Raw genomic sequence first — 144,179 nt, forward strand, 5'->3', positions numbered from 1 at the left:
TAGAGAGAAAAAAAGAGGTTGAGAGGAAATAAAGATAATTATATTTCTTTCATTGTTTATTTTATGGGCTTACAAATCTGATGCCTTGGCTATGATGCACTACAAGTAATTATACACTACAGGCTTTTAACTAAAAGAACGTTTGTATAATTGTGAAGTCTGGAAAATTACACGAAGGAGCAGAGTATTCTGCATGTGCCGAAAACAAAACTGCAGACAGGTTCCCGCTCTTTCCTCGCCATAGATGTTTTTACTTTGTATTCGCTATAAGTCGGCGTATCGGATGCCTTCGGGCAAATCAATTCATATTTAATAAACTGGTTTTCTTATTTCTTTCTTTTACCGACATGTTCAACTGTTTCCCTTCGAAACAATATGGGTCAGTCATGAATTTCTCGCCTCAGAGTAACAAAGACGATGTGACGTCACAAACATCTGAGACAGTATGCAAATGTTTCTGGTGAAACTGGCCGACGTGTGAATACATCAACGAAACGTTAACCTAATATTCACATTCAAACGCGTGCGCTTGTGCGCGCGCGTGACTGTGTATGTGCATGTCTGTGTGTGTGAGAGAGAGGAAGAGAAAGAGAGATTCGGGGAGAGGGGGGGGGGGGGGGGGGGAGGCTCTACAGCGGTTCACAAAAAAAAAAGAAAAAGAAAAGAGCAGAATGAAAAAAAATCACCATAAAACAGAATCAACATATATAATTGGAAATATTAAAAAAATTAAACCAAGGATCAATATGTTATCTAAACTCAAAAAGAAAAATTGCAATTTAATTATGTTCACTCATACGTTGTGCCTCAGTATTCGTTTTTAACACAACGTCGAAAAACTTTAGCGCACTTAGTAAGAGTGGTGTTCTAAGGATTACAGCAGTTATGAAATAAGTCAACAAATATTTTCTCATTTTTTTGCGTGTGTCTTGCTTAAAGAAGGAAAATGTACTGCAGCTGTATTTTGTATTACCGGAAGACGCCGTTACTCAGCGCTCCCTCAATTAGTTTAAGCAGCACTTGAGACAGGGAGACGCTCAATTGAATTAGGGCCGACGGCTATTCAATCGTGCTACAATCGCCCTTCCGCCCAACGCGAGTGGCAATCTGTGTGGACCCCGTGACCAGGAGTGGCTGATATGAAAAAAGGCGACAGTAATAAAAAAAAATAATCTTAACAAAACAAAAAAAATAGAGCAAGAGACATGGGCAGGTTTATAAAGGCTCCGGGAAGCAAAGTAGGTGGTAACATGTTTAAGACAGGGAGAAACGCGTGACTCTCCTCTTTAGTCGCCAACAGGTTGAGAAAGTCAAGGCATCTCTTTAGGATTTCCGGCTGGGTCATTATATGCCAAACGATCCAGCCCCTAAATCATGGGTTTGGTTTTCAAACATTTTCGCGCACATAAAGCCACGTAATAGTGCCCTTCTCAATATATTTTTGCAGTAAAAATTGGTTTGCTCTTTTGATGACCTATTGGGCTATAGACGGCATTTTTTTTTTCTTGAAGTTTTGAAACTAGGTTGGTAGAATAATAATGCGTTAAGTAACTAAATAGGTCCCACTAAATTCCCAAATAGTTACTTGCATGTAATTTCAACCTTTTCTTGCAATTCTGTGGCACCAAAAATCGACAAAAATGCCGACATTCACCTTTTTGTTTCTTGGGAAACGGCAAAATTATCAAGAATAAATTTATTTGTATTCAGAGCCCTTGGATGGAAATGTATTATAAAAATATTTCCGTATACTTTTTCAGGCTATGTTTCGGGGAAAAAATCGCTAATCTTTTAATAGAGCAAAAAGAGCAACTTTCACTTAAGAATAACGGTGTAAGACGGTCGGCCTAAAAATATGTTGTCAACGGTAATACGTAATTTAGAGCCCAGACATCAAATAGGCAATGTATGAAAAAAATAAAAGGTACTTCTTAAACGCAAAAAAAATTAATTTTTGAACTTCGGTCGCCGCACTCTCGAGCACATGTCTCCAGGCGTGGAACAGCGGCGTATTGCAGCGGCGACGCCGCGGGGCAACGAAGCAGACAGGTTCGCTGCGCAAGCGCGCAAAGCAGACGGATTCCTTACGCAAGCGCGCAAAGCAGACGGGTTCGCTAAACAGGCTTGCAAAGCAGACGGCAGAAACTAAAAAAGTGGTTGTGATGTCGTCTGCTCATCGCACAGTTGCGTGAGTTCACATGCTATGGGTGGAAAAAGATGAAACTTTTCCCAATAGAACCGAATAACGCAGGTAATCTGGCTTTCACGGATCATGCCAGGGAATCTTAAAATAGGCTTTAGATAATATTTTTTCTAGTTATGGCTTTTAAACATTCTAAGAGCGAGATTTTAATATCGTATTTCTTAGAATAATTCCAGAAACGCAGATGAAATTCTGTTCTTTGAGTGCAGTGGGCTAACAATACATCCTTTTTCAGAAGATCATCTTGTGTCGTGTTCATTGGAGCCAAAAGGGTACCATAAAACCAAGCAAGTCAATACGAAATTTCACGTTAGGGTTTCAATTGTAACAAAAAGAGAACAACGCATTATGGCTCTCCCTGCAAACAAAGATGAAGACGCGCTCAACAAATTACGCGCTCATCATTATTATACATACCTGAAGAAGTATAACACACTAGTGGCTTCCAAGTTCTGTATGGACCCCTCCCTTCAACACACCAGCAGCCGGCGTGGGACATCAGTTATATCATTAGAGCTTGCAATAGTTCTGCCGTCAATTAAAGCTAGTTCCTGGAAAAAAGTTGTGCCTCGGGTGCACATTTCGCTGCTTTCCAATGGACGCAAGGCTCAACCAGGCTACTTACACGCTTACTGAATAGATGGCTTCCTCTGAAATCAGCGACCAGGAAGAAGCAGTCCCCTCATCGTAGAGTTCCACATTTTCAGCAGTTAACTTCTGAAAATGGGGAACTCCCTCTGTCCATGGGGCAGAAGTACGGACAAACAAATACGGATATGCAAACGACGCTGGACAGTCAAAGCCGGAATGTCAGTAACCTGACTGTAAGGATCGACGAGGGTTCCGCGGTTGGGCCGTTAGCACAAGGGAGATTTGGCTGAGGGGAAAGCGCCGTTGTAAACACTTCCCTTTGCGGGCGACCTCGAGAGACAGGCGTACTTTACGACGCGAGGGTCGGAGCGTGCGTTCCGGGCCGGAAAAGTAAAGTTGCACCACCACCGCCACCAGAACGCAGTGGCTCTGGCCGGCGCTGTTTACACAGCGCGTTTACATCGGTTTAGTCTTTCTCGCCCGAGTGTGGGGAGGGTCGCGGCATAACGGCAACGTCAGACCGCGTCTGGCGGAATGAATTACGGGATGGCTCACTTAGTCGGAGCTGTCCACACTGGGGTCGGTTGTTCGCTTCGCCTTGCGAGAAATGGTTTTGCTTGCATCCGAACCAGCCCGACATTTGACCGTGAGATGTACGCAGACCGTGGGTTCCCTCCCGGGAATATAGGCAATTGCCACGTGGCGAGAAAGTGAGCCGATTGGTTGGCAGTGGGAAACGCCTGTCTCACGACGCGTCGAGGATTCGCCGGCCTGCTAAAAGGGGATGGACCAACGAGTAACTTTGATGGGAAACTCAGAAAGTGAGTTTAGTTCGTGCTGGGGCTCGAGAGCTGTCGCTCCATAATCGAGTCAGGTCGTGGGATTCCGAGGGACTTCTGTCCCCGTAATCGGGACGTAATCCCACGAGCCAGCCAACTCCCGAGCTTGGATAAGCTAACACCCGACCACCTCCTTCCCAACCCCGTACAAGGGAAGTTATCACTTCGCAGTATCGTTTATCTTTGTATTTTCATTCGCTAAAAAAGTATTAAATTGTTTATTGACAAGTAATTCCGAAATTCAACTGCATTAGTCGTCGACGGCCAAGGGAAGCAACTTCGTCTCCGGCAAGACCCGCCCAGCTTCCCACAACGAAGTCGGTCACCCCATTCGGACCTGGCAATCCGGACGGCGCAAGGTGACCGAGCAACGAAAGAACCCGTACCGGCGCAGTCGACAGGATTGGCTTCGACGACGTCGACATTCAAGAAACATCGTCGAGCGGCAACGGAACGACTACCGCAGAGAGCCCACGCATCAGAGACCGACTAGCGTCAAGGGAGCCCACTGTCACCCCGTGCCATCCAGTCCAAGGGAGACTCCGCGGCGCCGGTGAGTGGAACCTTCACGTTTCTTTGGTGTGTGCGCAGACGTAGGAGTCAGTGGGCAGGAAAAGATGAAGAAATCGGGGGATAGAGCGAAAACTGCGGAAGGGGATATAGGGACTGACGGAGGAGCGGAAGGGTCGGAAAGTCGGTCCGCCGACGAGCGCGCTGCCTGGGCGTACGTGGAAAGCAAGCTGCGCATGGAGCATGAACACCAAATCACCATACTGAGGCTCAGGCTCAAGAGCCAGGAAAGAATCGCGGCAATCCGTGGTGTAGCTACCGTGGCGACCGGAATGGGCAGGCTAGAGTCAGAGGCCGATACTACCGACGCGGGGGAATGTGGATCAGACGGCCCGCCCGAACTCGCGGAAAAAAACGCTGACGGCGAGGACGCGCTTCCCGACGGCGGAGAGAGAGGGCGGTTCCTCGAGCTGGCTAAGGTCGTACAGGTGTATAAGGAGGCCGATAGGGACGGGCGAGGGTCGAGGGGCATAGAAGTCAGAGGCGACGGCTCGAAGCCAGAGACGGTTCGGACGAAACTACCCGAACCGCAAAGAGCAAGACGAAACGGCTCGAAAGCCACTCGTACAGGGAGTGATGATAGGGGACAGACCCGCTGTTTCGATTTTCCCTTAACAGCCAACGGCTGGTTCAGGACTGATCCTAGTCGAACTTGTCTCCGGCGACCAAGAGCTAACGGCCGTGCTAGACACCGGAAGTGAAATAACAGCCGTCAGAGAGAGCGCCGTTCCGCCGGAACTGGCCGAGTACAGCGGCACAGTTCGCCTTATTTCTTCCTTTGGGCAGCAGGTGAAAAAAAACTCGTGCGTTTGCCGCTGCAGGCCAGGCTGCGGGGAGGGGTTGGCCAGAGTGATCCAGTCACCGTACTGCGTGCGGTTACCGATAGACTGGCAATCACGGCGGGTTGCTTACTTTCATCTGATGACTGGAAGTTGCTGAACCGGCACAGAGACCAGGATTTTGATCTGGGTGGACACAGGATAGCATCATTGAATGCTTTCGTAGCGGCTTCAGGTCCTGCGACTCGGGATGGCGGAACCAAAGTGGTTCGTGCGAGCCGGCTCAGAAAAAGCCGTGCTCGAGTGGGACACGTGGGAGTCATGCTTCACAAAGACGTAAACTTTGGAGAGGTAAACTGTGCACCCCCCGAAAACGGCGTGACTGAACAAGCAGGTGAGCTTATTCACGAGGAGTGTCAGGTTGCCGGGAGGTCAATCACCCTCCCCGGGCACGTCGTGGTGTCTGGAACGAATAAACGCGACCCAAACAAGGACGCCTCGACCGGGGGTTTAGATTACCCGCGCAATGAGAGGGAACCACAAAGTGTCCTGGGGCAGTGTGGGGACTTCCGAGGGTGCGCAAAAGACTACGCTGCTATCGCGGAGCTCTGCACGGCCCTTACCGGAAAGGGCGAACATAACGAAATACCTAAGCCGGAGGGGGCGGAGGGCGCATTCCCGCAGCTAAAGACAGGACTCTGTGAGGCAGCGATCGTTTCGACCCCGAACCTGCAGGAGCCTTGCTGGCTTTTGACAGATGCGTCAGCAGTGGCACCAAGGGCGTGCCTGGACCAGGTCGGGAGTGACGGGGTCGAGAAGCCGATCGCGTTCGCCAGCCGTACGTTCACTCCTACTCAAACACACTGATCCACCATTGAGCGCGAGGCGTTCTTTATCGTTTGGGCGCTTGTCAAATTTTATGGCGGGCTCTTGGGCGCAAAAGTGCACGTCGTGTTGGACCACAACCCTTTGTTATACCGGGCGTCTTGCAGCCCTCATGGGGCAAAGCTATCAAAGTGGGCTCTAGCGCTACTGCGCTATGATGTGACCATGACCCATGTAGCGTCTGGGAGGGTGACGACCTCAGGCGCGGACCCACTAGTCGGGGCTGTGGCTCGCTGCTACCATGGCCCCGAGGAAACACGCCTGGAGTGGGAGTACTGAAGGAGAACTTTTATATGCAGCGAATATACAAAAGCATGGTCGACTAATTAATCGGTAATCGGCAGTCTGCAGTCGGCGACTTCGGGCTCTCCGAGCCCATGTTATATAACCCTCCGAGGGCGAGAAGTCCCGCGGAGCGTGAGAGGAGACTTCCAGGCATTCACATGGTGTTCGAAGTTCGCAAAGGCTGATGCAATTTCCGGGTGTTCTTTCACCAAGGACAGATGATGCAATCCCTCCACGTTCTTGCCCCGCTTCGGCGGCTGATGCAAGGAGTCGACGCTGTTGCTGAAACCCAACACCGACGGACCCACACACAAACACAGGCACGCACACGCACTCCGGTGCTTCTCCCTCCGAATGCTGGCGGTCCCAGACGGTCCCGTGGCCTCCGGGAGACGTTCTTTTTGTGTTTGGAGCTCTCCTCGAAAGCCGCCACCGGCCCGATGACTCAAGGGTCAGTCTCGGAAATTCGAACGTGACCGTCTAGCGCCGCCGGCGCGCGCCGGGACCCAGGCGACAGGTGAAGGCCAGGTCCGGGGGCCTTTCACAACAGCTCCTCCGCCGCCGGGGAGAGAGTCTTGAGGGGGAGCAGTCCACACTGGTCCCTTGAAAGACGCGGTCTCACGGCTGGTCTGGCGACTGAGGTCCAGGCTGGAGTCCACACTGCGAAGTGGCCGTAACAAAGACCAACAACACCAAACCAAACTCCGCGCAGGCAAGCGCCCAGCCCCCAATCTCTCCAATCCGCCAGACCAAAACCAAAACGAACAACAACAACAACAACGAAAAAATTGCCTCGCGAAAGTTCCGTACTATTCTGTCAACGAAAAACACGCACAAAGAAACTTATTTCCTCTGCCAGGTTGCTCTAGCGAAAGAAACTTCTGCAGACTAATAAAAGCCCTCTAACGCTCAACCCAAAGTAAAACGGACTCCCGTGAAAAAAAACACATTATAAACCGTAATGTAACTCATATAGGGCATATCCCTATTAAATTCGAGCATCCTTCATAAAGCAAACTCTACCGCGTATAAAACCGCTTTAAAGGAACTTTACCGTCAACACAACGAGCTAAAGCCGAACGAAACGCAAAGCTCGGACTCCCGAAAAAAGAAAAGCTAATAAACTTGCCGAATAACATAGTCGGCTCAATAACACTAAAAAAACCACGTTTAGCCCTCCCTTTTCCGTCGAAAGTCCTTCTTTGCCTCTAACCCACGCCCTGTTTGTTCTTGGCATCACTCGGACTGTTCACGTTCTTCTCCTTGGACTTGCGTGCAGGCACAAAGTTGCAGTCCCAGAGATCTCCCTTGGTCTCAACGTCCGACGTGACACCACGCTGAACTACGGGCGATGAACTGTGCTTCCGTCTGGAACCTCGCTGAGTCGTCCCAGGCTCGTTGGTACCTTCTCCAGGCTCCTTGCTCGCACTTGAGCTGTGGGTTCGTGGCTTGTTGGGATGGAGGTCCTGGAGTTTTCCCGCTCCCAGCTTCGAGGACCCCTTCCTCTTCTTGGGGTGGCGCTCGTCGTGCTTGCCTTGACGTTCTTTGCAGGAAGCGTTGCTGCCAGAACGTACAACGCTGATCCGGCGCTGCCTCTTCCTTTTTGGTCTCGGACGCTTGTTCATGATTGCATCCGAGTTCTTGGTCTCAGATCCACCATGCCGCGAGCACGACGACGTCCTCAGGTGCACTTGCGTCCGGTCTGGTTTGTCCAGCCTGGGCTCCTTCGTGTCCCAGGCGGGTCCCTTGCCCGCGCAGCCGCCGCCGGTCGCAGATCCCTTGGGATGGCCAACTTGGGGTCTCCCATCCTCCAACCTCGATGACGACTCGCTGCCAGACGCGCACTCGTCGATGTTCTCCTGGCACCTCGACTCTGTGGATGGTCTGGAGTCGGGGTTGTGCAACCGCACCAGGCAGGACTGATTGATCTCGTCGAACGAAATCTCAATTACCTCCCTCCTGGTGGGCCGCTTGGACTCCTGCGACGGCACCGTGGGCTTGGTCATGAAGCCGAACGGGTGCCGATCAGAGCGGTCAGGACCCTGGCTTGTTTGCTGGACCGCTATCTCCGGCATTTTGGCGCTGCTCTCCATGAGCTGGCTGGACTTCCCCGGCGTCGTCTCCGTCTTGGCGTCGCCTTCGTCCTCCGGGAAGTCGCAGCTGGACGCCCGAAGAGCCTTCTCTTCTTTCTCCCGCAGCTCGGGGTCGATTTTGTGCGGAACGGCGTCGGTCTTGCGAGGAACAGCGTCGGTCGCGTCGGAAGAACCCCGCTGGTTTCCGGTCACCTCGGTGTCCCCAGCTTCGGTTTTCTTCTTTTCCTGACACACCAATTCTGTCGCTGCTTCCACGTCACTTTCACCGTCCCGGCGCTCGGAGTTTGGGTCGGGCTTGCGAAGAACGGCGACGTTCGTGTCGGGAGAAAGACGCTGGTTTTCGGTCATCTCTCTGTCCCCAGCTCCCACTTTCTCCTTTCCCTGACACGCCTTCCCTGTCACCACTTCAACGCCTCTTGTCGCCCGGCGAAAAGACTCCAACTCCCGCGTTTTCATCGCGAGCTCGAGCTGCTCAAACTCGTAGTCGAGCCGCTCCATTTCGCGCTTATACTCGCGCTTTTCGAGTTCCCATCTCGCAGTCTCGAGAGCCCTCTCGTCGGCCCGCTTTCTGCGTTCCTCCTGTTCCTTTCCGCGAACCTCCCCCAGAGCCTCTGTGAACTCCTCAATGCTGACGTCTTCGGCCCGAAGGAGTTCTATGATGTGCGGTTTTCTTCTCGTCTGCCCCAAATCGATTCCTAATGTGGTACAAACTTGTACCAACTCACGCAAGCGGAATGCCTCCAGACTCATGATCTAGCTTGTGCTGGCTCTCTTTCCCACAAAATTGCTCGCGTCAGAACGGTCACACAGTCCTTCTGACAACGACTATCTCCAACCCTCATAGGCAAAACTTAGAGCCAATGGGTCTGGCAGATTGAGAAAGAAAGGGCCGGGCACTCACCCACACAAGAAGTCATGGTCCGGCGAAGTCGATCCCGCCGCTGCCATCCAGTTGTAGCGTCTGGGAGGGTGACGACCTCAGGCGCGGACCCACTAGTCGGGGCTATGGCTCGCTGCTACCATGGCCCCGAGGAAACACGCCTGGAGTGGGAGTACTGAAGGAGAACTTTTATATGCAGCGAATATACAAAAGCATGGTCGACTAATTAATCGGTAATCGGCAGTCTGCAGTCGGCGACTTCGGGCTCTCCGAGCCCATGTTATATAACCCTCCGAGGGCGAGAAGTCCCGCGGAGCGTGAGAGGAGACTTCCAGGCATTCACATGGTGTTCGAAGTTCGCAAAGGCTGATGCAATTTCCGGGTGTTCTTTCACCAAGGACAGATGATGCAATCCCTCCACGTTCTTGCCCCGCTTCGGCGGCTGATGCAAGGAGTCGACGCTGTTGCTGAAACCCAACACCGACGGACCCACACACAAACACAGGCACGCACACGCACTCCGGTGCTTCTCCCTCCGAATGCTGGCGGTCCCAGACGGTCCCGTGGCCTCCGGGAGACGTTCTTTTTGTGTTTGGAGCTCTCCTCGAAAGCCGCCACCGGCCCGATGACTCAAGGGTCAGTCTCGGAAATTCGAACGTGACCGTCTAGCGCCGCCGGCGCGCGCCGGGACCCAGGCGACAGGTGAAGGCCAGGTCCGGGGGCCTTTCACAACACCCACAGAAAGGGGCCGCTAGCGGTAACGCAGACGCTTTGTCTCGCTTGCTGAACAGATTTTGGGGTACCACTGACTCAGCGCTGCGCCCACCCGAGAACATAGGTGGTTCCGCCTACCGCGCGGCCTGACTTATATACCCCAGGAGTATGGCCTTGCTGCTGTGTCCATGCGTGAAGAGACTTCGTCAAACCTTGTGGCTGCTGTGACGAGATTTTCCAGTGCACAAGCCTAGAGACAATTGCCGGGTTTGCGAAGCATTTTTGTTGTGGTTGTTGTTTTTTTCGATGTGCGGTTATTGCAGCAGACGTGGTCTGTTCAGCGTTTTTCTTCTTTCTTTGTCTTGCTTCCTTGCGTATGTGCTGATGCGAGCATTGTGGCATGTGCGCGTATTTTCTTTTATAGTGGCCTACTGTCATTCAACCTGGGGATATTGCATGGCGCGTGTCTAATGGCATTTTGTTTTGTGTCTTTTTGGTTTTGCAACGTTCAAGAGCTCGGTCATGTCTCTTGTATACGTATTCATTTTCAGTTTTATGCACTGATGTTTACGAAGATAACCTTTTTTTTACAACGCTAGTTGCGTCTTTCGCACCGTATGTAGATATGCAAATGTCTTCGATCCTTCTTATTTGTTTGACTATTATATGTTCTTTCAGTTCAACAAGAGTCTTAAGGGGGGAGGTGTAAGGATCGACGAGGGTTCCGCGGTTGGGCCGTTAGCACCAGGGAGATTTGGCTGGGGGGAAAGCGCTGGTGTAAACACTTCCCGTGGCAGGCGACCTCGAGAGACAGGCGTACTTTATGACGCGAGGTTCGGAGCGCGCGTTTTCAGAATCGGAGCGTGCGTTCCCGGCCGGAAAAGTAAAGTTACACCACCACCGCCACCAGAACGCAGTGGCTCTTGCCGGCGCTGTTTACACGGCGCGTTTACATCGGTTTAGTCTTTGGCGCCCGAGTGTGGGGAGGGTCGCGGCATGACGGCAACGTCAGACCGCGTCTGGCGGAATGAATTACGGGATGGCTCACTTAGTCGGAGCTGTCCACACTGGGGTCGGTTGTTCGCTTCGCCTTGCGAGAAATGGTTTTGCTTGCATCCGAACCAGCCCGACATTTGACCGTGAGATGTACGCAGACCGTGGGTTCCCACCCGGGAATATAGGCAATTCCTACGTGGCGAGAATGTGAGCCGATTGGTTGGCAGTGGGAAACGCCTGTCTCACGACGCGTCGAGGATTCGCCGGTCCACTAAAAGGGGACGAACCGACGAGTGACTGATGGGAAACTCAGCAAGTGAGTTTAGTGCGTGCTGGGGCTCGAGAGCTGTCGCTCCGTAATCGAGTCAGGTCGTGGGAATCCGAGGGACTTCTGTCCCCGTAATCGGGACGTAATTCCACGAGCCAGCAAACTCCCGAGCTTGGATAAGCTATCACCCGACCACCTCCTTCTCAACCCCGTACAGGGGAGTTTACCATTTCGCAGTATCGTTTATCTTTACATTTCCATTCGCTACAAAAGTATTAAATTGTTTATTGAAAAGTAATTCCGAAATTCAACTGCATTAGTCGTCGACGGCCAAGGGAAGCAACGTCGTCTCCTTCAAGACCCGCTTGCTTCCCACAGCAAAGTCGGTCACCCCATCCGGACCTGGCAATCCGGACGGCGCAAGGTGACCGAGCAACGAAAGAACCCGTACTCTGACCAACACTGCGGACGTCACGTCCCGTCGACATCTAGACCAACACCCAATTATGAGTTCCTGACAGACGACTACAGACGGCTCATCGAAGACATCAAGAAGCGCTTTGGCGAAGAAAAAGACAGATCAAGAAAGGTTTATCTTTTGACCCTGGCTCGTGGTTGCAAAAACGGACCAGGCAGTATTTTGGTGTCTTCGAAAGACAGGTTCGCCTTGCCAAGTCAAGAAAAAAAGAAAAAGGCATAGTGAAATGCTCAACGCAAAGGTTGAACAGACCACTAGACGAATCTACTAAAAGCTCTGTCAGAAGCTTTTATGAAGACGAGCTTGTTTCCATCTACCTTGCAGGCAGAAAAAACGTCGTTTGTGGGAGCCAGAAACTATTGCTTTTATTGAACCTTAAGGATGCATATGAAGAATGGAAAAAGAGCAACAACGGAGTGAAATGCAGGTTTTCAAAGTTCGCTGCCTTACGGCCCAAGCATTGTCTGCTTGCTGGAGCTTTAGGAACGCACCCAGTTTGCGTTTGTCTTTATCACAAAAACCTGAAGCTACATTTTCACTCATCCGGTCTGGAACACAATATTGATTCTTTGCTTGGAATGACAGTGTACGACCTAAGCAATGAAGACTGCGTGCTTGGCGCGTGTAAGCAATGTCCAGACATTACAAACGTCGCATTCTTGCTTATGAACTCCGCAAGCCCTTCAACTGGACTTAGTGAGCAACGTTACCGTCTGTCAATGGGTCAGTGGAGCACGGTGCAAACTCGAAACAATGGTTCTCACACCAGAAGAATTGTCCGAGCGGTTGCTAGAGATGCTGAAAGAAGTAAAGACGCAACCCTTCTTGAGCAAGGTTTAGGCGGGTCATCTGCGCAACATAAAAATGCGTCTTACGCCAACAGAAGCAATAGTGCTTCTAGAATTTGCTGAATACCACAGCTTTCTTTTTCAGGACACTCCACAATCATATCATTGGGGCAATACCCAATCTACAGTTTATCCAGTCGTCGTCTATTTTCGTCCACCAGATCGTCCTGACGAGCTCCACTGACGAGCTCCACGTCATATCATGCGCGATTATATCTGACTGTTCGGATCATACCACTGCAACGTTGTCAACTTTCCAGAAAATGTTCCTGGATGACTTGAAAGCCCAACTACCTCAGGTATAACACATTTATTACTTCTCGGACGCTGCGGCGTCTTAATAAAAAATTAAAAAGAACTTTGGAAACCTCTGTCATCACATGCAAGACTACAATTTCAGTGCAAGGTGGAACGTTTTTGTTACTTTGCACGGAAAAAGTTGCTGCGATGGAATGAGGGGACCGTATATAGAGCTGCTAACTCAAGCCTACAAAAAACATTCAGTCGACAAATTTGAGCACCACTGAATCTCTTCAACTGGGCACGCGACAACCTGACACAAAATCCAGCGTTCTGGATTCCGGAAAGTTATGTTCAGGTGCGAGGAGAGATGTTATTATCCCGGTTCAGTGTCGCCCTACCTATCCGCGGGTCTAGAGGACTCCGTTACTTCGAGCCAACCTCACTGACCGAGGTTAATGGCGGTTTTACATATTTTTCAAGAACAGTAAACGTCACAACTGCGTCACGTTTTGAAATTGATTTCGTTTGAGAAGATTATAGACCTTTTCATTTTAGTAGTTGCCTCACCGGCGGATAGAGGGCGCTGACACACTCGGCGCCATTAAGTTGCTTCAATTTTGTTAGTTTCGGTTTGAACGTGCAAGCGGTTTTGTTGCTGTTTTACGTGGTTTTTGCTTAATTTGGTGATACAATTATTTTCCTTGTAGCAAACAACCTATGAAACAGTGACATTGAGCCCCTTTAAGGACTACAAGGCGTTTGTGATCCTAAATTGCGGGCTTTTTTTACGAACTCCTTTGATGTAGCTAATTATGGTCGGTTGCGAAACGCCCGACTAATGCACAGGGAAGGTTACCATCGTCTACGGCCGTTCCCGATGACACTATAGCTGATGAAGAACCGATGACACTATAGCTAATGAAGAGACTAACACGGGAATGTAAAGAAGCATATCGACAGCTTGATTAGCAATGTGCTCAATCGGGCAGAACAGATGAACTCGCGAGTTTACTACTCATTGTTTGGTATCCGTGGGAACCCAACCTTTAGTGAACTTTGAGGACTAAAAAAGTAACGTGTAATGACGTAGATAATTTATATAAACAAGTAACATTGTCTCAGCCTCTTTTTTTAAAACTCGGTACTCGAGGATATTTTGACAGGCCGAGTAGGAAATTTCTTAAATTATCAGCCCTTCTAAAGTACTCATAAGCAGCATTTCGCGATGTTTTCCCTGGGAAATAAATTATTCTTATGTGAACATTTGCTTACTGAAGATATGCAAGTGACTGACCCGTCAAATTAAATCTGGCATTTGTCTTCCATAAAATTGGCCAAATAAAATTCAAGGGCGCAGGAGAACTACCTCGGAAAGTTTGGCTGAATTCTAGTCGGCACCAGTTCACGGGCATGTGTGAACAAACATTTATTTGTTTGAACAGATTCGCGTTGTGAATTTCGCCGTCTCCAGCCACCAAAAGTAAACCTCTATCCGCCATCGACAATCCTGGACTCGGGTGACTGTTATACAGACGGCTTTTTTTTTTCCCGGCGCCAAATATTGCGGACCCCAGATACTAACAAAAGTTAAAACAGCGTACGTAAAAAAAAAAAAAGCGTTGTCATTATTGCGCATGCGCCGAACCGAAATCGCGTTTGGATTTTGAAATAGAAATGACGTTGTTTTTTTGTTCAAGTTGTCTGTGGCAGTTACACGGGAAGTCCCAACTTTTGTGTTAAAATAAATTAAGTAAATTGATCTGGTTATCCAAAGATAATTAACAAATCACTTAAATGACTGTCGAAATGGGAGCGAGCATGGTACAGATTTCTTAAACTTCATAAATAAACCGACCAACCGAATGTTTACACTGCAAACAAAGATTGAGAACTTCATACACATGTAGGTGTGATATTATGAACAAGCAAATCGCCTGAAGTTGACATGCCCATATTTCTAGTCTCAGATGAAATACAAGTTAAACGTTCGTTGTCTATCTCCTCTGCGAGTTTCCTCACATAATCAACATAAACTGTTTTCGATATATTATGAATAAAAAGGATACTTCCATTAAATACAGATAGCCTTCTTGCGCTGACTATTTTTGACGCCTTCCGACCCTAAATGCGCGATATAAATATACGCGTGTCTTATGTTCCACCACTATTAGTAAACAAAGCTCAGTTGTCATAAGGACCTTTGAACCCTCACGATGTCTTAGTCGTCGAGTAGACGTATCGGACTACAGTTGCCGACGTAAGTCAAAAAAGCGCGGTGAAACGCGGCGAAAAACACGAATACAACGCATCCACCAAGGCGCGGAGGGGGGAGCGGAAAACAAGTTGAAGCAACCTAATGGCTGCCGCGTCACGTGATTCCAAGATGGCAGCGCCCATGCGAGGGAGGATGAAATGGTCTATAGAGAGAAAGTATGCCGAGACTCCTTACCTTTCATCGGCTTGAGTGGCCGCCTAGAGGCAGAGGAGCTGGGTTGGCCCGAACTTCAAAAATTAAGTTTTTGCGTTTAAAAAATAACATTTCTTTCTTACATTTCTTATTTAATGCCTCGGTTCTAAATTTTATATTGCCGTTGATAATATTGTTTTATACCAACCACCTCACACCGTTATTCTTAAGTAAAAGTTGCTCTTTTTGCGCTATTTTGAAGATCGGCGATTTTGTCCTCGAAATACCGCTACAAATTTTATACCGATAATATTTTTCATAATTAATTTTATTACAAGTGCTATTAATAAAATAAAATGCATGCCTAATAGTTTTGCCGTTTCCTGAAAAAAAAGCGAATATCAGCATTTTAGGCGATTTTAGTGCAGGAGAATTGCAAGCAAAGATTTCAATTCGATGAAAATAACCATTTAGAGGGACCTATTTAGTTACTAAAAACAGCGTTAATTTACAACCTATATTAAAAACTCCCACGAAGTAAAATGTTGTCTATAGCCCTTAAAGCCAGGTGCTCGAGGTATTCAAGGGTCGCCAAAAAAGCAAAATAAAGTTTTTACTGCAACAATATATTGGGAAGGGTACTTCTACGTCATCCTTAGTGCCTACAACTTTTTAAAGCCAAATCCATGACGGCCGATTTAGGGGCTTGATCGTTTGGCGTGGAATGAGTCGGCTTCCATTCCGTGCTCCTTTCCTTTTCGTCGTGATTTGCTGCGGGTGCATGCACATTCGAAGCACACGAAAGACCGTTGTGTTATCGAAGGTGAGAAGCTCGCCCTATAGAGGTGGGACAACTGAACACCCCCCTGTCATTCTCATCCTGCCACTGTCTTTTGTTCCTAACAGGGTGAGAACGGACAGAAGGTCCTGCGGTTGTTCTGCCTCTAGTGCAAGCTCCCTACCTTCGATAACGCGTTTGGCATCTCCTGAGCCTCGAGCGTGCACGCTCAGCGAAAACACCATGGAAGGCAAAAATCGCATACTGGAGGCCGGGAATTGGAAAGAGACGCTCTGCCGTTCTCATTTTTTCGGTAACTTTAGAAGAAGGAGGAAAGATTAAAAAAGTTGGCGTCTAAATGATACCTTTTTCATGGCAGACACCAGAAACCTAGGCTTTTTATTTCAAATCAAATCAATCAAATCAAATTTATTTGACACCACATCGTACAAGGATGGTGATGTCGGGAGCACAGACAAAAAGCCACTGGAGTGTGGCTTGACGAGGTCTGTGCCCCCGATTGATCTAATTAGCGACAGCGGCTATTATACAATAGTAAACAAGTAACAATCTATACAGCAGTTTGCAAAACAGAACTTAGCATATGTCAGGCCAACAATGCAGTGAAAATAAAAACCGGAAAAACAAGGTTGTATAAAAGGAAACATAATAACATCCAAAACACATCTACTTTCTAATGAGTGTGGGAATTGAGTAATGATGGCAGTGTGTAAACAATTGATTGAGTACCGTAATTTGTACGTGCAAAGGGTATATTCCACATTTCACTGTGACGTGTGTTATAGCTGCAAGCGTTTCTTTTTAATTTGGATAATTGCTCAATAAAATTGTTATTTTGTTTTTTTCCCGCATAGTATCGCTTGAGCAGCAAGTCATTGTACAAAAACTGTACAGCGCAGACATTAAGACACTTAAAAAGTGGTTCTGTGTGAGCATCGTAGGCGGAACCAGAGACAGCGCGAACGGCTTTTTTCTGTAGCAAGAATATTTTTGAAGTGTTTGTACGAGGTTGTGTTCCCCCAAACTAAAGGACAGTAGGTGATATTCGAGAGAAAAAGTGAGTTGTAAATAATCAATTTTATACTAGTTGGTAGAAAATATCGCAGCCTTGTCAGAACTCCAACAACGCGGGCAAGTTTATTTGCAACCATTTCAATATGTTTATTCCAAACTAAGTTTTCCTCAAAGAACACTCCCAGGTTTTTTACTGAAGGAACAATATCCACATTTGAGGTGCCAATCATAATATTGGTTTCAACAGTTACTTTCTGGTTTCTAGACCTAAAAATGACAGCCTTTGTTTTAGATTTGTTTATGGTTAAGGAATTGTATATGCTCCATTTGTCCAGCTTGTTTAGCACATTATTTGCATAATCAATTAATTCTTTAGTATTTGTAGATTTAAAAAAACAAGCTAGTGTCGTCAGCGTAAATAACAAATTGGGTATTATCGTCAATGTAGGTTATGTCGTTTATATAAATGTTAAATAACAACGGTCCAAGGATGCTATCTTGGGGTACCCCAGAATGAATGGGTTTAATACCTGACGTTTTATTGTTTATTACAACTTTCTGGCAGCGATACTCAAGATAACTTCTTAATAAATCTAAAAATATTCCCCGAAAACCATAAATTTCGAGTTTTCTTAGTAGGGTCTCGTGGTTTATTCTATCAAACGCCTTCGAAAAGTCTATAAATACTCCTAGTGTGAGTAATTTTTGTTATATTGCAGAGATAATAAGTTCTTTTTGAGTCAGATTTCCTGCCTCTGTTGAGCGACCCTTTCTGATGCCAAACTGAGAGTCTGTTATTATACTATGTTTTTCACAAATTGATGTCATTCTAAGATTAATAATTTTTTCAAGGCACTTTAAAAAAACGGGAAGAATTGATATTGGTCTATAATTTGATAATTCATTTTTGTCACCCTCTTTAAATAGGACACTCACCTTAGCTAGCTGCATATGTTTTGGAAATACGCCATACATAAGCGAAAGATTATACACGTGTTCTAAAACAGGGCAAATTATATTTAAGACGTGTTTAACTGGGCGAATTTGCAGATCATCGGCATCACAGCAACTACTGTTTCGAAAGGAAAGAAATATCTGATGAATTTCGTCAGCGTCAGTAGGACTTAGAAACGCGCTTTCACGATTTCTAGATTTTAAGTATTCAAGGCTGAGTGGATTATGTGTGCTGTTTGCCAGTGATACAAAAAAGTTATTGAACGAGTCAGCCAGCGGCGTTCCTGATACTGGTAGCCCATTTAATATAAGCTCTTAAACAGACTGTGTATGCTGCTGCTTACGACCAAGTACTGCGTTCAGTCTTTGCCACATAACATCACTACGTCTCATTATTTCGGCGTTGAAAGGGTTATGAAAATAATTTCTTTTAGCGTGTCTGACGAAACCAGTCACTTTATTTCGAAACACTTTAAATGCATGTAGAACCTCTGAACTTCTTGTCTCAAAAAATCGTTTGAAAAGAGCATCTTTTTGCTTTATAAGTTTTAATAAATTATTTGTTATCCAAGGCTTTCGCGCCTTTTCATTTCTTGATGTTTTGTAACGAAATAACTTCATATAAGCCGACTTAAATAAAGACAAAAACGTGTCGTAGGCGTCTTCAGGGTTATTTTTGCTATAAACAACTTCCCAGCTAATCTGTGATAGCTCGTTGTAAAATTTGTCTACTGTAAGTGGATTGATATCTTGAAATGTCACGTGGTGCATTTCTTTAGATGATTTTATTATTGAATCCTGATACGTTATTAAAAGAATGGGCAAGTGATCACTGACATCAGCAGCTATCACACCGGAGAGCACTTTCTCAGCATCTATGTTTGTAATAAAAACGTCAAGCAGCGTTGCGGAACCATTCTGAATGCGAGTGGGCGCACTAAAGGTGTTAATGCAAGCATTTGACTCTAATAATCTTACCAGTTCACACTGTGATGTTGTCGCGTCCAACATGTTAATGGTAATATCGCCACCTAAAACCACATTGAAGTTATTTTGATTAACCCAAGCCAAGAAGTCATCCAGAAACGCCAGAAAAGTAGAAACGAGTCTTTTGGGGGGGGGGGGGGGGGGGGGGGGGGCGGGGGGGCGGGCGGCGGTATAGTACAGCAAATACATTTCGATCGCAAATGACGGTTAAGATTTCAAAATCATCTGTTATTTTGGTGAAATCTTGAACGATGTCGAAGCGTAAAGTATCTTTTATCAACAGTAGTACACCACCACCCCCTCTTGACAAAGCGGTTCAGGCTCTGGGTATTGTAACCACGCATCTTAAAAACTTGAGAGTCCTGCTGATACCACGTTTCGGATAGCATCACAACGTCAAAACAAAAACCAAAGTAAGAAAACAGTGCCTGCAAGTCATCGCCCTTACTGCGAGCAGACTGTGCGTTCAAATGAAAAAAAAAAAAAGATGTGCACTTTTTCTTAGATCGATAGAGATCCGTTACGTCAGATGGGGATAGCACACTGTCAGACATATCAGTTCACCGCATCAAGGACGATGTTTGAGGCCAACATCTACTCAATCTTATCTAGATCCTGAACGCAAGTGACACGTAGCACACGCGATGTGTCTGTTTTCCTTGCAAAGACTTTGCCGTTCCTTGACCAGGCGTACTTCCAGTGTTTCTCGTTCTTTCGTGCGATGGTCTGACCGAGCAGTTTTCGAGAACAGGGCATAAATGGTCATTTACGTAGACGGGAGACCGGCCTGAGAGGCCTAAGTCAGAGGTAGAAACTCGCTTTTTTCGAGCCTTTCCGATCAACGCGTCCCGTTTTGCTCGCGAATGAAATTGAACGACAAGGTTGAGGCAGCCTCCGTCTTTCCTCGGAACGCGATGGCAAGCGTCGATGTCAGTGTCAGCGACATGTTCGCTGACGACATCGCCGAGTTTTTTTAGGATTTCGGGTAGATTTTCGTTTTCAGCAAGTGGAAGGCCCTTGATCTCAATGTTTCGGTTCCTCGAATACTGTTCGAGATCAGTTAGTCTTTGCTCTAAGCCAACCACTTGTTGCTTGAGCGATGCAGACTCTTCAGAAAGCGCAGCATTTTCCGTAGAAAGTGCAGCGTTTGCTTTTTTTAGTGCAGCGTTTTCCATCTCGATTTTTGTGCAACGCTTTGACATTTCGTCAAACTGCTCATTTACAAAGACTATTGAGCTCTCTAGGTCTTTGTACTCTTTTTTAAGTTCTTTTTTTCATTATTGCTTTCATGTCGCGCATTTCTTGCCTAAAGTCCATTAAACATTTTGCGATTTCGGAAGGCATCTCGAAAGCGGACATATAATTTCACTGTGGCAGCAGCAGCGGGAAAACAAAAAAAAAAAAAGAGAATTACAGCAAGGAGCTAATGCACCAACCTGTGTTGAAGAGTGCAGAGTAAGTACAGCTGTCGACTGCCGCTGCTGCCGCCAAATGAAGACCCGGTGGTTGCGGGCACCGCTTATGAAGCAGGCGCGCTGGTGGATTAGCCAACCACAGTTATTGGGACACAGACGTCACCGCACAAGCCACGTCAGCAGCATTAATTTAAATTAAATCGTTAGCATTGGAGTGAACATATATTTTAAATTAAGTAATTGACGATAAGAAAAACTTAGTACAAACTTACGCTATACGTAAGGTTAAACGCTGCGAGAGCTGAGGTGTAACGTCGGAGCCGCTAAGGTGTCATTTCAGAGCATATGGACTGAATGAGTGGTAAAGGTGCGAGCGCGCACCGTAGTGTCCGCATACGCGTTTCGTATTAAACGGAGTAACACGCTGGACGAAAATTCCATAGCGTTTTGAAACCAATGATGGTGTAGTAAGTAGAAAGCACTTCATGAAGCTGTTAAACAATTTTATTGGACAAAAAAGAGCACCGCCTTGTGGTAATTGAAGAACTCTTCCGATATCGCGCGCCCAAGGTCGAAATCAAGGGAACGACGAAACTGCATGTGTATGCATGAACCGTTCCCTGTCGTTGGTGTGGCTGCCTGAACGTCTTATGCAATGTTATTGGACACAAACTAACACCGCCTTACGGTCACTGAAGAACACCTACAAAATAGAGTACTCAAGTTTCAAGCATGCCGCTCCACCTAATTTCACGTCCGTGGTTTCGCTGGCTTAAAACCGACCTAGCTTTTTTCGTTTTATCGCCCGAGAACTTTCCTGGCGCACTTAGCGAAAGCGCTTTGTTTTTATTGTTTCCGTTATCAGCAGTCTCATGTTTATATTTTAACGTGCCGTCATGGTGTCACGTGACGTCATGACATCACGTGATTCACGGTGCCACCCGACGACATTAAATCGCGTGTCGACGCAGTGCAAGGTGACTTGAAATGACAATGTCACGTCATGGTGTCAGTTGACACCAGGTATTGCAGGAAAGGTTACACACTCAGCGGAATGCGTAGTGCAAGTTCGTCTGCTTCTTTGGCAGGGGTTTGGTGACGTCAGAACGTCGAGCTCTAATTGGCTCGAATGGCAGGATAGTGGGTAGACCTCAAGGCAGCTTGCTTCGAGTTCTACCCTCTATCCAACGTTACTAGAACACTCAGTTGGGAAACTCGCCGTCGAAACTTGGGCCGCTGGCGTCCACCGAGACCGAGCTAAATACGACAACAGCGCCACTCTTCATCATTTGTCTGGACTCTGGTTACCTTGAGCTTTTAGAAAGCATGTTTTTGCGTAAAGACAAACGGAAAAGACTCTTTTTGTATTAAATTTATTGGAGTTGAGTACCAAATGATGGGCGCGTGATGTTTTTAAAATCTTTAGGTTGCAGGGTTTTGCGGCACAATTAATATTGTTTTCATACAACCATGCCTCAGCGGCGCTTTCAGGTAGCGCGTACCGACCTAGGTGCAATTTAACTTCGGTAGTAAGTCGCGGCGCGTCCGCTGGGGAGACTGGGGTGGCACACCTGTAACCGCTGCATGTGTTTCGGCTCCAAAATGGCCGATTAAAGCCAAAATAGAAGTAACGTACAGTTCCTCGAGTGGCCGCTGCGGGAGAAATGGCGGCGTCGTGTTCGTTATTAGCTCGGTTCTCGAGGACAGATCGGGGCCACTTTTTCAGGTAAGTCTCTATGGCAGTTTCCCAACCGAGTGGTTTAGTAACGTTGCCTCTATCTTTCGATCAGAGCCAATCATAGCTCACCCTTCTGACGTCACCGAAACCCCTGCAAAAGAAGCAGACGAACTTGCACTACGCATTCCGCCGACTGTGGCACCTTTTCCCACGTTTCCGTGCCACGCCGTTTCAATGGTGGCATTGGGGTAAAGTGAACATCGCGGTAGATCCCGGCCGTGACTGACCACCGGAGTTACAAGTGCAACCTTCATAAATTGGGAGATGGACCAATACCACCTAGAAGACAAGGCCTGCGCGTGACGTCATTGTTAAGGGACCCCTCGACGAGAATTGCCGCAAAGCGGCTAACGCGTCCGCCTTGACGTCGACGCGTGCTAGCGTCGCGCTCGTTGTGAGACGCTGCGAGACGCGTGGCAGCGACGCTGACTCAAGCTTAGCGGCTCCGCGTGGAACCACTAGTGATGACGCGTGGGAGGGGGAAATTTGAAAGACCTTACATTCTAGGTGGTATGGATGGACGGTTACGCTTGCGCATATTGGTTAATAGGTGAAAAGGAGTCATATGTTGTTGTTATTTTTTGTAATGGCATATTGTGTATAATTATGGTGATTTCACCCCGAAACTTTATTAATCGCACCAAAGAAACGGCAATGTCTCTGCAATCCGGTTGAGACTAAACTGAGCAGATTTTCGTGTATTAATATGCGCGCAGGTGACAGGCACGAAGAAAGCACAAACGACATGGACGGATTATAATGCCATTAATGCAAAGGTGCAAACAAGCTGAACAAGAATGCCAAAAAATCGGGCTGGTATTGGAGTCCAACCAGGGACCTTTCCATTTCCAGATGAGCGCTCTACCAACTGAGCTAACCAGGGGAAAAACGCCAGTAGAGCAAACGGGTTTCATCAGCTGCCACCATGTCTAACAACAACAAGAGTGAACGACCTGCATGTTAAGGCTATGAGTATGATGCAATTAATGCAAAGGTGCAAGCGAGCTGAACGAGCATGACAGTAATAATCCCAGGAGAAGGGGAACAAGGGGGAAAAAGGACAAACATAAATCTCCAAAAAGAGCTAGGTAATGGCAGCTAATAAAATACGTTTGCTCTACTGACGTCTAACACCTGCTTAGGTCAGTTGGTAGAGCGCTCCACTGGAAATGGAGAGGTCCAGGTTTCAATTCCAGGACCAGGCGGACTTTTTCGGTCGCGCACCAGTCACCAAGCTGTGTTTGGAGATTTCATTATGTCCTTTGTCCCCCTTGTTCCTCTTCTCCAGGAGTTATTATTCTCATGGACGGATTATTTCTTTTATAGGTTGCATTTATGTTTACGTTTAAACTTTCAGTAACTTAACCAGCCTGCAGATATTGCGCATAAAATATCTGAGAAGTCAAATCGCATAGCTCGAGAAGTGTGACTGATGTTTTTTATGGACTTCGTTAAAAACACAGCTACAATAAATGAAATAGATATGCGAGAATTAGATTATTTTATGTAAAATATGCGTTATTTTTGCATGAATGCTACGCTTGCGTATAAACTAAAAAGTAACTAGTACTCAAAATCTGGTAACAAGCCCTTTCAGGGGGAGTTTTGGGTGATTGACAATTTAATATTCTGCGCATAAAAAGTCGCTGCCAACTTCTTCTTTTTCTTGTTTTACTCTGCACAGCAAATATATCCTACACAAGCACAAGAAGTTATGAAGGATATAGTTTTAAGTTCATTCAGTTGAAGTAAACGCACAAACACTTGGACGCAAATTTAATCTAGATACGTTTAATGCAAGACATAATAAATGAACATATCAAGTGCCAAAAAAAAAATGCAAGTACAGAAGTCACTAGTTATGTTAGTCCCAGTTTGCGTTTAGGGGATCAATGCTTTTGTCGTCTCATTTTTCTTTTCTTTTTCATTAAGGTCACTTCAGCACGGGCTAGGACTAGGAGAACGTTACACATTCTCCGTGAATACACATCTGAAAAAGGAGGCACAGATTACTTGGTCACATTTATATTCTTTTATTTCAAACTTCTCTCTCCTTCCTTGTACCACACATTACCTATTGACTGACTGCGGGTCGAGAGGTTACCTTGTAACTGGTGCGCTTGGTGACAGCGTTGTACGCTTCGGATCTATGTGGAGCGCTAGTTCGTCTTCTTCTTTTGCGGGGGTTAGGGTGACGTCATAACGCCGAGCTCGGATTGGTTCTGATTGAAGGGTATAGTAAGTAGATCTCAAGGTAGCTGTCTTTAAGGTCTACCATAGCCTCCTATACACTGACCAAGCCTGGTAGATTGCCACGAGAAGCGGCCGCCCAAATGGAAAAGGTGGAGCGGCAAACAACGGGTGAGTAGAGCCGTATGTTGGGAGAGTTTGTCCAATAGGCGGAGCAAACGCCGCCGCCAGCGCCGAATGTTCACCTCGCGGTTAGAGCGTAAACTAAATATGCGACAACGCGTCGACCAATCCGCAAGCTGTGGTGTCGCAATATTGGAAACTACATTTAAAGCGTGAAATTGGAGCGTTCAATCTCGCAGCAGCACGACAACAACGACGACGACGTTGAGAGGATGCCACACCGAACGTCCGCTGCGGTGCCTCAATCTAAGCTCTGGGCTTCGGTACCTCGGACGTGGCAGCTTTCTGCTTTGACTAGGCCACCCCCTTGGAGCCTGATGCTTCGACCCGAGTGAGCGACAACACCATCATGCTCCTGGGGCTCCTTTGTGCAACCGTGCACCGATCGAACGGCAGACTGCAGATCCCCTTGGCCCGCTGCTGACCCACCTCAACAAAATGTGGACATCTTCAAATCCCACTGACATCCTCCGCAATAGCAACAATCCATCTCGTCATCACCTTGCATGTGTATGCTCATCGCATTATTATGTACATTAGACGCGGCACCGCGGGACTCCATTTTATGGGCTGTTGCCTTTCCGCGGTACCGCGGCTCTCTAGAGATGAATAAAGACTTACATGCATTACATTACATTAGCAATGATCGCAACTACGCAGTTTGCTCTGGTTCGGAACACGCGTTCGTTTGTTGTACCGTTGAATAGGGACTTGACAAAAACCTCACTCGTGCCAAGTTTTTATTCACCAAGAGTTACACCCTTTTACTCGAGCGGCACTAAAACGGCTTAGAGTAGTCGAGCCACATTTTTAAAGCTCACCACCACCGCTAGGAGCTGTTTCGCGGCCTGTGGTTGGCCACCAGATGCTCGCCTATTCAAACCAATGAATGGCCAAACTCTCTGCTGATGAGGGGAGAGCCTAAAGCCCCTTGATAAAGGTGTTTTTTACAAGTACCGCCAATCATTGTTGTGAAAACGCTCAAGACGCGTGCTACGAGCGGGTACCCCACCGCCATTCGTTTCCAAGAGCCGCTTATTTCTGTGCTGCGCCGCCATTAGCTTCCAAGAGTCGCTTGAGACACCGCCCTCCTGCACTGACGCATTTGACGCTACATGCAAGACAAACGCAAACACATCGAGGGGCTTTAGGAGAGCCACGTGACTAGCGTCCCTCTGCGGCGAGACGCCGAAACACTCTTCTCCTAAGCGAACAAGTGTGTTTCGGGTCCTCGTCGCTGCAAAAGCTGTGCGCTGACGTCCAGGTTCCCCGAGAAATGGCTCTTTGCTGATCTGTGCTACTCGACCCTCGCGCTCGAAATCTGCAACCGGGCACTCAATGGCTCCGACGTCGAATGGCCAGGCTTTATGAGTATAGAGGAGGCTATAGGTCTACCCACTATCCTTCAATCAGAGTCGATCAGAGCGTGGCGTTCTGACGTCACCGCTAAATCTCCCCCCCTTCCCCTTAAAAAAAAATATAAAGAAGGCAGACGAATTTGCGCTTTGCATATTATCTAGAGGACAAGGCCTGCGCAATTCAAACTTAAACGCCGTCAAGAGTAGATTCACGGACCGGACGTTCCCATGCATCACCGCCAGCGCGTCTTGACGCGCCTTGCAGCACAACACGAGCACGCGGCGACGCCAAGGCGAAAGCGTCTGCCGCTTTACTGCGTCTGACGTCGAGCTCCGGCGCGTCTGCCGCCTGGGACAAGTCGGAGATCCACAAGCGATGACGTCATGCGCAAGCCTTATATTTTAGGTAGTATTGTTCAGATACAGTAGGATACCTGCTTCTTCGATTAATTCCCTGCTGCAGTGTATTTGATCGTTCCCATCCGCTGCTGCAGAGACGACGGTGACAAAGCCTCTCCCTTCTTACTTTTTCTTCTACGCGCTGTTCCCCCCCCCCCCCCCTCCCCCTGGCAATGAATTCCATCTTTAATGTTTCGTAATTTGCAAGTCTTTTTTTTTTTCTAGTCACTTTCCATGTCGACTGCTAGAAGGCATCATGTCAAGCAGTCAACAGGAGGCATCGTTTTAAAAAGGCCCGAAAATGATTTTCCAGTTCTTCCTGCCTAAAACGTTCTGTGAAACCGGGTTCCGATTAACGGGTCATTTCAAACGTTCGTGGTTGAAAGTTAGTCGGTGACAGGTTGATAGTTCAGGGGAAGCTTCTCCACTCTCTTTTGACTTGAGCAGAAGAACGCCTCAGAGGAGGTCGCCTCCTCTCCAGCGTTCGATCCGCCAAAGTTGAAATAGATGGGAGGAGCTTCTCCTGAATGCTTAACCTATCACCGACTATACGTCAGTGTTAGTTTGAAAGCGGGTAGCGTGTTATATAACTCGTTCAGTCAAAACTATCTGCATTCGTGTGTCCTCCTACTGGGCTTAATATGCACCCTAAGTGAGTATTTTTTAACCCATCCTTATGTAGAGACAAACCATCGCTAGCGCTATAACCACATTCATCGCTTTAATTTCACGATCATGCATTTTACTAAAGTCTAATTTAAAGAGCAACCCAGCTGCCTGAAAAACAATAAAACATTTAAGCCGTTGTCGGAGGTAGTAGCCTACACGAAAGTCAATGAAGATGCCTAAAGCATGAGAGACGTTTGTACGAAGAAATGTCGCCACCTGTAAAAGAACGCTAAACTTCGTAATGAAATATAAAGTGCGTTTTAAAAGATGTGTTATGAAAAAGTTGCAACAAAAATACAGTTCCCAAGACACGGCCCACTCTCTTATTTTAAAACCGCTCGTCATTTTGATTATTGGGTACGTTGCAAGGGGGTTCAAGGCAGCATTTAAAATGAGTGGTTCTGAAATAAATGAGTAAAGATCGTTTGAGATATCGTGTGCACGCTTGCTTCTCGTGCCAGCCACTGACACTAAAAATATCCCTTAGGTTTTGTTTCAGCTAGCAAACCGCGAAGAGTAGGTTCTCCAATTATAGATGGTCCCTTTCTGAGAAATCTCTCGAGCATATCACAAAGCCTCAGTCACTTTTTGACTAAAGCACCAATAAGTTTTTTCTCTCTCTGAGACAGTCCAAGCTTTTAGTATAAAGAACATGAAAAACAACCTTTCCTAAAAAAATTTTCCGGTTTTCTTTTTATATATACGGCCAGGCACGAATTTGTTTCTTCCTCTACAGTCTACCACTCACCACTGCGTTTTTCATTTGAGAGTTTTCGTACGTAGACCGCGTTTTCCCCTCCGCTAAGCCCTCTGCAAGGAAGAATCCGCTACTCCGCCTGTGCGCCGATGGCCTTAACTGTAGAGTTCCGGGTATCGTTGCGGGTTGCAGAGAGCGTTTGCGAACGGCGTAAACCATCCACGAAAACTCCCTATTAACGCTACGCGCCGCTTCGCAGCCCTCCGCTCCGCGCTCTCTGGCGCTCTCCTTCGCCACTCTCCTCTCCAAATCGGGAGCAAGAAGGAAAGGGAACCGAAGAGGGAGAGGCGACGAAATGTGAAAAGAGTGATGTGTGCGTCGGCTGCTGAAATACCCTGGTGGGAACGAGTGGAAGAACGAGCTTTCGCGGAATCGATTGCTTCAAGCAACGGATAAGAATATACCTGCCTTGTTTCCACGAAGGAAGCCACAAGCTCTTCCGTCCGGTTCAAATATGGTCTCAGCAAGTTCTTTAGAGCCTTGATAGCAGCAGGATACCCTACAGGAGTGGGACTTTCGGTGAGAAGTGTAATTCTGTAAAAACAGATGGCAAGAATTAGCGCACGCTATGCGCTCATGTTCGATGCGTGGCAAGTAACAGTTAACTTGCAAGCAGTGGGGCTGCGTCGTTTTCTGGAATGCAAAAGAATGCACCACAAGAAAACGCCTTTCTGCTCTTCGTTTTTTCAAGCTTCAGAATTTGAAATGACAAGATCAGATCGGAAACGAAAATGTACATAATTAGAGGGTACTTAAGTCGATTTAATTTGTTACTGAACCAGGTACTAAAAAAGTTTGAATCGACAATAACATTTTAATAGCTGACTGACTGAAGTTCAAAACACTAACCAAAGTTTAATAAAAACTGATTTCGCCGACGTTTTGGGACCACCTCGGTCCCTTGGTCACGGGTGACTATGGGTTGGGCGGAAGGGGAAGCTGCTTATGTAGGCCGACAGGGTTGTAAAAGTTACTTCAAAAATGTACCTAAGATAGAGTTAGTTACTTATACGAAAAGGTACGTAGGAACGTACCTAGGTACTCGCTTAAAAATGTTTTAGGTGAAGGTACAGTTACTTCAAAGACACTTTCTTTATTTATTTTCCCCAACTTTGTCATTTTGTATTCGAAGTAAAGCTTTTTATACTAAGTATACACACAAAAACGAGTTCGATAAATGTTTGTTGGTGTCAACGCGATGTCAACACTGGAGTTGAGTCCTCACATGTCTTATTCTCACGCTCCAATTGGTTCACGGCTTCCACTGTTTACCATGTCACGCCGAAACCGCCGAAACTCGCTTGTTGACGTTCTTGCCCTCAGAATCGGTGCTGACGTCGACGGGCCCAAAAGACGTTGGCCGCATGAAGAAACGCATGAGTCAAGCGCATATGCACCTAACCTTCGCGACGACGAGCAAAGAGCTTCTAACTTCCATGTATTTTTTCGTTAGTCGATAGATAGAAAAATAAGCTTTTTTTCTTTCCGAACATTTTCAGTCCTGATAACTGCAAAATTTGAGCCTGATTTATTGAGTGGAATCTGTATTATATACGCGATGTTACATTGCTTTACGATTGTAATTATAATTTATTTTTAATTGTATTTGATATTGTATTTATGGCAGAAGAGAGCCACAAGGAGAAGATACAGGCAACAAAAACTGCGCACATCTTTCAAGTTATCTCCTCCCTTGTAAAACTGGTAGAGGCGCTTCAAACGCGCAATGATATCGATTTTGGTGTGAGATGAAGAAAGCAGGTCACTATTTTCCCTAAACGGAGTTCCGAAGTGATTCCATAAATTGGTGACGCTAGAACGGCATTGCTAATCCGCCGCTCGCTCAAAAGAACATTGCCATTCGCTAAAGTGCCGTTCGGTGAAACATCATGAATGGGGCTTCGCTCGCTAAAACGTCGTTCGATCAAGTCAGTGCCTTCTAGGTCATACCCAACTCAACGTCGATCACGGCACATGGCAGTGTGTAAATACTTCAAGATTTATAGTTTCTAATATCTTGACGAAGTGAATGGAAAAGTACCTCCCCAAGGACAGACCGGGAAAGGAGAAGTATGAAGGCCTCATCATTCGTATCCTGCGAGCGGACAGCCCTGCCACCTACGTGGAGGAAACCAAGTACTTCCCGGAACGCTTCCGCCGCCACAAATACGACGTGAATAAGAACGACGTTCAAGCTAGCGCTCTCGCTGAACACGCACACTGGGTCACAGCGTGTCCTTTGACAAAAGCGAGATCTTGGGCACGGAACGAAACTGCCATAATAAGCGTTTGCACCTAGAATCCTGGTACATCTATCCAACAAAAGGTAACATCAACAGGTCGTCAGGCACTCTCCCAAGCGTCTATATGCCAGGGATTCGTCGCTCCGTGGAAAACCCCGGACACAGCAATCGCAACCAGCCTAGATAGGCGGCTTCCGCCTCCGTCCAACCCAGAGTCACCCGTGAACAAGGGACCGAACTGGTTCCGAAACGTCGAGGAATTTTGTTTTTATTAAGCTTTGGGTAGAGTTTCGAATTTCAGTCAGTCTATGATTTTCCTAATCCGATAGATTTATGTCATTAATGTTTACGTTCAAATTTTAATAACTGCAAGTGCCGCTTCGGTGTAACATGTTAAATGGTTCAGTAACAGTCACTTTCGAAACCTTTAAAACATTGTCTTTACATTGAACCTTTTTGCATTTCAGGATGCGTTAATAAACCTTGTAGAAGGTAAAACGTAGCCCTCCCTGACTACTTTGCCTCAGTGTTTACGTTTGTAAGCTAAAAAAGCAACGCTCTTTTGCTGACTTTGAGACCCACAAGAAGGCATGAAGTAAATGTCCCACCTCTATTCAAAGGGCCGTGCAACTTGGGTTAAAACGTTTTTCACTTGACATTAGCTTACTGGCACACGGGACAAGGATGAGAGTACAAGACTTCGCGGGAGCCTTCTTAAGATTTTTTTTTTTAGGCTTACGTTATTTGATGGGTTTGTTTGATTTGCAATTCCTTGTAAAGTATTTATAACCAAATGATGTCCCCGGCGTATCATATATTCACATAGGTCGCGATGTTATCTTATGAAATTATGAAATTGTTGTTAGTTAATTATTTAATTTATCTTAATGAATACATAGTACTGATAACTTCTTTTCGGAACCAAAATTCACACTATAACACATCTTGTCATTGCTTTCTTTCGTCTAAACGGCTCTTGTGTAAGTAGGGTTTAGAACAATTTACTGCACAATAAGATAGACAGAAATAAGTAAATAAAATGTGGCAAATACGTAGTAGTAATATGAACATGCAAGAACAACAATAATACAACGAGCTGCACGTCGTCAACTTTTCACGGACAACCTTCCAGACCTTTCAAATTAAGTAGACTGAATACTAGTTGACATGGAATTCAGAAACATTATTTCTTTCTTCAATTGTTTAGGGAACAGAATTAAGTGTCAGTGCGGCAAATATACGGAAACAGCGTCCTAATGTTATAACTTCGTACAGCTCGGAGCTGTCGTGGCGTTAGATACCTTGAAGGACCAAAGTCAAAGTCGTTGTTTCGTAATCTGTACAAAAGGTTTAGCCTCGCTGTATAACAATTTCTTTATAAGAACTCATGACAGTGGAGTAATATAATCGGTTTTATTGCGTTTTTTGTGAACCGCAAGGCATATTTCTGCATTCTCCGATTTTTCCATGCGTACAGCTGTATAAGCATCTTTCACCTGAGCGATATTTTCAAGCACAGGTCCAACCACGGCTTTGTAAGCGTTAATTTTGATGCTAATAAAAAAGTGCACCTTAAGATTGCAATTCAAATATCAAAGTTTAGCCTACATTAGTGTCAACGTGCACATTCTACCCCACATCTGTCGAAAAATGCAACACAAATATTTTTTCGCATAACACTCATACTTGAAATTAAAACAGCAAGGGCGTCGTAGCATCTGACAATAAAAAAGAATACGACTGAAACTTACCTTGCATGATTTAAGCTCGAGATAAAATCGATGAGCACTACATAAATCGACTTCCCCATTGGTAAGAGAGTCTTCAAGGTACTTGCTAGGGAGTGTCCAGTTATTGCGTATTATTTGTGTGGGCTTATCACTCCAGCAATTATGGTTGGACTTGCTGAAATAATGTACATCACAGAAATATAAAATCTTCAATAACGTCTAAGCCATTGTTCTACCCTGAGTAATGTCATCTCATATCGAATGTTTCAGCGAAGGCTTTCAAAAATCCCTAGGAATAGGGTTGTCTAGAAAAACGAAACTCTTTTTGGAAACGCACTGCCAGCTATGGGGATATCAGGAAGTGGAGGAAAATATATCAATCAGCTTAATAATGAACTAAATTGTACGTATACACGCTTTACTTCCTGAGGATAAAACATGGGGTTTCATGCAAAAGCCTGTTGAGCAACGTCGAACACCACAAAATCAACTCATTTCAGAACCATCATAATTTAGAACCTTGAGACAAGGAGAAATAAAAGAGCGGACATTCCAATTTCATTTTTCCTTGTCTCGATGTTTTAATTATGATGTTTCCTAACCATGCAGTGCTCGCACGCCTGCATACTTTTGCTCTTTGCAATCCTCGTTTTATAAACCTATAGAGCAATAAAAACATTTTACGGCGTTTAAAAAAAAAACGCTCAATTTAGACGTGTTTTTAGGTTTATGTTTTCTGTCGGAGCGCAGCTTTGCGCAAGGGGTTCTGGACCCCGGTGGTCGAAACGCGCAACGCACGTGCGCCATACTTTCTTTTATCGTACAGAAGGAGGCGAGGCGGCATCTTGGCGCCAAGCGGGAACTAGACTGCTCGCGCAAAGATGCGCTCCGATAAGATACCTAAACCTAAAAACGCGTCCAAATTTAGGGGTTTTTTTCTAAAGGAACGCCGTCAATTGCTGCACATATCTAGATACTTCCAAAATGAGTTGATTTAAAGGTTTTCAAAAATACACAAAACGTTTTTTTTTATTAATTAAAACGGTAGCGTGGAAATTTTAGTTAAGTCATTAGCTTATTAGTGCGTTGTCTGCAATCTTTGACGTCCACTGTGGCCGGCAGTTTGTTCCTGAAAATATATTCTTTTTTTTTTTTCTCTCAAACGCCATATTTTTAGAGATATTTGAAAGTCTTCGCCGAAACACCCCGTATATTGCTATATTCATTACAGTGTCCACGGGAGAGGCGAATTTGTTTCCGGCCTTCACAGACAGTCTATTTCAATGACGAGGGAAATTTAAAAAAAAAATACTCACAGCCAAAGCACCTATGTAGTAAAACATGCTAAATCACCGTCTTGCTTTCCTACATCAGTTAATCGAGGATAATATAATTGCTCGACACTTATCTACCCATCTTCTAAACCTTTTGTACGTCGGATATTTTTTTTTGTTATACTTTTGAATAAACTGTGAATAGTGTAATTGAAGGTGACCCGTTGTCATAATTTTGTATATTAAATAACTTTCCCTCATTGATGCTTCTTTTTTATTGTTCTTATTTTTACTGTTTCGATTTTCGCGTTTTTTACGAACTTGAGGGCCCGAACCTTGTCAAGCTCCTCATAGACTGGATTCTTCCTAATTTTCGTCCATTTATTATATGTAGCCAGAAAACTTACGTATGCCCTGAAATAAGAATCGGGCATCAAATGACCTTCGCAATCTTCAGTCCAAGATGGATGTAGTGATTCACAGCTTACGGTACGCCGGACATGGCTCATTATGGTTCCGCCTCTTGCTTTGTGATTCGTGCTCCGGCGTTCTTACCGCAAAACTATTGACTGTGGGGCAATAGTAAGATGCACAGTGCTCGCCACGCCTTACATTTTTTACTCTCTCAATCACTGCAGCAGACTGCATATTGTACGACCTACACTTTTTGAGCTTGCATGAAAATGACACCGAACCCAGTTAAACTTCCTATTCGAAGCTTTTTGCCTAGCTGTGTCCTCGGCACAGGTTTGCTAAAATAAAGTGGAATGTTCAAATTTCAAATCTCCAATCCTACTCAATTACTGCTCTTAATAAAAAAAAATATCGTAAGGTGACCTCAACCTTTATATATATATATATATATATATATATATATATATATATATATATATATATATATCAAAATGGCAATTATACCGCTGCTTTCGTTGTTCAGGGGTGTACAAAAGAGAAGAATAACTTACTTGAGAAAAAATTTTTGAACAGCTGCCTCAGCGCACGTAGAAAGGTAAAACGTTGTAGTGTCGTCAAACGGGCCTGTCAAATAATTGTCCTTCACCGCGCATCCCTTGTGGCTTCCGTTATCTCTGGTAGCCCCAATTCTGCGCGAAAGGGTCAAGAAATGGAAGGAGGGTTGGTGGGGTACCGCAGTGACCGCTTTTGCGTCTGCTTGCAAGCGTGGCTCTCCGTCTGTTACTAAAGAATTATGGAACTATTAGCAAAAGAGTAACTAACACTCTTAAGGGTAAAAGACGGTCTATACAGCGTTTCATTTATAAGTCCGTGAAAGGCGAGAGCCTACGCATAAAGAAACACATTTCCTCAAAGCCTAACGTCACAGCGCCTTCAATGCCTTTGGCCGGCCTCGTCGATGATAACACATGAGCAGAAATATTAGGAACGTCACGGTCTTGCGCTTTTAGAGCCGCTTGATTGGACCCATCGGCACGTATCGGCTGCGCGCGAGCTTGAGGTAAAACAAAATATATTGCCAGCTTCTTTTTTTTTTTTTAAGCAGTAAACTTTTGTGGTTCGTGGTCAAGTTCATTTCGGATGCCCACTGACGCTCGTGACTGATTCCGAACATAAGGGAGGAGCGTTTTGAAAGTTAGTTTTTGCATGAGGAACGCGAGCTTGTTACGGATAATTGTGATGAAGAATGATATACAAGGTGGGAAAATGTCTTCCCTGCACAGTCTGAATACACTACAAGAACTTGGCACTTCATCGTCGTGTCCTTCAAGTGAACTGTGGCCATAGACAAGACGCTGCACCGTCTGTTCCACCCGCTGACGCGCACAGTTACATTGCCGCGTTTAAATTTGGAGGTCTTACGTCCTCCCAAATATAGCAGACGGTTCAGATGTGACACTGTCACGTCAGGCGATATCATAACGTCACGTGTGGTATTGTCACGGGACATGGTATGATCACGAGACACCGTGGTGTCACGTGACACTAAAGTTTCACTAAGTTTAGGGGGAAAGTTATCCGGTAATATACGAGAAAAGATAAAACTATAAAGAAAGTTCCCAAATTATACACGTAGAACAATGGCTGAGATATGGTTTTGATTACTATAGTTCGTTTCGCCATAGATTACAGCGTAGTGAAAGGCTGGAATGCATACAAAACGGACACACTACCGGATCTAAACTATAACGCTTTCAAGGCACTTTAGACGGCCCGTAATACTCGATTTCTGAACGAATCGCGCTGCGATTTACTACAGAAGTGCAAGCAGCTCGTGGAAGTTTATGGCCAAAAAAAAAAATGAAAGAATGAACCAAAAGAGGAAAAAAAAAAATACAAAATCGTGTTCTGGGCAATTTACGCCGTTACTTCGCAGACAATACACGAGTAGTGAAAACTGCCGCCGGCAGATAGTGTACGCTGTCTGGAGGGAGCGCAGCTACAGATAGGGGAAGAGTTTGGCCATCTATTGTCCTCAATGACCTCTTTCTGCTTCTTGATTCCTCTCACACGAGTGATGTCCCGTCTAGCAGCCACCTAGCCACCTCTTAGCAACCATCTAGCAACGGGGCACGCCGTGCGAACGACGCCGGCCTATACGCCATCCCACACCCCACGCGCGCGCATGCTGGGCCACATGTTATTCCGTGTACCGACCTCAGTTTCTCGGGTTTGCTGGTCAGGTTATCTGAGGGGTCTCCAAACTACGGCTCGCTTGCCGATTCTATTCTGCGGAAGTTTTCCGACCGGCCCGCTGCTGGCCGCGGTCTTTCCACTGAAGCCCGGCCTGCGGCTTGCATACAGCAGGCTCGCTGCTAGCGGCTCAAAAAGAAGTGCGAGTAAAGAGACGTTGCCGCGACGTGCTCCAATTTATATTGATAGGTTTATGAAGAAAAGACAGAGAGGTTAACCAGAACGTAGATTCTAGTTCGCTACTCTTTACGGGGGGTTGGGGGAAGCGGCAAGGAGAAGGCAGAGTGAGGAGAAGGAAGGATGGTGGTCAATGAGGGTAATTCATCGTTCACACACAAATCTCCAGGCATTTACACAGTATACGACAAATTCGTGCTCGTAAGGAAAGGTACTAAGGCCTTCGTGGCCCATGTGAACTGGTCCACTGTGCCCCAGGCCCCTAAAACTTTCAACATGCTCAAAGACCTCGCCTCCATCGTCATTAAACTTTGTCGTAGCACTTGACGTTCCTTGTTTGCATTGACATTGACATAAGGTGTGTTCAATCGTACTTTCGACATCACAAATGGTACAGTCCGCGGAGTCTCTCCTTCCAATTTGGCAAAACAAACTTTGGAGTGAATACTACGCTAAGGCGCAGTCGGTACAGAACCGTCCCCAGTTGCCTCGGAAGTTTAGATGGAATGCGGAATTTAAGTTGAGAATCCAGACAGTATAGACTGGAGTGGTGGTAGCTCGCATGTGTCCAGTATCCCAGTGAGACTGCCTTTTCCATGTAGTAAAGCAGAGCGCTTCTGTCACATCGGAAGTGATGTACATACTGTAAGCGACTTATTTTTGGTGGACTCAATATTTCTCGATTGAAGGAAAAGCTGAAGTTTTGCAAAATTTCGCGGGTTCTAATTTTCGCGACGTGGTGTGATCTCAATATAATAGGGTAGCTCCAGTCACCAGGCTCGATCTAAAATGGACCGTAAAAATCGACGCCTGCACGTAGCAATCTAAACTTTTCGTTAAAGGTGTATTTCACAGGTCGGTTTTTTCTTGTAAAATTATAAAGCGTAGTTCTCTTTCTGTAAAAAATAAGGCCAACACACTCGCCTGGGTCAGCGGCGGTCGGCGACGCAGACGACCAAGTCGAGGTGCGGGGTGTGTTTGACGCTCTTATTGATAGATGGCGCTACCTCATTGTTTTGGTTAGGGAGCCTTCATACGCGCACACGTTGTTTTGGTCAGAGCCCTGGTTTCGGTTTGCTTTTAAAGAATTGTCGAAAGTGCCCGCGTCAACCGTGGTTTATTGAAACGAGCATAATCTTTTTTGTAATCTACATTTGGCTTGAAACTAAATCCAAACAGAGATAGCAAAACTACAAGTAACAAAAATAAAAGAAAAAGCGGTTGCATAACGACAACGCTGACGGCGCTCTTGCTGCCGGCGGATTTCGTCTGCGTGTCGTCTGCTTTCTTTCGCTGGCCGGTTGCATCCTCGGACGCCGCTTCCGAGACCTTTTTTTAGATGCGGAGCACCTCTTGCTCGGGTCTATGTCCCGCGGCGTCGTAGTCCGCACTCACACTACGCATGCGCAACTTTCCTCCTTCCCTCTCTCCATCAGCTGCGCGTTACTCTTTCCGCGCTCTCTCTACCAGCTACGTGCACTTCGCGTGCGTTCGCTTCTACTCACACCGCGCGCGCATGCGCAACTCTCCTCCTCTAGTCTCCTCTCCTTCAAGTGTGAATCTAAGCAGCGGTAGCGCGCTGCGCGCGTTCCTCTGATTTTCTTGCTCTCAAGACTCTGACTGACTGACTGCGCGCGTTCAGTTCACCCGCTGTTGACTCCACTCCGTTCTTCCGATGAAGTGTGATGGAAGCAACAGTCCCGTCAGTTAGTGTGTTGGCGCAAGCGAGCGTCAGCACCACCCCACAAACTAACGTAATAACACGCAAGTTAACAACGTTACTAACAACATTACTAACACCATCCGGGATGCTCCGCATCACCCCATGGTTCCCCTCGGGAAGATGGTGTAATTTTTTTTTCTTTGTCGCGGTTCGTTGGAAAACAGCCACAATGCTTCACTTCGGACGCCATTTAGACCGCACTTTTGAGACACGGGAGGCTGCCAATGCAAAATCCAGATAAACGGCAATTAATGGCTCTGAAAAGAGCCTGTCAGCAGAAGCCCGCGGTTTTCGCGGTTGTCAAAGCCGCTGGTCATATGTGCAAAATGGATAGGTATGTGCTCTTCAGTTCTCGTTGTCTTCAGTCCACATGTCCACCTCGAACTTGGAGGCACTTGTGCAGTCTTCGCTCATAATCCCTGAAGGCTGCCTCCCGGATGTTGTCCGTGATCGCATCGAAGGCGGATAGAATGCGCTCTTTTAGTTCCATCATCGTGCGCACACGAACTGCGTAAACCTGAACTTTCATGACATCCCAAACAAAAAAATCACAAATTGTCAGGTCAGGGGACCGTGGGGGCCAGGGCATTGTCGGTGTCCCTCGACCCATCCAGCTGCCGTGAAAGGTTCTGTCAAGCCAGTCTCTCACTGTGGTGACGTAATACGGGGCTGCTCTGTCTTGCTGGAAAATGCACACCTTCCTTTGCATGTGCGAAGCTTCCAGCTCCGGCAAAACGTCCTGTTCGAGCATGCGAAGGTAGGCGTCGCCGGTGACCGTGCCCTCATAAAAGAATACACCGATAACGCCTTCCCTCCAAAGTCCACACCATACTACGACCTTTGGTGACTGGGCAGCCTCTTCAATGATCCAGTGAGGGTGTATCTCGGACCAGCAGCGGTTGTTCTGCTTGTTCACGTGCCCATCCAGATAAAAATGAGCTTCGTCTGTGAAAAGCAGAAACGGAAGGTGGTTCCTGTTTGTGGAGATGCGCCCAAGTTCGTCCACGCAGAACTGCTTTCGCCGTTCATAGTCACCTGGCTGCAGCTCGAACAAGACCTGTGGCTTGAACGGATACATTTGTTGGCGGACCACCCTCCAGACAAAACTTTTACTGATACCAAGTTTATTGCGACTTGTCGCACGGACAGGTGTGGGTTCAATGCAAATGCCGCAAGCACGGCGTTACGTTTGTTCTGCTGTGGCGATCTCTTTTCGAGTACTCGTAGCCTGGTCTGCACAGTGTTCTCCGTGTTGAATCGGTGTACCCCGCGCATGACAGTCCGACGGGTAGGTGGACGCCTACGAAAAGTGGCTCGAAACTTCGATCTCACTTGCCTCATACTCCTGGTTTCTGTAATCCAAAGGACTACCCGTGCCCTCTCTTGGACGGTCAGGTGACGCATTGTGGCTGTTTTCTCACCAACCACGACAGAAAAGGTATCGGAAGCAGCGTCCAAGGATGCAACCGACCAGCGAAAGAAAGCAGACGACACGCAGACAAAATCCGCAGGCAGCAAGAGCGCCATCAGCGTTGTCGTTATGCAACCGCGTTTTCTTTTATTTTAGTTACTTCAAGTTTTGCTATCTTTGTCTGCATTTATTTTCAAGCAAAGGTAGATTACAAAAAAGATTACGTTCGTTTCAATAAACCACGGTCGACGCCGGGCACTTTCGATAATTCTTTAAAAGAAAACCGAAACCAGAGCTCTGACCGAAACAAGGAGGTGGCGCCATCTATCAATAGGAGTGTCAAACGCACCCCGCACCTCGACTTGGTCGTCTGCGTCGCCGCCTGTCGTTGACCCAGACAAGTTTCTTTCTCCTTATTTTTTACGGATAGAGAACTACGCTTTGTAAATTTACAAGAAAAAACCGACCTGTGAAATACACCCTTGACGAAAAGTTTAGATTGCTACGTGCAGGCGTCGATTTTTACGGTCCATTTTAGATCAAGCCGGGTGACTTGAGCCACCCTATAGATTTCAATATGTATATATTTTACCCGAATTGTTCGCGGGACCTATTTTTCGCAAATTGTAGGTGATTCGCGAAATTTGCGAAAATTAGGTCCTCGCGAAAATGAAGCCGTTTACAGTATACTGTGTGGCTGCACTGTTAGCTGATTTCGCGGCACTATCTGATGCCTCATTTTCAGCGACACCACAGTGACCTGCTATCCAGTGAAGTATTTGATGACCCTTTTTGTGTGCTTCGTCACCGTGGAAAATACAACAGATCTGGCACCCCAGCAGTTTATACTCTCTGTGCTTTATGAATGAATAATATTTGTAGTTACGGCCTTGAGTCACCACAATATTGTCCAGCGTTGTGGTCTTTGGGACATGATGTATTGTATCGCCTCTGGTATGGCCGTTAATTTGGATGCTGCTTATCCCGTTTTGCGTACGAGCTTGAGATTGATGGAATGGCTGCGGGAAGGCACCACAATTCCAACTTCAGAGAATGCCTCAGATGAGGACCCGTCGGTATACACCTGCGTTGTCCAACCATAAGTTTTATTGATAACCCTCAATGCCATTTGTTTCAGGACAGGGGATGGAGTCGATGCCTTCTGAGATACGTCTTTGATGTGCAGTGCCACTCGTGGAGCCAAGAAAGACCATGGTGGTAGATCCTTCTTTGAGAAAGGAACGAAATCATCTAAAAGAATTGAACTTAATTATGACATTAAAAAAACTTTATTTCGGTCTACATAAATGAAACGTAGCCAAGTGATGCTTGGGGCGTCTTGTCAGGTGCCTTAAATGTAATCGAAACGTATCTTGTACAATGTATGCTAGAATTGGGGGCCTGCGAGAAACCGTAATTTTTCCGGATGTCGTAGCTGATCGGAGTAACCCCAGATATACTTGTAGTGCTTGCGCCTCTATGCTTTGCTATACTTTGGAGGACTCTAAGATTGGTGATGCGGGTGCTGTTGAGAACTGGTGGCTTTATCTGAGAAGACCAAAAAAGAAGTCCTCGAACAGTCACCGTAGGCACCCTACAGTTTCGCTCCACGTTGTCTCGCTAATGAAACGCATGAAACGTACCATGAACATCGGCTTACATTTCAGTCGTGATACATGAGGGGTCCACGTTAAGCAACACTCCAAGGTTACTCCAAGAGATTTATGCTTTCGGACGTCCGGCATTTTTTTGTAATTATGGTAATGAAGTATCGATCCATGCACTTGCGAGAAAATGGAATGGCAGCTTACTTGGAAGTTGATATCTGAGTCCACGTTCCGTTAAATATTTATAAATATTTTTGGGAGCGCTCTGGAGTCTTGCCCGACATGCTGACGGGTGACACCAGTCGCCTAAATAAAATTATCACCGTCCTAGATGGATGCGTGCGCTGTGCTCGATAATGCCCGGGCAACATTGATGAGCACCACATTGAACAAAATTGGGCTGAACACGTCGCTGTGCGATACTCCTCGTGTGAGAATGTAAGAACCTTATTTTCCCCAACGGTTAACATGTAAATATATCTGTTAGCCATGTAACTCTGACCAAGTGTACGAGCGCCCTCCAATGCCAAGTTCTTTTAGCGCGTTGAGAACAGCTTCATGAGTGACGTTGTCATACCCACCATTCACATCAAGGAAGAGAGCGGTCCTGATCCGTTGCTGGGCCTTGTGCTAGTCCACGAACATGACGAGGTTGATAACGCTCTCCAGGGAACTTCTTCCACGTCGAAAACCGGACATTACTTACGGGTAACTGACGTTATTTTCCAGGTACCATTCGAAGCGGAAAGTTATCATTATCTCCATTAGCTTTCCCAGACAACTCGATAAAGCTATTGGCCTATAAAAAGTAATGTCGTATGGAGATTTTCCTGGTATTAAAATAGGTAACACACGCCCAGCCTTTCATGGTGTGGGTATTTGGCCCCATTCAGAAACAGTTGAAAAAATCAAGTAGCCGTTTTGACCCCGGAAGCCCCGGTTGGCGAGGGCGCTGTGCGGAATTATGCCGGCAGGTCTCGCAGTCGGGGCCCGCTTCACAGTTGCCAGAGCAGCTGAAACTTATCCTGCCTAAAGGGAGATTCATTCTGTCGTCGGAGAACGTTGGTATATTTCCTTGCACGAGACAGGGCGGTCAGTTGTAGGCTCACCCAACACCAGGTGTAGCCTATCTGTTGTTGAGTGAGGTACCTGCAGAACGTCTCCTCAACATTCACCTCGGCCGTATTAAGGCGTACAGATATGGCACGGAACCGGTAGTGTTGCTCCTGAGGTGCTCGTTGTCCGCGTGCGATGCACCAGACTCCCGTTAGTGTTTTCCTTTGTTAAAGTTTTGTACAATTTGTTCTTCATTTAATTTTCCGAGTTTTTGTAGATGTCGACTTACTTTTTTCTGGTCTTCGAGATTCAAATATATCTTCTAAATCCTCGATTCTTATGTACTTTATTTCCGAACGACGATGTATGGCTCGTAAACGTTTGTATTCCCCATCAATAGGGGTTCGGGATGCAGGAAGATTGTAATTTCTGGTTTCACTTTTTGTCGCAGCGACAACAGCAGCACTGAAATCTTGCAAGCTTGTAGGAGATTCAGAAAAAGTCTTCAATGAGGTTTGATAGGTTCGCCAGTTTGTACGACGGATGATATTTGTGAGACTTACGACTTTAAAATCCCTTCAAGATGTCGTAACTTAGAATATGGTCACTGCTATGTGTTTCAATATAAAGAAGCCAGAGGCTATACTGCATAACTTCACGAGACAAATGTCAGGTCAAGCCAACTGCTATACGTTGTACCTCGTAGATATGTCGGGCTCCCATCCTTCAAGATATCAAGGCTTTGCAAACTTGATGATTCCAATCGTCTTCTAACAAGGTAGTTTGTATGAGAGTCACCCCGGATTAGGAGGTGAGCATTCAAGTCGCCTAACAAGATGGAAGAAGGAGTACAGCATTTAATTACCGTTTCGAAGTTAGTTTCATCAAACTTTGCATGTGGTTATATGTGCACTGCTTTCGCCACGCGCGTCGCCAAGCGAGCGCGTGCGTGGCCGAATAGTTACCGTGCTTGGCTGTCGCGTGTTGGCTGTTGTGTTCAATGCCTGGGAGCGGACCACCTTTTTGTTATTTATGGAAATGTCGCGTTCTGGTGGATTTCTGAATCCTCTTGCTTATTCAGGGTCCGAATGTTCTACGGTCCGAACCTTCCACGCCGATTCTTCCAGGAGCCCACGCGTGTACAAAAGAGATCCGTGTGGCGAGCCGGAGTCAGTCACGCTCTTGCGCTCGACCGTGCTACTCCGTCAACCTTCGACGCCTGCGACGCTACCTCTTTGTATTTTTTGTCTGTTTCCGGCACAAGTTCGCCGCAACAAATGTTTGATTTCTGTTCATTCGTCGCCTCATCATCTGTCATTCGTGGCACTATTATTGAAAAGGAATGACTACATTTTTTAACAGTTGCGCGTACGTTTTCATCATTTCTATGAAGGGGAATTAGAATATTGACATATGTCATGCACTTGCGTATGGGGAGCATAACCCGACTAGGTCCATTTGATCGAAGAGATGCAAATATCGTGACAGCCGGAATGTTGCAGGGATGCGTGGCTAACATATGACGATAACGGGAAGGTTATGTTTATAGGTGAATTGTAGAAAATATGACATGTGTAATGGGAGGGACTCCGTCACATATGTAATCTGTTCGACAATCCTATTCCATAGGAATAGCGTTGAATTGTTGATTAGTTTATCTATGGAGGCGTTTCGCATATTTTGTGCGCTGTAGTTACCGTTATTTGCTTATTTTATCTTACTAACTTAATTAAAACAAAAGCATATATTTCAATGCTTGCAGAGCAAAACGGGCTGCTGGAGATGTGCACTGAATGAAGAACTTTCGTAGACACCTCTCCGCCGTCCAGATTAGGGCTGACTATATACCAGATAATAATAATAATAGTAATAATAATAATAATAATAATAATAATAATAGTAATAATAATATTAATAATAATAATAATAATAATAATAATTTTATTAATTGCGCTAACAGCCCAAGCCTAAGCAGTGGTGCCCTTGTTAGGAGTAAAACAAGAATAGAAATAAATAAACAATGAGAAAGGTAAGAAATGCAAACAACAAGATAGAATCAAATACTCAGCAGGGACTACGCATATACATCAACCACATATATGGCGCAAGCTCTTTTTAATGGGTAACTGCAAAGAAAATAAGTGTTTTCTTGAACAGCTTAATTGGGACAACCATATCACAAAACAAACCTTCCGCGAAAAACAAAATTGTTTTTCGAAATATTTACCCGACAGAACGCAATTTTGTCGGAGTCACAGCCTCTCCACATTTTAAACTCCCCCTCTTTTCACCCGCGCGAGAAGTATGCCCGCCCCTCGCTCTTGGATTTGCTCTTGGATTGACTTGGGTTCGGAGTGTACAACGTACACAGCGTCTCGACTTTCTGTGTGTCTTATACGCCGCCAAACAGGAGAAGGAGGGAGGGGGGGAGGGGCGGAAAGGGGAGGGGGAGGTCCCGCAGATGTACGCAGGAAGCTAGCGCCCTTTGGTTGTTTTTGTTTGGTCGGAAAATTGGTGGCAACAACGCACGTTCAACATGGCGCCGGTATTGTTCAGGTTTGACGGGGCGCGAGAGGCTCCCCGGTTTGTGAGCACATGTTGCGAATACGTGACCGGAGAAGTGCCCCTGTGATATTCCCAGAAGACGGAAAGTATCATTCGTAATCGTCGTGTGTGCTTTGAAAGCGAAGGGAGTCACATGATCTATGAGTACGCAACCACACAACGTTACCACAATGCTGCGTTGACTTCGGCGAACTCGTTCTGTTTGGTGCAACACGGCGTCGCGACAAAGAGCTAAAACGTTCGTTGTGTGTGTTGCGGGGCTTGGAAGTAGAAACCCACACTGACACGGAACGCAAATTGGTTGGTGTGGGGCAAAGGTTCAACGGTTTCACTCCCGTCGTCGTCAGCTGATTCGGTGCCGCTGGTCCAGGACTCAGTGAGCGTCTTTAAAAGTAAATCTTCCTTCGTTCCGCTTCAAAATGTGGAAGGTTCTGGACGCTAATTAAACATGAGGAAGATACATAGAAAGGGGGGACGGACGGTCCCCCCTTTCTATGTATCTTCCTCATGTCTAATTACCGTTACCAACACGCTCGTTTTGTACTTGATTCCGGACGCATACCGTGAATAGAAAGCTGCGGGCGTTTTCAACAAAATTACGTCGTTTTCTATGCACAATGGACTCCGGATTGTTGTCCTGAATCTGCCGTTTATATGCTTCGTGTTGTTGGACTGCGTTTGCTCAGCGACGTGTGTGCACAGCGACGCACTGCGCTCCAGTAGATGATTCGGTCCTGCAAACGACCGGTTATACACAATTTCAGAGTAACATAAGTCGCCACCGATAATTTTCTGTAAATCTTGTGTGAGTTTGTTGCGGTCATCATGGAAGTGTGAACAAATTTGGTGAAGATTTCCTACCTGCCCAGAGATCCATGAACTGAGACCATTTTTTACGTAGTGAAAATAGTGTTTTTTCTTTATTTTGGGAATAGGCGTTGGTGCCTTTATTATGGTACAATCACTTGAGAGTTCCGATTTTGGGAAGGGCGAGCAAGCTTTCCCAATGTTGTCTTTTTTCTCTCTGGCACTGCCCCTAGTTTCAAGTTGCAGTTTCAGTAGACATACCTACTAGCAGGTACAAACTGTTCTGAAGCAGGTAAAAGACTGGGAAGTCAGGACGGTGCGGACTCTGTGTTTCGCGCTTTTCGCAAGGTGGCTGGGAGAGTGCTTTTGCGAGGTATACGGAATGTGCAAACGATTTTGTTATGCTCGTCGTTCGCGTGTCTCCAGCAAAATTAATAAGATGATCTACAGAGGCGCAATTACAAACCAAGATTTACGATAACAGTACACATTCAATTCAAACAACTTTATGTAATATGGCTCGGAAGCCGAGAAAAATCTGTCTGCTAACGCGGAATTCAGACGTCCGATGGCTTCTGCGGACAGCTGTTACGTAATAACCTGGTTGTGTCAAGTTTTTTACGTAACAGCTGTGTCTCAGCCGCGGACCTTCAATGCACTCGGTGCGAATCTCGAAGGTCTCCGGAGCGAAATGACGAGAACGTACCAGGACACGTTTGTAGCTACGCAAACGCCCGATTCCGTCCAGCCAAATAGCATTCATTTTTCGTGGCGGCATGGCTGCTGGAAGGCTCGCTGTCGCGATCACTCATCTGGCCGCGCTTTACAGAGCAACGGTGCCGCTTTACAAGAGCTGACATCTAAAAAAAATTGGCATTTGAACACGCAAGAAAAAAAAACATGCTAAGAAAGCAAAGAGGAAAACGAAAGTAACAAACCGCACTATGAAAGCCAAAACTCCGCGTCGCTTCCTATCACTAGCGCTTGCGACAGCTGCTAAACACACACTACTTCACTTTAGGAAGTCTCACTCAAACATCTGGGTCAGCAGGAAACACTGATCACTTCGGCGAAACGACTAGTCAAGGTAGAAACACTGATCACTTCGGAAAAATGACTTGTCGAGGTAGGCGAGACGGGCTGTAGCAGAGACTTCAGCAGCCATGAAAGCACGTCGAAGCTTTTGTTCGCTATAGTATTAATCCAAACGGGAGTGCCCATCTTGTAAACCTTTTGTAAAGAATAATAACTCCCATTACATGGGTTATTCTTTAAACGTAAAAATATGCTGCTCAAAAGGAAATTACAACATATAACAAAGGTTTAACAACCAAGATCTAAGCTGTACATAAATCTCTAGCCTATGAGAAGAGTTGCTATCGGACGTCGCTCCGTGACGTACAGCAGCCAGTCCGTGACGTATAGCAGCCACTATGTGACGTATAATACCCACTTTGTGGCGCGGGATTTAAAACGGACGAAATAGCCACAAACTAAAATCAGCATCGCGCAGTAAATATTGCTGTAAAAACATTTTTTTCGTGGAAAAATTGTTTTGAGACATGCTTGTCCCAATTAGGCTGTTTAAAAAAACATGTTTTCTCTTTGCAGTTACCCTTGCAGGAACAACATTTAAGGTTCTCTGCTGAGGTGAAGCTTCATCCACTCTGGACGCTGTTGTGTCATTGTCTTTGTTGCAAGCGTAACTTTTGTTTGAGCTTGCATGTTGTTGGTTTTGCATACTTATCAGAGGAAAGTATTCACTAGTCAGGTCTTGCTCAAGAGTATTGTTGGTTGTCCTTTGTGCTGTTTTGTAGACCAATTTGTCTTGTAGTAGTAGTCGGCGTATTTCCAGTTCATGTCTCCGTTTCCCGCACTGATGTGGCGTCCCCTCATGTTCCTTGCCACAATTATAGCAGCGGGCAGCTGTTGTTTGGGCATCACAGTTAACTCGCTGCTGTTGTCCGGAACAACGCGAGCAAGTCGAAGAATTCCGGCAGTAGATTTCATGTGCCCAAAACGGGAACACATATGATACTGCATTGGCGTTTCCGTGAATGGTCCCACTTTGTGCCGTACAAAACCGAGTAAAACGTACCCTGGAAGTCTTGATGTAGAGATATTTATGGCTACTGTGGTAGAAGTACCAATCCGACGAACATATGCAATGGATGTATCGGTGTCGATCTTTAACTCTTCATGTATCTCGGAAGTTTCGATGTTGGCGCGAACTCTGATGACTTCGGCTGCTTGGGCTCGGGAACGGGGCTGAAAGATTTCACAGCGATTCCCAGCAGAGATGTCACTTTCAGAAGAGATGAAAGCCCTTCAGAATTTCGTGCATTGGCAAAGATCAGGCTGAGTTTGTAGGTCGGGCGGGTTTGAACAATGGAGGCGGGTACTTTTGACTCAACTAGCTCTGTCAGTTTTAGTTGGTGTAATTTGTTACAGTCAGAGTCTCAGGTCCGGCCTCAACGGATATTACTTTACTGTTCGAAAACACACACTCCTACTTGACGACACGTTTTTTTTTTTTTTTTCTTTTTTTTTTTATAGTTTTGTAGTGTAGCCTCCGTCGTCCGTTGAAGTCGAATTATCAGTGTCCGGAAAGCTGGGAAGATGCTGCCCAGCGGTCAGGGAGTCGATGCAAATTTCCGTTTCAGACGTTAAAGATTCGTCTGCGTTCGTTTACTCGCCGTTCGGCAGAGCATGCCGTTCGGATAGTCTTTAGAATGCCTCCACTGAGGTCGGTCCGTTGGTGTATGCGGTGTGGAGTTGTGGGGGCGATGTGGCCCCCGTCTACAGATGCCACACCGGGGTCGAGGTTGATGAACCGTGACTGCAGTAGCGGAGGGATCAATTTCACGATATTATTTAGCAAAAGAGTAAAAAGAGGTAAAATGGCGCTTCGGCGTAGAAACCCTTCGTCGCTTTCTTTCGACGCGCTCCAATTGCTCAAATAAAGATGCCAAAAAAAAACTATTGAAACTGCATCGTAACACGGGTCTCCTCGCCATATAATTCACTTAAAATTGTCATCACCAGCATTTGCAATTCTTAGTCCCCTGCTTCATGTCTGCCTAACTATGTAAAAATTCCATTGGGTTATCGCGTACATTGGGCGTAGTGCCCTCTGTCGCAACTATTTGATGTTGTCAGGATTAAATTTTTTTTTGATTCTCAGTAGTCGTTTGCACTGCACAAATGCGGCAAGGTGTCCATGCTCTTTGATTTATGCCGGGTAAATCGTCTTGGTCATAAGTGTTGAGTAATGGCATCATTACCTAAATATTAAATTTTAATTTGATGCGTATGTAGTCATCCACCTTAGGTGTTTTTTTTTCCTTTTAATACATGCTCTAACATTAATTTACATGATTAAATGAGTATAGAGACTTAGTAACTTTGTTAATCTTCAATTACAATTCCTTTTTTTCTTTTTTTTTCCCGGCCCTGCAGACTGCGACATATCCCTCATCTGGCTCCTTAGACAAAATGTTTAGAAATTCCTGGGTTATCTCGTTGATATCAACCAGAGCTCGGCGGTCTGACGTCCCCCTTGCGCTTTTGTCTCCTCCTTTCCCCTCCGTTTTTTGGCGCATAGCACAGCAGAAGGACTTTCCTAGATCCAAAAGTTCAGGTGGTGTCGCTACCTTGAATCGGAGAAGTTTCAATATGCGGGGGAAAACATCGTTCTTCTAACGCCACTCCACTGGAAAGTGCTCACGTTTCATTTGCGAATTTCGCTCATCCGTGTTACCTTTCGCTAAATTACCCAAGCATCAAAGAGGATGTTGAGAACGTAGGCACGCAGCGCTGCACGTGCTTGCCTTCCCTATGTACAATATTCGAGGTAAATAACCGAAATCAAGGGTCGGTGGTGCGCGTGCGATGTGCTACTTTTTTTAGATTTTGGCTTTCGAACAGTTAAAGCTGAAGACGCCAGCACGCCCAGCGCGAGTACGTACGTTCCCGGCATTTTATTTTATGCTCGGGTAATTCAGCAAAATGTCCATTGTGCCAGGGTTTAATATTTAGTTTTTTTTTTTTTTTTTCGTCTCGCATTTTGAATATGGGAACTCCATTGCGGGGGACCGATGTAGGCATAAAAGTTCTATAGTTACTGACAACTTAAAAAACGCACCCAAGATCGCATCTTGACGCTAGCAGTGCACCCTCCAACAGGCGTGATCAGGTGCCCCGGTGGTCACGGGCCATTGTTCAGGGTGGGAGTTATTAAGTTCAAGCTTTTTGTTTCACAATTTGTTCGTCTGTGCTTTTTATCGACTTGTACCGTAATGATAAGACGCTTCCGACTCGCAACTCCTAAGGTACTTAAAGTGTCCGTGGCTATAGCTTAGAAACCATTTTTTTTTCTCGCGAACAAAACACTGAATAAGTAAGGGGCCGTCAATAACAAATAAAGGAAGGATGCAATGCAGCCCACTTTCCTAGAGAAAACGTACAGGAAAGCCAGCTCACGACTCAGTGCGTGAACTCCCAGAAAGGAAACTCCGTCATCGTAGAAAATTCCCATGCTGGCGTTCCCACACAGGCCTCCGACCTCCGTCGTAGCTAGAAGAAAATCAGACTGTTAATATCTGTACGAGCAGGGTGATCGGAAGTATCGTGCTGTAGTCTAAAACCGATGACGCATTAATCGCACGAAGGATATGTGATTTGTTTTCCAACTAATATAATGCAGGGCACTACGATGCAATATTTATATTTTGTATTCATTTTGGAGAATATGCCATCTAGGCGTGTCTCTTTATACTTTCGATTCGCAGAAATGTTCAGTAAGTCCAACGACTGTTTTCTTCCTAATTAAAGTTAGATAATAATGAGAAAAACCTTATTTTTGTTTTTGTTTTTGAAGGCAATATTTTTAGTTGGTACTGAAGTTGAAAAAAAGATATATCTAGGGAAGCTAAACGAGTTGTGCAACAGTTTCAGTGCTTTGCTTAAATAATTTGGGAGTTGGTGTCTCAAAATTTTTGAAGCAAAGGCAAACAAAAAACACGCTTTTGCCTGCATGTCCTAGTTTTTATTTTAAAAAGGGACAAAGACTGAGGTTTTCAGCACCTCTCAAGTCCTTCACCATCTTCCGAGTCACGTGCGCTGTGACCTCAATGGGGGTCGCACGGGGTTCCGGTGAAGCTCTCTCTCTAGAGCGATCCGTGAGCAGCGAGAACTCATCCGCTCGCGACCGTGTGACCACGTGCTGGTTGGCGCAGCGTGAAATATGGTGAAAAGAAGAGAGTCTCATCTGGGTCCATCCATCCCCGTCCGGCTCTGTCCCCCTCCCCCTCTGGCTTCTGACGGCTGTTCGCGGTAGCAGATAGAGCTGATAGTTTTGTGGGCCTAGGATAGATGGCAGCACTAAAACTCCGTATAATAATTTTTTTTTGTCGCTGATACCAGGTTTTTGACGCATTTATATTTATGTTGCCACGACAAGATTTATAGAAAAGTTACCTTTTATCCAGCAGGTATTCGCACAACTTGCTATCTTTCTACAAGACCCCCATTGACGTCATGCCGCGTGATTCTCATGGCCGCCGCTTGCGGCTCCATGTCGGGGAATATTCTCATTTTTGCCTGGCGATTAAGCGGCGGAATCGCAACATTTCCAAGGAGGGAGGTGTGTTTTCTGTCCTTTGTGACAAGATGAACAACGTCAAATGTGGAAGATGCCAATTCTTTCAACGTTAAAATTATTGCACAGCTCCTTTAAACAAGGTGTCAAAATTATTACACTGCGCGATTTGGAAGTCTGTGTTTTAGTCCCGATTTGTCGCATGTTTTGGAGATCTTAGTTGTGGAGCGACGCCATAATGCCTATTGAAATTGAGACGTCGCTCCGCCTTTTGGCGCGTAGACCGAGAATTTTAAAGTAGATAAGTCAACAAACCTAAGGGACGTAAACACTTTCAAATGACAAACTAGGAAACATAGTTTACACCGAAAATATCTAATGGCATTGGTGCGAACACCCTAAAAAAAGGGGTATATATCTTACAACTTTTTCACATATCCGTCACCCAAAATTTCAGTTCGACGTACAGCGCGCTGACGTCGAATTGACTGCCCCAACTTTTGCGAGAAGGTTGATGACAGTACGATATGACATATTAAACAGCTAAAGTACGCATAAAATAAGTCGACAGAAAAAAACAAAACAAGGTTTTGCAGTTGAGCCAGGAAAATCCCGAAATCTTTTTTTGCAGTCAGTTATACTTTCATTAGCTATCTTAATAAGTTGTAAAACTCGGCTATCAAGCCGCTCGTAGAATTTGGTAGCGTCAGTGACACGCCAGTGCGCTGTACATGCAACTGAAGTCTTGGGGTGTCGTATATGTGACAAGAAGTGTAGGAATATACCTTTTTTTTTTTTTTTTTTTAGAGTGAACACGTTTTGCGTTGCTGGAATGGCTGCACATGCCGCAATCTCTGGGCCCGTTTGCTCGAAGCTGGTTAACTCTAACCGCGGTTAGAAGTTAACTGCATTTCCCTACGAGGGACAAGTTTAGGTCACGTGACCGCCAGAGAAAGGACGGCGGGGAAACATGACGGCGCCTCGGTGAGTGAGCGCCGCTAGCTCTGGAACTAATATGTCGTTGTAGCTGCAATATCGAGCGCGTTAGTCAGCAATGAATGGTGCAAGAGGCTTTCACTTTGCCTTACCTCACTTAATCGTAAAGCACGAGCAATGACAGCGCCGCATTTTTTATATAGTCTTTCGATTCTGGCCATTCCTAAGCCTAAATGAACGCGATAAGTGTCGGCATGGCAACGTCTTTGGAGAGTTCATTGCCTTGACTCAATCGGCCGGGTATTGATAGCACACAAAAGCAGACAGCGTCCCAATAGACCTTTCGCTAAATTTCCTAAGCACCGAGGTTGTGCATGCTACGAGTACTACGAGTGTAGTTACACGCGCTGCACGTGCTGACGTCTGCAGTAGTTACTGTTCTAAAGCAAAAACGCCGGAAAGAAATTTCGCCTTGCACGCGCGTTCGTCAAAGCTTTGTTATGATTATTTATTTCGATTTTTCTATGAGGGGAAGGCCAGCGCGCGCGAACCGTAGAATTACACAAAATACTTTACTAGGGGTTTGATTACACTTCCAGCGTTCTCCTCGATGCTTGAGTAATTTACAAATGGATATATTTTCACTGGAGCCTAATCACAGGTTTTTCAATCTATGATGGTGTTATTTACAGTTCTTACATGCTGGACAACCATGCTGCCGGTGTACCGCCCGGCTTTCCCTGCTCGCTTCTTATCGTTTCCATAGGGCTGAACCTCGTCGTCCTCTTTCGAACTTGGAAGGAAATTTCAACGAGGCTTGTCTCCAATTCAGACAGCCAAGCACTTAGAAATTTTCCAAAGAAGGGTGAACATAGTTTTACCTTACCCAATATCTGTACCACGAGCCACAAAAAATGCGTCTGCTCAAACGTATGCCGCGCAGCGTCGCGAAAACCGGGTAGCGCGCGTTTTTGGGTCCCTCCTTTTCGGGAATTTTTTTCACGGAAGACAATTACATTCGCAACAAACCAGTAGGTGACACCAGCTACTATTCCATAATAAAACACGGAGCTGTCGCTCATCTAGCCCTCGTCAAACTTGGCTAGGTACTTGTACGTATCTAGAAGGGAAGGGCGGTTAACTTTTAACCGCGGTTAATGTTAACCGGCTTCGAGCAAACGGGCCCTAGATTTTTCCTTATCAATTGGGAGCAGTGACTGCTGCCATTTATCGTCGTGAATACTCCAGCGGCAGCGGAGGAAACCGTCACTGCTATGTTGGTGAACCTAGTATCTCAGTGCGCCGGAGGCAGTCTTCTCCATCGGACACGTGCGGCTGCGCGGCGGTGTGGACAGCGCGATGAGTGTGCGTTCGGTAGGACGCGAGGTGTCCATACCACTCGTGGAAGAGTTGGCTCTGTAGGCACATGCGCTGTCTAATTCAAAGCAGCCGAATGAAATATATTGTTGCTTGTAAAATAGTAGGTATTGTTTCCTAGGAGATGTGGGTCTTTTCCTTTTAGAGCGCAGCGTTTAGGCGCCCGTTTCCGGCTTGAGCGGCGTCGACGTCGCCGTCGACGTAACCGCGAGGTCACGTGACCCCCCAAGGTCACGCGACCCCAGAGGTCATGTGACCCCTCTTAAAGGGTCACTTGACCCCCCAAGGTCACGTGACACCCAAGGTCACGTGACTCCCCAAGTTACGTGACCCTCCCCCGAGGTCACGTGACGACCCCCTCTCTTCCCCCGAAATCACGTGACACCCCCCCCCCCCCCGAGGTCACGTGACCCCCCTCCCCCCGAGGTCAGGTGACCCCCCCGGAGCATATTCAAGAATGAGGGGAGGAGGAGGAGAAGGAGGAAAAGGAGGAGGAGTCTACCCTCCCCTCAGTACCCTTCCCTCCTCCTCCTCAAGAGCTGCGCTCTAATTCGGCGTTACAGGGAGTTGTAAACGGCTTTCACTTTTTTGATGTGCAAATAATGTTTACGCGAGGACACATTCCCTGTTCCAGTGTCATTAGTGCCAAATCATCAACATTTCCACATCTCACCAAACCACGTACATTCGTCCACAACATCTTCCATGAAATAATTCCTGAAATAAAACACGCACGTTAATCGTATTTAGCAATGAACACTATAGGGGTTGGCGAATAGCAGTTCGAATCGAAGAACTCTGCCTCATCCATAAACTTCGCAGTGCTGGTGAAACCGACTACATAAGGAGTCTGGTTACCATGTTGAGGCTGGGAATGACGCTGCGCTATTCCATTCGAACCGCTATTCCCCCAGCCATAATTAACAATTTTCCAACTAGAAACAAAAGCAAAATGCCGACAACACAAATCCGCCCTTCCCCCCTTCCCCTCCCCTCTCTCCACTGCTGTTCTGGCCAAAAGAGATCAAAGCCAAATTTGGGTGTCCTACGTGCCAAACCAACGCATCATATCTGACACATGCTAACGTTCCCGTGTTTGTATTCTCTCTTGTATTCGTCTTTTTAGCGTTGTTAACCATAGTTCAAAATGTTCATCACCAACTGGTCCAACAACAAGTATTTCTACTTTTCCGCAAAAATCCTCAGTCAGATTGGGGAACCTCGGCCGGGATTCGAACCAGCCACCTGGGGATCCCTAGGCCGCCGCCTCGCCACGTAGTCACCGAAGTGGCTGAGAGCGGAAGAGAAAACTAACACCCAGAACATAGGCACGCTCAAAATTAAAGGAACCATGAAATGACTTGTTTTTTTTCTTTGTTATAATAACAAGCAACAGGTCACGCCAATACCAGTTGAAAATGCACCACACGGCTTTTGCAGTGCATATTAAACAAACCGCATTTCGAGCAGTGGTTTACACAAGCCCAGCCACCCTGGCTTAGGTTCGCGTGTGGCAAAAACACTTTCGACCCGTTTTAGGAGTGAAACGAAATAGAACCGTACATCTTTGGACCATGAAATTACCTTTTTACTGATGCCAAATAACTTTCACATTGAACCTTTAATGTTCACTGTTTTCGTTTCGGATAATGAGCTTTTACACGAAAAATTATTTAAATATTGAGTTTTTCTTTCCTGCAACTCACCGCAAAACAAGCCGCAGCGTAATTCTGACGGTCGTTACGTGCGCTCTGACCGGAAGCGGAAGTTCTCCCGGCAGCAGGAGAATGGGAGCGTTAGCGGCGAGCTGGCAGTGTGCTGGTAGGCTTTACCACAGGGCTTTACTGCGGTGCCCAGAGCGCGTCTTCGACTGGTGTGTTTAGCGCCCTGTACTGGCCATACATCAGAAGTGGTCCCGAGGTGGCAACAAATGACGTCACAGAAGCCGACGTGTCCTGCTGTTGCATGTCGGGATCCTGGCGGTTGGTCGTAACAATGCTAACTAGAAGGCTGCAAGTAACACAACCGAATGCGAGTGTCTTAACAATGCTAACTAGAAAGCTGCGAGTAACACAACCGAACGCGAGTGTCGCTGTCGTCACGGCGTCCCAACTTCAGGCTGCGGAAGCTTCCGTCGACTGCCACACTGGAGAGCGACCTGCAGCGGAACAGGCACCTGCCACATACAGCACAGCTGTTAGGACACCGCCAGGATCGCGACCGGCGACAGCATGATACTTTTATGACGTCATCAGGTGGAAATCGAGGGACCACTTTTTTGGAGGCGGCAAACACACCAGTCGGAGACGCGTTCAAGGCACCATCGTTTTACTGCTCTAATGGCGCCAATGGCACCGACATATTTTCTGAATCGGCGCCTCTAATCACCGCGATGGCCATGGACATATCACAGCTGAGCGAAATTCAAATTGATATGTTGCGCTACAGCGATAGCATGGGACTGGTCCCATGCACTTGTACAAAGCGCAGAAGGTCGTCAGCACGACAGCAGTTTCCGCGGTATCTCTCAAAAGAAGGGGACGCGCTGTCACTCACTGGCGTAGCAAAAAATGCACATAGTTTTCAATGGCTCAAGCTCTACTAACTTTTATTTTATCAGGGTAGGCTGGCAGGGCAGAGTGGGTGAAAAAAGAAAAGAAAAAAGATGCAGTACGTCGTCTTGGACAAACACGACTTTAAAACACGACCTTACGGATAGTACAAATCTTTCCTGCGATTGCAAAAATAAATAAAAATGCTATCTTAGCAGATATACATCAACGCAGAAATATGATTTTGTGATCACATAGACGTTGCGATTATTGAAAGATTGCTAACATTAATCGATTTTCTCGGGTGATGAAAACGCGTCAAAATTCGCATCCTCCATACATGCCCCTAAACACAGTACGCACCAGTAATATCTTGAACTTGATCACACGGATGCAGTCCGCAAAATAATAAATTGGGGCGATGTTCGAGGAGACAAATGCTAAGATAGCACTACTGTAGTCGAAGTAAACAGTCGACGGCACGAGCGTTTCTGCTGTCGTGAAGGTGCCGGCACAGCATCACCGCATGAATAGATGAGTCTTCTCTGCTAGGACGTGCTGGGTTAGCATTGCGACGCGCGACGAGAATTCAGTCAAGAAAAGCGCTCTGCGCAAAACGATTAGCTTCCACCACGCCGACTACGTCGTTCATCGCCATCGACGGCATGCTTTTCAGCAGACAGGCCGCTATGCACAGGCGCTGTCTCTTACTTCGTTTACCATACGATAGATGGCACATAGCTTCGAGCAATACAAAATTCGATAATTTCCGTCACGTCGCTAATTATTCAACACAATGTGGATCAGACTATAATTTAACAAAAGCTTTAAGAAACATTCGCCGGCTGTTTATTGTTTATGATCGCGGTGCTGGTGAAGTAGGCTCTGATTCAATAGGTGATATGGATTTGCCTTACGTGCAGTGGAACCGCGGAGGCATCGCATTGAAAAGGGAGAGAGCTTTCGAGGGATAGAAGGTAGAAAAGAGTCCGCTTTTCTTTTAGAAGTTCTATAGCGAAAAGATTTTCTGGCTCTCTATTTTTCTGTTTTGGTTTTCTTTTCACACCATTTATGACGTGCGGTGGACAAAATTCGATTTCAAAATCGTTTCATGGTTATCAACTAGACGTTGATAATATAGGTCGCCATTTTTATAATTACAGTACAGATATGTGTTTGTAAGCTCTGGTCAGCTACAAGTGAGGTAGCACAAAAAAAATAGTCTAACTCCTGCGAATACAATATGGGGCTCAAAACAAAGCGCAGTTCTTTATGATCGTCACTTTTGCTTAGAAGCAGATGGCAGCATATACAAAAAGAAGAAATATTATTGTTTTATTATTAATTAATGGACGAACGTGACAGGAACATGATATAATAAAACATAATTACATTGTGACATAGAATGCGGCGTCCGGACAGCCCAGACGATGTCTGTTTCGTGTGTAATACTTCTTATAGCTCTCGTAAATTTCTCTTTCATCCATCGGAATGCTTTCTATTGCGCCGGATTCCTGAAACACAAGTTATGAATTTCTTAGTTGACCTTAACTTCTACCGTAAAACTGCGCAGGTCCTTACTTGAACGAATCTCTTCTAGAATATACTTTCGTAATTGTACTGTTTTGTGTCAAAGATAAAACAAAAACGACTTTGGATCATACTTGATGTAAAAGAGACGCTTTCAAATCTACAATAAAACTATGGGAACTCAAGTAAAATTCCTATCTAAGATATAATATTTAATTGTGTGGTCTGTCAAACAGACATACCATAATTTATAAATATTACACAAGTCTTGAGTAAAGCTATGTACGTTCGATACCCCTTCACATGTTCTTATACGTCTATTAGACACATTCATATAATTGACCTTTCCTACGGCAGCCAAGATAAAATATTATGTTACAGCCTCTAAATTTTAAGTTTTTTTTTTTTACACAACACTTTGCTTCCACAGTTATAACATTCTAATTTTCATACGATTATGACTTTATAAACACGTAATTTTGAAAATAAGCCAAAACAGAGCCATCGTGTGTTGTGCTAACGAACTGCAAAATATTTATCTATTTGCCTTGGAAATGTAATTGTACATAAAATGGACAATAAAAACTGGAAATTTAAATTGATCTTCACTATATAGTCTTTCTCCGTCGCGAACGTGCCCTTAATTGCCATCGCGGAGAAAACACCAAAACAAGTCTACCGGGAATTATTGTCACGAAGGATGAGGTGACAAAACAAAGAATGACTGAGGAAGCTGAAACGTTTAATGGGGCGAACTTATGCCTAAAGCCTAAAAGGAAACTGAAGATAACAACAGAGTGTCGCGGGCGTCGAAGTCGGCGTAACAGCAACATCGAACGCTGGGGCGAGAGTGACTACGGCTCGCCACGCGGAGCCTCTGTAAACTCGGGGGCTTCTGGAACAGTCGGCGTAGAAGGTTCGGCGTGTAGAACATTCGGACCCTGAATTAGCAACACGGTTCTCGAATTTATCAGAACAACACATTACAGAGTCAACAAAAATGTGCACCCGCGGCCAGGAATTCAACCTTAACTTCTTGCGTAAAAGGCAAGCGCGCTAACCGTTAGGCCACGAGCGCGCTACCTGCTCGGTCAGCTGCGCTCGCAGCATTACTCCCCACTTTAAAAAGAGCATCGCCCCGATTCAACACAGGACAGAACAAAGCAAATAAAAAGAACGACAAGCTAAAGAGTCATTAGGAACACATAAGGTCTACAGTCCTATTGAGCGTAATACGGCTTCAGGCGCACGACGTGGACGACTTCAGGGCTTGGTGGGCGGCATGATGATGTTCTTGTTCCGTCCGGCATCACCCCGTAGTTCAGATCTCCAAATCGACGAAGTACCTTGTAGGGTCCAAAATACCGTTTCAGGAGTTTCTCGCTGAGGCCACAGCGGCATATCGGGGTCCAAACCCACACACGGTCTCCGGGCTTCAAGCGAAAGTCGATCCGACGAAGGTTGTACCGGGTAGCGTCGACACGTTGTTGGTCTTGAATTCGGAGTCGGGCGAGCTGGCGAACTTCTTCGGCTCATTGAGCAACGACCTGGGCCTCGGGGATCCCATCACCAGCTGGTTCATGGGGTAGCATTGCGTCGAGCATGGTCGTTACTTTTCTTCCATGCACCAGCTGAAACGGGGTTACTATTGTGGCATCGCCGTGTTGTAAGTAAACGTGACGTAGGGTAACACCTCGTCCCAAGTCTTTTGCTCGTTGTCGACATACATGTTGGTATAGTTTTGCTTAGCTGTTCTGTTAGTACATTTGCCTGCGGATCGTACGCAGTGGTTCGACGGTGGCCGGTGCCAAAGGGACGAAAGATCTCTTGCGTCAGCAGCGCCATAAAAGAAGATCCACGGCCTGTAATAGGGACTTCGAGGGCGCCGTGCAGGAGGGCAATGGTCTCGATGAAAATCTTGGCGACTACAACAGCCGTACTTAATGGAAGGGGTTTCGTCTCGGCGTACCGTATGAGATAATCTTAGGCGAAGATTACCCAGCGGTTTCCCGACGTTGACGGTTGGAAAGGGCCAAGTAAACACATTCCGATCTGCTGGAACGGCGTGGACGGGGGGAAAATCAGATGCAAAAGTCCTGACGGCTTCGTCGGCGGTTTCTTGTGTAGCTGACGCTCATGGCGTGATTGAGTGTAGAGGTGAACGGTCTTCGGTAGCCTCGGCCAGTACAGTGATGTCTCGTAACAATGGACACCTCCGTTTTCGTAAAAAGGTTTTCCATAATCTGAGTTTTTCATATTAACGAGACCCCGAAAGTAGTGCCCATATAGTGGAGTATCCATATTAACGGGGTCCATATTAACGAGACATGACTGTAGTACTTTTCTCGAATCCTGGCGAGCGCCCTGCTGAAGCCTAGGTGTCCAGCCATTGGGTCGTCATGACATCATTGGAAGATTCCATGCTGTGACGCTGTTAACAAAAGTCTCTTTGCACAGCACCCCTTGCCGTAGGGAGAAGGTAGGCAGGATTCGTAGGAAAGGACGGGGAACCGCACTCGCTTGTCCCTCTAGGTGCTCGATGAGAGCCTGCAGTTCAGGGTCATCTCGTTAAAGTGCTGCCATGCCGCTGACATCCAGAGCGCTGAGGAAACACCCATCGTCGTCGTCATCGATGCACGCAGGACCGGCCTCGACTGGGGCCCTTGACAGGCAGTCGGCGTCATTGTGCTTCCGGCCGGACTTGTACACCACGGTCATGTCGAACTCCTGCAGTCGTAGGCTCCACCGGGCGAGGCGTCCGGAGGAGTCCTTCAGATTCGCGAGCCAGCAGAGCGAGTGGTGGTCCGTGACCACGCGAAAAGGGCTTCCATACAAATATAGGCGGAACTTTGTTATTGCCCAGACGCAAACAAGGCACTCCTTTTCAGTCGTTGAGTAGTTCGTCTCCGCCTTAGCGTCCGACTCGCGTATGCGATGACTCACTCCGCCCTGTCTTGCATTGGACTATTACCGCGCCAAGTCCGTTGTTTCTGGCCTCCGTGTGGATGTCTCTTTCAGCGAACTGGTCGAAACGGCCAATAATCGGGGGCGTCTGGAGTCTTTGTTTGAGCTTATCGAATGACCGCCTGGTGTTCTTCGGTCTATTTAAACTTCACGGCGTCCTTCGTGAGGTGCGCCAGCGCAGCAGACAGCTTGGCGAAGTCCCCAACAAAGCGCCTGTAGTAGGCAGAAAGTCCGAGGAATCTTCTCACGCCCTTCTTGTTAGACGGCGGCGTAAATGCAGCTACGCGCGGGTCTTCTCGCGTCAGGGAGGACACATTTGTTGTTCACGACGTGGCCAAGGAACTTTAGTTCACCATAGGCGAACTGACACTTTGTTGGCTTGAGTGACAGGCCGGCGGTCTTGATGGCTTGAAGCACGGCTCGAGGTCGTCTCAGGTGTTTGTCGAAATCCCGTGAAAATACCGCGACATCGTCAAGGTAGTCGAGGCAGCTCTGCCATTTCAGAACTGCCAGCACAATGTACGTGACACCCTGGAAGTCGGCTGGTACTGTACGAAGTCCGAACGGCATCACTTTGAATTCGGGCAGTCCGTCGGGAGTGACGAAGGCAGTTTTCTTTCGGTCGCGTTCCTCAACTTCAATCTGCCAGTAACCACTCTTCAGGTCCATCGACGAAAAATATCGGGAGTGGCGCAGTCGGTCTAACGTATCGTTGATGCGAGCAAGCGGATAAACGTCCTTCTTGGTCACAGCGTTCAGCCGACGATAAAACACGCAGAATCTCAGGGTTCCGTCCTTCTTTACAAGGACGACTGGAGACGCCCACAGACTTCTTGAGGGTTGAATGGTGTCGTCGTCGAGCATTCCCTGGACTTGATCTTGAATCACCGTCCTTTCCTTTAAGGAGACTCGATACGGCGACGGGTGAACAGGAAGTACGTCGTCGTCGGCAATAGTGCGATGTTTCGCCATTGGTGTTTGGGGAACTTTCGACGATGCAACAAAACAAACATTGTATTCGGTGAGGAGATAAACCAGTCGCCGGAGCTACTGGAGCTGGGAGCTCGGGGTTGATGTCGAGCTGCGGCGGCGACGTGCTTTTCTGCTCTGACGACCAGGTTTTCCCAGAGATTGCGGTGACCACGGGTGGCGCCTGAAGCTCCTCGACGTGGCCCAAGGTGGTAGCTTTCGTTAGGTGCTGCAACTCCTCTCGAAAGTTTGTCACGAGAACAGTTGTAAGTCCTACTTGGTGATCCGTTACGCCTCGTGCGACGCCAGTTTCTTTTTCTAGGAGCAGTTGAACGCTGCCTTCCAGAACAGCTTCACCATGCATGGCTGCGTCGCTTATGATGGTGAGGAAAACACTCGACCGCGGCGGCAGGCTCACATGGTCGGCGATAACTCGGATCGCGATTGACGTCATGTTGGTCTCCACCGGCGGCCGGAGCGGCTTTCGCAGCGTCGACTGGTTTGACCCGAGCTCGATGACGGCGCCATACTCGCAGAGAAAGTTCATTCCGAGGATAACGTCCCTCGAACAGTCTTGCAGAACGACGAAATTCACAGGGCACGTCTTACCGTGGATCTCAACGCGAGCAGTGCTACTGCCGACTGGTGAAATCAGGTGTCCACCGCAGTTCGTATTTTAGGTCCCTTCCACAGCGTCGTTACTTTTCGAAGGCGGCGAGAGAGTTTCCCACTCAAGCTGAGTAGTCCGCTCCGGTGTCCACGAGCGCCGATGCGTCGTGGCCGTCGGTAATTACGTTTAGGTTGTTGGACACCGATGCGGGGGCGTTGTTCTGATTTGTACCCTCGGGAAAGTGGGAGCGTTCTTTCGTTCTTGGAGGCTCTTTACGTCGTCCGTCCACGGCAACTTCACCTCCGGGAGTTGGCGCACTGAGCTTTCCCGGCGGGAAACGGGAAACAGGCTGTCGCGGCGCGACCGACGGAAAAGCGTTGCGGAACGCCGAGGGGATGCAGAACGGGAACCTCGTGATGCTGTCGGCGCTGGTGACGGAAGGCGACGGAGGTATTCCTCTATGTCACGAGGGCGTTCGCCATACCTTGGGCAAGGGTCGTTCGGCGCAAACCCTCGTAGGCCCATTTGGCAGTATGGGCACATCCAGTAGATGTGGTCAGCTTCACCACAGTGGTAGCACAGCGGTCGCCTGTCGGCCGTCCGCCACACGTCGGTCTTCCTTGCCGCAGTTTATTCTGGGCAAACTTGTGCCCGATCTTCCTGGCGTCGGGGGTACTGAGGTGCTTGCGATTCACGTGGGGGGGCGCCATGTACGGACGCGAGACTGGTGGTGCCCGTCGGACCAATGCGGAGTAGCTTATAGCGGGCTCCTCCTGTGCTGCTACGGTGACGGAAGACTCGGTCTGAAAGGCTCGGTGAACCTCCTCTTGGACGACCTCGGCGAGTGAGAGAGGATGGGCGATCTGCAGCAGGTAGGATCTTGCGGAGCTCTTCGCGGACGATATCACGGACGATCTCTCGAAGGCTGTCGACACTGCTCCTATTCAAGTCCGGAAGCTGCGACGGTTGGAGCAGTAGGCGCTCCGGCGAGTCGGTGGTAGTGGCTTGCTCGAGCCGTGAGTGCGCGCTCGATGTTGATGGCTTCACTCACAAAAGCGTCGACGGTCGTCGGCGGATTGCGAATGAGGCCTCCGAAAACTTCACCCTTCGCGCCACGCATGAAGACGCGAAGTTTCTTCTCCTCGGCGGCCTCCGGATTGGCTGGGGCACTTAGACGCAGGACTTCTTCTGCAAAGCTGTTCACACTTTTATTGGTGCCCTGCACCCTTGTTTGAAGAAGGTACTCTGCTCGCTGTCGGCTGTGGTGTTTGATGAACGTCCTCTTCACTTCGGCGGCTCAGGACTCCCATGTAGTGAAGGAGGCTTCATGGTTTTCAAACCAATGACTCACAGTGCCTTCAAGCGAGAAGGAGAGGTTATCGATGCACTGCTCAGTTGTCCATCCGTTGTGGCGGGTACACGTTCATAGTGTTGTAGCAAATCCTCAATATCCTCGTGAATCTCCCCGTGGAATGGCGTCGGATTCCGGTGTGCGACGGGCAGGTGTACGACGCCGGCGGCATGCGATGTCTGGGACGACTGGCTGTCCATCGTCGGCCTCGTCGGCTGCTTAGTCGTGGGTGGCAAAAGTCCAAATTCCGGTTGTAGGCCTTGGGTGCGTCGACTTAACAGGGTCTCGGTAGTGCCTTCGGATCTTCGAGGGCTTGGAGTCGGACTTGCACTGCGGGCCCTCGGAGGGGTACGCTACAGGGACATGCGTTACAGCGCAGCTCCACCGAAAATGTCCCGAATGGTGGGGGGACGAAACAAAGAATGACTGAGAAAACAAGCGTTTAATGGGGCGAGCTTGTGCCCAAAACCAAAAAGAAAATAGAAGAGAGCAACAGAGCGTCGCGGTCGTCGAAGTCTGCGTAACAGCAGGATAGAACGCTGGGGCGAGACTGACTGCGGCTTGCCACGCGGAGCCTCTTCTGTACGCGCGTGGGCTTCTGAAACAATCGGCGTAGAAGTTTCGGCGTGCAGAACATTCGGACCTTGAATTAGCAACACGGTTCTCGAATTTACGAGAACAGCACATCACAGAGTCAACAAAAACGTGTAAAACGTGTACCAGCGGCCAGGCATTGAAGTAAGGTGGCGATGGAGGCGACTTGGTTCATGAACTAAGAAATTAGGAACAGCGCGCAAAAAAGACGAGTACAACGAACTTTGAGCACAGGAGAAGCACTGACTGTCAACTCAAGTTATTAAAGACGACTCAAACAAGAAAACACCACAAAGCTAACCAACGCCAAAACAACCAATGGCCTAATACCAGCCTATCTATCTATCTATCTATCTTCCTCTATCTCTATCTCTATCTATCTTTTTTGTGAAGATAAATCGCAGGTTGCCTGACGCAGTGCCTGAGCCAGGTTTTTCAATTGCATGCGCCTCCAGCACCTCCCTTTGCGCTTCTGTTCGCCCCTGCCAATGATTATAATATCTTTGAAAACGGGGTGACTCAAGCAGTCTTTGCAGTGTACGTATAAGTGATCTCCTGTCTATATTACCGTAGGGAAACCGGATTTATATACGACAATCGGGACGCTGCGTCGACGAGACAATGCGTGAACATGCCTTTTCCTTGCGGTCAATGACAGGAGGTCACTTACACGTACACTTCAGAGACTCCTTTGTCACCCCGTCTTCAAATATACCATAATCATTGGCAACCCTACCGAAAAATCCGGTATAACTTTCCTTATCCGGAATATGGAACCGGAAATTTGTTACTGGAAACCCGAAATCCAGATTGCAGACAAAGGAATAAATTCTGAAAACCTAAATTCCAGATAGAATCCAGATAGATTTCCGGTTCCATAATCCGGATAGCGAAAAGTTATACCGGATTTTTCGGTAGGGAAGGGATGCAGAAAAGTGCGAAGAGAGGTGCTGGAGGCGCATGCAATCGAAAACGCTGGCTCGGGGAACTGCGTCAGCCAGCCTTCGGTTTTTCTTCACAAAAAAGAGATCGATTTTATAGATGCCTGGTGAGCGACACGCCTTTGGGTCTTTCGGCGTTGGTTGGCTTTGTGGTGCTTTCTTGTTTAAGCCGTTTTTAGTAAAACGTCAGTAGATAGTCAGCGCTTGTCCTGTGCTCTATTCTCGTTGTACTCGTCTTTTTTGCGCGCTCTTCCCAATTCCTTCGGTCATTGAACCTTGACTTTTTGCGCGGAAGGGAAGCGAGATAACCGTTAGGCCACGAGCGCGCTGCCTGCTTGGTCAGCTGCGGTCGCGGCAATATAACACAATGTATAGTTGCCGTCACGCCTAAATAGAACATCGTAGTGAATTTTAATGCTTAAAAATAAAGCGTCGACACCTTAGAGCTAATATATATGTGAACATAATATATAGTAGCAGGGATGTCATAAAACATCACAAGAAAATGCAAGTTACTTGGAGCCAGGAGAACATTATGTTCCGCAACAGAACCAATACCAAAATAAACAATTCATATCAAAGCCTATTGCTCGTTCCAGTCATGAGTGTACTCTACAAAATTGTGATAATTGTTGACATACAATTACGTTGGCTATGCAGGAGAAGGGCATCTCGCACGCCCATCGGAAAACAAGCGTCCAAATCAGCGACCGTCGTTGAATGGATAGATGTTAATGACTATACCTTTGTAACGGGCGATAGCTAGCACCACCTAGCCGAAGCCTAAAGAGACAAAAATATTATTCCTACGGAGTTAGAAGAGAAAAAAAAGCCGGTCGACCTTGGAGAAGTGGGAACGTATTTTCGCCGCGCGCTCGCTCTTGGCTTCCACGGAAGGCACCCTCTCGATTTAATTGAATGCGAGTCGAACTCTCTTCACTATCATTACGCCGGAACGTTACTTGGAGCTATTTAAACGTCAAGGTCTCCAAATTTTTTAATCTAAGAAGCTACAATAGGATGGATAGTGTAGCTGGTATTAGGCCTCACATTCCTCGGCCTAAAGAGGCAACAGATGGAATGGACATCGACGGGGAGAGCCCACCGAAACAATGCGAAGAGTACATTTACGCCCAAGCGAATATCTTGCCCTATATCACTGAGCAACAAGCTACAAAGCAATCCGCGAAGAATGGGGAAACAGAGAAGCAAATGCAGCCTACCTCCAACGGAGGTATGAAGCCTCACGGAGGTAGGAGCAGGAGTAGCTAACAAACAAGAGCGGCAAGGAAGTTCAGGATTGCTATTGAAGACACCGAGAGGCTAATAAAAATCACCCTTCGTCCTTGAGCACTCGATCTGCAGCGCACACCCAGAGAAGAAGTCATCGCAGCGGTGGTCACGGCAGCCAAGCAATCACGGAGGGAAGTTTCTGGTACGGATTTATTTCGAGTCAACGAGATAAGCAATACAGTCACAGTACTTACCACGAGCACGGATAGAGCTTTAGCCTACGCCAACCTACAACAGATAACAGTGAACGCCTCCCAGATAGAAGTCTATTGCTACATGGCGGAATTCGAAGGAACAACATGCATCCTGGTGCCCAAGATCCTGGCTGCGGATTCACGGACTACCAACCAGGACATCATGAAGATGGTCAGAATCGGCAACTCTAATTTACGAATCGTCAACGCAAGGCGCATGGGGATCTCTTATGCCATCCTCGTCACTCTCGGCACCGAAAGACCACCGTACTATTTTGTGTACCGATCAATGATTACGAAGTTCTTCATCTACAAAAAAGGAAGCAAGCATGCATGGAATGTCGCCACGTCAAACATAGGGCCGATGCATGCCCTAAAGGGCCGAGCAAGTCATGCCCTAACTGCAGAGAAGAGCGCGAACCGGAGCAGGTCGCCTAAGGAAAATTTGGAAAATACTCCTGCACCCCGAAATGCGTGATCTGTGAAGGATCCCACTATAGAGGCAGCAAGGAATGCAGAAATAGATATGTTCGGAAGCAAAGCCCAATAAACTACATAAGAAACAGATCATCAAGTGTAGGATATCGGGCACGGTCGGAATCCTTCCCACCAGTTGGACGACATGACGAACCAAGCATGCACGATAAAGAAGGAAATATCGAAGTCTACGCCGCGCCAGTGAACAGAAACAAAGAATCTAAAACCAACAAAGCAGGGATGCACTCTGAGCTGAGAAAGCCGGAACCCATGACCGCTCAGTCAGACCCCAGAATGATGGCAAGAGTCGTGACGCTCGAGAAGCAGCTGAAAGAGACACGGCTGCAATTAGCGAAAGCACCTCGACATCTAGGGGAATCACAGCGAGTGCAGTGGTTTAATTCCCAAGCAAGAGAGGAACCAACGGCGAAAGGCATGAAAGGCCAATGGTCGTGGAAGAGTCCTCCTGCAGCCAACAAGTAGAAACAGCGGAACCTGCAGCGGACACCGAGGAAGAAAAAAGACGCCGCAAGATGTGACGTATCGAACCCACGACAAAAAAAAAAAATTCTCAAGGCCTTATCGGATATGGCAGAAACGCTGACCGACTTCAGGCGCCAAGTGGAGGTACGTTTTCAGCAAATGGATGCGCGCATCCAAAAACTGGAAGAACAAGGTGCGAAATCGAATGAACACATCAGGAGAGTAAAACAGTTTCTGACGTGTCCACCCAGGCCAAAAAGTAGGCCAGCAGTAGCATCCCCAATGAAGAAGAACAGCGCTATGGTGCTCAACATATGGCAATGAACCAGTGGGGGACTGGGATACATAATCAACGCCCTATAAATGCACCTCTTCACCCCTGAACATCCACCCGAAATCATAGCTATACAACAATCTAACGAGAACTGTACAATCCCAGGGTACATCAGATTTGGATAGAAGACACCCTCGACCAGAAGACCCATTTATTCTTCCTTAAAAGAAACATACCAGCCAGGCAACACGAGATTCAACTACAAGGACAAAACGGTGCAATACTAGTTGAACTCCTACCAAGAAGGAAAAAAAAACACAAAAGCCTCTTCGTGTGCAACACATACTCTCCACCCAAGGACTCTACGGACAGACTCGAAAGTCTTCACGGAGGCAGCACAAATCGCCTTTAGCAATCCAAACATCTTCTTAGGGGACTTCAACGCTTAGCACAACGTGGGGATACAGGACAGACTCCAAGAAGGGCAAGGCAATAAACAGGCAAGTCACGTTAAGAGACATGGTACTCCTAAACCACGTGAAGAACCCAACGAGGATGAGTAAGAGTGTAAACAGAGTTAGCAACCCTGACCTAGTCTTCAAGGCTAACATCGCAGAGGCAAACTGCGAAACACGGGAGAAAATTTAGGCATACCGGAAATTACGTTGGGATCTCAAATAGACGAACAAGTAAAATGTCCGACATGATCTGTTACGGAATGGGACGCCTTTCGAGAAATGCAAAGAAGTCGAGGCCCCATAACATCGAGAGAACAGTTGGAATAGCAAGTTACCGAAGACCAGGGGAAGTTACGAGGGACACGCCCAACCCAGTGCAAGCGAGAACAATAGACACCAGGTTCCAAAACAGGGTTCAGGCATACTACTCATTGTACCGAAGATGGAAAGATACTGGCAAAATCAATAAGAAACTGCAAAAAAGAGCGGTGCGACTATTTTGAGATATAAAGGAGCATGCAAAATACCTGAAAGAAAAATACTGGAAGAAAACATGGGATAGACTCAAGGGTCAACTTCATACCATGAGACCGGGGGCTTTCTACCGGCATCTGCTAAACCGAGAAAACACGAAAACGAAAAAAAAAATGTAATGCCATAACAAAGGTACTTAGAGACATACCCGACGATGAAGACACAATCCGGGAAACACTCAAAGAGACATACCTCCAAACATCAAGAATTGTAGGAGATCAAGCACACAGCCGACTCTACTCAGGAGAAGACAATCCAGTCATCGACCTTCCAATCGAAGAAAGTGAAGTAAGAGCTGCAATTCAAAACCTTAGGCATAACTCGGCGTCCGGGGTAGACAAGGTCAGCAACAAAGCTCTTCGGAATCTGGACGATGAATCTGTCGCGGCCATCAAAGAATAATTCAATGAGATATGAGAGACGGGAGAGGTCGCTCCTAGTTGGAGGCACGCAATTGATAGTACCCTTTATTCCTAAACCGGGTACACAACTGGCACTCACGAACCTGAGGCCTATATCTTTGACATCATGTGTTGGAAAACTCGTAGAACGAGTGATAAAGCGACACCTTCAGGAACACATCGAACAGCAAGGACTATTCCCACACCACTTGTATGGTTTGCGAAGCCATCTGTCGACACAGGACATCTTTCTACAACTTCACAAAGACTATCACTCCAGAGAAGCCCGCTGGCAAGCAGTAGCAGCGCTGGACTTACGTAAAGCTTTTGACAGGGTAGCACATTTGGCCATCCTAGAACAGATGTCACGTCTAAATCTAGGCGAAAAAGCATACAACTACGTGAAGTCCTTTCTCATGGATAGAACTGCACAAATCAAGCTGGGAGATCACGTGTCGGACCCCTTTGGCATGTATCAAGGAAGAGGCACACCACAGGGAGCGGTCCTTTCCCCTCTCCTCTTTAACCTAGCTATGATACCCATATCTCAACTACTCGAGCAAGTCTCATATCTCAAGCAGACAATATATGCGGACGATATAACCCTATGGACTAATGCCCCACCGCCGTGGATGGAAATTGCACTACAACAAGGTACAGACATAGTGGCGAAGGAAGCAGCACGTATGGGACTAGAATGCGCCTCCGAGAAGTCAGCACTACTTGCAAGGAGTCCACTCAAGAAGGGCAAAACCCTGGTAAACTTTCGAGTGCAAATACAAGGGCAACCCATACCAAGGGTGGAGTCCACTAAGATATTAGGTATGACGCTATATGCAAATGGAGGGAACATGGAGACACTTCGCATTTTGCGTAAGCAGGATGCGAAGTGTCCCCTCCCTTATCCCCCTTATCCCTCGCTTTATCAAAATAATCTCTCACAGACATTATGGTCTAGGAGAAAAGGATACCTGCAGGCTAATACAAGCTTACGTGTCAAGTAGAACTACATATGCTGCACCACACATGGCTCTCTCCCAAGCTGCCATAAGAGGAATCGATACAATAATCAGAAAAACGTACAAGACAGCCTTAACCACGGACTACGTCTACTGACAGACTAGAACAGATGGTGCTGCATAATTCATTCCAGGAGCTCTGTGAAGCTCAAAGGAAGGCGCAACATCATCGATTATCACAAACGCCTACAGGGCGTAGAACCCTCCAGAAAGTCGAGCTACAGTACGGACAGGCACTACCACCCAAACGGGACATCTCTAAGGAATGGCGTAAAAAGAATCGTCATCTTCCGAGAAACATGGATCCAAGACACAACGGAAGAAGGGAAGCCCGAGCACAAGCCCTCATTAAGATTTATAACGGGGACCCCACCATCTGTCGTGCGGACGCCAGCCCATACCCTGGGCAACCAAAGAAGTATGTGATCGTAGCTTTCAACCTTGAACGCAGTCATGTTGCCTCTGTTGCAGCTGACAACATTGACAAAGCGGAAGAAGCCGCGGTAGCACTATCCATGCTGACTGCAGTCAAAACCGCCAACGACAGTACTATAACTATAGACTCAAGAACTGCCATTGTGAACTACCTGCGAGGTAGGATAGGCACCCCGGCTACGAAAATTCTAAGTAGCTTCAGGTCAGCAACAGGGGACAACAAGTTCAAGGTTATATGGGTCCCAGCGCACTCGAATCTCTCTGGAAACGAAGCAGCCTATTCGATGGCGTCTCAAGTGCTCTCAAACCCAGACAATGTCGCAGCCGGATGGACAGATTCCGGAGAACACAACTACGCTGCCCCTCTCTCAGGAGATTTCAACGCATCCTTCAGTGAAGCTACCACAGCCTACAAGGACCAAAGAGGAACACTCTCACTTTCACACAGGAAGCTCAAGCATCAACAAGCAAGCACATGGCGAAGATTGCAAGCTTCCGCCATACCAACTCTACGGAGCTATCTCAAGATCTACCCGCACTCTTCAATAGTACCTGCACAAGATGTACAGGCCCTGAAGACACAACTCCCCCCCCCTCCCCCCCCCCCCCCCCTCTCCCTCGAAAAAATGTTCTGGGAATGCCCCGATTTTTCCCCTCCGTAAATTTTAAAATTCATAATAGTAAAAAACGCAACCACGATGGTGCCGCACTGGACCTTTTTATTACAAATAGAAGAAGACAAGCAAATACAACTTTTTCTTATAGAAAGGGCCGAAGAACTCTTCGAGCATCGTAAAGAACAGATTTCTGAACAATCCTCCTTCATCCCTGTTCCTCCCGGGCCAGCTTAAATAGTGTACCAGACTCGGACCCTAAAGCGTCCGACCCCTTGTACGATAATGGCTCAATAAAGTTTACCTGACCAGACCTGGTGTTAGAGAGGAATAACATAGAGGACGAGGCCCGGATGACACGTGTCATCCGGTTCCCGTCCTCTATGTTATTCTTTTCTAACACCGTAACTTAACCAGCACGCTCCATTTCCACGAGAATATGATTCCTCTCGCTTTTTCAAGCCAACTTTCTCCCCATAACTATCACCAGGTACACAGCGTTGCCAGACAGGAGAGTGGTCACGGAACTAGACTCACTTCGGAATCTCATCAGATTTCACCAGACACTAAAAATTAACGTTAGAGACTTTTAGGAGGAATCAGACAATCGAATTCAAATATATCATTTTATAATGACGAATCAATCCCATCAGCTGTGTGCATGCACAGCCGTTGGGCTGTGCATGCACACAGCCCAACGGCGCGTGGGTACGGTGAAGCAGAAAAGACTAGCAGACCAGGAATGTGATTGTGCGCGCTGCAATGTCACCATAAGAAAAACGGCGTATAACACATGCACGAAATACGTCTTACAAGATTCGATTTGAGACAAAAAAAACTATATTTTCTTGTGTACGTATTTTTGTAAAATATGAAAGTACTTAAAGGGAAGCTGAAACACTTCTTGAAAAAAACGAGTTACAGGTGAATTCTGGCGTATTTTTATCCCGTGCATCTGAATATCACTTTTGTTTTCCCTGAAGATGCAACTAAAAGCGAGAAAAAGCGAAAAAACATTCGACCAGTCGTGACGTCATACTAGGATTTTCGGGCCGCCAAGCGCGTGTCGCTCGTGTGTTCAGCGCGTGCAACGCAAGCTTGCCAGGTATATTTCCCCGCACTGACACCAGTCGTGACGTCTCTTTCTGACCTTTCTGCAAATAGCAAGAGTGCGCGTGCATAGCTTTGACAGGCGCTGAAGATGAGCGAGAGCAGATATTCCGAAGGCTCCTCGTGTGACGTCACGCCCCGGGAAGGAGGGGCTTCGGCGGTACTTTAAAAATTAATTTCTGAAGCCTCCGTGCACCAAATTGAAAAATAATCTTGATATTCCTCATCCTGGAGGTAGAATGAAGGCCATTGAAATGCTTTTTCTCAAATAGAGAACCGCTTCAGTTTCCCTTTAATTTTAAGTATCCCCGGACAAAATTTGGCGAAATCCCCAGATTTCGCCAAATTTTGTCCGGTGTAGTGGCACACTAACCAGGACAACAGGGGCTCCCCAATTTCACTAGATTTCCTAAATCTGGTACCGAGTTTCGCCATCTGGCAACACGGTCGGTACATCAACAACTGCGCTGAGATATAACAATAGAGACACGTATTCTACGTATGACGCGTATGCCAGTTCTGGTCTAAGTATTGCCGCAAATTTTTAGTGCCTTTGTATCAAACGCTTTACGTTTCCTATTGTATTTCCTCAGTATTTTTAGCTTTGGTGAATAGGTGATTCATAGTAGGAAGCAACAGCGAAAGAGAAGAAGGATACAGCAAGAAGAGACATTAAAAAGGGCGCTGTTGTAACCTCTTCTGTGAGTTCCCCAGCTCTTTTCTCGTCTTTGTGCGCCATTGGTTCCTGTTGTTCTGTGTATATAGTTGAGCAGTGAGATAAAAATGACCCTTAGCACCTGCTGTATTCTAGTTTTTTTCAGTTTTCTTTTTTTACACAGAATATTTAATCTAGGCTTTCTTCAATGACTCCTTTATTACTTCGGGGCCAAGACGTTTTCATTGAAAACATTTCTTGCACAAAGCTTTAAAACGTTTCAGTCAAAAAGGGCAGAAATTGGGCCATTGTCAGTCTTTCGCCGACTTTGTTTGTAAATAAACGTGCTATACGTGCTATTCACAACTGAGCTCCAACTTAAGCATAGGATGGTTTGTCCAAATGCCATTATTGTCGGCAGGTAACGTCAGGTGTCAATATGCACATTTGCATACACTCTCAAGAAAAATGGAGTAAAAGGGTGTATTGTTACACCCTTTGTCCCATATAATACACCCCAAAATTTCAATTCGACGTACAGCGCCCTGCAGTCGAACAGACGGCCCGACATTTTACGAGAGGCTTGATAGCCGTTTGGTACACCTTTTTAAATAGCTAAAGTACTTATCAAAGATCACTTAAAGAAAACACTGAGTTTTTACAGTAGGGCCAAGAAAGCCCGATAGTTTTTTTTTTTTTTTTTGTCAATAAAACGTATATTAGCTATTTTAAAAAGTTGTACCACACGGCTGTCAAGCCCCTCGTAAAATGTCGGGCCGTCTGTTCGACTGTAGGGCGCCGCTGTACGTCGAATTGAAGTTTTGGGGTGTTTTATATGGGACAAAGGGGGTGTTTTATATGAAACAATACACCCCTTGAGACCCTTTTTTTTTAGAGTGTATTTTCAAAACTTTGCGGGAAGGGGGTGATGTAGAAGGATTGTTTGTGTCCGCGTGTAACAGATGTGTAGCGCCGCGGCTGAAGCCTCAATTCCTTGGTAGGTCCCGATAAGAAACCGGCATTTTTGTCTTTATTTTTTACGTAAATATTTTGCTAATAATTTTATTAGGTACTTCAATCAAAATGCAGTTCTGATTGGAATTTTATTTTTTAACTAACACCAAACTTGACTTCAAACTTACGTTGATGGCGCTGGTCCCAACCAACGTGAGCTCAATTGAAGGGTATGGAAGAGTCGCCAATCGAGTTTCCACCTTAAATACGAAAGCCTTGTAAGACATTCAGGGTGCTGTCGAGTTACACACACAATAACCTAAAAAAAAGCTTATAGGATATAAATATTGCACCATGCAATTTATGCAGAAAGCGCTCTTAAGCACCGATGATATCAAGCCATCCATGCGGAATTTCACTAGATATCAGTGGCCAATCGTGTACAGTCTTGCGCCAAATGTCTCCCAAAATATTAACTTTTTCGGGAAATTCTTTTCGGTAACCAGACTAATCTTTAAATACTCTCCTGTAAATATTGCAACTTATCTATAAACCAACACAGTATTCAGAAACAAAACCCGCTTTGCCCACACCAGGTCTGGGCATTGCTCGTGAGCAGAAACCAAATTCCGAAGGTTGGCTTATCCGCAGTACCGACAACAGCGCCACCGCAGTCGCGTGATGTCAGTGAGTTGAGTTGGTCTATATTACTTACGGCATTAAGAAGAACGGTGAAATAATAATTTGGATCACGGTTTGTTTTATTAAACGTCGTCTGAACTTCGTGGTTGTAGGTGAAGTGAACACCAATCTGCATTACATTGGCTACAACAAAACAGACAAAAAAAACAATTAAAAAAGCCGTTGTCATAAAACGCGTCATTTTATAATGGTGGCGCTCAAGAGCACAAACTTTAACTTTTGCTTTGCCTCAATTGTTTGTTTGAAACTTCCCAACGTGCGTACTTAGTGATAAAACAATTTACACAAGATTTTTGGGCATGTCCCAAATTGGAAGTATTGTCTCCTTTCTTATCCGTAGTCATCGCCTTGTTTAAGTAAAATAAAGATGGCAGAAATTTTTTCGGGGATGTAAGTTTTTATCAAAGCATTTCGGCCTCAAATTTTACAAGTATACAATCATAGTAAAGCCGATATTACGCTTTTGCATTCAGCTATGGGATGCTGAACGGCTTAATTGTGTTTCTTCGTCACATGCTATGTTTTGTTTTCTACTGAAACAAAGAATCAATCAGTTTCATTGCCAAAAAATTTCATACTAAATCGGTATTTTTTTAATTCATTTGTACTCATTTACGATATTGTGACATATATTTCCTCTGCAGAAGCAGAAGCACCGCTGCATGAAGAATATCATTTTTAAATAAATATCGCATTCGAGCAAGAATAAACTGCGTAACCAATTTGCTATTATCTTCCTACTTCTGATACGTAATTATTGACATTCAGAATCATAAAAGTAGTATAGCTGAACGGATATTATCGCAGTACTAGAAGTACCATACCAAAAAAACTATGCAATTCGCTCATATGACATAATATAAGCCACAGTACAAACTTTCTCTACTTACGTCGGCGCGATGAAAGTCCATTTCCAAAAGTAGTAAGAGCTGGAACATATGGGAAATGAAGAACATAATTAAGAATTATTACGTAAGCATAAGTGAACAGCGTTTTATTCCTGAGTACCGTGTTTGCCCTAGACAAAATACATAACCATCATTCCATCGCTCCAAAGTTTCACGAAATTTGTATTTAGTGTTCAATGCCACTTGCAATAGATTCAACGGAATAGCCTGAGTTTGATAGAAAAGTAAACCGTGTTATTCTCGCCACAAAATTAAACTGGACATCGCCAAACCATTACTATTGGTCCATGTATAGCGCTAGCATTTGGGATCAGATGCAAAAGTGTCAAAACTTACTGTTATCTCATAAAACTGTCTCCGATTTGTGTTTTAATTTTCATTCAGAAAATAGCGCCAGTATCTGCTAGCGAACGCATTCTTCCCTGTGTATGTTTGGGTATCATTAAAATATTACGTCCGCAACAGAAATTTGCAGTAATGGCTGATAACTTTTAATTCAAACAATGAGAACCTCTGACATTTTTGCATCCGTTTTCAACCACTTGCGCCACATATGTTCCAAGCCTAGAGTTTTAGGCTCGATTGTTGCGCTAGCAGTTGGAAGCAGATGCGTAGTTTATTTTTACGGCGAGCAATACGTGCTTTGACATTCTCCCAAAGACCCGGTACTTTACAAAAATAAAGAGTTTCAAGTTATTTTTCTGAAGACATAGCATCACTTTTCTTAGAAAATTGAAAGATGGCTCCGGCGGTTCACGCAACAGAAATGCAGATACTCGAAAGCTGCCTACGCAGCGTGGTTCTGCCGGTCTCCTCGCCAAACACCTTAAAATGTATCAAAGAAGCTTTATATTTTCTACGATTTAATCAGCCTTGTGCGTAACGTGTTGCAAGTAACGCGTTGCTTGCACCAAGTTGGTGATTGCTTTATTCCTTAACAAAGTAACCACAGAGTTACTTTCTAAGAAAAGAAAGCAGTAACGTATTTCCGTTATTTTTGATGAAGTAAGGAGTACCTGTATGAAGTTACTTCTGGGGGGGGGGGGGGGGGGGGGATGGGGGGCGTGTAGAACAGAAGTACCCAACTTCCACTTTGTTTCACCTTAAGTCCAGACGTATCCGGCGCTACGAGCTGATGGGAACCAATCAGAGAGCGTCAAAAGCGAATTATCATGGTGTTTGTTAAGCTTCTGTACGTGTTCTGTGACGCTGAACCAATCATAAGCGGAAGAGGCCTAGTGACTTGCGGCTTTTGACGCTGCTTGATTAGTTCAGTTATCTGGTTGCGTTGGCTGCGTCGGGAAATAAACTGGAACTACGCATAGTTCACACTCCAGCTCGCGCCTGTAATTTGTACAAGGAGAAAACGCTCGAAAAAGCAATGAAAGATGTTTACAAGGTGTGTCAGTACAGCCAAAGTTATTTCCGGATTAACCCGTTAAAAATCAAGGAAATTGCTCAGGACGACAAAAAATAGAAGCGCTGATACTGCATCATAACAACGACACATTCAGTGTAACGAGTAAATAACGCGTTGCTCTCAAGATGACCTAATACGTTTGTTTCGAATCGCAGTAATAAGTGGCTTACTTAGTTATTTTTTGAGTGAGTTACCAGTAACCGTACTTAATGGATCTGTTTCAGTAATGTGTATGTCTGGTCCTAAATATTATTTTGGTTGCGAACATAATATCCGGAAACAATTTCCAGTATTCGCGACTCCAGCGAACTATAGCGGACGCGCTGGTCGGGCAAAATGTCGGACGAAAGGAGCTCGTTTTCGTCATGCAGCACGCGGACCACCATAAAGTTCTTGCAGTGCAACGCAAAATTGGTGTTATATATAAAAGCAAAGCGATTTTTCGGCGCTAGAATCCTTCTTCTAGTCAGTGCGTAGGAATGACTTCCAGGAAGCATAAAAATAATTACTTGATACGGTATTTGTTTCTATGCGGCCTACGAGAACCAAGCAGCGATAGCGGACGACAGAGTCGAGACGACCTCTTCTCTTGAGCTTTTCAGCGTTCCCGCTATGCGGCGTCGATTTCGCTGGAGTTGCCAATAGACCTTTGCATCGCTTATCACCGGGGCGAAAAATGCTGAGTCACTGAGCTGCGGACGCACGCGCAGCGTCTGATATACCGCACAGCAGAGCTACAGCGCATGCTTAGAAGGCGTTCCACAGCCCAGCAGACAAAGATGGCAGCGGAAAGAAGGCGATTTTCGCAAGGGTCTATGTACTCGCGGGGACGACTTTTCTTGGCTATGCAGTCGAAGGTGCGGGCACGCGTGCCCTCTCCCATTTTGAGCGCGGATTAAAGCTGTGCGCGCGCCCTGCTCATCTCCCCAGATAGTTTAAGATATCGAAAATAATCCCTGGAGAAGGGTAACAAGAGGGACGAAGGGAAAACACAAATTTCCAAACACAGCAAAGCGACTGGTGCGCGACCGAAAACAAAAATCCGCCTGGTCCGGGTATCGAACCCAGGACCTCTCCATTTTTCCAGTGGAGCGCTCTACCAACTAAGCTAATCAGGGGTTACACGTCAGTAGAGCAAACAGGTTTATCAGCTGCCACCAGTCTAACACCAACAAGATTGAAAGGCTGGCATTTGAAGGTTATGATTATAATGCTATTAATTTCAAAGGTGCACTTGAGCTGGACAAGAATCACAAAAATAATCCCTGGAGAAGAGGAACAAGAGGGCCAAAGGGCAAGCAAATATCTCCAGACACAGCTGCTGTCTCCTATTATCCTTTCAAAAAAAAAATCTTTAAAAGAACGCTCCTAAGCCGCCGTCATGTTGCTGATGCTGATGGCAGCTGGTGCGACTCTTGCGCCCCCTATCAGCCAGAAATCTTCTGCCAGTCTCTTGAACTCTGGAAATCCGCTTAGCGCGATTCTCAACCTAAGTTTAGTGGTCTTGCATTCGAGGTTTTCTGCCCCCCCCCCCCCCCCCCCCTTGAAAGTTTCCACTTAATTTTTCTGATGCATGCTGCGTACCCTTGCTGTGTTATCTTCCACTGTGAGAAATAAGGTTGGTAAGTGCCTGCCATTCAAGCGTTCCTCCTCGACATTCAAAGGAAACGAAGGAGGGTAGGGACGTCGAACGGCACTCGACGCGATTTTGCGAGCAATGACAATTGTTCTCCCTTCCCAGAGATAAACCGCGTAGATTCCTCCTATAGTCATAGCCAAAAATAGTTGTCGGGGTTGGAGCCAGTCCCTCTCGTTCCTTTGCCCTAGTGCTGGTGTGAAAAAAGGAAGGTCTTCCTAAAACGTGCACCAAAACGAAGTCATCTTCGATTCCGGCCGATCGTCAAGGTGTGATTGTCGTCGACCGTCAGTCTTATTGGAGATCTTTCTCAAATTATTTTCAGATAACGCTACGTCGTGTGGTACGTACAGTGTATTGCTCGAACGTAACACGTTTTTTGTAAGCGTGAAAAATTCCTACCTTTCGGCTATCTTCTGTTGTAAATTATTTTCGACAGCTAAGCGCTTTGTTGTTTGACACGCGGCTAATCGTGCGGCACCGTCAAAAGTTAACGTTAGAAAAAGACAACTAACGTTCCAGTCGCATTCCTTTTGTCGCGCGTGTAACCAAGAAAAATAGCTTGCAGTTTTTTTCCCCTTTTTTTGAAAAATGCGTCCTCTCACTCTCTTGGGAAAATACATGCTGCATGAAACATAAAATACACCGGGAAAAGACGAGAATTCAGCTGCCAGTAGTGTTTGAAACTGCGCCTACGCTGGCTGCGCCTATCGAAATCACAGTCCATTCGGTTAGGGTTAGCAGGGACGCTGGTGAGAGCCTAGCCTCGAACCCACTCACTACGTTCGAAAACGGTTTGGTGCCCCTGGGACCTACTGTTTCTTGGAAATGTGTATCGTAATCGAAAGTACGAGAAAAGCAGCGCTTGGCGAGTTCCGAGCATTTCGTTATCTCTCCGCAGCCGATGGGACTGTGGTATTTCCCTATTAGGGAGTCGAACAATAAATCAAGAAGCAAGCAGCTCGAACATAAAGACTGACTGCATGTTTGGTCATTCTGCCAAACGCGTTTAAATGCGTTAACTTAATAGGGTGGGTGGTTCTCTTAGTTTGGAAGGTGCCTAGGGCAGGATGACCCTAAGTCTTTCAGCGCCCGTGCCGGGTCAGCACCTCCTAGACAGTTTTCAAAGCCTGCGCGTCACGTGGCTTGACGTTACGTTCCGGAGGCCTGCACGGGCGCTGATTGTATACAAGCGCCGCTCAGCGTTCGCATGGGGCTCGTTTCCTATCATATGGTGAATTCCGCTCGAAGATCTCGAGCGCTCCAAAAGCGCTCCTTTTGGAGCGCGCATATTCCGCTCGCAGATCTGGCTCGAGTTGGTCATCTTCAGCTCGTAGAACTCTGGCAGCGCCCGCTCAACGGAGTGCCTCAAACCCGGCCGAACTTGCTCTGCAAGATTTCACAGATCGCTCCGGAAGTTTGCAGAGCAATCCACGTAATTTTCTTCTAAATCGGCAGTGCGCATGCGTGGCGGCGACGTTGGAAGGGTCGGCGGGCCGGTCGGGCCACGGTCGGGTCGTCGAGTTGGATCTGTTCGGGTGCGTCGGTTGTTTACGCTGGATTGTGACCCTCGCGTAGATCAGGGATACAAAGCCGGGACTGTGGAGCGTGGTAAATCGTAAGCCCTGACATCTGTGACCGTGAGAGGAAGAAAGAGAAAAAGAACGACAGAAAAGCCGGAGGCAAACGCAAGTTTAGGGCTGTTCATTCTGCAGCCAATAATTATTTACCTTTTTACACTTCATTCCGCCAGCGTTTTCCCGTGCAATAAAGCAAGACGATATTAGGCAACGACCCTGCAAGTGATGGTTTGTTATCTCTGTGCTTATTAAAGTCGTACCAAAAATCTGAACTCCACGGCTGGCTATCACTGTCCGTGCCCCGCCGCTTCGAGGCGGCCGAAAGGTATGTGACGGTGCCGAACGCGGGCGGAAGTCTTCGTTATTTGTGGCATGGGCGCCGTGGTACATATAATTTCGCCCGGCCTGTGTCGCGTGCTACTTCTGCAGCTAAGCAGTGACAGTCGTCACTGGTCATCGGAAAGATCAGTCGGCTGAGGCGTTGGTGGGCTTGTCAAGTTCGAGCAGCGGCCATTTCGAACGGCGGAGGGGGAAGCGGTATAGGGTGGGGTTGGGGGGGGTCACTCCAAAAATGCAAGTTTATCTTCCCCTCGTCGATTCGGAGCGTGTCTTACGGAGCGGAATTTTGCCTCCCTCGCGGATTTGGGAAAGCGCGCCGGATCTACGAGTGTAATTCACCAATAGTCCCACGCGAAGGCTAACGCGGCACTCGAATCCAATCAGCGCCCGCGCAGGCCTTCGGGACGTGACGTCATGCCACGTGACGCGCAGGCTTGAAAGCTGTTTAGTAGGCGCGGGTGGGGCGTAGGCCAGGCTTCTGTATGGAAACAGACCACGTCACACGGAATTATCTCTTCATGACTTTGTGCGCGCTTCCATTCAGTACCAGCCGGATAAAAAAATCTTTGCTCACAATTTTCTGGGCCACCAAGAGAAAAGAACGCGCTGTTTTGCCCTTTTCCCCCCTCCTCGTTCCACGCGCTCGTTCTACGGCATCTGTTCCTGCCCCTCTCTTTCTTGCCCTTTCCACCCCTCTCCGCTCCGCGCGCTTTCTCACATTTCCTGCTTGCGATACTCCCGTTTCTGCATGTTGGGTCGGTAGCTCAGTCAGCAGAGCACTCAGCTTCCAGGCTGGTGACTGGGTTCATTATCTAGCACCAATTGCCGGTATTCTTTTTCTTTCTTTAAGATTGTTTGGCGGTTGTGGATTGACCGACCTACACATTTCGTGTATACGCGGCTCCGGTGGTTGGTTGGTCCCATAAGTCTACGGCTTTAATTGCGCTTCAATAGCCCACTGTCTGTGTTTCTTAGGTTCTTATTGAATATAAGAGTCGACGGAAGAAGGCGAGCGGACATGAACATCGCTGTCAACGCAGTGTCCGTTTCGGTGCAAGGAACTTGGACATCGCCGTAAGCTGGTAATGGAAATCTCTTCACCGCTGGTCAATCGCAGCAGGCGGCAATGTACCGGTCCCGCTTGGTCCCGCCGTGTAGATTGGGACCCCAGAACACGAGTTCCAACCGGACGCTGAGGCAGCACTCGTGTTCAATCTATGTTCCGCGTTGCCTGCTTTCGGTCACTCCCAAAATTGAGCACTACGTCTCTTTTATCAAAAAGGTGTTAGCAGAGTGTATATGGTCAGGCGATGAAAGGCAAGCGGAGTTCATAGCTTGGATAGCTGCGTCAGTTGGTTCATGTCGGTGTGTAGAAATATGAACGATTGATTTACCCGGCGTGCACGTAGCTTCCACTTGCCTGCCAACCTTACGGCGAACGTTTTCTGAAGTGTCAGTCAACTGGCATTTGAATCGGAGCAAGCTTATCAAGCTAGGAGCTCCGCCGAAGGGCGTGACGAAAACGGTAGAAAAAGTTCCACAGTTGGGGCCTCGGTCGGGTCCCTTGACCGAGACGTGTTTTCACGTGTGCGTCGCAAGCAACAGCTGGTGCCCAGTGTGAGGCGCAATGTCAAGTGACTGGCTTATGCCTGCTGTCGTTTGAGGACACTGACCTGTGATCCAACCTCCACGCATAACTGCCCCAACTTTTGATTCTGGCAAAGGCCCGAAAATACATTTTCGTATCTTGGCTTCATCGCTGGAATTACCTTCAGGCTTCAAGCGACGATTCAACAGCGCAGGATAAAGTGCAATAAAATAAAAATAAAAACCTTTTCGCGGGAGGATGCAGTATGTGCAATTGTGCTCAAAATGCGGATCAGAATGGCACGACAATGTGGAATAATCATACCGTTCAAAAGACCAGCTTCATTAAAAATTAAAGCAAAGCCTGAGAGCACTAAAGTTTACGTAACTCTGAGACCGAAAATTCGGTAATGCGGAGCGTTCACCGGCTTGCCTGAATTTCCGCTGTCTATTCAGATAACGTATTATTCAGTGCATGCACACCTATGCGCGCGTTGGTATTTGGAAGTTAGTGACGGCTGTAATTTTCAAAATTTTAAAGCGACAATAAAGGGCTTTTTTACAAACTTGTCTTCTTGTCATAACTCAATCTACGAGATCTAAGCATCCTTGAAAAGAAAAAAAAAGGAAATTACATTCATGCACGGCCGATTTGCATATTAAAAACAATGACCAAAGCTCCCTACACTTACCATTAGGACAGAACAACAGATGACGCGAACGAACCTTCATGATTACGGTCGTGGACGACGGACGGCACTTGTCAGCCACTCGCGAGCGATGGGTATCCACGTGAACGAGCGGGACTGGTCGGCCGCTCGTCCGCGTGGGAACCCATTGCTTGAGAGTGGTTGACAAGCGCCGTCCATTGTTCGACCATATTTGGATGGATGGATGGATGAATCCGGCTGAGCCCTTTGGATCGGGCGATAGCTTACGCCACCTAGCAATTTTGTTTTACCATTTAAGCTTAGAATATTTCTATCTGAAAACTACATTAACTCCGCTCTGAAAAGAAAGTGAGGCTATAAACCCCCTTGTCTTCAGTTAGGTAGCGCCATCTGTCGTTATCCGACATTAGCATGTGTAACAATCTTTGATCACTTTTTTAATATGCCAATCGGCCCCCATGAATATAATTTCGGTTCCTTTTAGGATGCTTAGAGCTAGTTTATTGAGCTATACGACCATAAAACTATGATCTCATAACGTAAAATTAGTGCCCTTTTAATACAATATATTCACAATAACCTTTTTATATGGCGTGCTTCTCTAAAGATAATGTTGTCCTATACCTCTCTGGCTCCTAGCTTACGGATTTCGAATGCTTACGTGCGTCTGTTATATGGAGCGTCAAAGACAAAGTTCTACTTCGAAGCTCTCGCTGACATCGCTTTACATTTCCTGTGCACAAGGTTTTTCATCATCATAGACGTAAGGGTAAATTGCATTCGTGAGACCGCACGATCTGTGTTAACTGGTCACATATGCGGCCGAATAAAATACTTACTAGGGCCTGATGAAATTACGAGGATCGTGCGATCAAAACACTCTTTGTTTACATCCTTGAAGAAAATCTTACTGAAGTGCACGTTAATTATTTATTTCTCCTATTCTCCATTTATCTACACCCAAGCACATTGGGTGTGGAACCAACTGCACCTAAAGCCGGCAAGGGGTAGAGATTTGGTACGAGTGCTGCGTCAGAATTTAACCGGAGCTCATGTCTTGCCCGATCGAGCAAGAGCGTCAGCCAAAAACTGACGCAGCACTCCGGTTCAATCTGTTCCACGCTTTAGCCTAAGGCCTAAGGTAGGGGACCTAGAAATTAAGTTCTACGGCTTTGCGTTATTATGTAGAATGTCCTGGTGGAACAAGTTCTACAGAAAGGAGGGAAGCTTTCTCCATCTTTGGGCCGAAAAGGTAGACCGAGGTTACTTGATTACTGGTTGTCCGTGAGGCTTTAAGGACGCAGTGACGAGAAAACTGAAAGGTACGAGTATTTCTGGCATGAAATTTTCATGGGCTACTATATATTCACCAAGTTTCACAAATGTTTACGTAATAAAGCCAATCAACTTTTTACTTTACAGAATTCTCACATGACAAGAACCGTACCCGTGAACAGTCGCTCCTTAGATGTAAGTTTTGTTCGCAGTCAAAACTTACAAATATATTGTCACGTGTAATGCTTCAGCGTCATAATTAGCTTTGTTTTGTGTGTGTACGGCTAAACTCATTTAAGTGTAACATTTGCGAGCTGCAAAATGCTTCTGTGCAAAAGCAGCGTCACGTGTGACCGATCCAATTCAGCTACATAGCGCCGTTCAAGGACTATCGCCAATGTCTTGCCCTTTACAAAAAAAAGAAAAAAGGAAGTAGTACATTCATAGTACAGTTGTCAGGCACCGAATTGTCGTTCACCTTTTTGAACCTACAACAATAGCTTTAACCAATGCCTAGAGTTGATCGATTCCCTTCCTGGACGCCTAGGCACCACTAAATTGTGGGGCTAATTCACCTTAGCCCTACTGAGCTTCTTACAGTTGTACAAAGAAATAAAAAAAATTAACGTGACTGTCGTATACATATTTAAAATAAAGCAATTTGTTAACGAAAAAACCTAAGACCATTAAAAAAAAAGAACCGTAACTTACTTGATACAAGTAGCAATCGTAGAACAGTGGAGTGGCTTGAATGCATTTTCGTTATGAAGTTTCACCCGGCAAGGTGTTCTGCTGCTGTGTGGCTATTTTAAAGGCAAATTTCGCAGTGACGTTGTCAATTGGAGAGGAACGAACTCAAGTTCTCTTATAGTAAGAATCAACTTCCGCGACTTCACTGCATTGTCCGCTCTTGAATCTGCCCTTTAACTTACTTCCTGTTTTTAACGACGTAAATCCAATCCTAGAGCTCTAACATAACGGCCAACGTTATTTCGCGACCTTTACATCAATTAAGTTTGCTTGCTACATTTAAAGCGGATGTTTAAGTTACGTGAGCCATGCACTATGAGTTTCCCCGGTAACCTTAGAGGGGGACCCTATCACCACGTGACCTCAGCAATGTCAGTTTCGCCATAAATTTGCCGGGAAAACAGCACAATCAATCATTTCATAGATTTATAGAGAGCGCTATTGTTAGCACGAACAAGGTACTTATATTTCTTTCCCCAACGGAAAGGTTTTTAACGATAACGAGTTGTGTGGAGGAAGCAGTCTTTATTCACCATAAAGATAGGCGGTAGGTGTTGACATTCGTCACTGCCTCACTAGGAAAGATACAAAAACACGACGACGCCGTTTTGATGCTAGTCGTGTCGCATAATGCATCAACCATGTTAGTTCCTATGACGGATCATTTAGCTCAAACGTAGGCCTCGGCCATGAAGAAGGCAGCCATGTTCAATAATATATGGAACTATACAGTTAACAAGCTATATTTATAGAAATAAGTTTTTTTTTTCTCGCTTATATTTTCATAATCCTTCTGTTCCGATAAAAACTTAAAGACATCTTTATAGCGTGCCTTTGTACGGCAGCATCCGTTGCTGGCCGGGCTTCGCGGAAGAATGGGCACGTTATGACGTTCGGGGAGACTCGTTAAATACGTATAGTGGCAAACGTTTTCTCATAAATATTGTGAGAAATTACAGTGTCACGGCGCAGTGAGACGTGTCACTGAGTAGTTTTTGTTTCCTCTTTATTTTTTCATTCTTTTCCATTATGCTTTATTCACAGAAACAACTTCACGGTGGTAACGCCATTAGCTAGAAGCGCAGTTGCCATTCGCGCTCGGGAACCAAATAAGGTGATATATCGAGTTTTTGCAACAATGAAACGGGTGATAAATATTGTACTATGTGGGGTTCTTCACGGAGCTCCCTCTACCAATAATCGCTGCCCGATCGGTATCCGCCCCGCTCGTCACCTAGGGAGTGACATAACACAACGAGAAGACAACGAATGGGTTTACTGTACTTCCCGGTAGCCTGTCATCGAGAGCCGGCAGTCCGGGCCCGCAGACCGTTGTTGTCGTCCGTCGTTCAGAGCTCACAGTCGGAGTCCGTGTCCAGGCCTGCGGATCGTCCTTCCCACGACAGGGCTGCGCAGCCTTGCTGTCCCGGGCTATCACTGCCCGAGTCTCGCTGCGGAACCACCCCGGGATCGTCGTAGCCCAGGTCATATGGCCAGGGCTCGCCGTTTCCATCGGTCCGGACTTCGAACTTCGCCGGTGGACCGCTCCGGGGCTTGCCATGGGCCAGGCCAGGCAGCCGGGCTCCGACGTTTTTGCCCAGCTCCAGCCTAGCTCAGCACGCACTGTCTCGCGCCAGCTCGTGACTTCTCCGCCGACCGCCTGTCACGTGCCCTCTGCCTCGTCGTTCACCCTCGGCTCGCACAACTATAACAACAAAACTGGGTGGCCATTTCAATCTGACATGACTATCAGTCTCTTGAGTTGTACAATTCATCACACTCTTAGAGTTAGTGATCCTTTGGAATCCCCATTAGAGCAAATCTGCCGCGAACTTAGAAAAAAGAACGAAACCACCGCATGACATTTCCACGCCTGAATGAACCACAAGCCCACGTCTGGCCACATAGCGATAATGGCAAAGTGCTTAGGGACTTACTAATTAGTAGACATCACCTTTCTTTGTTCAGTTGAATTTGCGGTACCATTTGTTATTCGGTGTTATTAAGTTGCTTCTATGTTTTAACTAGCCTGGAAAACTTATACAATTAAGTAATCATTATATAACGGGATTACGTCATATTTAAATGATAGAAAACAAAACATTTAATCTCTGACAGGTGCGGCGACTCAGTGACAACTGCAAAACCAAAACCCTAGGATCGTCTTTTTAAAATAGAGTCGTTAGACCTCAAGTGACTATATATTTGATTTACGGTCAATCCGAAGTCAAAAATACTGTCACGAAGGAACAGGCGAGAAAACAAATAATAACTGGGGGATACTGAAAGGTTTAATGAAGCGAACTTGTGCCCAAAGATAAAAAGGAAACAGAAGATAACAGCTGAGCCTCGCGGGCGTCGAAGTACGCGTAACAGCATAGCTGAACGCCGAGGCGAACCTGACTCCGGTCGCCATGCGGAGTTACTTGTGTAAGTACAGGTCCCCTCAAAGTAAAAGGAGCGCCGGAGCGGCGACCGAACTGCGTCGCAGCGCTATCTAGCAGCGCCGGCTGGAACTGATAGGCTGGCTACACCTGCGCATTCTAACGTGCCTTCCAGTGGGGCCCCGTTTTTCTTGTTTGATCCTCGCATTATCGGCGTCCCGAGCTACCAAACGCTGTTCTGATAAACACCGCTAGGTGTTCGGCTCACATGCGGAGATAACTCTGAGGGCAGGTGGGGAAGGGCCAGTGTTGTCGATGAGCACCGCCGTTTGTGCTCTCAGGCGTCAATTATAGGAAGATCGTTGCGCCGCTCGAACCACCGATAACGTGTAGGTTGAAGGAAGAAAACGGAGGCCCCAGCGGAAGGCACGTTCGCATGGGCAGATGTAGCCTATCAGTTCCAGCCGGCGCTGCTAGATGGCGCGGCGATGCAGTTCGGTCGCCGCTCCGGCGCTCCGTTTTACTTTGAGGGGACCTGTACCCTCGTGGGTTTCTGGAACATTCGGCGTTGAACTTTCGGCGTGTAGAACATTTGGATCTCGATCAGACGAGAATGTTCTCGAACTTACGAGAATGCCAAGTTAAAAGAATAAATAAAAGGACAGTCCGCTGACTTGAATCGAACCTACACCTTCCGCGCGACAGCCAAGCGCGGTAACCTCTCGGCCACGCACTCTTTTTTATTTTTTTATTGCCGATTTTGACAATGAACACGAGCTCAACAATCAATGACCATTATAATATTAAAAACTCGTGCACAATGCATAGGGTTCGAGCATGAATGTTAAAATTCTCTCAAGTTCTCTAGAGCGTTCAATATTGGCACCCAGAAGGGCGGTCACTAACGTGGCGTACACAGATTTCAGGCGGCGAACAGATTTCGTAGAATACAGTCGAACGGGCCGCGCCTTCACAGCAGCGTGCCTTACAGCCATTCTACTGCACCATATTGCATGCAGGCCCAGAAGCATAAAAAGGTCAACCGGAATTTTGCTGTCTTTGTGAACAGGAAGGAACCTGACACTATGCGGTGTAAAAGTAAAATCTTTTTTTAATAGTTCTCTGGAGAACATCTCAAAAAAGAAAGGCGTCCCAGCAGTCTAAAAATACATGTTCTGTAGTTTCGGGCTCTTTGCACAGCAGACAGTCAATGCCCCAAGGGACAAACAGTTTTTTCTCATGAAGCCAAGTTTTTACTGGGAGAGTGTTTGTGCGTAACTTAAAGAAGAAGGTTTTAACAGAAGGCGGGATTGCCATTTTTTTTTTTAACTCTAGATAACACGTCCTGCCCTGGGCCAGCATGAAACATAGAACGGTAGACAGTATCAGGAAAGACAGCATCCATAATATCTCACTAAGGCGTCTTCGGGTGACACCCGAGAAGTATTCAAAAGAGGACCGTACATTTAAAAACCGGCAAGCGTCAATCACCTCACGAAGAAAACTACCAATTCGCCTTTGCATTTTGTAACACGTAGAAACAACGAACGAAGGAATTTCCTCCGCAAGCCGAGTCTGAGTGACAGCACGAAGAAAAGGATTAGTTTGCTCTCCAAAAAACAAAACCGCGATACAACTTGCTTAACAAATATATGTGATAGGGACAGCCCGCCTTTTTGACGCAGCGAAACAGATTATCGCGACATCCTCTTTCCCACCCAGACCTTCAAATGAATACAACAAAAACACGATGTAATTTTTGTACATTTACTCTAGCGCAAGCCAAAACTTGAAGTACATACCAAAACTTTGCAATTAGAGAAATGTTGCAGACAGTGGCACACGTAAAAATTGACATATCCCACCCACCCCATTTGCCCGCTTTCTCACGCGTCTCGAATTACCGTCGACCAGTGTTCATTTGATCGTTTATAATGTTGCAGTGGAACACCAAGATAATCAGTTGGCGTTGACATAAAACAGATATCTTCAAAGACTTCGGGCTTCATGGCCCATGTCCCATGCCAGAGGCCGCAGCGTTTCTGCCAATTAACGGCGGCGCCGATTAGCTCGCGATAGGACTTTACTTCACGCACCGCTTCGACAATTCTTATCGTTGCAAAAAATAGCAACATCACCGGCATAAGCCAGAAGTTTTACTTCTATACCTTGGAGAGAAAATCCATTTATAAGTCTATTTTTAATTATATTTCTACAAAAGGGCTTTAGAAATATACTGAATAGCAACGGGGACAGTGGGCAACCTTGCCTGACGGATGACTGTACACTAATACGCGTTGTAAGCTTCACGTTAATTACGAGTTGGGTAGTACATCATGTATATGCCAAGCGAACAAAATTTATTATTATTGTGTCTACTCTAACGTGATGTAATATTTTATACAATACCCTGTATTGTACAGGATCGAAGGCCTTCTCTAGGTCGATCTGAATCATGGCGACTTTATGTAGTTCCTCCTCACATACCTCTAATATACTTCGCGCTATGTGAACATTTGTCAGAATTGAACGTCCTTTGAGGCCACAAGTCTGATGCTCACCCACAATCTTAAAAATAACGTTCTGCAATCGCCGGGCTAAGACTTTCATTAGAACTTTGTAATCAACATTACCAAGGGCTATTGGCCTGTAATTTTTTTAATTTTTTAAAGTTTGTGTTTATCGTAAACTTTGGGTATGAGAACTGTGTGTGTTTAAGAAAGACGGTGGTATCGTATTTGTGTCACATGCCTCAACCATTACAGCATGAAGATGGCCTGAAATTACGTCTTTGTACTTTTTATAAAAAGCCGCCGTCAGACCGTCAGATCCCGGAGACTTTTTTAATGAAAGGTCATCGATTTCACGTGCGATTTCTCCCACACTTATCGGAGCTTCCAGCCATTCTTTTATCTCATCACTTGAACGGGGCACCGCCGCCAGATAATCTTTAAGCAGCGAGTCACTGCCGTGCTCCCGTCGCCGAAACAGACTGCTAAAATATTCAATAAAAGGCTTTTCAATAACTGGAGGGCGACTAGTCGACAAGTTATTGCATTTTATCTCTGTGATATTTTTAGTTTTTGCATATTTGGTTTTTGCGCTTAGTGCCCCTTTGGTTGACTGTTCACTCAGAGTGTATTTCTCCGCCCGAGCTCTTACGAGTGCTCCTTTATATTTTTTTCTGTTTCAAATTCAGCTATTTTTTTGTTTCACATAACTCAGCTGATCTGTAAATTTTCCGGGGTGTTCACGTTCTAGTTTAGAAATGCGGTGGAGATCATCTAGCAGCAGCTTTTCTTCTGCTTTCTTTCCGTACGCGAGCGTACTAGCACGTTCTATGGCAGTTAGCTGAATTTCCCGTTTAAACCATTTCCACTTCGTACTGGGGCTCTCCCTACCGTAGTGCATCCTAACTAATGATGCATCTATAGACTCATTAAACACGTCATCTTAAAGCAGGCTGTTATTAAGTTTCCACAATCCCCATTGAAATCCGGTGTTTTTTCTGTTTTCCCCCGACAAAGAAAGAAACCATCGCTTGGTAGGAGAAATAAACGGGTGACACACTGTAGTCATCAAAGCCAGTTAAAAGCTCAATCGACACGTACGCTCTGTCGAAACGGGCATGACTTGTGCCTTGAAAATGCGTCTACCCCAACGCCAGGTCATTTTGTCTTGTAATTTGCAACATCATATAAAGTGAATTCGGTAATCATTTTATTTAAAATACCCGTACTAATATCACGTTGTCGTGTTTTACAAGAACGATCTCTTAAGTCACAAACGCAATTGAAATCTTCCACCATAATGGTTTTCCCTTGGCACTCTAGATAAGCATAAATCCTTTCAAAAAATATTCTCCTAGAATTAACATCGTTTGGCGCGTACAACTTGTTATTCTGTATTCAACATTGCTCAAGCTGCAATCACAAATAACAAATCTGCCCTCCCTGTCAACACTGAGGGAGAGGTCGCGCGCGTTTAAAGACTTCTTTAGAAACAACATACATCCTCCGGACAATCCGTTGGCACGAGAGACGCGAACCTTGAATTAATCTAAAAAAGGGGCCAGCAGGGAAGCGGTTGCCTCTTCGCTTTTAACCTTGGTCTCCTGAATCGCGAGGACGTCTATGCCATAATCGATTAGCAGCCTTCTAACCTGGTACTGTTTGCGACGTGAGGCAAACCCGCGGACCTTTAACGTCGCTACTTTCAGATTCTCGATAAGGCTAGACGTCCCCGCGCGTCAGTGACTTGCTTGGGAGCCGTATCCTCACCAGGAGCTTGACCGGGGACGCTTCAGCCGGCCTGTTTGTACGGTTCCCTGGGTTCGGGCGCAGGTTTTGGAGAGGATCAAGGCGGCTTCCTTTTAGGCGGTGCCTCCTTCACCGGTGCCTCCGCCAAGGTCGGTCTGCCGTCAACTTGCTTAGAATCCGAGCCTTCAGGATGCGGGCGTTTCGTAGCCAGCCCGCTGGCGTCGACCATGTGAACCTCGTTAACCGGTGGAACCGCAGTGTTTAACTGAGGCCCTTCATTCGTCAACGTCGGCGGTTTATTTCCTGTCGCCGTCTCGTCTTTATTGGTCCGCGCCTCTTCCCGGTTTCCCGTGGATCCGTCGACCGATGAAGCAGCGACCACCTTCAGCGGGTGCTCAGACGCGGCTCGGTCGACCTCCGTGACTGTGCTTTCGGGTGACTCGGTGGCGGGGGCCGTCCCTTCCAGTCCTTTCTGCGCGTCCGCTTCATCCATGACATGCTCGGCGTTGGCGTCTTGTCCACCCGAACATGTGGCCGCTGCGTAGATCTTGATGCAGTGATCCGCGTCATGGCCGAACCGATGGCAGTTTGCGCACTTGGGCACACGGCAGTCCCGGCGGATGTGCCCGGTCCGCTGACAGCACAGGCAAAGCGGGGTGGAGTTCTGCCCGGCGCCACGACGAGAGCGGGTCTTCCCCGCTATACGCAGCTGGTGAGGCAGGTCTTCCAACCCTATCCCTGGCTTGAGCCGGATAACAGCCGTGCGTGTCATCGACCCGCAGCCCATGACACCTTCGACCCGCCACTTCTCAGTTCCTACGTCAATCACCTGGCCGTATGGTGCAAGTGCCACCCTCACCTCGTCGTCGGGAACGTAATGAAGCAGTCAAGGAATTTTGACTCGGACGTCCCTGTTTGCCAGGTCCACGACGACGCATCGCCGTCCCTTGACGACGAGGTCGCCCGCAGCGATGACTTTCCGCTTATCCTCGGGTGACCTGAAGGTCACAACCCAGACGTGGTTCATCTGGTATTCCCCTAAGATAAGAACCTCAGGGGGCAGTGCCAGACGACTCAGGGTGTCGCGGAAGTCCTCCACACGGTACGGGCGTCCCCGGACATTGGCGTGAAGAAACACGGTGTTGAGCACCGTAGGTCCAGTCGGCAAAGGCGGCAAAATTATATGATAGTCCGAAGACGCAGAGTCACTCCTGTCACCGCGGCCCGACTGGGCCGCTACCGCTGCTCCGGCGGAGCCTGCTATCCCACGCCCGCACTCATAGATAGCCAGAAGTAGAATGACTTTCGGCCACGCACTCGCTCGTTCAGCGACGCGCCCTGGCCTTATGGAAAGGCCAGGGACGCAGACGACGGAACGCGAGCGTTTAGCTTTTAATAAAAATTACATCCATTCACTCTCATAAAATTTAACAATGAATTACGTCCACTTGTTACAATGATCGTATATCTCATAAGGTTATTCCGACACGGGGACATTGGAGTTCTGAACTCCAAAGTGGTTCGAGGTACGGCAGTGTTGAAATGTGCTCACTGGTACTTTAGGTATACAAAATTTTGCATTATTATACACGCACTAATAATTGTGTGCCGGTTCTTACTATTATTCGGTTTCGTACGCTCGAGCTGCCTCACTGACTTGATTTTGCTAGTACAATGCTAATAAAATCAAATTGAAATTGAACAGCTAAAAGGCTAGTGTATTGTCACTTTTTTATTGTGAGTCAGAGTAGGCGGCTCACCTCCCCTTCTGCACTTGTTACCTTTGGAATCATTTCAACCACCTGTACCAACACAAGAGCCGCAATCGTAACGACGGACATGACTGTACTGCGCCGAGGAGATCGCAGGCTAGGCTGAGGATCGTAAATATTAAAACGGCGTGTATGTCGGCCTCACTAATTGCCGTGCCGTGGCGGCACCGATCTCATTCCTCTTTTTTCTCTTACCTTAGAAAGGGTCGGGACAAGCGGTGCACGAGACCGCTACAAACCTAATTAAAGAAACAGCCGCTATAAATAAAATACTTAAGCGAGAGTTAAGATGTTTTATAGAAAATATATTTATGTTTGCATGTATGTATGCTTGTGCATAAACAAAAAAGTTATTAGCCTTTAAAAACTGAGAGCACACCAAACACTACCTTTTAGGTAGTGTTTGGTGATTGACAATTTATTTTTGTGCGTGTTACAAGTCATCGTCTGCTTCTTTGTTTTGAATGCGTCAGCCTTAGAACGCTCGTTTTTACGAAACACAGCCGGCGTATTCCGTTTGCCAGCTATGGGGAGAGATGGAGAAGGAGGGAGAGAGGGACTACGATGCTCCCATTGGTTCGAAGCGCGGACGTCAACACGCGTCAACCTCTCCCCGTTGCTGAAAAACTGAAAGGCACCGCCGCGTTTTCGTCACACCGAGCCCTGTCGTTTTCGTCAAAAACAAGCGCACAGCTGGCGCAGAGCCAGGGAGGAGAAGGCGCCGCGCAACACCCCCTACTTAACAAAGCCTTAGTGATGAATGAGATCGGAGATCGCGTCCTCAGAAAAAGGCCAAAGCTGGAGCCCTAAACTCGTCATACACAGAGTTGGAGTTGAAAGTTTGAGGAGCGCGCCGATTGGACGTCGGCGACAAAATCGAGAAGTCATTGTCGTGGTTGTCCGATCGGTGCGCTCCGTCAGCTACGGCCCCAACATTGTGCTTGACGAGTTAAGGGCCCTGGAAACAGAATGGAAACGTGTGCCGCGTTAGCGCTCGGCTTTAAATCAAGTTTGAATTTTGAGCCAAACGTTGCCGTAACCGTCGTGTCCAATCTGGGCAAAGCTTTGGCCTTCTCTGATGACGTCATCTCCTTCAGCAATACGGCCTTGTTATCTAGAAGGTGTTGCGCCGCGGGGCGGTGGAATGCGGGCACAGTGGAATCCCTAGGGTCAACGGCACCCGGGGCGGTAGCCCGCTGCGACCACCGCTCTCACCACCTTTCACTTCCTAGCTGCACCCCCTTGAGCGCTGCACACGGCGCAGCCTGCCCACCCCCCCCCCCCCCCCCCCCACCCTCCTCCCGCCCTTGTGACTCCACTGTGCGCGCGTGCTCAGTTGCCGCTCTTCTGTCGCCGGTTGTTCTTCGCTTTGGTTTTCCGTAGTAGCTGTGCGTGGGCTCTGATGTGTGTGTGTAGTTAAAGCAATGGATGCGCTACCCTGCACGAGGGATATGATTGCCGTTCCTTCCACGAGTGGTATGGATATATGTTTTGTTTTTTTCCACAAATAATATGCATGACCGTATCCAAGGGCTTCGATGTGATCTGATAGGCAGAGAGTACAAAAAAGGGTTAAAAAATTACGGGAAGATTCGTTGGGGGATTCTCAGAAAATCCGTTAGAATGACCCTTACAAAACGCAACACTCGTCCCCCTTTAGTAAACGCTAAGACTGATCCCCTAACAAGGCCAAAAAGAGGCAGCACAAAAGAAAAAAAAGAAGACACAAAAAAAAAGCCAAAAGAAAACAGTGGATGGGTCACTTTTAGCGTTTCCCAAAGGGGGACGTCTATGGCCAGCTTTCGCAGACACGCGCAGTTTTAGTTTCGGATTCTCACAGGACGTGGCGTACCGACCTTGAGCAAAATAAACGGAGAACTCGAAGCGCGCGACCGCTATCTGAACTTCCTCTCTCTCTTTGGCCTCCCGCCCTTTCACCGTTTGCGTGTGGCTATTCGCGACTTCAACTAACTATGGGTGGCGCCACTCATTTTCCGAAATGGCGGTTATAGTGAGGGTCGGAGATGCGTGCAGGGGGGCTGTTGAGCCTGTCTAGTGTGCTGGCTAACTGAGCGACACAAATTATTTCTGGTAATACGAGGCAGCTAGGGTGTTATGAGCGCAGGTGACCTCTTTATCCTGAAAACAAAAACGGTGTTTAGCGTCATTTTACGCAAGGATACGTGTTTTAATTCTGGAGCGAAACCGAAACTAAACTGAATTTTTTATTTAATTTCTCAATATAGGTCTTAATTTTGGATTCTTTCATAACTCAAGATGTGTCTCACATTGTAATTACTTAGTTAGAAAAGTTGTTCGCGGAAACTTTATTTTGTGACAAACATGCTCGATCCAGGCTGATATTTGTAGTTGTTGCAAAAAAAAAACAGTGCTGATATTTGTGCGTTCTCGCAGCCTTTTCTCGCTCAGATAATTGTGATGGGAAATAATAAACTGCGTACCTTTTATTGAGTTTCTAGGTATTTAGATGATTAATTGGTTTAACGTTTTTCCCCGCACAGGAATAAGTGAATAAATCCAATTCTTACAATATGTCCACACAATGTATAATTAATAAACGTTGTTGTCACTGCAACAACCCAAATACGGAATCCGCGTCAGGCAGCTGAAGTGTGTGTGTATTTTTATAGCAACGCGTGACGCATAGGACTTTATATTACATCCAGTGTTTGACTGTTTGTCTATTTTGATAACGATGTCAGAGTGTTTCATATGCTAAAAAGAAAACAAAATTATACCGTTCTGAAAAGACCATTATGGTTAAATGGCGTATTTACTTGATCTTGGCGTTACTTGAGGGCATACATTGCCGCGATTTGTATTAATAATAATAATATTTAAATTAAGATATTTTAATGCGTAATTTTTCAAGCTTTTATAAAATTTGTTGCTTATGATCTAATTTCAAACGCGCGAACACATATGACAATCAAAAGTGTGCTAACTATCATCACTGGTGCGAATCGCAGCATTTTGAATTACTAAGTAATAAACTAAAAATAGTCTAAAATCAATGAAAACAATATAGCTAATGTGGGAAAGTCATGTAAAATTACATTAATTGTGGGCGAGGTATATTTTGCTATCAAAGTCGCGACTTTTGACAATCGGCAAAACGTCCAATATCTCCGCCAATAACCTTCCAAACCAAATGCCCAAAAGCGAAAAAAAAAAATTATTTTTTTATTTTTTTATAACATTTAGTGACTTTTATTTTTACGCTTCGTTGTTTTGACAATCTCAGCCTTTCCAGTTCGAAGGAACGCCTACCTGCTTGCACCTCTCTTCACAGCAGCACGTGTTTCGTAGGCGTTGGAAGCCGGTGAAACAGCAGTGAGTTTTAGTATTGTGTATACGAGCGAACGCAAGCGCTGTGTGTTTGCGTTAGCTTTGCTTCGTTCCACACTGCGCGTGCATGGAGCCCAAAATTTCGGTATTGGATGGCGCATGGCGGTGACGCGCACGCACAACCATGTACGCAACTCTAACGCAAACGCACACCGCTTGCGTTTGCTTCTACGCGCAATACTAAAACTCTCCAGTAAGGTACAATCACATACCGGCTACGTTGGGACAGTGTTGTTTGCATTCGGAAATGACATTTCGCGAGCCATGATCGCGAGCAGTCCCGCCGTGGCCGCTGAGGAGGAGGATCGGGGGACCCTCACTAGAACGCTACCCGTTTCCGCCGCGGGAGGGCGAGCGTCGAGCTGGAGACGCGAATAGCTTTCTCAGATCGAATGCTGGATCACCGGTCACCGGCAGTCAAGCATAAAAGAAACATTTTCTCGTCGCAAATAGTTCTCGAGTTTCCGATCAGGCACAACAGAAATGCGCGAACCTCGTTTCTCATTGGGTACTAAGTTGGAAATATAGTAGTAAAAGCGTAATCATTATTTTGTAAAACCCGAACAGCGCCCATTGCAGATTATAGTACTGTAAACTTCATGAACAGTATAGGAAAAGACTTGCACGCTTTTTTTTTTTTTTTTCTCGCGTGCCTCCGAGTTATAGACTCGTTATAAGTTGACCTACGAGGGCTCGAACTAAACGCTCATATCCCGACCAAGGTTGCAAGGTTGAAAGTGTAGGAGCCAGAAGCATAGGAAAACATCGAATTTAGTGGCACCTTTCATATATATCTCGATTACACCCAAACCAGAGGACCCAAGCTGAGTATAGTGAGGATGTGCTAAAAGTACGGGGCGAGGGATACCGTCGCTAGCCGGTGTTCTATGAGTGACTCAGTACATAATCCCCGAGGGAATAACATTCCGCTTTGTTACGTCCTATTACTAATTAAACTTGCGTTCGTAAAAGTTAGTTTTGTGTGCACAATAGCCAATAGGGTAGTCTGATCCCGATGCGTTTCACAAGGGCTTTATAAACATAGGAGAACTCAGCGAGAGGACCGAAGCTTTTCAGTGTCGCACTGACAAGGCTATAGTGTAGCTTTCAGAACGCTAACAAGTCAAAATGCAAGGGCCTATGGGATCATGCATTGAGAGATGACGGCATGGCAACCATCGCTAAGCATGCTGGCGATTCCACCAGCAGCGCGAATCTGCAGAGTTGAGGAAACTACACCTTGGCAGAGTAATGCACAGTATAGATCTTTCGAACAATCGCCTTCAGCGAGATAAAGGAGAAAGAGAAATTTTTTTTACAACCACGCTTAATCCACTTTATCTAAGTGCCAACTGCGGTAATCAGGCAGTTATCATGGCGATGTACACACGCGGTCGCGGCCATGTGTTCATCGCCGCGGCCGATACCGCTTCGGTGGCAGCGGATTCGCTGTAAGCGTGAACCAGGCCTTTTAAGGCGGCGGTCCCACGGCCGCCATCTTTATTCTTGGTGTGTTTTAGTTTCTTACGTCACTTAGAAGGCAGCTACAGCGCTGTCGTGTATCAGTCAGATTCTAGGATAAAATGAACAAATATTTAGCGACGCATTGTCCTTTTATCATATGACGAACACGCATACGCGCCACTGCGTCTTGCGTGGTTGATAGGCGGTAGGAGCTGAAAATGCAGCGTCATAATACAACACTCCTTTCTCCTAAGATTAGTTACTAAAAAAAACGATGTTTGCATTGTGACTGATGATATAACGTATAACTGGTCGTCGATCGAGTGGTGATCTTCGCGAGGATCTTGGTCGGCTTGGTCCGAACTTGGCCCTAAAGTTGTTTGTGGGCTTGTCTGCAGCAGCTGTGGCCATCTTGACGGAGGAGGAAGCTTGGCGTGGTAGTCCACACTTCTGACTCTGTCTGTTTCGGGCCTCGTCCAGGCGCTCCTTAACTGGCTCCGGTGTCTGTGATGACGCCCAACACTGACCAGGTGGACAGTGTACAACACCGGGCCTCTTACTGCCACCACTCTGACCGCCTTCCACCTTGGGCTTGGAGAGAAGCTGTTCGTGTAGACAGCGTCGCCGACTCGGTCCCTTTTTGTCTTCGGTCGGTGCAGCTCAGGCGCATGCTGACGGTCCGGATGAAGTCTGTCCAAAGCTTTCCTCAGCCTTCGCCCCATCATCAATTCTGCCGGTGATTTTCCTGTTACAGAATGTGGCGTTGTGTGCTGTTTAAACAGGAACCGCGAAATCTTGAACTATGTTGTGCCTTCCTGTTGCTTCTTCAATGCTTTTTTTACCTCTCTTACCATCCGCTCCCCCTACCATTACTGGCAAGATGGTAAGGTGCAGTGAAAACAGCACGCACACGGTTACACTTAAAAAAAAAAAAGTCTAACTGCGATTGAGAAGGCTGTGCCGTTATCCGAAACGATGACGTCTGGTACGCCATGTGCCGAAAACACCTTTCTTAAGCTTGTGATCACAGCGGTCGCCTTCATGGATGACATGACTTCGACCTCTGCCCAGTTACTTTTACGGGTCCACAACGATTAGGAATACTTTTCCTTTAACTGGAACAGCTAAATCAATATGTATTCTGCTCCCCGGTTTATTTGGCTTGATCCAATATAGACTGGAGCACTCGTGTCGCTTTGCTGGTTCCTGTGACATTACTGCCAGTACAGCACAAACTTTTCAATCTCGTGGTTCATCTTTGCCCACCATATAAGTCCTCTAGCTGAGACTCATTGCACAAATCTCCGGATGAGTTGCAAGCAGAAGTTGTAGTATTCTTTTTCTCTTGGCTTTAGGAATGACAACGCGATTCCTCCACAGTATGCAGTCTTAATGCAACGACAACTCGGACTGCCTCACCTCGTAAGGCGCAAACGTGCTGTCCAGCTGCGCCGACGGCCAGCCACTAGGGATCCAGTCCTTTACCTTGGACAAGACGTTGTCCCTCTTTTTCATCGCAGCGATGTCTGTCGCTTGCAGTGGTGCGCACTCAACCGCTTCCAGCAGGAGCACGTTCCCAGGTGGCTGTGGCTCGTCCTCGTCTCCTGGAGCCGGCAGATGACTGAATGCATCGGCGTTGGCACTGTCTTGGCCTCGCCTGTACTGAATGCAGCAGTCATAAGCAACCAACAAAATCCAACGAAGCATTCTGGGTGACAGAACTTCAGGCACTCGCTTGTCAGTGTTAACCAGACCCCGTAGCGGCTTGTGGTCAGTTATCACAGTGAACTCTCGCCCAGTGAGATACTGGTGGAGCCTTTTTACGCCAAAGACAACCACCAAGCCCTCTTTGTCAATCTGGGCGTAATTGCGTCCACTTGCGCCGAGAGTACGTGAAGCATACGCTATGGGTTGCTCCTTTCCGTCAACTGCAATATGGGCCAGTACTGCCCCCGCTTCTACAGAAGATGTGTCGCAGCACAGGATCAAAGGACGCTCTGGGTCATGGGGAACAAGTACAGCGTCGGAGCTAAGTAGCTTCTTCAGCATCTCAAGCGCACATTGGTGTTCTCCTGTCCACTTCCATTCCTGGCCGTGGTCCAGTAGTCGATCCAGAGGTTCCGTTGCTTTAGTCTTGCCCTTGACGAAACTGCTGTACAAATCCAATAACCCTAAGATGTCTTGCAGCTTTTTCTTGTTTCTAAGTGCAGGCGCTTGCTGGATGGCGTCCGTCTCGCTTCGGCTCGGATTAATTCCTGCATAATCAATTCTGCGACCCAAGAATTCAATGGTCGTATGGTTGAATTCGCACTTGTACTTTTGTACACTTAACTGTGCGTTTTGCAGATGCGACAGCACGGTCTCTAGTCATGCCGCGTGCTCTTCCGCATTGCATCCAAAATCAGGCCATCATCAAGATAAGATGTAACGCCAGGAATACCTGCCAACATGTCGATGACTCGTTGAACCACCCACGACGTCACCGAAATTCCAAACGGCAGCCGTCTGACCTTAAACAACCCCTTTATCGTGTTGACTGTAAGCACGTCGGCCGATTCCTTGTCTAGCGTAAGCTGTCGATAAGCTTGAGCGGGGTCGAACTTGGAAAACACCTTGCTTGAACCCATAGCTGCGAGCATTTCCGCGGTAGTGGGCAAAGAATGCCAAATGTTTTTAACAGCCTAGTTTACGGTGCTGCGGTAGTCGCCACACAGGCGTAATGTCCCGTCTTTTTTCCTTACCACAACCAGCGGTGTTGCCCAGTCGAGTACTCTACATGATCCCATACTCCTTGATACACCAAGAAACACCCACAAGTCAGTGGCCAGTGTGGACGCGCGAAACTTATTGCGAAATTTTCTATTCAATACAATAACCCCAATTGTCTAATAAAACTTGCAGCCCTATGCGGAGAGCAAGTCGTCCGCTTCTTACGCAGGAGTTCCTGTGACGTCATAATGACGCCGAGCTCTTATTGGCCGAATAAAAAGTTCTCAATGCTAGATGCGTTGAGGTCTACCCACCTATTTCTTCTATCAGCAAATAAGAGATCGGCATCATTCTGCCGTCACCGTAACTCCTGTGCAAGAAGCAGACGACCTGCTCTCCGTATATTTATCTAGTGATCAAACTGTCATATGCAGAATAGCGCTGTATGAGAAACGGCTGGATTTGACGGTGGGACGGTTACGCGTTTTGTTTATGGTTGTCAGGTCACGATTTCAGAGTCTGCTCTATTTCTTGTCGTCAGAGGCCACCTGCTGCTAGGTCGAATTGCGGAGGCATTGATGTAAGTGAAAGTTGAACCACTAGTTATGGCCCGTATTACGGAATTGATTTACAACAGGTATTCATTTTCGTCTTCCGTTGACATCTTGAATTAAGCTCTCCGTTCGTACTTTAGGTCGTGGAAAAAAACCCAATTGTCAGCATGAACATTACTACCAACAGTGGAACTCCTAGTTCTGTGGCCGCGAATTAAAGCTCTTTCTAAATGGCTCATATGTGCATGCCATGACGAAAATCGTGAGATGCCGGATCCTGTTTATTTTGCCACGACCTTATCGCCGAATGCCCAAATATTTAAGACTCTCTAATCTACCCAATTGTATTAGCCGCTGTCGCTTCATCCTTTTCTAGTTGAACGCCGCAAGGGTGATACAAACTCACCACCGTTCCTTCCCCAATACAACTCACTTTTGTTATGACCTTCTCTCTCCCTCCCCCTTTTATAGCGTTTCGCCATGCGTGTCCGCACCTGAATCGTGAGCAGATTTTCGTCGCGCCGAGAATATTTCAAGTATACACGCCTGAAATAATTTGTTCAGCTTGTGGCTGTAACCGAGCTAAACTTTAGGTACACAGACAAATTCAAAGCAAAATAGATACAATGCAGGGGTTATGGCCCTCTAAAACAGTTCTGTATTTTTTTTTTAAATGCAGGGCACAATTTTTTTTGGAAACATCTATTATATAATTATTTTATAACCTCCACATTCTTAGTCAATATACTATCAAAACGCATCGTACAATTTTTTCTTTTTTGATTTCCCTATATAAAGGTAGCTTGGCGGCATGTTGTTGAGTGCACGGCGGACCACTAAGTTTACAAGGTCAAAAAGCGGGCCGAATACAGAAAGCCTTGAGGAATAAAAACTAATAATGAAAATACCGAACTTTCAACTGTGGCGTGTGCTATGAGTCGGCAGCCATTATATTCGTCGGGAAGATTACGATGTTTGTATTTCAGTGAGAAGAAATCTAAAATTTTGTCAAAGTGGCCCATAGAACCCAACTCCCCCAAAAAGTTACATCGGGTTCAGGAATAACAAGTAATCAATCATGAGGTTCAGGCAGGTATTAAATAAAAGTGTAATCATGCGCTCCATATATATTCTGGGGCACTTAAGGATTTCTGCAGTAGTTTGGCTGTAATTATCATTTTACTCTATTTCGATGAGAATAGCAAGGGAAGCATGTCCCAGAATGCTGGGGACGGTCGCGTTTCCAAGGGTCATGCTAACGTATTCCTTAAGAACCCGCCAACGGCTCTTCCTCTACTTTTTAACTTTGAACAACAAATATATCCAACAGGAACATAATAGCTTATAAATGATGCCATTCTAACTTCGTTCCATTGAAGAAAACGCAAAAACAATTAACAAATTTTATCAAGAAAACTTTAATGCAACACGTAATAAATGCATATCATGTGCAAAAGAAAAATGCAGATATGGGAATCACTTGCTATGTCAATCCCAGCTAGCGTTTATTTGAGCAATTCTTTAGTCGTCTAATCCTTTTTTTTATTTTAAACTTCGCCTCAGCACTGGTTAGGAGGAGAACAGTACGCATTTTCCGTGAATACACATCTGAAAGAAGCGAGATATTAACTGGTCACATTTATATTTTTCACTTCAAACGTCGCTTTCCTTTCTTGGATCACACGTGACCCGTCCTAATGACTCTGGGTCAAGAGGCACAGCCTCCTCTGTACGGAGAAAGCCTGGCACGTCGCGAGAAGAGACGGCCGCCGTAAATGGGAAAGGAGGTGCGGGTAATCGGGAGCGAAGGGAGGTTGCCTGCTAGCGCCACAGAAGAGCGAGCGGCCAAACGCAGAAACTTTTTTTTTTTCCTGTTTTCTTTTTGGTATCGTGGAAAGGAGAAACTCAACGTCGACCCTTTCCCGTTTCTCCCCGCGCCCGCATCTCCGCACCGGTCCTTGAACGCGAAACAGACGGTCGTGGTCGTCGGTTTCGTTTAGTCAAAACTGCATGGTTCTTCCGCGGCACGATACGGTGGTCCAACGACGACGCACTCCGCTGGCACGCCGACAACTCCGCCGACGCTATACCGGTATGGTGCAGTGTTGCCAGCGCCCTTTCGAATCGCCGCAGCCGTTTCTCCCGGAGTACGAAAACGACAGTGACGAAAACATGAAAACAAACGTGGTTCGCTGAGCGGCCGCTCATGACCCAAGCGCTCGCACACTATCTCTGCCATTTCTGCTCTGCGCTACCATATTGGTCACCACTTCACGCGCTTCTCCTTTCCTCTTTTCTGCGGCCGCGCGCCCAATGGCTCCGCCGTCGATGTGCCAGGCTCTCTTCGTATAGAGGTGGCTATGCAAGAGGTTAACTTGTGACTGGTGAGTCTGGCGACGGCGTTGCGCGGTTCGGATCTATACCATCTAGAAGACAAAAGCGTTCACCTGTATCTCCTAAACGTCACCACTAGTGTATCAACGCAGCGGCCCCTCACATGCAACAGCATCGCCGCCAGCGCGTCTTGCAGTGTCTCACAACGAGCGCGACGCTAGCACGCGGCGACGCCAAGACGAAAGCATCGGCTGTATGCGCCGTTTTTACGTGGAGCTTCAGCGTAGCCATCATAGTAGTATGGCGGACAGCGCAATGGCGGCAGGCTGCCATAAAATAGCCATGGATCTAGTACGCTGTACCGTGGGTGATATTTCGTGCTTGATTGAAGTTGTTCGACGAAGCAGATTCTTGAAACCCGGCCTGAACGGTAGCCTCACCTTTGAGGACCCGGCGAAAGTTCTACGAAAGCGCAGCACCGGGGGAAAGCAGCGAAGCTCAAATCGAAAGCAGACTCCGTATCGGTGTCTGCTTTGCATGTTTCTTTCGATGCGAGTTTCGGTGCGTGCTGTGCTGCGATTTCCCCGGTGCTGCGATTTCGTGAAACTTTCACCGGGTCCTCAAAGATCGGGGTACCGTTCACGCCGGGTTTCAAGAACCTGTTTCGTCAAACAATTTCAAACAAGCACGAAATATTACCCGCACCATTCTGATGGCAGCCTGCCACCACAACTGCCACAACGTTGTCTGCCATGGATGGATGATAGTGGCTACAGCAGCTGCACCTCGGCTAGAGGCAATATAACTCTACCAAAAAGATGGCCGCCAGTGGCCGCATTCGCGGAGCGGGCAAACACGATCAAGCAATTGTCATGGAGAAAACCCTTAGCAAAAAAAGGCCGTATTTCAAACGAAGTTGAAATATATTTAGTACGAATATTCATTTTGTATTTATTCTGTAATATTTTGGCCGCATTCGAAATACGCGCGTAAGGTATTCAAAATGCAATATATATATGAATCAAAAAATATTTCAGATATACCAAAAATATTATACCTTCACACTCAAGATGCCATTTGTGCATTAAAAACCAGTTACGCAATTTTTTTTTACTTTCGGTTTTGTCAGAAAATGGTGTCCCTGTGGTATTTGAAGGCACTACTAAATACATCTCACAAAGCTACATTAGAAACGAACACAAACACAAACACCATGACGCACTGAACAGCTCATTCACAGTCCCGTTGACTGCTCTTGAGCCTTATATAGCCTACATACTGAAGGTAATCATTTTTTCGGTGACCACCTCGGCGCTTATTAAGGTTCCAAGTATTCGATCTTCTCCTCGGGAGTCTGTCAAAGAGGAAACAGTGTTTTGAAGTTCGTGGACGATATCTCTTACTAAAAGGCATTGGTACAACTAATAACAATTTGGCGCAGTCCCTAAACAATATCCACATAAACGGCTCATAAAATACATGTTATTGCTTCTCTGCGTAGCACCACTCAGGACGAAGCGAATCAAGGCAGTTTCTTCACTTTACAATACTGTAAACGACTTTATTTTCGTGAGGACCTAATTCTCGCAAAGTTCGCGAATCGCCTACAATTCCGAAAAATAGGTCCCGTGAACAATTCCGGCAAAATGTAACAACATTAAAATCTATATTGCGATCCCAGCGCGTCGCGAAAATTAGAATTTGCGAATTCTTCCAAAACTCCAACTTTGACCTAAATCGCGAAATATTGAGCCCGCGAAAAATAAATATTTGACAGTAGTTGTTTTGCCTTTTCTTTTTAGTAGTTGACTATTTAATATGGTAGTTAATGTCACTATAATAAAGTCACTATTCACATCACGTACAATGGAGAGTATACACGTTCAGTGAACTAACATTGTGCTAACAAAACCACGCCAAACGTATCTGTTCACAGCACCTGCTGAAGCTTTCCAGCATCAGCAAATGTTGTGGTTGTAGTTCCCGAACCCCGTTTGTGATTGGTGTGCAAGGAACTGATCAGGTGTGTTCTTGATAGAAAAAATGAAACAATAACATAAACTGGGCTAATTTATCAGTGCGATGCTGCGCAATTCAGTTGACAAACTAATCAAATGTTGTATTTAGGCGCATCAGTGTACTCCATATCTGCTTGAAGTGAACTTCTAGAAGGGGAGCTTTTCAATATTTTGGTAGTTTAAGTCAAACTACCAAAGTATTGCAGTCAAAAGGTACTTAGAGTATCCCTTACAGAAATGTCATATATGACCCAGATATATTTGATATAGGGCCGTATATGGGCATATAAGTAGACATATACGGTTATATATTGCCATACAAGGGCTGAAATCAGGGCAGATATGGTAAGGTGACACCATATATGACGACATATATTGCCAGATAAAGTCATATATGGTGCCAGTGGCTGCCATATATGACAGTATAGGCTCCTTGCACATGACGTCATTTCCGATACCCTCCAGAGAAGAGGGGGAAAAGGAGCTCCCCTCTTATCAAGACCCTCCTTTGTGCCTTCCGGATTTGCACAGGCGTCGCTATTCTCCTCCCAGAAGATTATAGAAGATTAACCCGTCACTCAAAATTCTTACAAAAGCAGCTTCCCTCTCCTCCTTTTACTTGGTGTGCAAATGTGTGCGATGTGACGTCAATGCAAGGAGCCTATAGGATGCCTGATACACCTGTATATGGCACTATATGGCGCCAGTCAACATGTAGATGCAGGTAGCACTCCGCTTCTTCCGGTATCGGAACTACGCCGGCCCGCCCATGGTAACAGGATGGCAGCGCCTGGCCATGGGCAACGGGGAGCTACCGGCCCCGGCCGGCTTTGGGTTTTCGTCTTGCACATTGGCCAGTCCAGCCGTAGAAGTTACAGTGAATGGCCGGCATCGGGTTTTTGCTGTCTTTGCTGGCTAGTCTTTCCATGGAGGTTCCAGTAACTGGCCGGCATCGGTATTTTGCTGTCTTTAAGAGCCGGTATTTACGGAAGTTCAGTAACTGGCCGGCATTGTTATTTTGCTGTCTTTGATGGGCAGTATTTACATGGAAGTTCAGTGACTGGCCGGGATCGGCGCTTTGCTGTTCGCAGGCTGGCGATCCCCGGGAACTTCCGTTTACGGACCGGCATCGTTCTATTTTTTTAATTTTTTTTGCCTTTTTCACTATGCAGTCACGTCATTGAGATTCCGACGAACTGCGGCGATTCATATGTAGCGAGTGGAAATGTTTCCGTTGATCAATCCTTCGTAAATGACTGCCGACGCTGGCGTATTTGATCCCACCATGGCAAGGCTGACGTGTTCTATCGCGAAAACGCGAAAAAAAAAAAAAAAAAAAAAAAAAAAGCCGTGTGGAAGAACAGTGCTTGAAGAACGGTGGCGGCGACAACATAAACGTAGAAAATATTTAAAATAATAAAAAGTAATACACACATTTGAGAAAAATTTTTAAAGTAATAAAAACGAATTCAAAAAGGTGAGAGAAAAATATTTAAAATAAAATAATAATAAGTAATACTAAAAGATGAGAAAAAATATTTAAAATAAAAAATTATACAAAGAGGTTAGAAAAAATATTTAAAATAATACAAAATACAAAATAACACAAAAAGGTGAAAAAAAAATTAAAAAATAAAAACGGATACAAACAGGTGAGATAAATATTTCAAATAATAAGAACGAATATAAAAAGGTGAGAAAAAACATTTAAAATGAAAAAAAGTGAAAGAAAACAATTAGCGCTTACGATTCGAACCAACGACCACAAGCTCAGAAAAGCAGAGCCTCAACCATGGAGAATAGAAGGGTAGGAGAGGGCATGACGTCAGCCGCCTAGCCTCCGCAAGCCATGCTCCCTTGACGCCTCGCCTCTTTCGCATTTTCCTCCTTACTTTCACCACACCACGTGACCGTAGCTAGCCTTCTTTTAGCTATGGTGTGCTAGAATACACCACAACCTAGCCTTCGATCTGATAAAACCTACCGGACGGAGCGCGCGCAAGCCTGCAAGGATCCTCCTACAATCAACCATCCATCTCACACGTGACATGTCACGCGCACCAATTGCCAGACAGATCTGCGGTCACCCTGGGCACAAAATCGTTTAAACTTTTTATGACTAGGCTTCACCAATATTGCAACGTGCCCCCTCCTAGTACTTCTAACCTCTTTGGCGTCAACACACTGGGCTACCGCCGCTCGCATGACCTCCGCTACCTTTCGGGAAGGTTGCATGTCTGCTGAATTTCTTTTTTCACCATTGCAGGCTTAGTTTCTTATTTATTATTTTGCAACATCTTCAGGACTTATTGATAATATTGTGGCGAAATTGACATGTGTAATAATGTATTATTGCTGTGTCTTTTATGAGTTTTATAATGCGGTTTGCTTATCGTTTTATTTCAAACGTGTTGAAGATACGACTACAATCTCATCGTAGCAACGGCCTATGTTTCGCACGTTTTGCCGGCCGTGTGCGTTTAAATGCCTGTGTTCACGGCCGGCTAACGGTCCAATTACCCGATTAGTGGTGATGCGTACAGTTTGCCTTAGTTTCAAATGTGTCCGACAAAGACGGAAGCGACTGTGGGACGTGGATCTACGTCAAATTTGCTCAACAGCCAAGATCATGGCATGGGATCGAAGTAAGTTCGTGTTTTTTTCGTTTGGGCTAGATTATTTCCTGCGTTCAATAGGCTTGTTATTGTCTGTAGATCGCTTGCTTTTATCAGTATTACTAATTGTGCGCGAATGGTGTTATGCGAGGCTGTTTTTCTGTTTTCTCCGATGCAGAGGCTGTCTACTCGCTTAAAGTCGATCAGTTGCGGCGGAACTCTTTGGGAGACGGATTGGGGGGGGGGGGGGGGGGGGGGGGTGCAAAGGCGGAAGAGGAGGGTGGGGGTTGATTTCCTCCCTTCGCCGTATTGTTTACTGGTAAGCTAAAATGTCTGGAAGAGCGCGGTGCCCCTCCATCGCCGACGCCACTCTCCGTACTTGCGTGCTGAGAGCTGGACCCGACAAAAACAGCGATTGATTGATCGAGCAAGTCCGTAGCTTTCGCCGCCCCAGTCGTTTGCAGACGCCTTCATTTTCGCAGTTCGTACCCAGAAAAAAATTGCCAAAAATTGATGCCGCGATGAATTTACCCCATAGTGATTAATGCATAGCATACCACTTCCGATCGCAAAAATTTGTGCCCGCGAAATAATTTTTGACGCTGGCATTTATTCCTAGCGAAATGTCGAGCTCTAAAGATCATTTGCTGTTCACGTGTTTCGTATGATCCAACGCACGTGTAACGAATTTCACACCTCCAGAAACACTCGGGCTGCTTTAAATGGTGAAACATTTATTCTCTTCCTACTGGTGTATTTTTAGAGGCTTTCAAGTATTAATTACAAGCTCCTAGGGAAATGTACATGCATGTCCTCAATTAAGGTAGTGTCTCGCCAGTTTTTGGTATCTATATTTTGTTCAGTGTAAGTATATAGTGTTAGACATACTTCACCCCATCCCTGTTTTTCGTGTGGTACTGCCTTGATTGAATGGTGTAAGTTGTAATTGTTTTTAGTTGTTGCATGATTGTAGTAAGGTGGTGAGCTGGTACTAATTGAACACCTTGAAAAATAGTATGAAAAAGCCAAGGAGACAGGGAGAGTAACACGTAGACCTCAAGCGAGCGCAGACTGAACTTGTATAAATCAGAGAAGGGAGAAATAATGTATGCGGAAGGAGCTCGAACACAGGCCCAAGTGGAACGCGCTGATTTAAGGCCGTTCACACTCTTGCGACCTCTTAAACCTGCGTTGCAGTTCCTTAAAACTTCTTAAACCGGAGAACACACTGGCGCCATCTGTTAGGAAGCAGTGTAAACTCGGCGGTCAAACATATTTTTTTTATTTCTCGCGCATTATCCTTTCTTTCTTGGCTCGAAAAACTTTTGTCAATGTTATAAACGAGCCTTTCTATGGGTATTACGCACATTTGACCTCGGAAACTCCGCAAAACCTTCGCTCTCGTGAAATGCAGTTCGGAGTCACCGCATAGATGGTGCCACAATGCCAGAGTGTTCCGTCATTCTAAAAACATTTAAGAAGTTTTAAGAGATCTCGTCTCTCTCAGTCGTATTCGGTCGCAAGAGTGTGAACGGGCGTTCACCTGTTAGCAAGAGCAGATTAAAAAAAAAACATAATTTTCATGTTAGTTAATGTAACAGCTGGATGGCTAACAGCTGGATGGCTAAAATGTGCACTAGTTCCTATTGGAACGATTTATGTACCCCCCCTATGTAATACCCTCTCACGAGGGCCTTTAGGGGTAATATGAATAAAATAAAATATAAAAACAGCTCAATCTGTGTCTAAAATCTATGATGGATTGTCACCTACCTATGCACTGTTTACACTGCTCGTGTATGTCATCCTTAGAAAAAACGTGAGTAATTAGCAGATACCATTAAAAAGCATACAAGATAATTATTTTAGGCCTTGATTATTCCTAGTGGGGGCGAACAATATGTCTGCACATCCGTCTGTTACCTGAGCTGCCGAGGAAATCGTTTTTACAGTCTTACGCTGGGACATTTGGGAATCTACTGTCAGGATTGTAGTTGCGTAGCACATTTTGAAAATTGTTCCGTAATAGATTTGATTTGAGACCCACTGACAAGATAAATAATGAAAGCGCAAAGAATAGAGCATCTGAAGGACAACTGTGCAAGTAGTCTTTCTAAGCACTGTCGAACAAAGAGTTCCAGTTTGTATCTAAACGATAGGGATGAGGGAGAGGGATAAATTGTAAGAGTTTTTTTTTCGTTCTTTACTTTTTTCTTGTCTTTCCCTTTTCTCTTCTCTCGTCTTTCGCTTTTTTCCTTGCATTTCGTGCTATTTCTTTTGCTTATCCCGATTTAGAATGTCCACCTAGACGTTGAAGAGAAGAATGAAGTAGTCGAATACACAAGTGTTATACGTTCAGCGTGTGTGCTTGTCTTTCAGAGTATCTGGTGTGTGATTGTTTCCCTGCACTGTCACCGTAGAATATGCAAAAATGAATAATGACAATGGCATATTTGTCGTGTCAAAGCCTGTCACAATTTTTCCGAACTCTGATCTCCACGAGATCACAATACCATTGTTTCTGTTGTAGTGGCACGGCAGAGTCTATACTTGTTTTGCTCCAGTCTTTGTAAGGGGGACGCTGTAATCCGATTCTACTCAATTATGGTGTACTAGATAGCACTACATTTGCAGAGCTAGTCTTCGGTTTTTGTAGTTCCATCGAAATATATTTCAGCTTTTAAGTTACTTGTTATTTAGCATGTAAATTTACAAGCTTATCTAGATTGAAGGCAGCAAATATCTTGCCAGCACTCATGCTACGTGTTTGAAGTATATTGCGTGAACATAATTGACCCAACCTTTGGTTTTTATTTGTCAGTGCCTCAAGGGAAGCAAGGAGAAGGAGTGGATCGCCGCCCCTGCCCGTTTCGATCTGGATGAGCATCGTACCGGCGTGCGGTTGGGTATCACTACTGCGTGGTGCGCGTTAAAGACCCCAGGATAGCAGTTGTACCGCGCTGGCTAAATTATTCTACAGCTGATGCAGCAGACGCCCACTGAGGCAAGCTAACTTCCGACTGTATAAACATACAGACATTTTTTTCATTTTTTTGTTAGGAGTGGGTTTATGTAGACAAGCTAGTGGGTTTTTCTATGGGTACGAAGCTGTCCGAAGTAAGGTCAGAATGGAGAAAACACCACCAAGTTCCGCCTGGTCCCAAACAGCCAGAATAATGAACACGGAATTCAGAAGAGTAGACTTTTGAGAATGGGGCTGGAGGTCAAAGCATCTTTCAGATGGGCAAAAGAAATCTGATGAGGATCCTTCCACTCGAAAACTTGATTTTTTTTTTCAGGAGAGATGTCAGTGGGAGTGCTATGTGTGCGAAGTCTCTGATAAAGCGGCGGAAGTAGGAGCAAAGTCCTAAAAAGCTCCTCACGTCTTTTGAAGAAAGAGGCGTGGGGAAATCTTTGACAGCCTTAATTTTTTCAGGGTCGGGTAGAACACCATATTTGTCCACGAGATGTCCGAGAACTTTAATTTGTTGACTACCGAACCGGCATTTAGCTGAATTTAGTTGTAGCCCAGCTTGTTGAAACACTGCAAGCACTTGGGTCAAACGGTCAAGATGTTTTGGGAAGGTGTCAGAGAAGATGATGACGTCGTCAAGATAGCACAAGCAAGTGACCCATTTTAGTCCCTTGAGTAGGCGGTCCATCATTCTTTCGAACGTTGCGGGTGCGTTACACAGGCCAAAGGGCATGACCTTGAATTCAAAAAGTCCGTCGGGCGTAATGAATGCCGTTTTCTCACGGTCGGCTTCATCAACGTTAATCTGCCAGTAGCCGGCGCGAAGATCAATGCATGAGAAATATTCCGCTCCCTGTAGGGAATCGAGAGTGTCGTCGATGCGTGGCAGAGGATATACATCTTTTTTCGTGATCTTATTTAACCTACGATAATCGACGCAAAAACGCCCTGAGCCGTCCCTCTTTTTTACTAAAACAACAGGAGAGGACCAAGGGCTGGACGAGGGCTGGACAATGTTTCGCGACAGCATCTTGTCAACTTCCTGTTGAATAGCGCGCCGTTCGCTTGGTGACACCCTGTAGGGACGATGGTGGATGGGAGGTTCGGAGCCGGTGTTGATTCGATGAGTAACTTCAGTTGTCTGGCCGAGAGGGCGGCTTGTAAGGTCAAATATAGTATGGTACTTGCAAAGTACGCTGCGGAGTTGCTGTGCTTCGTCTCTGTTCAAAGTTGGGTCAATCATGGTGGAAACATAGGCAAGGTCAGTCTCCGAGAGTGGTTGAGGAGGTTTGGGTGGCAGAACTCTTTCAGCAAACTCGGCGACGGTGGAGTCAAGAGTCGGGAAGCTGCGCGCAATTGTCATACCTTTGGGGAGAATTTGTGGACTGCGAGTGATATTAAGCACCCATATATCGGTGGCACCATTCTGGATGGCTGCAATGCAGTGTGGTACGGCGAGTTGTTTTTCAAGCAATATGTTCACAATAGGTGAGATTATGTAGTCACCGTCCTTGATCGATTGAGTGGTTGTGACTTTGATCGCTACAGGCGACAATGGCGGTATGCGTGATGTTTCAAGACAGCACAGCTTTGCTCCAATGGGGTCTGAAACATCCCAGGCCTCTGTAGCATCGAGTTCAATTTCGCCTTTAGCGCAGTCAATGAGAGCAGAGTGAGTGGCCAGAAAGTCCCAACCAAGGATGATTTCGTGAGGACAGCTTCTAAGGACTGTAAAAAGAACAAATGCGGTCTTGTGATGAAGGGTTATGCGAGCACCGCACATACCATGAGGAGAGATTGCGCCGCCGTCAGCACCGCGCAGAATGTTTGTGTCAGGTGGCGTCAGAACTTTTCGTAAGCGTCGTCTGAGGTCTTCGCGCATGATGGAAATAGCGGCTCCGGTATCAACAAGTGCAAATGTGCTAATACCGTCAATGTCAATCAGCAGTCGATTCTTGGCTATAGCGGCGATGCTTCGTGGAGGATTTCGGGCTGGGGACTCTAATGCAGCCTCACCTCTTGAAGCTGCATTGGTTAGTTTTCCGAAGGTCGAAGGTCATGGGACGGCGACAGTTGGCGGCGGATGACTGGAGATAGCGACTGGCGACAGCGCGGCGATGGCTAACGATTGTTGCGTGACGAGCGATAATATACTTGTTCATTCGCGGGGAGCCCGGGAGATAGAGAGAAGCTTCCCCTGTAAGGGCGACTGGAGCTGGAAAATGGAAACCTGGGCTGCTGGTTGCTCCATGGGTTGCGGCAATAGCGGGCGACATGACCAACCACGTTGCAGTGGAAACAAATTGGCCGATTGTCGGGTGTTCTCCATGCGGCTGCACTCTAAAAATAAAGGGTGTAGTGGGTACACCCGCGGGGGGTGTAAGTGCTGCCACATATACTACACCCATAAAGGTGTACGAGTACACCTCAAAACGAGGTGCATATATACACCTTCTTTAGGGGTGCACATGTGCACCCTTTATACACCTTCAGTATTCGGGGGTGCACAGATACACCCCATAGTGAGGGTGTGTCCCTACTCCTTTCTTACACCTTCACTGTCGTTTCGGTGTGCAGGTACACCCCAATTTAAGGTCTACAAGGATTCCCTTCTTTACACCCACCAACAGGGTTTGCTATTACACCGTTGTTTACAACCACCCCGCTCATATTGAACGGAGATGCACCCGCCAACAGGGTTTACTATTACACCGTTTTTTACACCCACCCCGCTCATATGGAACATATATACACCTCATTCAATGATGTACCATTACACCTCTTTGTGCACCCAGCTCAAGAAAACATGTAAAAAATGTACGCGCCCAGGTGGTTGCAAAAAGGCAGGTAAACAGACACAACGGATTGTTTTCAAATCGCCTATAGGTTTATTAGACAGCCTATTCCGTAAACTAGTACAAACGTGCAAGCAATCTGTGATATGTGAAGATGTACAACGAAGCTGTTACACAACTGAGGAGATTACTGAGCGAACAAGAACCGGCGTCATTCTTAGGTAGTGTCTATTCTCTGAGCAGCCGGCAGGATTATTTACCCGAAATCGTCCCGGCAGTCGCCACTCATTGGCGATATAATCACTTCATCGAACGACGTGTCATCGACAGCTCAGGTTAGCTTTCCTCTATAAACATCTCTTATTTTTTTTTCTTTTGTAATGAACCGCTTCAGGTTATATGCGCGAGGTGATATATACGGGTATCACAGGTAGGGTGAATTTTTTTTTTAATGAGCCGCCACATACTGTCGCCACGAAGCGACGTGAACGGGTGGGCTGGGTCGGTGAGCTCGCGCCTCAGAGACACACGCACGACGAAATGTCTCTGCAGCGTGTATTTCGCGTAACGAGTAACGGTGAAAGGCTAGTGTTGACGAAACGTGTCTAGAAAACGTGTATCAACGAAAAGGTGTCCATGAAACGCGTGTTCACAAAACGCCGGGAGAATAAGAAAGTCACCTGCAGTTATCACATGATTGTTGACAGCTAATGGCAGGCGACTGCCGATAGAATTTTGGGGAAATTATTCTCCCGGCTACTAGGAGATAGACACTGCCTAATTTTAGACGTAATCAGGAACGGAACGCTCAATTGCTGCAAAGGAGTAGGTTGCAGCGCACTTACGATGAAAACATCGGACTTGAAATATGTAATCAGAGATAGATGTTGACACGGGCACTGCAGAACCACACAAACACAAACACGGAAAGAAAGGGGTCTGTGAAGATTCAACAAGATATGGCAGAAGAAGTAATTTGCCAAACCGAACACTGAACGCATCACATGAATTTCTTGGGCTTTTCTTGAAGAAATCGCTTGTTGCCGATGTACGTTGGACTTTTTAAACACTGGAAGCCTTGGTACACTCGAATACGTTGTCACGAAAGAAATATCCGGCAGCCCCGCTGGTCGCAGCAGAGCACACAAGAAACTAGGCCGGGAATCAGACATTCTCGGATCGGAAAAAGCTACTACGTCACCCGTGAAACCTTTGCCACATGATCACGCTTCTGCCATTACCCGCGCCCAGACAGTGGACTCAAGGCATAAAAAAAGCCTCCGGTTCATCGGTCCAACGACTGCGTAGCCTGTTCCACGCTTTCAGCTTAGGGAGAGAAACAAAAGAAAGGAGTATACGAAAATAGCAGCTCCTTTAAGGCCAAAAGTGGTCGCCCTCGCAAAGGTTTATCTTCAGGGTTATCCCAACAATGAACGCAGCTAGAGGATTTGTCCCCTATATCCTCTTGAAAGTTCGACCCAAAGTTAATAGTGCAGTGGATGCTACCCGTGGCCTTGGCCTTCAGGCAGGTGCCGTGCTCTGCCTTATCTCTAGCTTGGAGACTGTAGCCACGTGATCCTACCCGGAGACCCGATTGGCCTAAAACAAGCATAGCGTCAACTCTACTGTCAATACCAAGTGAACAAAACAGTTCCACACTTCCTAAGAAACTGACCAACCCAAAAGTGACCCCCAAGAGGGCATCCAAGCACACGCTGGTCGGGGCGCCTGGCTAGCGTGGCGGTGCACTGATACACCTAGAGGTCTTTAAGGGAGAGGAGGATGCTCATTGTCGGTGCACAATTACACTGACTGGGCAACTGAGGGTGCATCTTTGAAGAAAGGGGTGCATGTGCTGCTGATACACCCGACTACACCCGTTTTTTCTTAGAGTGTGGGTCTCGACGTTGGGGTGGTCTGAAGACTGTCGCTGCAGTTGGAGGTTCACAGGGGCAACGATCAGAAATATGATGGTCAGGGGTGGGTTGGAAGCGGGGGCACGAAGAAGCACAGAGCTTCTCCATTTCCTTCCTGACGACACTTTGAACAGCAGCTATCGATACTGTCATGTTCGGCGACTCGGAAGGGCGAGAGGAACCCTCACTAGGCATCATTGCTTCCAGCTCTCGGCGAACGATTTTGGTAATCTGTACCGAACTGGCATCTGTGTCTTCGCAAGATGATGTTGCTGGTGTGTTGGGCAAGCGGTTGAATTTGTGTGCTATCCGTCGAGCAGTCTTTGATTACAAGCAGCTGGAAGGCATCGTCTGCTATGCCTTTTAGGATGTGCTCGATGCGGTCAGAATCTGACATCTCAGGGTTAGCCTTGCGGCAGAGAGAGATGACGTCTTGTATATAGGTGACATATGACTCTGTAGATGTTTTTACGCGGGAACCCAGCTTACGCTTTGCAGACAGCTTACGCCCGGTGGGACGTCCAAAAAGGTCTTGAAGTTTGGACTTACAGAGTTCCCAAGAGGTGATCCCTTCCTCATGCGTTTCGAACCATGTCCGGGCGGTATCTCGCAAGTAAAAAATAATGTTCGCGAGCATGATGGTATTGTCCCATCGGTTATGCAAGCTTACTCTTTCGTAGAGGTCGATCCAGTCTTCTATTTCCTGGTCGCCTGTTACGGTAAAAGGTCCCGGGTCCCGTGGCTTTGTGAGGACTAAGGGTGGCGGGGGCGTAGGTGGAGCGCCTTCGGGTGGTGTCGCTGGGGGTGGAGTCATGTTGGATGCGGGCGGAAGACTCTTGCTGCCAAGGTCCAGGTCGGGGATGAGTCCGCACCTCCACCAAAGAATGTTACGGTGAAAACGATAATGATTTATTTATAGCTGGGTAATGGCGGTAGACAGAGGATTGAATCCCTGCGAGCGCGCTGGCGATCCTCTACCTCTTCTTCTCTAGGCGACTCATGAGCTCCGTAATAATACGAAGGACTTACGCAGGCAGCCGCACTTTTTGAGTTCGCAATGACATTTGATTATGATCACAAATATTCCTGCTTTGCTCAAGGTGGCCTAGTTTACACACCATATTGGTGATCTTTAGCGCAGTAGGAATATTTTTTATCAGAATTAAACGTCATGTCAACTGAACAAATGTGGCTGTCTGTGTCACTCCTTAGTGTTTTTATTCTTTTTTACTTCCGTGTTCATTATTTCATTTTTTTCTCATGATTTAGTCCCTTTGTTTTTGCTTGTTATGTGTTCATCATTTTATTTTTTATTGTTATGAGGTTTTAGTTAAAAATATGATGCTCTCGTCATTTCCTAGTCCGGGAAACAGTGGTGACCTCGTCGTGTTCAAGGAGCAGTGATGAACTTTTCATCTTGTATTGCTTCCGCGGCGAACAACGGTGTCTGTGTGCATGTGTGACGTGTTAATGACACGGGAAGATTTGGCGACCGAACGGAAAAACAAGGCCAGCGAGGAGCGACTGGGGGCTTTGAACATCACACGGTGCGAGGAAGGACTTCAACGACGAGGCTGGCAAGCTAGCCCTTGTCAAAACTGCTGTGCTCGACCGGAGAGTTGAATCAGAACTGTGACTCTGTGAGTAGGAATCAACGACTTTGAAACTTTCGTATAGTTCACAGCTTAATTGTTGCCTTCCGTTTGTTTTATTTTAATAGGTGTCTTTGTGCTATTACATTTTTAGTCTATTTTAATGTTTGTCCGTGCTATAATACAGTTTTGTTTCTTATCATTTTTTCTTGAATGGGGGAAGTACTTGTTTAGAGTTTTGGCGCTTTTATAAATAAAACTTTTTTTTGCAAACCATATTCTTGGTCTGCTCCCTCGACAACCAATCCCGCCAAAGGGCTTCTTACTTTCCGACATCGAATGATATGTTACAATGTTACCGAGCTAGCGATCGCCTGCATTTTATATATTGTAGCATACATATTTGTCGGAATGACAGATTCCGAACCAGACCAATAAGGATTGGTCACTGGCCTATTCTGTAGATATATCTATACGTAAACACACGTTTGGCAGTGTGGGATAGCAGTAAAATGCAAATTATGGGGATATTCATAGAAATGCATTATATGATTCCATGTCTGGACCTGGAAAATAGGGTACCTGCCCCATGAAAATAATTTTCACCTGATTCTAGAAGGAGCATCGCATGAAAAGTGCTTTATATGGGGTGGATACCCTATTTGCCAGGCCCAAACACGGGATCATATAAAGCAGATATGGGTATATGAGGAATTGGGCAGATATGGGCATATGAGGAATTGGGCAGATATGGCTTTATCAGTCCAGATATGGCTTGACTATCCATATCTCGCCATATCTGCCCAATTCCTTATATATCCATATCTGTATTTTTTAATATAAGTACAGATATGACATTTCTGTAAGGGATAACAACAGTATTTACGATTTTCAGGTATTTTAAGAGTATTCTGCACGTATTTTTGATTGCTCCATTTTTTTAGGGTTGGAGTCTATTTCGCATGAATCAAATAAATATTTCAAGAAATATATATGAAAGGTGTTTTGTGCCTATTAATTTAGTATTTACATATTTCAAAACGCATGAAGAGAACTTCAAATGTAGTTGAAGTAAAGGCATTTTAAAATGATTTTTAGAAGTATATTTTAGTACTAAGTAAAAAAAAAGTTTATATTTTCGGTCTATTTTTCGTGTACTTACAATTATGAACTGTATTTCAAATACACTCAAATTAGAATGTGGTATATTTCAAACGTATTAGTTTTTGCTAAGGGCAGTGCCCCAATCTAAAAGTGACCTGCTGACCTCTGGTTATAAATCCTATGTTTAGTATTTAGTATCTCCTCTTTCGCGTGTCTCTCTCCTTTTCGCAACTCTCTCTCCCGTCGCTTTCCTTGTGTTAGGTCTAGCAGTCAAAAAACGACCCACAAAAAGCGTATAAAAAAAAAAGCCGATAATGGTTTTTCATTCTTCCCTGCCCAAAAATATGAGACACTGGACTCTAAATTACAGGGCCATTTGTAATTCTCGTGGCTGAAACTGCATCATATTTAGTTTTGGAGTGCGTCAGGCATATTTAACACGCTCAAGCAAAAATCCCTGCATCCGTGTGTCAAGGTACCGTGGTTTATCACATAAGATACAGCTTTTAAACTATAAATAAAAACGTGATTAAGATGCACTTTGAGGTGTAATCGTTCAATGGAATCTTATATAAAGAAAAAACATTCCTAGTGCCGTTTCTACATCCACCGTTTTTTTTTCTTCTTTATTTTTCTACTAAACACTCATTTAAAAGGGGCTGTCAGAAAAACTACATCACATTTCAGCAGTTGTCGGAGGAAGTAGCCTATACGAAACTCAATGTATTTGCTTAAAGCATGACAATTAGGTTTAGAAAATTCCACTAGTCGTAAAAAAAGATTCTTTGTAGATTGAAAGTGTGTTTTACAGGGTATGGGATCAGAACCTATTATCGCAAATACAGTGCCTAAAATACGGACCCGTCGCTTTATTGAAAGCAACTCGTCATAGCGTATTTTGGGTACGTTAGGGAGGGTGGTCATCACAATATTTAAAATTATCGGTTCAAAATAGAAATGTAAAGCGCGTTGAAGATATCGTGTGCACGTTTGTCATTTTTCGTGCCAGTCACTAACTCCATGAAATCCATAAGGTTCCGTTTCAACTACCGGAGCACAAAGAGTAGCTAGGTTTCGAATCCAAGGTTGTTCCTTTCCGTAAAGTATCTCCAGCATAGGTCATAGCCTCAGCTGCTTTGCGACGTAAAGCCTCAATAAATATTTTCCCCTCTGAGTAAGTTAAAGCCTCTAGTACAGGGGTCTCATACTCATTGGAGTGTGGGGACCAGATAGCCCACCCCCGAAAGGATGAGGGCCAACGAGAGGGGGGGGGGGTTCCTGAAATTTCGGAACAAAAAAAAGAAAAACAGCGTTGGTGTTTTGCGTTGCAAAGCAGCCGTCAATCCCAGCCACACCCCAGAATTTTTTTAGATTAGAAGGAATATTGTGCTTTCTGTTTTTGATAAGCTCATCCTTTTGCTCCCGTTAACTTTTATTTGCATATACGATTACTTTGGGCCCACACCTGATGTTATAAAAAGGTTTAAAAGAGCACTATACTATAGTACTCGTAGTTTTCCAATAGAACGAGAGAAAGCACACCATCATTACCCTGTCGCACAATTCAATAGGTTCAACAGGCAGAGAAAAATTATCTCTTCATACGGCAGTTTTTGCTTTCCAGACGACTTTTATAGCTGCATTATAAGAAAATACTTTCATTTTGAAGGTATTGTCTGACAGCTAGAAGCCCGAGCTTATAGCTTGATCTTTGGCCGGTGCTTCTGGTGAGCAAGAGTTCGTGCAGCTGGGGTGCCTCCTTGAGGAAAGAGCTCGCAATCGTATATTCTAGTAGTGATATTGCCCTTCCGGTTGAATTACACGAGAAAAAGCTGAGAACATGTATTTAGACGAAACAGTACTTCGTCCAAAGGAAAACAGAATAGTGCAAAATCCGTGAGCAGAGCAGAGCTTCTTTTCAAGCGGAAATTAATCGAAAATATAAAACCCCTCTTTATGGCGGATGTGGCGCTCGAGGCATGGGAACGGGGGCTTCGCAGCCGCGGGATACTCGTGGGCCACATCCCAGAAAGTCGCGGGCCGCATGCGGCCCGCGGGCCGTGTGTTTGAGACCCCTGCTCTAGTACAAAAAAGAAATACTTGAAAAACAACGATGTGTAGACTTTTCTCGCTTTTTTTTTTTATTTATAGTATATATCGCGACACCTTGAATTCCTTTACCGTCTTTTTCCCTCAATTTTACACTACCTACTAATGCTCCGCTCCGCTCAGCCCCGTGCTCCCTGGCGCTCTCCTTCCCTCTCAACTTGGAATAGAGAGTAAGGAGGAAAACAAACCGGAGAGGGAGAGACGACGAAACGTGAAAAGCGTGGTGTGTTCGTCTACTGTTGGAAAGATACTGGTGGCAACGAACAGAATAACTGGTTTGGCAGAATAGATTGCGTAAAAAGATGGATAAAAGGTAGCTACCTTATTTTTACTCATGAGGTATCTACAAGCTCTTCCGTCGAGTTCCTTTACGTAATCAGTAAACTCATGAGTGTCTTTGTCGCAGCAAGACACCCTACAGCTTCGGGACCTTCGGTGAGAGCTATAATTCTGTAAAAATAGACGGGAAATATCAGCTCTCGCCCTGCGCTTATGTACGATGCGAGGCCAGTAATAATTAACCCCCGACCAGTGGGTAAGGTGGTTTTCATTAATGCATAGTAATATACCACAAAAAAACGCCCTCTAGATCTTCTTTTCTCAAAGTTTCAGAATTTCAAAATACGAGATAAGATCAGAAATTCAGAATTAAAGAGCATTAAAAAAAGGTAATTTGGTACAAAACAAAGTATTAAATACTTTTCAAGTGGCGATATAAGTTCATTAACTGTAACAGTGACTTAAGTACATTTTTCATATCACTTGTAAAAAGGTTCACCTTCTTTTGGAACCCTCGGCGCTGCAACACGCAGAAAAACATGCTGTTCACATTGAAATGTTGTGCTTTTCTAGATACGTTAATAAATGTTGTGAAGATCAAAAATTGGCCCTCCTTTATGACTTTGCCTAAATATTTTCGTTTCTAAGCTAGAAAAAAATTCTTTCGATGACCATCTGAGGCCTGCATGAAGACATCAAGTAAAATTTTCCACCCGGCTTAAGTCTTGATATTATTACGGTGCTTTCGTGAACAAGAATGGACCATATGCGAAATTACTTGAACGTCTGGCAAAACTCTGCGTTGCCATTTTTGTTAGGTCAAGATTCCTCTGCTGTTGGTAAGTTTCTTTGCGTTTTCGATAACAATCAAGGCCTACAGCTCACCGCCAATAATCCTCACTCACACCTGCGAGCTTAGGTTTAGAATTGTTTTAAGCTCTTCCTTGCGCATGTACATGCTCTTTGCCACGCCAGTTGACGGTTTCTCTCCGCAACCAGCATGGCGGGCCTACACTTCAGCTCAAATTTTGGGTTTGAGTGTCGGCAAAGGCAAGGGCGCCTGGTTTTCGAAAGTCTTTCTCTGTGCGTACTTGTGCAAACGAAATATTCTTCAGGACTATACCTTCGCGCCCTTGCCTTTGCCAGTGCCTGAGCCAACTTGTGAGGCGAAGCATATTCTTCGCCGCCTCACTAGATGGCGCTGTTCATTTCGCATATCGTAAGAAGCAGATACGGTGTGTGTAGCTTGTGGAGAGGAAGAGGAGACGGCTGGGCACTTGATACTTAACTGCAAGGGGCTTCACCCTGTAGAAGGTGAAGAGGCGACTAATTTATCAAACTCACAGGGATTTAGGGATAGTGAGGGAAAATAGACATGGGGAAGGTTGTAATAACCAAGAAGAGATAATCTGACTGGTGGCGTAGGTCGAGGGAAGGATGAATATTTTCTTATTCCCTCCCTTCCGGACGAGATATAAGGTGGAAGGTGCGGTCACTCGGTTGCATAGAGGAAGACTTGGAAGTAATCCATTACAAGTAACGCCATTACTTGTAATTAATTACTTTTCTAGTAATTTAGTAATTAATCCGTTACTTTTTGAAAATGTGATTTGTAATGTAATGTGATTACTTTTGCAGTAACGAATTACTGGAATTACTCGTTACAATTTTCCGTGCCATCAAAGGGAGAAAGAGAGTGAATGAAGGGCGATGCAACGGCCATCGTGCTTTTAGCATCGTAACACAAGACTCTCGTGAGAGGGAGACGAGAAAAAAAAAATACGCTGGTGAGGAACTGGCGAGGGAAAGGGAAGGAGTTCACGGAAAGCACGACAGCCCAGCCAGAGCCCGTTTCTGAACTCGTTCGTGCGGTCAGCCAGGATGGGAGGATTTGACTGCCTACATGAAGGCAACAGGCTTCGCCTTGTTGGAAAACGAATGGACTGCTTCGAGCGTACAAAAGAGCAGAAAAATAATGGACCATAAAACCGTCGCGTGGGGTTCGTGTCGAGCGGGACCATGGACACAATGACCGCGGTGCATATGTCCGCTCTCCCCCCCCCCCCCTTCTACCCTTCTTCCTCAACCCCCTCCCCCTCCGCGCCTTGTCCCCCCCACCCGACAACATTTTTTTTTGTCACACGAAACCATTTTTTCCTTGCCGATGTTTCTGCCGATACACACGCCCACCCCGCAAATACATAAAATGCTCTAATGAGACCTCGTCCATGCTCATCATTGACAGCGCTGTGAAAAATACTGGCTGGACCGACCAGCTATATGGCTTCTGTCACTTCGCACTAGCGGATGCGTAAAGCAGAAATACGAGGGGTGCGATGGGAGCAGTTCATTGGAGCGAAAAATGTAGCATCAAACTTGCTGTCAGTTTAAACAGCAGGCAACAAGCTGGCCGGGGAGCATAGCCAAAACGACCTTGGACTTCGAAGCTGAACCGATATTCTTAGAAACGAGAATGCTGGGGTTATCCTTAGCGATTGCGCCTGCCGGAACTTGGACCAAACTTTTAGGGAAAGGAAACAGGGCCTGAGGTTTCTGGGAGTAAACAGTGACGAGTTGAGAAGCTGCCTGTAAACGGCGTTAACGACATGGAGGCGTGCTAATCACTGAAAATTGTTTTTTGTTTTTTTTTATAATTTCTAAATTGAAAAATTAGTTTAGCTGAGACATTGTGCATTAATATTTCGTGTGACGTCTTGATTCTGATAAGTTTGGTGCTCAAGAAAGAAGGTGAAGTGGGTCATTTGGTCGGAAAACAATTTTCATCAAGCGGGAATCTTTGAAATGTACCCATACGCAAGTACCGCATCTTGGTCTCACAGCCAGTCAGTTTCAGTAGGTAAACAAGCCCCTATTTAGGCAACATACAGCAAGCATAGAAAAACCACGTCTTAAAGAGAATCGTGTTTTGAAGATCGCCGACGCCAAATTTGGATTGATTCGAATGTTGCGGTCGCCTCCACAGCCCAAGAGCACCGTCGCATGTTCATGGGATTTAGTTCTGTCCCGGTTGGACAGCGCAAGACTCGTTCATTTTGAGCACGTGCTTAAGTCCTTTAAACTATATAGATTCGTTCTCCTAAAAGTATTAACCTAAAATATTGGGTAGAAAGTAATGAATGTGTTTATTTTGGTTTTAATTTTGATTGGGCCCAAACGTTTCTATATCAAACACGCAGTGCATAGTGTGTTTTAGAGCGCAGCTCTTAGGCGCCCATTTCCGGCTTAAGTGGCGTCGCCGTCACCGTCGGCGTCGCCGTCGCTGTCGGCGTAACCGCGCGGTGTATTATGGGTAAATTTTCCCGAAGGAACCCGACGTCCTCCCGAAGGACCTGGGGTTCCATCGGGAAGACCTCGGGAGGACTTCGGGTTCCTTCGGGAGGTCCTCGGGAGGACCTCGGGTTCCTTCGGAAGGACCTCGGGAGGACCTCGGGTTCCTTCAGGACCTCAGGAGGACCTCGGGTTATTTCGGGAGGACCTCGGGAAAACCTCGGGTTCCTTCGGGAGGACCTCGGGTACCTTCGGTGACCTCGGGGAGAGGGGGTCACGTGACCCCCCTCCCGAGGTCACGTGACCCCCTCCCACGAGGTCACATGACCCCCTGATGTCACGTGACCCCCTTCCCCCGAAGTCACGTGACCTCCCCCCCCCCCCCCTGAGGTCAGGAGACCCCAACCCGGAGAAGATTGAAGAATTAGGGGAGGAAGAGGATAAATAGGAGGTGTATAGCCTCCCCTCAGTACCCTTTAAGTCAAGTCAAAAGTCTTTATTTCTCTCCGTTTGGAGAGGGGAGGCAGAGAAAAAAGCAACTCAGTGTTGCTTGACGAGCCTCTGCCCCCCCCCCCCCCCCCTTTACAGCAGCAGAGAAAAAAAATATATATATACACGTACACAGATTCATACAAATTCACAATGTCTACACTAATAAAAAGAAAATAAGTGAGCTAAATCGTACAATCGATTCATGCTTTAACAATTCAGGAACGTATTTAAGAAAATCATTAACAAAATCAGGAAGTACATCCTTCCGAGTTCCACTCAAAATATTTATATTCAATTCAATGCAACAATTTAAAAGGCGCGGTAGTGTATATCTCAGCATTTGATTGCCGTAATTGGTCCTGGAGTGCGGTACTGCCCACGCATCTTCAGAACGAGTGTTGTAGAGCGTTTCCTTGAACTGAAGATTTGAGATCGATAAAAGTAAACTGTTGGTACAAAACGAATTTTTATAAGCAAGGGCTAATTTGTAACTATAGTGACTGGTAATTTGCACAATATTGAATTTTGTAAACAATGGTTTCGTATGACTGTCATCGCTAGTATGATGTATCATACGAATCACTCTCTTCTGAAAAATATGCATTTGATTGATATTAGTTAAGGTCGTATTTCCCCATACCAAAAAGCAATAGTTATATTGAGCGTAAAAATAGAGTTGTAAACAAGTATCATGGCCGAACTAGGAATAATGTGGCGATATCTGTATATTAAACCCACAGCCTTCGATAGATTTTACATGTGTATTGCACCATATCGTTCCAAGTCATGTACGGATTAAAAATTACCCCCAAGACTTCCACACTCTCAACTATATCAATAGTGCCTGTACCAAGAAAAAGTGCAGACCTAGGACTGCAATTTATATTTCGAGATCTAAATGCCACGGCCTTTGTTTTCCTTACGTTTATTTGCAGGGAGTTTGATAATGCCCAAGCATTTAATTGATAAAGATAATGGTTTGCATTGCTTATAATTTTATCTATGTTAACACCGGAAAAAAATATACTCGTATCGTCCGCATAAATAATGTAGTTCACATTACCATCAATGCTTACTAGGTCATTAATATACAAGTTGAAAAGGAGTGGCCCCAAAATACTGCCCTGTAGTACACTGGCGGTTAGTGGTCTGAAATTTGATCGTTTCTTTTATTTATTTCAACACAGTGATGGCGGTTTTGAAAAAAAACTTTTAATCATTTGTAAGGCGACCCCAGGAACACCATAAAGAAGCAGTTTCGTAAGTAACGTTTCATCATTTATGCGGTTAAAGGTTTTTGAGAAATCAATGAATATGCCGAGTGTTACCAGCTTCGCTTCGATGTTGCCTAAGAGTAGTTATTTTTGTTTTAAAAGTGCAATCTCAGTCAAGCGACCTTTCATAAATCCATATTGAGAGGGCGTAATGATTGAAAATTTCTCACAAAAATTATTAAGTTTTTGATGTATGATTTTTTCTAATCCCTTGGAAAATATGGGTAAAACCGAAATAGGTCAAAAAGTTTCTAAACCATTCTTATCACCGGTTTTATATATTACAGTCACCTTTGCTATCTGCTTTTTTTTTTGGAAACGTACCATACTTCAGTGCTAAATTGAATAAGCGCTTAAATAAAGTAAAATCGCCCGCAATACATGTGTAATTTGTTTTATTTGAAGGTCGTAATATCAAAGCTTTTAGTGATTTTTTTTTTTTAATTTTGAAACGCTGAGAATACTTCCTCTTCGTCGGTTAGGGTAAGAAATAAGCTGTCAGAAACACTAAGCACGTATTTGGAGGCCCTCCTCTTCCTCAAGAGCTGCGCTCTAATTCGGCGTTACAGGGAGTTATAAACGGCTTTCACTTTTTTTCGTGCCTCTTTGGAGTAACGCAAAAGCAATCGAGTAAACGAAGTATTTAATCAATTACTTTTTACGTGGAGTAATTTGTAAAGGTAATTCATTACTTTTTGGGCCAAGTAATTGTAACTGTAATTATTTTTTTAAGTAACGGACGCCACTCTGCAGAGAGACTCGTCCATCGTACGGGTCGCATAGAGGTTTTGAGAATAAATCTTTGGATGTGTAACTCCATATTAAATAAATGTCAAGGAAAATACAAAACACTGGCTGAGTAGCGCATGTCCCCGCGTGATTCGAAGAGCTCAGCCGCATCCATCCATCCATCCATTCATCCATTATCTATTGATACGTTTATTTAATGATGGGATTGATGTGAACTGACCACTGAGGAAGGTACAGTGCTAATCACACTTGTCTATAACGCGCGAGCGTGCGGCTTTCTCCGGGGGGCGCTAGACTGGTGGTATTCCCGGAAACTAAGCTAGTCACGTGGCGCAACATGGAACGGCCCGCTCGCGGGGTGTCCTGCCCACTCTATCAGCTGGCGGGGAACGCGGAAGGCTGCTCTCACAGTTTTTACAAACATCATTGCTCGAACAATAAACAAACTGAAGCATGAAGGCGTATCAACGATGTCGTCATGAAAAAACAAAAATATATCATAAAACACTTTACTTTTATCGCTTATCAAGCTGATAGAGTGGGCAGGACACCCCTCGAGCGGGCCGTTCCATGTTGCGCCACGTGACTAGCTTAGTTTCCGCGAATGCCACCAGTCTAGCGCTCCTCGGAGAAAGTCGCACGCTCGCGCGTTATAGACAAGTGTGATTAGCACTGTACGATACATATAGTCACTCATAGCTTAAACCACGCAGGGTTTGAGCAGTCCAGAGTATCTTATCATCACTCCCGCCGATGAGATATTGACATTAGCTGATAAGAACGACAAAAAACAAACCACGAAAAAGAAAATGTACGAGACAACAGATAACTATAAGGCAGAGACGTTGGTAATAATAAATAAAGTAGGTAGCATCTACTTTATGCATGCGAGTCAAACGCCGGACGCCGGAGTTCCACGTTCTGAAGCGTTCGACGAGTGCCGTAGAGACAAAGGCAGCTAGCTTTTGGTCTGCCCACTATTCATTTCAACCACAGCTCGGCTTATCGACGTACCCGCGCGCTGTCGCCTCCTCCTCTCCCTCAGTTTTTAGGTGCATACAAATTGACATACCTTTCTAAAAGACTTTTCCATCGTTCACTTAGGGAAAAAAAGCTAAACAAAAGTGAGCGCGACAATGATATGGAACCAGCACCCTATCATGTGAACTTCGCGTCGTTGACACCACTCGTGGTGCTACATGTAGTGTTGTTTGTTACCGGCAGGTGTCACTCTTAAAGGGAAACTCCGCTTCATTTTTGATATTTAGAAAACTATGCAGCCCTCTTCAGTATCGTGTAGGAAGACTAAATGTCAAATTTTACGGTCTAATTCCGTCTATATATTTAATAAACTGGCCAGCAAACCTTCAAGTCAGCCAAGTCGTCGAAATCTGCCAACTCTAGCGTGCGACGTGTGGCGCAATCATCAGCGCAGTCAACGCCACGGAGTTGGAGCAGCCAACATTGAGCCACTACGTCAGCAGCATGACTACGTTGTTCTCACGTTTTGTTTGTTTTTACTGCTCAGAGCAAAATTGAACGATGACGTCATGAATTTCTCCTCCCGGTGTTGGCTGAACGGCGTCCACGTGATCGCCGTAACATGGATGCGCTAGTTTGCGCTGCCCTGCGTGCTTATCGGAGCTCAGAGCTGGGAGCAGTCTGTTGGTCTGTTTCGTCTCGCCGCTGCTCTGACTTGAGAAGGACGTTTTGTCTACGATACAAGCGCGGGCAGAATCTCCAATACCTAGCTGCGATGAATGTCGGAAGATCCATAGGCTCACGATGTTCTGTCGCTGCCTGCTACAATTATCGGTTGACCAGCCCGGGAGTTGTCTTTAACAAGCTTCCACACGCTGTTGTAGCAAACTACATGGGCAAGAACTGCGGAGCAGACGACACTTCCACTTTGCTCTACGTTCGCCCGCCGTCGCATAGAGGATCGCGTGACCTTTGAGACTGTGACAGCCCCCGTAGGGGAGGCACAGACGCGCTGTGGTGGGCCCACGCTGAGGTGAGGAGGGATGAGGCGAAAATGACATTTACTGTTGAATAATAACAGGAGTCGGTGCTGGTGCTGCCCGCAGCTCACCGACCGTCGTGGCGATCTGAAGGGGTGGTCACCCGGGCTGTCCGTCAGTGTGCCGGTGCCTGGGCGAGTTGGCTCCGGGGCTCACAGGGTTCAGGGGCTTGGAGGAACGCTATTGGGTGGCCTAGCGATTGAGGCGACCCGGGTTTCTCGGGGCTCTGAGGGTTCGGGGGCTTGGGGTGCTGACGCCAGCGGGTAACCGTTTTGTTTCTCTGGTCCGGCTCACAAGGCTCTGGGGTTTGGAGCGTTGACGCTAGCGAATATCCTTGAGGTTGAGGCGATCCGGGCTTCTCAGGGCTCGGGGGCCTGGGGCGCTGACGTCAGCGGGTGGCCTTCCCGTTGTTTTTTTTCTGGTGTGTTGTTTCCCGCGCTCTCTCCAGCGCGCTCCCTGGCACCTTTCTCGGCACGTCTTCCCGCTCGGACTCGCTTCCCCCGACCAGTCCCACTCCCAACTTGTTCCCCATGTCCGGTTTCTCCGCTCCCCTTGTCTTCTTTCGTCTTCTTCCCTTCCCCCTCTCCCCCGGGCCATCACCGTTCACACAATCCGAAGTAACCTGCCCGCGTCACGTATCTTGTACCTCGCCGCCCCGAACGTCACAAGACCACGTGGTCCGACGTGACTTTGCCATGCCTCTGACGACACGAGACCAATGGTGCCTGAGGCAACCAAAGTTTCGGTTTCGGTATCTCCTGATGTTTAAAAAAGATTACAGAAATAATAGTCCCCCTTTCGCGAATCCAAAGACGTAGACCTAGACGAAGACGTAGAAGACGTAGAAATAGAATCACATGTAAGCCCAAATCTTTCGGAATTGAGCGGAGTTGCCCTTTAACAGGACTAACAAGATTCTAACACACAATCATAGAGGGCGCCGCCTCACTGTTACGTTTTGTATATAAGTCGTGAATAAAGACTGCCGCGGAACTTTGCGCATCCGGCCCAGCTGACACTGTCTGGTCCCGCTCTCTAGACTAAATACCTTGTAGAATCAATGCTAAGATTGATGTTCTGTAATGAGTATATAGTACATAGAAGCTGAAGTCGACTTTATTGTATAGAGTGGCTTAACAGAGTCGTGCTCTTTTGCATTTTTTGCGTGTGAATCGCAGTGCATATTTCCTGCGTTCTCAATTTTTCAATACACACAGTCGTATCGGAGTCCCCTACCTTGGAGACATATTCAAAAACAAAATCAACCAAGGTTTTGCAAGCAGTGATTTGATATCAAAGGAGTGCAACTTAAGATTGCGCATCAAGTATCATAGTTTACCGTGGCCTTAAGCCGGGGGCATACTGCTCATACATCAGACAAACGACAGTCTGCAAACACGAGTGACCGCAATATCTGTGGTTCGAATTCCGCGCGTCAAGTGTTCTTCTTGAACTCATTACCATGCGGCATTCGAAGCTCGGATCTCACGATTACTAGAGTTCGAATCTCTATTCAGACTGTTTTTTGTGTGATGTATAAGCAGCGTGACCCTGACTGCAGTGAAAAATAAAGTCGATGTCCGCATTCGACTACAAATACGTCGAAAAATGTACCGCAACAACTTTTCCGCATTGAAATTTTTTTTTAATTAAAATGGAAAGGTCACATAGCCTACACTTCAAATATAAAGGGAAGAACTGACACTCACCTCGCACGATACAATGAAGGAAAGATAAAATAGATGAGCAGTGCATAAATCGACTTCCCCTTTCTTTAGAGAGTCTTCAAAGTACTTGCTTGGGACTGTCCAGTTATTGTGCATTATCGGTGTTGGCGTATCATTCCAGCAGTTATGCCTAAAGTTACTGAAATTTAATACCATAACAAAAATATGGAATATTTCAAAGATATTCTTCTCCGCTCGGTAATGGCATCTGATATATTCATCTACTCGTTGCAGTGTTTACGGGAAAAAAAAACATCCATTGCCAGCGTTCAGAGACCGTCTATTTCAGTGTCACGGCAAAATTTCGAAAATATTCCCACTCAAAGCAGCTATGTAAATCAATGGTATAACACCGTCACCCTTCTCCAGAGAATTAAATCAAGGATAAGATCGTTATCGAGCACTTATCTGCCCATTTCTTGAAATGTATTTACCACTGAAATTGTTTCTGCTTAAATTAAGATATTTCCCGATAAATTGCGAACTACTGATTTTATTTTGATCAGTTGTAATCATCATGTATTTTGAATGGTGGCCTTCATATTGCCCCTTTTTTTAGCTTGTTTTTGTTTTATAATTTTTGTAATTGTCTGCCGCCTGCAATAATCTCAAGCCCGAGCCTGAATTTTTGTCAAGCTGTTTATGCGGGCAGAAACAGAGGAAGAGGAGGGGAAAAGAGCATGAGAGAAAGCCAGAACACCGAGCTCTGATTGGAATGGCTAGTGGATAAACGCAAAGCTAGCTAGCTGCCTTTGCCTCCACTGCAGTGTTCGAACGTGTTTCAACGCTAAAGCCCAAAGCTTGACGCCGAAGTTCCGCGTTCTAGCGCGTTCCACGAACGCAACGGCTACCAAGGAAACGTTTGTCTCATCTGTACAGTTCAAACGTGTTTGATCGCGAACGCCAAACGGCGGAGGCCGGCATTTCACGTTCTAACGCGTTGCACCAGTGCAGTGGGAGTCAAACGCGGCTAGATTGACGTCCTATTCACTAATCATTTTATCCAGAGCCCGGTGTTGTGAGCTCCTCGAGCGCTCTCATCTCTTCTTCTCTCTCTCAGTTTCTGCCCGAATAGGTTAGCTTCCTCTGCGCACTCACCTCTTTAATAATATTAACCTAGCAGGCATACAATTCGCAATCACAACTGAACTAAGTAAGGTTTCATCGATCTGAAGGATGCCCTGAAATAAATATCGAGCATAAAATGGTCCTTCGCCATGTTCACTTCGACTTCCATATAGCTACTGAGATCTGAGGATACGCGGGACGTGGCTTATAATCGTGAAGGCAGGAAACTTCCGTACGTGACATGACACCACCATAGGTGAAGCCGTTTGAGACTTTGGGTTTGGAGGCCCCCAACGATGACCGAAACCAAGAGACGCAATTGGGCGGACTTGGGCACACTGGGGGTGTTCCCACCGAAGAACGACCTCTACTTCCGGTTTCACTTGGGATTTTGTTTTTTAGCCGACTTCAGCGGGTATACCGCCTCCTCTTATTCCTACCTCCATGTTTATAATAATCCAATTTTAACGCGGAAGCATTAGCTGTCCCATAGAGCGAAGCCGGTGTTGTCTCTAGACGTCGTCTGTAGCAACAAAAAACGGTACCTAAATTCCCATTGGATGAGCGAAACGGCACCTAAATTTCCATTGACTGAGCGAAACGACAGCTATGCAGGTGCTTCGTCATGGAAGGCGGCGGGGGCGCTCGAGATCAAAGCGGACGCGCCTCAGAAATAAAACACAAAGAAAAACACAGCAACGCAGATGCTTCGTCATGGAAGCCGGCGGGGTTCGCCGCGCCTGCGCAGTGGGGGGGGCGTAATAACACCACCAGAGGGCTGTGTGAAAAAGGAAGACGCGACTCGCTGCTTGTAGGAATGCTTTCGCATTCCTACAGGTAAGCAATCCTAAATGTCTCTGCCGAATTTTCGTTTTTTTTGTTCTGCTTGGTGATTCATTTTTTGACATTCTTATAGCAATTTTATTGGTTCTGGAAGCTTACGCCATCAAAAAATCCCCCATCAAAGAGATTCTGGAAGCTTACGCCTTCAAAAAAGAAGGAAAGGAGCGATGTGTCAGGCAAACATCGCTCCATTTACATTGGAAGGAAATTGCCTTCCTTGACACTTGTTGATTGACCGAGAGCGTGTGGTGTGTTTTTGTTTTTGCTACTGTTATTGTTGTGTATTCTTTTCATCAAATGTTTCAGTTGAGAGTTAGAGCTTGTCCTGTGTTCTTCCTTTACAACATATTCTTGTCTTTTGCGCGCTGTATTACAATTTTTGAAGGAAATTCCTATAAGAAATTTGTGCAAATCAGCAAATTTTAGAATCCGAATGCTAGTGCTGCATCAGAGGCGCTCAGATTGACGACGAACGATTTCAGTAAGTTGATGCGTCATTCCGATCTAGATGGATCACATTCCAAGTTGCCTCCTATCTATCGAATATTTTCGATAGATGGCGCCACGAATATGAATAAGGTATATTGAATTCATGAGAATACATGATGAATCGACGGCGCTTACAGTCAGCAAAGTTGAATTGTTTGGGATCAACTGGTTTCCCTCCCCCGAGAAGACGCAAGCCGCGGATGTTCCGGGCGAAGGCATCTGGCTTCGAGCCTGGTCGCTCCATATCATGTCGGGGAGAGTACGCCACCTTGTTGGCCTACCCTCTAGCCCTCCTCCGCGCGTCTCCCGTTTTCGTAGAACCCGCAAGATTGCTTTAAACCGTCGGGCCTGCCCTCCTCTGCGAGAACAGCCGTTTGGTCAAGGAGTCCTGGATTGAACTCCGGGCAACGGGTCGAGTCGCGGTGTGAGCTCGTCCGACCGGCGATGACTCAACGCGAGCGGTTCCCCTGGTTCTGACAGTCGGCGTCTTCTCCTCCTAGTGGGCACCCGGCTGCCGAGAGCCTTCGCCCGACCTCCTGCAACGACAGGTAGCGGCGTGAGCTCGGCCCACAGGCGGTGACTCCGCTCGCAATTACCCCTTTTGCTCTCAGGTCGGCGGGCGCTGCGGCCACACTGCGTCCATGGCTCGCTTGACCGCAGTGTGTCGTTGGGGACCCCTGGTTCTCAACAAAAGCTGTTAGATACCGGGATCATTGTCGTTGTTGGCATGGCGTTGGACGAACCCGGCGCGGCGACCGCCCTTTCTGGTAGCCGTCGACGGCGCGGTGGGACGGGCATCGGATTCCCCTTTGAGCACCGGTCCCCAGACGTAAAAGTACGCGTTCTTGCTTCCCAGAATTGTGGCACAAAAATATAGCAATATCTAAGTTTTTGTTTTTAAGAACCAAAGTTTCGCAATTACTTTCTGCACACGCCATGCTACATGACCATTCCAGCTGAGTTCTGACGTGATTATAACACAGAGGTATTCGTATTCATTTATAGTTGCTAAGGTAGCGTTGTTGAGGGCGTATCTAAAATCGAGGGGAGTTTTACTGTGCGTGTGGCTCACATTTATACACACTTATGATTGTTTAGTGACATTTGCCAATTCGTACACTATTGCGTTATACTGCTTAAACAATTACCTTTAACTGATCGCTTCTCAAACCTATTTTTGAAAGCAGCACGTAGCCGTCCGCTTAAAACCGACATTGTATGCTATTATCTTCAGTAAGATCGTTTATATTAACTAAAAAATGCCAAGGTCTGAGCACAGATCCTTGGGATTCTCCAGAAGTTACCAGGACAGTAGGGGAAATTACACCGCCGATTAAGTATGAGTCCAACCACCGCAGGAGTCTCTCATTTCTGAGCAGAATTTTAAGTTTTGTCAACAACTTATGATGTTGTACTCGATCGAAGGCTTTTGCCAAATCTAAAAGGATAACACCCACCTGGCCCCCCTTGTCGAAAACATTAACAAAGTCAAGAAAATTTGAAATGCCTTCGTCTACGGCTCTGTTATAATCTTTTCATTTCTTTACCGTATCATATGGTCCATTGGGAACAAAGCCAGGACAGTCTAACGCGATGATGCGGTGATCTGATATTCCATCTACAACTGCACAGTGATAGTCTTCAACACAAATATTATTATAAACAAATTATAAATCAAGGAGGGAAGTGGTCGTTTTTGTAACTCTTGCGAGCGTCGTCACAATCTAGATAGGACTGTTCCAAAAAGCCAAATCTATCAAAAGTTTGAAATAACAACATCATGACATTGAGGTAATTGTAGCCCAGTCTACGTTTCGAAGATTAAGGTCACCTCCTCAAAGTATATTTTTATTGCATATTGGCATGTACATGCGCAAAATCGTGTAAGTCGTTCAGTACATCATAGAGGAAATTATAAAAGATAATATCACTCACACTGATTCAGTGCCTGTGGTATTACGCAGAAAAGAAAATTCAATTCCTGATTTTATAACTATCATTTCGTGCGTTGGGGGGAACGGTTTCACAATCAGGAATACTATCACTTAACCAATTTTCGGTTATCAACAATGCCTCTCGATTGAAGGAAAGGAGAATGCTTTCCAGGTCGATCGTTTTGTTTACTATGCTCTTTGCATTCAGGTTAATGTTAATTACTCGAAGTTTCGTGTTAGCTGTACAGTTTACGACGTTTACGATACTTATCGCATTTAAGCTGGCAAATCTAAAGATCTTGCATGTCGGTATACCTCGGACGAGGCTTCATCAGCAGCAGCATTGCCCCGTCCTAAGGGGGCCAAAATGGGGTCTTACTAGGTTTCTTTCCGGCCAATCGTCAGCTTGAAAACTTTTCGAGTTCTGAACCTTCGACATACACATGAAACGAAAAGTAGGTATCATACTTAATTGGAAATTTTGTGCTAACAAACATTTTGTCACCGAGCACTTCGAGAACAAGAGCCAACACATCGTCTGAGGATGTGAACGGGTGTATGCGCGACACGAATATTGCCTTACGGACGGACAGGAGGCCGGAGTGCGGCACGCAACTTACTGTTGCGGTCAGAACCGATTAACGGCTGCGGTCGTGGCCTTGGGTGCGCTGGCCTGTCTTCGTTGACATCATGCGATTTAAGACTTCCATTTAGCTGTCCCTGTCGTCGCTCGTTGGTTGGAGGGGCTCCAGCTGCTCGAGCAGTTGCACCAGGCCGGCGAAACGTATGGCTGGTCGGAGACAAGGAGTCTCCGGCCATCGGCGCGTCCGTAGAAAAGCATTTTTGAAGAAGCTCACTGTTTCGTACCAGTTCAACTCGCAGAGACTCGTTTTCACGTCTCAGGAACCGTACTTCTTCAGAGAGTTCGACGATTTCGCGGCGGAGCGCCAGCAGCGTTTCGCGAACACTGCAATCCTCCGACAGCACGTCTTCCCGTGGACCGCCGGCTTTCCTACCCAACGTAAAAGCCCGAGAGCTCACAAGTGTATCTTCCGAGTTCCGGTATTTTTGTGGACATGGCGCACTCAAACGTGCCACCACCATGTTTTACGAGCAGGTCGAAGCTGGAATGTGGAATGTTGACGCATTTCAAATGGAAGCTTTCGTCGCTCGTGCACTAGCAAACGATAAACCGCGTCCGAGATAATGGAGCGGCACAAAACATTGTTTTGATCCAATATTTGAGTTACTATTTCAGCAGTGTATTCTGCTACAGCGTAACGTATATTTTTAATAAAGTCAAAAACGCAACTGCTCGAAGCCGAAACCGAAATTCGACAGGGGAGAAAGAATAGATATAAAGGAGGAGGTTGTTGGCCGAAGTCACGTGGCCGTGAAACTTTTCTTTTAATCAACGTATTTGCAGCATTTTAGAAGCCACAAACAAATAGTACCATAGTCCTTTTCTATTTTTAATATTGAGTTTGTGCCTTCGATGATTCACGACTTTGATTATATTTGTGTCTAAACCATAGAAAACTGTACGTGACCATTGAGAAGAGAGTGAGCGCGACTCGAACCGGCAAGTTCTCAATCGGCGGTTTTCGGGCGGAAATAAAATTAATTTCGAGCCTCAAATTATATTTTGGGCAGTTGGGCTCTCGTATGTTTTGTACGAATAAAAACCTTGGCGAGCATAAATACCCTGCCATTGTCCCTTTGAGCGCACGTCTCGCGGTCACGGTATCACCCGGTTGAACGTTAAAAAGCAGGCTTCAAAGGTTCTGGTTTTTCTTAGTTTTTCTTATTAGAGAAACACTAATGGAAAATGACCCTCTGTCATTATTATTAAAAAAAACACATAAAATATTGCTCTTTTTATTGGTCACGGATCTACAAAACTGAAAAATAACTTACTTGAGAAAAACCCTTCGAACAGCTACCTTAGCGCACGTAGAAAGGCGAAAGCTTGTAGAGTCGTCAAGCGGGCCTGTCAAATATCCGTCCTTTATTGCGCATCCCTTGTAGCTTCCGTTATTCCTGGTAGCCCCGATTCTGCGTGAAAGGGTCAATAAATAAAAGGAGAGTTAGTGTGGTCCCGCAGGGACCCCTTTTGTGTCTGCTTCTATGCGTAGCTCTCCGTCTCTTACTAAAGAAAGATGGAACTATCAGCAAAACAGTCACGAACGCTTTTAAGGAAAAACACAACATATACAATGTTTTATTTATAAGTCCCTGAAAGGCTAGAGCACACACACAAACAAGCAAATATACTGAAAGTCAAAGTGACAGCGCTTTCAATGTGCTTGGCTGTCCTCGTTGATGACAGCACATGAGCAGAAAGATTTGGAACGTCGCGGCGGTCTTGCTTTTTTAGAGCTACTTGAATGGCACTACCGGCACTTAGCGTCGGCTGCGCTCGAGATTGAGGTGAAACGAAGTATATTGTATACGTTTTATTTTGGCTTGGCCATATCAGTAAAATTTTGTGGTTGGTGGTCAAGTTTATTTCGGTTGCCCATTCACGCGCGTGGCTTGTAGTGAATACAAATGAGGAGGTTTTAGGAAGTTTGTGTTTGCACGAGGAACGCGACTTTGTTGCGGATACTTGTGATGAAGAAATATATAATACGAGCTGGGAGCATGTCTCCCATGCGGAATCTGGATGAAAGTAAACATTTTGGTGGACATCCACCAAGTTAGCAATTACTTAAATGTAAAAAAAAGCAAGGCTTTGACCAATATTAATAGAGATTCCGAAGATTTGAGGCCAGCTTGGACCCTTGATCCCGGTTGAGTGTTTTGGCTTTTTCGTCGCTATGATAGTACCCGGTGTTGTCTTTTAAAAAGGCCGTTGTTTCTTTGCGCTTGTTGCTGATAACGTATCGCTCGACGCAACCCACATGAGTCATCGTAAACCAGGTACGTAGGCGCTTTGGAAGCAAGTTTCCCAGCTGACCGGTTGTTGTCGTTTCTTTGTGTCTTTAGAACATATCGTTCGCCTTGTCAAACGATTTGTTCACCTCACCAGCTCTGTCCCAACCGTCAAAGTACACTTCACTTTTAAAAACAAATCTAGGAACGAACTACAGGTGATTCCGAAGAGCCTACGCCTGAAACGGGTAACCCACACCGGCAAGGGTCGCAGGATCATGGAACAAGCCGAGCGTCCTCTTCTTGACGCAGTAATTAAAAATGCTGAGAAACGGCAAAGAGGAAACACTTGGGCCTTTTCTTCTTGAGCAGACAACTGGAACACTGCGCACCTGAAGTTTTTTCTGCCGTCAACAAGTTTGCTAGATGTACTGCCATCTCATCTTTTGAAAGAAGGGAATCAGGCCACCAGATGGAAGCTCTCTCCCCTTCTTGGGCGTCTAAACAATTCTGAGGAATCCGACATAGGGTCTGTAAAAAATCTTTCCTCAAGAACACTTTCCGCCAGTGAAACTCGGGTCTTGGCGAAGGGAAAAAAGTCTAACCTCAGTACCACAAAACCACTTATTGCTTCAATGGCAACAGTTGTTGAATGTGGCCTGCGTGATGTGGACCCCTGCATCCTTGAAGAAACACGCCTGTAGGCTATCGGTGTACTTTCCAGGGCACACCGACGAGCACACCTAAACTACACGACGGAAGAGAAAGCAGCCATCAAGAACCTGAAGAAAGACAATATTATTATCATCCTGCTTGCCGACAAGGGGAATGCGAACGTGATGATGAACCGCACTGACTACGACGACAAAGCCCACAAACTCCTTGCCACAAGCGCGTACGTGACTCTGCCGAAAGACCCGACTACCAAGATCCAAGCAACTTTAAACAAGACAATATCTTTGATTTCCGGTCAACGTCCGAAGTCTTGATGCTTTTACCTCAGTGTCATCTGACGGAACGGGATTACACGTGCGTTCGACGGCCTCCCAAAAATCCCTAAGCCAAGCGTTCCACTTCGCTTAATAGTGGATTTTACTGCATCACCGCTACGCGCATTATCGAAGTACCATCACCGGTTGCTGTCAAAACTCACGGGGAAGACAAACACGTGTGTGCAAAACTCCGGCTATTTTATCTAGCTGACCTCCGGTCTCCAAATGTACGATGACCGAAGTCTCGTCGTCATCGACGTCGTTTCACTCTTTACAAGCGGGCCCGTACCTCTTGCGCTGCCTGCAGCGATGACGGCACTGTCGTCTGAAGCGAAACTCTCCAAGAAAACTTGCCTTACGGTGGATGAGATTTGCCCCTTCTAAACCTCTGCCTAACCAGCACTTTTTTTTTCACGTTACGTCAATTTACGGAACAAATTGTCGCCGATATGTTTACCGTGTCACAACCTACACGCAAACGCACCGGGATTCGCTGCAAAACCAAACGCCGTTAGCAAAACAAATTATACTGCATATAATATTCTTTATGTAAAAATATAACGAAGCCCAATATAGGCACATAGAGCAATGACTGGGATATGATTTCGGTTACCATAGTTTGTTTCGCCATAGATCACAGCGTAGTGGAAGGCTAGAAGACATAAAACACGGATATACACAGCATGTAAGCTAACGCCTTTAAAGGGGTACTCCGGCACTTTCTTTATAGTCCATCATTTGCCTGAAATTTCGCTAAACACACAAATATTCATTGGTGGATTAGCAACTCAAATATCGGTTAAAAAATACTTTTTTTTCGCGAAGTTCGTGAATTTGCAATAGTGGTCCTCACCGTGTTTTTTTGCAGTGAATGTCTCTACTGGCAACAATAAAGAAGTGACGTCAGAGGAGGCAAAGGTTCACTCTTTGAACTGTAGATTTTGTTCCCAACTGATTACAAGCAGTTGCATGGCGTCGAATGAATGCTTTGGAAGTTCGCTTAAGCACCCTCGCAGCAGCACGGAACAAATGCTCGGCAAAGTCCATTTTTAGACTGGCCGCTCGACCTGCAAGCCTGACTTCTCCTGACGTCACTACACTGAAAAGAGCGGGTGGATTTGAATATTGGTTTTGGTATCATAATAACTTCTTCATTTTACAATAACTATTCTGAATTTCGCAATACTCAATAACATACCGGAAAGGGTAAAGGCCGGTAATTCCCAAATTATTGTTAGTTATATAGTTAGGGTAACCTAAAATATCCCCGGACTGCCCCTTTAAAGGCAACTCCACTCGATTACAAAGATTCCTGGATAATGAGTGATTTCGCGTGAAAAAGCCCTAATAAAAGACACTACGTCATTTGCTTCGCAAAAAAATGGGATACATATTTTTAAATATAATTCTAACGGGAGCAGAAATCGAAACCGAAACTTCGGCTCCGTTCGGCGACATTGGCCTCGGGCCACCAAAAACATGGCTATCAAGTGGTACGAGATGTCACGTGATCATCTGCGCAACGACGGGTGAAATCGGGGTGGGCGTGTGATAGGAGGAAGTGTCGTCTGCCCCGCAGTCCTCACCACGTTTTGGTGTCTACGACATTCGACGACGTCTGCTTAACTGCGGCATAAGTCTGCCTACGTAGCGCCCGTAGTGTGGGCGAAACTCCGAGAGACAATAATCGCAAACGGTAAGAAGACGACGGCAGTTGCGACGTGGGAGACGGCGGTGGGACCACGGCGGGGCGGCCAGACGGCTCCCAAGAAACGCGTTGCGCAGGCGCGTTACGCCAATCACGTAGGCACCGCTGAGCGCCGAAAGGAAACGGTGCTCACGTCACCCGTTACGCTTTCCCGGAGAAGAAAAAACAAGCAAAAGGGGGCAATGGTGAATGCGTTTAGATCAATGTTCGCTACGCCCACGCCGTAGACTTGAATGCACTGTTGGTTGCGCCTCAATTCGCCCTCTTGATTCAGCCGATTTCTGCTACTTGGCGATTTGAAAAGTTTGCCGGACCGCTTAGGAAACATTTAGACAGAACTGGGTCGTAATACTTGATGTGTGGTCTTCCTAGATCACACTAAAAAAGACTGAATCTTTTTTTTTTTTTTTTTTTTTCAAAAAGAAAAATGAATTGGAGTTGCCCTTTAAGGCAGTTTGGACGGCTCGCAAAAAACAGCTTCTCAACCATAGAGTTATTATAGTGTACGCTAGAGGTTCAAGTGGCGCTAGTGTGCTGCTGCAATTTGAAGCAGACAGCAACCAGTCGGAAATTGACTTCCGGTAATGCATTTCTATGGGAAAAAGCGAGTACATTTTCTCTCCGCGCTCGAATATAAGAGCAAATATCACGAATAATTCGTACGTACTAGGAAGCTTGGAACATTTCTCAGTCAGGCCGACGAAATAATTGGTCAGATACGGCGTTTTTCTTTCAAATTCATCGGATTCAAAACGGTGCTAAAACGGCTTCGTGCGTGTATTTATGTGCACTGTCGCACACTGTTAGCGCGAACACAGCATCGGCGCTTTCCACCATGGGGATATACGTGTCAAACGAACGAAGGACATGTGGGAAACCAAGAGAGACGGCAAGAACTACGCTGTAACATTGAATAAGTAACTCCTTGTGCACGCAGGCGATCAAAATAAATTGAAAGCCACCTAATATAGTCCGATTTGCAATAAATAAGTACTGCTTTATTCTTTCTGCTCATGAATATGTGCGAAGATGCATGTTCTGGGTTCAAATCATCAACCGCACGCTCCAAATCTTTGCAAATAGGGAGAAGTCAGAGAACAAGGGCCTGATAAGAACTGCCCGACATAGGAAATAATAAAAAGGCACACCTTTCGTAATCCACGTACTTTATTTCTTACATTCGAATGTTTTTTAACCGTCGTAAAGATGCACGACGGAGTCATTTTCATAGAGTGACAGGACGGGCATATTAGCAATATATAAGCGCCACCGCAATGCTAGCGATCCTTGAACACACTCTACATTTTTTTCGATCGTTAGTTTGCTTAGAATCGTCGCTTGTTTTTGCATACCTGCCATGGAACATAGGTATGGGCCTGAAATATAGCGAAGCTTAACATCGTTCAGTGGTAAAGAAAAATGCTGTAATTAAAACAATTACAATTTTACAATACTAATAAGTGTACATACTATCCGGTACAACCGAAATAATAAAAGCCATTCGTGTTATTTTCCGGCGAAGAGGCCAATTTCACGCGCGTTTTCCCATAGGAATGCACAGGAGCACCGCAAAAGTAGACTGGTTGCTGTCTGCTTCAATTTGCCTCCCGGAAGTCGCATAGACACTAGCGCCAGTTGAACCTCTAGCGCACATTATAATAACTCTATGTTCTCAACGTATACGTGTTGCGCTGTAATGTTCTACAAAGGTGCTAACAGCCGGTGGAAGTTTACAGAAAAAAAAAATCAGGAAATGAACTTACCTCGGCCAGAAGAAAAAAACACAAAAACTTGTTCCAGGCAATCTGCACCGCCACTTTGCAGACGATGCACGCGTAGTGAGGAGTGCTGCCGACAGATGGCGTACGCCGCGTCGAGGAAGCAGAGTCATAGATAGTGGAAGAGTTTTGGCCATCTATTACCCTCAGTGACCTCTCTCTGCATCAGGGTGTAAGATAGACAGGTGGGGAAACGAGAGCCAAATGAGTGACCGGATTGTGTACCCCTCGGGTTTCTCTTTTAGAGCGCAGCTCTTAGGCAGCCGTCTCCGGCTTGAGCGGCGTCGCCGTCGCCATCGGCGTCGCCAAGGTCACCCCAAGGTCACGTGACCCCCAAGGTCACTCCAAGGTCACGTGACCCCCAAGGTGACCCCCAAGGTCACGTGACCCCCCGAGGTCACACGGCCCCCCTCCTCGAGGTCACGTGACCTCGAGTTGTAAACGGCTTTCACTTTTTCTGTGGCGCCATCAATGTGGAGCGCCGCGAACTCTCACTCCGGGTGGGCGACCGGTGGCGACCGGCTAAACTGACGGAGATGGTTTCTCGTGGATTTTCAATAGAGGACTGTTGTGCTCTTGGTTTATTTTGCGCATTCTCCCATAGGATTCCACGGAAATCCAATTCCGACTTTTTTTTCCTCTCGCCGCAGCGCCATATGTCGCAAATCGGGGGTACCCGCAAGCAGACGAGTACACAATCCGGTCACGGCGCTGCGGTAGGCTTCTATGGGCCGTTTCCCCACCTGTCTATCTTACACCCTGCTCTGCATCTTGATTCCTCCCACAAAAGTGACGTTGCGTTTAGCAACCGCCTAGCAACGGGGGACGTCGTGCGAACGACCAGCGCCTGTCCGCCATTACCGATCCCACTCTCCACTCGCGCGCATACAGGGCCCCATGTTATTCCTTGTACCTACCTCAGTTCCTTAGGTTTTCTGGTTAGAAAATTATCGGATGTTGTGCCGTTAGCTGCTCAAACCATAGCCATCAATATTTTCGTTTCTGTGTGACCGCCAAAGAAGATGAAAACGTCAAAATATATAGTTCATTAAAATCAAGTTGAAACCCATAGCAGGCTTCCAACTATGAGAGGAAGGAATTCTTGTTTCGAATTAAAAGTTTTACTTAGACAATAAAGCTGTTCTAAAAGCCGCAATCATACGGATACGGGTTTCTGAATCGACCCATCTCGAAAGTCTTGCGCCGATTATTCGATGGCCGGAGACCCTGCACAATAAATATTGCAACAACCACATCGAAGGACGTGCAAGTCCTCGAATTCCAAAAGATTGCAAACGTCGAAGCACGGCAAACACTACGAGCCGACGAGATAATTAAACAGCGTCACTGCGCGCATCACCTTTCTCTGTGGGTGTGTTTCTTCCAGTGTGCCGTGACGTTGAGGTTTTAGTCCGCCATTCTGGAGGGATTTCACAGCCGTCAACAGAGGGCAGTATTTTGAAAGGGGTCTATATTGGTTAGTAGCTCGATCTTGTGACGCAATCTCTTTAACTAACTGCTTGACCATAAAGTTTTGATACTGATCCTGCCCTGATCAAGACCGTAATGTGACGTTTTGCCGCGGGAGACAGACGTACGTCCTATACTACACGCTGCCCAGCTTATTTCCCTTGCCTTCCTTTTAAAACTATGGAGTTAATTGAAACTTTAATTGATGACTACCAGTAAAGGTAATTTTTGTATAAATAAGAAAGTTTGTTAGTTTTTGATTTTGGTTTATTTTTATGCACTGATACGATAATGGATGCTGGGATTCCAAAAATCTTAGGAAGGACCCATCAATTGAATTTAAATCTACAATTTCAAAACAATTATATCCTACTATACGCAAAGAGTCGCCTAACGCTGAGTGGCTCAAAGTTTATTTAGTAACCTTCCGGTATCCTCGAAGATGTTAAGGAAACAAGAGCGCTGTCTCATTGACGAAAGGTCCCGGTTGAGGCTTGGTCATCCCATATCAGGAGCCTCGCCTTGAGCAAGCAACCTTACTTGACAGGCGGATGAATAATTGAGAAAATATAACATTTAGAAGAAACAAAGCTCTGCAAAACTAACATTTGGGTAGAATGGATTGAGCTCATTTTACCTTCTAACGCACATTTCCTTAGAATTGCACGGGTGCACTTCAGAAGAGAAGGTGACATGGCATCGTGTAATGCATTGACCACCTGTCTACGCTCGCCGACCAGAAAATTCCGAAAGTTCCTCAGCTATGAATTAGTAGTTACTGTCGTCGTGCCCTGATCAAAATACAAAAAAAAAGTTAACTAAAAAAAAATGTATCAAGTTTCGCGACGAACTTAGCGCACGCGATGTGTGCGCCCAGTGCGTATATCAACAGGTTGATGTCACCACGTGTATGGGGAGAGAATTCACAAGGTAACCGGGAATTAAATTACTGGAGTTCCGAACAAACACCAGAGTCATAGATACAGCTAGCGGTTCAATTAAAACAGAATCAAGTAGTTTTACGTTGGAGGATACCAAGAGCCAAGCACACAATTTTAGGTCCCTGGTGTCGAATGGGCTCGAAGATAGCGAACTGGGGCGTGGACATGGCGTTGGCATTACTCGTCAGTGACGTAGTTAAGGAGCTGTCAAGCAGGCCATGTCCGTTAGCCCTGTTCTTCTCCTACCTATGGCCCTGCAAGGAAGCTCAGGACTGTTATGGTTATGATA

The 144,179-nt window shown here is 46.1% G+C and overlaps 2 protein-coding genes across 2 annotated transcripts in view; both read right to left on the minus strand.

Annotated features, from left to right (window-relative positions):
- Positions 1-23,940: 23,940 nt before the first annotated feature.
- On the minus strand, positions 23,941-84,001 carry LOC115320294. The gene is made up of 11 exons (XM_040211197.1): positions 83,956-84,001; positions 74,719-74,757; positions 73,842-73,951; positions 73,315-73,386; positions 56,659-56,780; positions 53,388-53,431; positions 49,269-49,377; positions 33,755-33,892; positions 31,537-31,690; positions 27,951-28,076; positions 23,941-23,976 (listed from the first exon to the last, which is right to left on the minus strand). The coding sequence occupies exons 1-11, from the start codon at positions 83,999-84,001 to the stop codon at positions 23,941-23,943; spliced, it is 996 nt and encodes a 331-aa protein (XP_040067131.1).
- An 18,073-nt stretch (positions 84,002-102,074) lies between these two features.
- Positions 102,075-144,179, minus strand: part of LOC115320293 — a 45,769-nt gene continuing 3,664 nt past the window's right edge. Inside the window, exons 3-6 of the mRNA XM_040211193.1 lie at positions 136,045-136,182; positions 129,776-129,932; positions 120,284-120,412; positions 102,075-102,113 (exon numbers count right to left, since the gene is read on the minus strand). Coding sequence (XP_040067127.1) covers positions 102,075-102,113; positions 120,284-120,412; positions 129,776-129,932; positions 136,045-136,182 — 463 coding nt within the window. The remainder of the gene's footprint in view (positions 102,114-120,283; positions 120,413-129,775; positions 129,933-136,044; positions 136,183-144,179) is intronic.

This window comes from Ixodes scapularis, unplaced genomic scaffold, assembly GCF_016920785.2.
Source record: "Ixodes scapularis isolate PalLabHiFi unplaced genomic scaffold, ASM1692078v2 ptg001864l_1__unscaffolded, whole genome shotgun sequence".
NCBI classification, from domain to species: domain Eukaryota; kingdom Metazoa; phylum Arthropoda; class Arachnida; order Ixodida; family Ixodidae; genus Ixodes; species Ixodes scapularis.

What these genes read in the sequence shown, in the direction of transcription:
- LOC115320294 (XM_040211197.1), bottom strand. Translation starts at nt 84,001, where the DNA reads ATGCATTCAAGCCACTCCACTGTTCTACGATTGCTACTTGTATCAA. An exon ending in GTTCAAAAATTTTTTCTCAA is followed by an intron (nt 31,691 to 33,754) that starts GTAAGTTATTCT and finishes ACATTATTTCAG; the next exon opens with CAAGTCCAACCATAATTGCT. An exon ending in GCTTCCTTCGTGGAAACAAG is followed by an intron (nt 23,977 to 27,950) that starts GCAGGTATATTC and finishes CTCCTTTTTCAG; the next exon opens with ATGTGTATTCACGGAGAATG.